This window comes from Malaclemys terrapin, chromosome 3, assembly GCF_027887155.1.
Source record: "Malaclemys terrapin pileata isolate rMalTer1 chromosome 3, rMalTer1.hap1, whole genome shotgun sequence".
Classification (NCBI taxonomy): Eukaryota; Metazoa; Chordata; order Testudines; family Emydidae; genus Malaclemys; species Malaclemys terrapin.
The window spans coordinates 29,889,531-30,033,709 of NC_071507.1; positions in this window are offsets into that span (position 1 = coordinate 29,889,531).

The following is a 144,179-nucleotide window of genomic DNA, read 5'->3' on the forward strand; positions in this document are numbered from 1 at the left end:
AAGGATCTGAAAAACAACCAAAGAGAGAAGCGCCCTAATTCAAAAGCAGTCTTAACAGTATCATTTATCTTTTTCTTTCATTTCTACTAATTTCTAGAACCAAATTCTTTCCTAAGCGACTGGAATGATCGATTTTGTTACCCGTACAGTCTGCAGTTATATTTATTTTAATATGTTTATGATATAATTTCTACCCCTCTAAGAACGCATGCCATCGGCAGGTACCTTAACAGGTTCAAAGATATATAAATGCAGCTGGGTGTCCTTTTTCTGGCTCCCAGTGAAAAACGTCCCAAAATATCAATGTACTCCCTGCATAAGCCCTCTGTTTCTGTCAGCCCCCCCCATCCAAAATATCTTCTTTTCCATTGCCGCTCTGATTTCACACATTTAATCAAAGCAGCAGACACAGAAAAATTGCCGAAGATTGATTTCATTTTCTGAGTGTCCAAACCACCAGTCTGCCTTGCAATTGATTATAAATCACCGCATCCAACCTTTAACTTACTACCTCAGTTCCACCATCTCATCTCCTTGCCATCTACCTATTCAAAACGCTGCACGCAAACCAACCAGCCCCTTGTGCATCCGGCAGATCCAAGCTCTGTTAAATGGGGGCTTTCCTCCCCAACCTCTCTTTCCCCATATCCCACAAACCAGGAGCCAGTCATTTACCTGCATGGATTTTCTCTTTAGCTTGTAACAGAGCTCGAAGCATGTGTCGGTCAAAGAGAATTTCCTTAGGTCTTTGAATAAGGCAAGTGCAGTTGCCTTTTCAGCGGCGTCAGGCTTGAGCTTCTATCTCCAGGAGGGAGGGAGGGGAACAGAAAGGAGGGGACGGTCACATGACGCCTAGTGCTGCCTGTCTGCAAGAGGAGGGAGGAGCTGTGCTCTCTGCAGCACCGTGGACAGCAGCATCTCCCTACACAGACTCTAGACAGAGCCGTCACATCAATCTGAGCAGAAGGACCTGCATCTTTTCAAACGGGCCAAATGCCTCCCAGGCGTAAACACAGTGGAATCAGGGAAGTTGCACCAAGATGTGAGCCTGTTCCTAGGGGGCTGTAAATTCTTCATGACTCAGTTTGTATGGATAGGAACACTGAATCCTCATACCAACTTCACAGGCTTTCCACAATAGGCACTGGCTAGCCCCGCCCGGTGCTGCAGGGCCTGTCACACTCCTCCACAGCTCAGCCTCTGTCTGCAGGAGACAAAACTCCCACCCTGTCACCCAAGGTCAGCCTTTAGGGAGTCCCAGGGCACTGAATTAATCCCCAGCTCTCGCATTCAGGCAGTACCCCACCTAGTATCTAGAACCCACAGCACTTTCAGTATCTTAGGTGTGGGTAACAAGGTCAGTAGCCTTTATCTTTGTCTCCCATTATGTTTGGGTGGCTGCGGGTAAGTCTGACCTTTCCTTGGGTATTTGGGGAAAGCCTGAGGCCCTTCCCCTATCTCCTTTCTCAGGGGGGCTAGCAGTGTAAGGCCTGCTTCCTCAAATCCACAGGGTATCTTCTGTCAAATGACTCCCTGGCCCCCTTTCCCCTCCTGCAGTGACAATAGTTACCTCAGTCTGAGCCTGGTGGAGTAGCAGCACACTATGCATAGAATTTCCCCCAGCTTTGGAAACTCTGCTCAAAGTGGGGAGGGGCATGGATCCTGTTTCCTGTAGCCAGGCTTGTTGAGAGAAATTTGGGACCCCAGTACATCATGTTTGCTGGGCTCCCACCCCCTCCCATTTCATTTTATTTACTCAGATGTTACTGACATTGGAGGGATGGGTTCCAGAGGTTGGGGCCCTGGTACAGTTGTTTCCTCTTGTGCCCTCTCTCATTAGCCCTGCTTGAAGCACTGTGTGTTTTCCTGTTACAGAGGAAGGAAAAGGAGAGCTTGTTCCTTCAAAGCCTTCCAGCGACTTGGGGGGGGGGTAGGAGTCACCCTCACCTTGCCTGGTATATCCCTAAAAGAAAGAAGATGGGAGAGCAGACAATGGAAGCAGCTTGTTGATTGCTCCAGCTGCACTGTAGGGATAAGGCCACATCCTGTACTCCACTTATTAAATCACACCACCCCTGTACTTGAACTGTTGAGGGAGAGAGGGTAGCAAAAGACACCCCCCGCTTGGAGCCATTAAAGAGCAATGGAGTGGCAATCTATCACACAGGGGAAGAAACTATTAACTCATCAAATATAAGAGGAGGATCCTACTGTAATATACTACCTAGTGTGCATGTGCATCACTGTCTCCTACTGGATTACAGCTGTGTATGCCACTGTTACGTTTTGATGGCTGTAGTCTAAACAGGATGAAAGCCCTAATACTAACACAGCTAGCAGAGCTCCCCCTTTAGTTTGGATGTTAGAAGAGCTGTGTTTTTTTAAGTCAAAGCTCCTGCATTCTACCCCAGATAATATATGTAGTGAAATGGTGTTCACTGTTCGTTGTCATGGATTTGTTACAGCTGTTGGATGTAAATCCAAAGGGACAGGAGCATCAACTGGCTAGTTTTTATATGTATCACTGCCCTCTTATGGATGTAACATAAGCCCTGTTAGAATGTTTGACTATGTTGCCCTCTAATGTTTGCAGTCTACAGAACATATATGCCCTTTTAAAGATTCTTCTTTGTTTCAAACTGTGTTTGGGATCTGAAGGTATTGGTAGAGATTATATTGATTTTTCAGTTTGGTGGCTGAACCGACAAATTAAAATAAAATAAATACATAAATTTGGTAAATTTCAAACAGAAACTGATCGTTGTTGTTGTTGTTTCTTGCTGAAACAACAAAAACAAAAATAAATGCATTTGAGTCCAATAAAATGTTTTGAACATTGTTTTGAAGTGAATTTTTTAAATAAAATGTTGATTTGAAATGACATTTTGAAATGAAATTTTGATTCCAAAGTGTTGTTTCAAAATGAAATGTTGAAACAATTCATCTAAAAAATGTCAAAATATTTAGACATTTCTTATTTCTTCTTCCCTTTTTAATTTTATGTTTTGTCTGAATCTAGTCATCATATTTGTCCAGATTTAACCCAGCTCTTGTCCTAGGTTCTATTCCTAATGCCACATGTGCATAGCTTGGGGTGACTTAATGTTTATTATTTGTAGCCATGGATTTATTACACAGGGTCTTGAAGAATTAGGAATGAGGTGCTTGTGAGTGGTTTGTATGTGAGAACCTCTGCCTAGGGTCTGGAATCTTTTGCAAATATAGACTGAAATTTGTAATATCAAAAGAACCCGAAAGGCAGTTTGATATTGGGCCACCACTGAGTTCTTTGAAAATTATTTGTATAGTTCTACTGTCAGCCTTCCAGGACACTAAAAACTTAGTTTGGATTAACCACCCAAAACAAATAATGTCAGAAAACTATTACTTCATTCCCATTGTTAAATCCCACTGTTATCCATGTAATTTTTTAAGGCAGCCTTCTTCACAGATGACAGGTTTGAGGAGGTTACCAAGCAACATGTTAAGTAATGTGAATAAGAGCTTCGCTAGATATGTAACATATCTTCAACACTTACAGAATAATCAGACATTCCTTTTGTTCAGACAGATGAGAATCACATCCAGTTATTTTCAAATTAAGGGAGTGGGAATTTCTCTAGATGGTTCTAAAAACTTGACCTGTATGAACAGAGCAATGAACAAACTTCTCCTTTGCTAGGAAAAACATATAAAAAGTAGGTTGCAACAGGTCATTTGTACAGATGAATTACTATTTTATTGCTTTAAAATGTAACAGTCTTGTGGATATTTTGAAAATATCAAAATTGCATTTTTGTAACACTTAAGTTATTGTGTATTTCTTTTAGCACTGTTAAGCAAGTCAGCATTTTCTAATTTAGACCCTATTTTTACCCTACTCAAGTCAATGGCAAAACTTCTACTGAATTCAGATAGACAGCATCCAGTGTTTAGTGGCAAAGCCAACACCTAGCTCACATAGAAATACCAGGTACTGAAGAGATATGTGGGAAGAGGAGAGGAATTCTTCTATTACCAGGCTGAGGAGTGGTAGCAGCTTCCAATGTAGCCTAAGCATGAGTACTGTTTCTTAAATCTGTTATAGGAAGTCAGGGAAGAGGTGGCTGGGGAAAGTTCTAGGCAGAAGCAATGCTTTGAGTCAGAGAAAGAGTAGATTATTGAAATACTATTTTCCTTTTTCTGATAAAGTTCTTTGTTCAGTGTTAGAATAAAGTGTGTCTTTCTGTGATTCTTTACCATAGTCACATGGCATAGCATAAAATGTTGACTCATTTTAAAACAGTATGAGTAAGTGGAAAAACAACTGCCAAAATTTATCGTTCCACAAATCTTTCAGTTCTGTAAACCTATGGAATGAACTAAGTGGAAGGAGTGCTTCACCAGATTCCTAATCTCAATGAAACTTAACACAAAGCATTAATTAATGCAATGGGAAGGGATTTGTCCAATGGGAAGGGATGATGAAAATATTTATAAATCTGTGAAAGTTAGTGAAGAGTGAATAATATTTGTGAAAAATCAGGAGAGCATTTCATTCTCAAAAGAAATGTGACACATTATCAAACACTCAGATTCAGAGAACTGGAAGTCTTTATAAAGGGAACATGCAGAGGATTGTAACTTTGGTCTCATTAGGAAGTACATATAAGATTGTCTAGTTGTTGAGATTTTAAACAAGGAACTGGTGGACAAATTTCAGTTAATACCAGAGCTGACTTTGGAACAGGCAGTGTACATGCCATGGCAATCAGACCTTTTGAAAATGCAACTCATCCAGCAAAGAAGTTGCAGAAGCTTCGTATAAAAGTAAAGCATTCTCACGTGGAATAAACAAGCACCTAATAACACATCATAAGACCACTGGAAATATGGAAGGAACGAAAAGGGAAAAAAGGATATTTCAGGGCCTGAGGTGGCTGTGGTTTGTACTTGAGATGAGACCTACCTCTAAATTAAAACAGCCTTGGGTAATAGTCAATAGCACAAGGGGAAAGATATATTTATTAGGTAAATTCAAAGCCTGCACTACCTACAAAGACACTGAATATTTGTTTGACATCTGCGTCAATAAACCACAATCAGGCTTCATAAAAAGTATAGAAGAAGTTGGGATGGTGTTTAGTTATAACAGCTTGTTTACAGGACAATCCGTGCAGATTCTATTGAAAGAGTGAGCAGTACTCTTTGCACTTAGCACAGCCCAGAGTGAAGGAAGAACTGGACAGGAGAGAGACGAATGGTATAATAGAGTGTACTAGTGAACCAACAGAGGATATGAATTTATGGTGTCTGTTATGGGCATGTCCACATCTGTATACACATACAGAGGATCAATGATGGATTCAACAGGAAATATATACTCTCCAAGTTAATTGGTGTAACAATATTCTCCTCACTACAGATCCAATCCAAGGCTCACTGAAATCAATGGGAGTTCTTCCGTTGACTTCAGTGGGCACTGATCAGGCCTGAGGTGCACATAGAGGATTCTGGTGAGCCCCACCTCACTCTGACAGTCCAAGCTGACAACTCTTATAGTGCCTTTCAGAAGATATTACTTTTGTCAGCTACTTTTAGGTGTCATAAGTAGTCCAGAAATCTTCCGAAGGAAAATGAACAAGACTCTGCGAGTCCTGGAGGGAGTAGAAGTTTATATAGATGACTCTTTAATTTATGGGAAGTCTGAGAAAGAATAGAACATAAGGTTCAAAAGGTTTTAACCAGGGTGCAAATTGGAAAAAAAAAAAAAACACCGGGTGATGATACTCACCCAGTCTACATCCCCAGTATTGATCATGATCTGTTCTCACAGCATTTGCATGACTCCTTTACTTAGACATGCTTCTCTCCATCCCATCTGGTGGTTACTCCCTCCTCTATTCCTTGGGGGTGTTGAAGGTGGAAAGGAGGAGGAGGAGAGGTGAAGAGGAAAAAAGGGAGGAGAGAGAAACCACATGTGGAGAGGAAAAGGAAAGTTAAGGGGAAGAAACAGAGCAGGAGAGAGAATGGAGAGGAAAAGCAGAGAGTAGCCAAGGAGTCCCGCAACAACAACCATAAAGAACAGGGCTTTTTTGCCGCCCCCAAGCAAAAAAAACAAAAACAAAAACAAAAACAAAAAAACCAGGGCGCAGGGCAGCTGGACCCAGAGGCAAAGCCCCCCAAAAAAACCTTGGGTGCAGGGCAGCCGGACCCGGAGGCAAAGCAAAAAAAAAAAACCCACAAAACCCCTGGGTGCAGGGCGGCCGGACCCGGAGGCAAAGCCAAAAAAACAACAACAAAAAACCCACCCCTGGGTGCAGGGCAGCCGGACCCGGAGGCAAAGCAAAAAAAAAAAACCTGGCAGGACCCAGAGGCAAAGCAAAAAAATAAAATAAACCCCAGGCCACAGGGCGGCTGGACTCGGAGGCAAAGCAAAAAAAAAAGGGTAGCCGTGCCGCCCCAAGATTGGATGGAATGCCGCCCCTTACAATCTGCCACCCAAGCATGAGCTTGCTTGGCTGCTGCCTGGAGCAGGCCCTGATAAGGAGGCAGCATAGGCCATGGTGTGCAGGAAAGAGGAACACTAAAGGCCTTCTAGTCCATGAGGAGCAGTGTTAGGAGGGGTCTGCAGGGCTAGGGTGGTGGCGGCTTGCTAGGTAGTTGGTTCTCTCCTGCTCTCTGGGAGACTTGGTTGTGACTTTGCTCACAAGGCAATGTGATGCAGCAGCTGCCTGAGACAAGGGTTTTTATGCCCCATCTTGGAAGCTGCTGTTTTGAATGGCACATAACTGGCCTATCACAACTGAGGTTCAGGGACTGGTATGAGGCAAGATGGCATTTGGCTTGAAGGAGGTACTGACATAGTGTATGGGTGTATACTTGCCTAATTCAAACCCTCTCAAGACAGATTATGAAGGCAATTGAAGATGCTGGAATATATTTTAAAATAGAAAATATATACTGTAAACCCCTCCCACCTCCAACTAACCAGCTGCAGTATTGAGAGAATTGTAATTAATAAAGAAAGATGAGTGCAGAACATAGAATTGAGATATAAGCATGTATCAGAATAGATGTAATTCTTGAAATTGATTAATTTTGGAGTTAGCTCATACCTACACTGTCCTAAATGGTGAAGTTCTTTATGAATTGCTTAAGAAAGATTGTGCATCAGAAATAAAGCACAGGAGCATACTTTCGAGGACCGAAAGAATCTATTGACCACATTCCCACTACAAACATTTAAAGATGTTTCCAAGTTCACTGTCATTTCAGAAGCTTCCAGCAGTTATGTTTTTGGTGGTGTGCTTCTCCAGGTACATATAGATAATTAGAAGCCCATACTAAATTACTATATGCATTTTTCAGACTCCATCACCAGGTCTACTAGAAGAGAGAAAGCAGTCTTGGAAAATATATGTACAGGTGTGAGTTTCACAAGCAATTTGCATGGTTTTGATAATTTGAAGCTTGTGGCAGACCTCAACTATTCATACCATTAAAGACCTTAGATTGCAGAGATTGCTCATGTGTGTCATGACATTTAAACCTCTTGCAGAATATGCACCAAAGAAGTCATTAGTGGTGATTGATGCCTTATTAAATATCTCAGTTGACTGCTGACATTCTCCAGAGGCTTGGAATGATAGAGAAACACATGTAGGTATCATTGTGGGTGGCCTTCTATCCTCATTGCAGAAATTGGAAATTATTAAAATAGCCCTTATGCTGATACATAATTGCAAATGGTGTCCAGGTTTATGAAAGAGATAAGAGAGATCAGTTGGCCCAGTTACTTATTAGGGGTCCCACATCCAGCCTGTAATATCAATTAAATGCAAGGGATTCTCTCTGAAGCTGAGGGCAGTTGTATTCTAGGCCCATTTTCAGGAGAACATATTGGAAAGGAAATATAAGGAACACTGGAGCCTCACAAACGATGGAAGTGAGCATATATGTTGGCAGGTTGTCCTAGCTTAGGGCAGGACTTAAAACACAAGGTGGAGCCATGTGAATCTTGAAGAATGACCAGAAAAAACACAACTCAATGATCTTCTTATACTCACTGATTAAGCCAATAGGCCTTGGAAAATAATAGTGCTAGATCCTTGGTAAAGAAAATGGGAATGCCTATCTGGCAGCCATTTTTTCAAGATTTGTAAAAATTCTTCTAATTAACTATCTAATGGCTTGATTTACATAGGAACATAGGAATTGCCATACCAGATCAGAGCCAGGGCCCAACAGTTGCTGTCTCCAACAGTAACCAGCACCAGATGCTTCAGGGTGTAAGAAACCCAACAATACACAGATAAAGCTGCCTCCCCATTAAGGTCTTATCCTGTTGTGGATAGTTGGAGACTGTCTTAAACCCTGAAGCCTAAGGTTTAATGTGTCTTCCAAAACTCTGCTTTTAGCATTAACTATTATAACTCTGGATATTCTTGTTTTCCATAGAAATGTCCAATCACTCTTTGAATTTTGCTAAATTCTTGACCTCAACAACAGACCTAACAAACAAGTAGTCCAACTGAAGTGACTTTTATGAGGACCAGTATGTATATATGTATTACTGTTATTGTTATTATTATTAGGCTCATGGTAGTGACTAAGGGACTCAGTGAAGTCAGGGCTCCATTGTGCTAAGTTCTATGCAAACCCATAGGGACAGATTCTGACACCCTTACTCACACTGAGTAGTATCTTACTCCACAAATACTCCCATGGAACTCATTATGGAGTAAGAGGTTGATAAAGGTTGCAGAACCTGACCAATAGTAAATGACAGTTGCTGTTTCAAAGAGTTTACAATAAAAAAACACTATGTAACAGGTAGGTGAGTGTTGGGGTACATAAGGTTTAAGTAAAGACCTGGGTAACTGCTAGCATGGTATTAGGGAGGAAAGCACGAGCAGGCACTGTCTCTTCGCTTGATAAATAAAGTGCTATCCCTCTCCCTTCCCTTCTGCTTGTTAAGGATTGATAAGCATTGCAGCTGCATAAGGAATGTGAGTGTCTAAAGAATACCCTTTGTGTAAAGAAGTGTTATCTCCTCCTCCCTTCCTTTCCCAGATACATAAATGAGCTTGGGGTCATGGCCCCGTCTTCCCTCCCCTGTGAACTGCTGATTAAGGGAACTTGTGGCTACAATTACTGCAAGGAAATGTATCTTCAGGGTAAAAATGTCTGTCCAATATGCTTAATGCTGTAAACAGTAAACGGGGCAGGTATAATTATATCAGTATATAGCTATTAATATTTATTATATGGGTTTTTATATTATCAAATAAGCAGTTTGGGGGTGTTGTAGTAAATGTGGGTATTTACATATTAACTTAGATAAAAGAGCGTGATGTGATTAACTCAGTGCTTACTCGACAATTGGGTCGAGGGGAACAAGTACCGCAATAAAAAAGCCCGTTTACTCAATCATCCTCTGGGTCAGCCTGCTCATTCTCTAACAGTGAGACTAACAGGCAGGGGGACGGAGGAAGAAGTAACAGTAATAGGAGGATGTTTTGGTGTAGACTAGCTGTGTGAACACTTCATAGATGTTGTAAACAAATAAGCAACAGCAATCAGCGAAATCATAGCTCATCACAGCTGCACGATTCTATACTTGGACCTTACACTGTGGGTGCTGAGCACCCTTAACTTCCACTGAAACTTAATGGAAGCTGAGGGTCCTAGCAAATGCTTATCCCTTTTAGGATCAAGCCCTTTGAGAGCTAAAAGAAAAACCCTGATTATAATAATTTTGTTTTATAGTGTCACTTTACCCTTATGGAAAAATGAGTATACTTGGTATAATTCAAGCATTCTACAGATACTTAGCTATACTAAAAGTCTGCCAAGAATACTAAAAATATACTACTTTTCATAAGGGTATAATTTTCCAGTAATCAGAAGATATACTCTGATTCAAAAATTGCTGCAATTGTTAATGTTGGTGAGAATTACTAACACGTCAAAGTAGAGGAATATTTGTGGTTAGAAAGCATACAGTGAGGTTCTTGAGAGCAGTGTTTAAACTGTAAAGGATGCACCTGCTCAAGAAGTACTCGCTAAGGGAATACTGCAGATGGCTAATATTTTTACATTCCAGGGCAGCTTTGTTATCAAAATGTCTAACTTAAAAACCTTTCAATAAGGGAGGGGGGATTTACCCTTTACTATAAGTTGAATGTTAATTTTTATTATTTTAAAATCTTCATTCATTTTACTTTTGTTTAGTCCATACAATCTGTCTTGAGGCCCTGGAGTGTTAGTTTTACCAGGTGCTTGCAATATAGTGCAGTAGTAGAGAGTATGAGAGGAGTAAAGTAGGGATATGAAAGAGGGGTTGGCTTGGAAGAGAAATTGAAAGATACAAGGAGAAGAAGACAGAGAAAGAATTTTTGTAGGGATAGTTGAAGTGATGATGGGAGGAAAGGAGGGAGTAGAAATTTGGGGAGAAGGGAATAAGGAAATGCAGATGGAGAGAGGGGAGGGAAGGGTGAGCAGAGTGAGTAAAAGTGAAGAGAAGAGTGAGCAGAGAAGAGTGAAAAATGAATTTAAAAGCAAACAAAAACTAGGTTCCAGGAAGCAAATGTGGATGGTATGAGGAGACAATACGGTAGGGCAAAGACCAATGGACAAAAAGAATTAATGAAGCAGTGTAAGAGATAAGTTTGTGCCGGGCCTAGTGGATCTTATGAGAGAGAAGCCGAAGTAGTAGGCACTAAATATGTGAATATGTTTGTCACACATAAACACACAATTGCATTCAAACGTTTTATCTTTATTTCACTTCTTTTTTTAGAGCCATTTGTAAACAACAGTAAACAGCAGAATGAGAGATACCCCAGCATACTTTCTGCCATATACCTGCAGCCATGAGTTTATTTCTTACACATTCTCAAAAGCCTCCCTTTTCAGGTTAAAAGTTGGCATCCATTTGTGCACCTATTCCCGAGAAACAATGCACCGGTCATAACATAGGTTGCAATTGGGTTTTTAAAAATGTCCCTCCCCGCAAAAATAATTTCAGTGTTTGTTTGAGTCACATTGATACATTTCATATTGTTTCTTTTGTAATAGCCCTGGCATTGCTTAGTTCAATGAACACAATTGTTCTTTGATGTTGCTCTTTCTCTTTCATTCTTTCTAGCCATTTGAACCAGATCATCTGTTGTTAATGTTTATCAATTAATTATATCTGTGTGAAAATACTGTAGATACCTAAGCAATAGGGGGGAATGCAGAAAAGCTCCTTAGAATTCCCACAGTCATCACAGAATTTAGACAAAATGGCTCTGATTCTCTGTCCAATCAAGTTATTCTCAGTGTGGTAATGGGGGAGAGTGGGCAAACTTTAAAACAACTTTGTGTTTCTCCTATACTTTGGATGGGTAGAGACCTTCCTGGACCCCAGTATAAGTGATGCTCTAACTTATCCTTGGCAAAAAGTGGACAGGGCCAAAATGCAATGCTTCTAGAAATTCATGGCCAGTGGAACAGTCCTAAGGATAAAGCTTTTGGCTGCCTCCAGTATGTACCTTCCCCCCCTCCATAGCCAAATCACATCTGAGGACTGAGTCTATTGAGATAGAGATGGCAATGAGACATCCAAAAAGTGTCTGAGGGAGTCAGACATTGAAACAGGACAGAGGTAGATTTGAGATTCTTCCAGGCTTGAGATGGTAAATGAAAGTATAGGAGCAGATGAGATTTTCTAGGAAGAAAGAACAAAAAAATACAACAGGAGGAGACTCGTGCTAGAATGCTCAAGTATACTAATAAAGATGGGGAGAAGGGAGGAGGAAGATCAACCAAAGATTATGTTGAAGTTGCAGTGAGTAGAGAAAGAAAAGAACCATGAGAAAACATTAATTAAATTGTAAGAAGATCAAGTGGAGGAAGAGGAAATGATCAGTGGGGTTAAAGGCAACACATACTGAATAGAAATTCTCCTTTGACTTTGTTATGTGGACATTGTTACTTAGTGTCCTTAGTAGGTGTTTTCTGTCAAGTGGAGAGAGAAGAAGCTAAGTTGAAGAGGAGGAAAAGAGTTGGAGGAAAAAGGAAGTCAAAGCCTGTGTGGGAGTCACTCCAGAGTGCAACCCAACAAGGTTAAGGAGAGGAAACAAAAGAGGGAGGAGACAAGCTAGTCACCCATGTGAAGGCTAAAGTCATGTAGGAAAGGGGAATTGGGCTGAGTTGGGAAGGAGAGCTAGTCATCAAAATTAAGGAAGAAAGAGTGGGGGGGAGGGATAATGATCTTATAGAGGGATAAAGGAAATAAAAGCCAAATAGCATTGAAGTTCAGAAGGAGGAGATGGAATGTAAGAAAGAATTGGCATCAGCTGGAAAAGACAAGAGGGACATGATTCTTATATCAGCACAGCAGTAGTGGATGAGTTCATGTGGCTGGACTGTGGCTGTTGAATGAAGCAAGGGGAGGAGAGATAAGTATGGAGTGTAAACCTGATGTGGGACTGAAAGTTTATGGGGAGGGACAGGAAGCAGAGAATGAGGTAGAGATGAGATGAAGATCTTGGAGGGTTAAGAGAGGAGAAAGAATAGGTGATGCTGAAATAATAAAAAGCAGGGGGCAGGGGAGATGACATGTTGTTTAAACATGGAAGAGGAATAGTGGGAGTAAACAAGAACATGAAAGCCAAGAAGCAAAAGATAAGGGTGAGATTGTGACGCCAATTTCTAATCTTGAATCGTGCCTTAATCCGTGAGTAGTCTCTTTGAAGTCAATTGGACTAGTCATGGTTATGGTGCTACTCATCACAAGGAAGGGTATCAGAATCTACCCATAAGTGAGAAAATCCTAGTGAGAAGGAGCCTGATCCAGCTCTCATTTATGTTGATTTAACATTGGAGAAACTTCAGTGTGTTCAGGCATTATTCCTGATTTATCCTGGTACATGTCAGAATCAGGTGGATTGTGTACAATGGCTATGGGAGATAGCAATGGAGAATTAATATTAAATTAATATTTACATTTCAGTTTGGATTCTGATATCCAACATCACAACATTTTTAGGTGTTCAGATTGGAGAAGTTAATTTTTGAATAATAATAATAAATAGTTTTAAGTATATTTAATATGAATGAAAGCCCATATTTGACAAATGATAACAAGATGGAATATGTATTCAAGCTTTACAGACTGGATTACAGTGAATGAATTGTTACAGCTAATTGGAAACTAAGAATTACTCTTTAGTCTGCCTTTCAAAATAATATTTATTTTTAGTACTGTATTTATCAAATGATATTACAGAAGTAAAAAGAAGAACAGGAGTACTTGTGGCACCTTAGAGACTAACAAGTACTCCTGTTCTTCTTTTTGCGGATACAGACTAACACGGCTGCTACTCTGAAACCTATTACAGAAGTGTCTTCCATGTGGAGGGATAACTAGTAAATGCCAAATTTAAATGCCCATTGTGTGAGAGTAGTAGCCCTGGGTCTTGCAATAAGAGGTTAGCATTGTTATGCTGGTTGCAGGAGAAAATAAATGTGGTATGCACCAATGCTTTGATCCTACACTTTAACTAATGTGGGATTCCACTCCAGTTTCTCTCCTGGTTCTGAAAGCTCATATAGATTGTCAGGAGTTCAGTGAATTAATGCTACAGGCAGATAAACACATGGATTTTACTGATGTTTGCAGATTTTAGGACATTGAAATTATTCAAATTAAGCACAGTTTGCCCAAAGAGCAAATTAGTATTAGGCACCTGTAGCAAATAGAATATAGATATTTCAGATAAAGTATGAACATTCAGCACAATTTTACCTCATTAGCACTCCGGAGGTAGAAATGTCTTAATTCTTTACATTTGCAAGCACTGTTGCTGGCATCCATGGCCATTTTATAATTGTCCATAAAACATTTAGTCAAAAATAACCAAATTACTATGAAAAATGTTGAGAAGCCAACCCAATAGGTTGTTCATTTGCAGTGTGAATTACTACATGGGAGTCTAAAAAATGCTTTGTCACTCTGACTGTTTGGGGTACCAAGGAAGAGCCCTTCCCAGAGTTGGACTGGCTGGATCTGTAGCACTGCAGCTTTGGAAGCAGTTGCTTCTTGTTACTAGCAGCCAGGGTTATAAAGAACCTGTTCAGAACATATGAAGCTGCATTTTGGAAGGGAGGACTAAGATGTGCTGGGAATAAAAAGGATGCTTAGAAAGGATATGATCCAGCTCCCTTTGAAGTAAACGAAGGAGATGGAGCAGGCTCAAAGAAGCAAAAACTGAAAATTTCTCTCCTGGCTCTCATCCTTACACATGGTTCCCGTTAGGCATATGACCTCTTTGGGGATTGAGGGGCAAATGAGTGCTTAAAGTCCCATAAAGTGGTGCTTACCTTGATATCAGAAATAAAAGGTGGAGAGTGTTATAGTGTGTATCTGCACACTTAGTTTTTGTTTTTCCCCAAAATGTGATTTTTTTCTCATATTCTTGAATTAAAAAAGGTTAAGGACTTGGAAGTGCTTTAGCTTTAGTTCTCTGATCACTTACCTTAGCAACACATGTATTGCAAGATTCATTATCATATGTGAAGACTAGTGTCTAAAGGGTGTCAGTTAATTTACCCTCAATAGCTGCTTCATTGTGGTATTCCATTAATTAGACCAAATCTTCATACCCTATTAATAATGTCTTTGTCTGCTCTTAATGCTCACTGTTACATTCCTTTCCAGGCTTAATTTTGGCTTTCAACTTTTTTTTTAGTTGTGTGCATATTTACCATTTTAATAAGCCTCTTCAATATGTAGATTTTTCTTTGGCTGAAATATGTTCACCTGTTCATTTTGGTAAGTCTTCAACAGCCATTGTAGAAGCTGGCTGCACTCTTGACAGGTAGCCTAATACAGACATTCTTCCAATGTGAAAAATATATCATTTGAATATTTTGAAACTGGAACAGGGAGACAGTTGTATCCCCTTAGCAGAGAGTATATTAGAGAATATTCACATTAGACACATTATTAAATGCATTTAGAACTATGTTAATAACTGTCACCCTTAATGATGAACTATCAGCCCAAGAAAGGTATGTCACTATCATTGTGGACAGCTAAGTGAAGACATCTGCTCAAGGTGCAGATGTGGTCAAAAAAGCTAAAAAAATATTAGGATGCACAAGGAATGGGATGGAGAATAATATTGAAAATATTATGATGCTGTTAGTATCTGTTAGTAAATATTAACCCTTTTAGTCCTTTTTTTCTGTATATTTGATTCATTTATGTATCCAATATCCTTTAGAATCTTATGATATTAACAAAGTGTATGTTGATTTCTAAGGCCCAGAACACTGGTCCTTGACTGATAAGTAACCCTATTGAGGAATTCTGTGCATTAGACTGAATCTAATAATGTGTGGTGCCTTCATATCTATAAAACTCCGGATATTCTTGGAAACCATCCCCTTAATATCTATCTATCTATCTGTATAGGGAAACTGATAAGAGATTATTGTTACAGCAGATGTTTCCTATTAGGGAATCAATAGGAAAGAATGATTTTGGGGGGAGAAAGACCGACTGAAAGATATTATCTTGATGAATTGTTAGTCCTCTCAGCTGTAAATAATTATGTGTTCACACATAAATCAAGTAAACTGAGAATGTATAGAAATGACATCAAAACGTGTTTCTTTTGGCAAAAAAAAAGTTTTCTTTGTTTAAAAACCCTATATAATGACACTGGTGTTGGAACTTAGCTGGGGAGTGGAACTGCTGCATCCCACCAGATACTGGGAAGAAGATACATAAAGCCAGCTCTTTAACATATCATCAAGGGAGCAATGTATCTATTCTTTCTGTATTCTGTATAGTACTGTATTAATCTTTGATTAATAATCTCTGATTATATAATTCCAATTAAGCCTGTTATTTTACAATTTTCAGTCATCATTAATTGAGAAATACAACAATTCCATTATGTAAATGAATGATGTAGCCTCATACTACTGGTTACCCCACCGTAAAAAGGATATAGCAGTATTACAGAGGATTCAAAGATGGGTGATGAGAATGATTAGTGACATGGAAAAGCTCTCATATGAAGGGAAATTGAAAAGATCAGGATTGTTTACCTTAGAAAGGAGACAAATAAGAGCTGACACGATAAAAGTATTTAAAAGTATGTACTAGGAAAGGTACATCAGTAGTTACTATTTTTCTTTCTCATACTACAAGCACAAGAGGATATTCAATGAAACTGAATGAGTCCAATTCAAAACTGATAAAATTTATTTCCTTTTAACACAATTGTAATTAGATTGTGGAACTCATTGCCACAGGATGTCATTGAAGCCAAAAACCTAGCAAGATTCAAAGCAAAACTGGACATTTATATAGATAACAAGAATATCCAGAGTTACAATAGTTAATGGAAGAAATATTAAACCTTATAAAAAGATTAGGATGATATCTAATGTGTGGAGTCGGGAGAAGGGACAGATTATGCTACATGGTGGTGGGTCTTACATCTTCCTCTGAAGCATATGGTTCTGGCCACCATTGGAAACAAGGTAGTTTATTACCTTGGTTCTGATCCAATCTGGCAATTTCTGTAACATTGAGAATTATCAGCGGGTAGCCGTGTAAGTCTGTATCTACAAAAACAACAAGGAGTCTGGTGGCACCTTAAAGACTAACAGATTTATTTGGGCATAAGCTTTCCTGGGTAAAAACCTCACTTCTTCAGATGCATAGAGTGAAAGTTACAGATGCAGGCATTATATACTGACACATGGAGAGAAGGGAGTTACTTCACAAGTGGAGAACCAGTGTTGACAGGGCCAATTCAATCAGGGTGGATGTAGTCCACTCCCAATAATAGATGATGAGGTGTCAATTCCAGGAGAGGAAAAACTGCTTCTGTAATGAGCCAGCCACTCCCAGTCCCTATTCAAGCCCAGATTAATGGTGTTAAATTTGCAAATGAATTTTAGTTCTGCTGTTTCTCTTTGAAGTCTGTTTCTGAAGTTCTTTTGTTCAATAATAGTGACTTTTAAATCTGTAATAGAATAACCAGGGAGATTGAAGTGTTCACTTACTGGCTTTTGTATGTTACCATTCCTGATGTCCAATTTGTGTCCATTTATTCTTTTGCGGAGGGACTGTCCGGTCTGGCCAATGTACATGGCAGAGGGGCATTGCTGGCACATGATGGCATATCTAACATTAGTAGATGTGCAGGTGAATGAGCCCTTGATGGTGTGGCTGATGTGGTTGGGTCCTCTGATGGTGTTGCCAGAGTAGATATGGGGACAGAGTAGGCAACGAGGTTTGCTACAGGGATTGGTTCCTGGGTTGGTGTTTCTGTGGTGTGGTGTGTAGTTGCTGGTGAGTATTTGCTTCAGGTTGGGGGGTTGTCTGTAAGTGAGGACTGGCCTGCCTCCCAAGGTCTGTGAGAGTGAGGGATCATTTTCCAGGATAGGTTGTAGATTGTGGATAATGCACTGGAGAGGTTTTAGCTGGGGGCTGTATGTGATGGCCAGTGGTGTTTTGTTATTGTCCTTGTTGGGCCTGTCCTGTAGTAGGTGATTTCTGGGTACCCGTCTTGCTCTGTCAATCTGTTTCCTCACTTCCCCATGTGGGTATTGTAGTTTTACAAATGCTTGATTAAGATCTTGTAGGTGTTTGTCTCTGTCTGAGGGGTTGGAGCAAATTCGGTTGTATTTTAGGGCTTGGCTGTAGAGAATGGATCATGTGATGTGTCTTGGATGGAAGCTGGAGGCATGTAGGTACGTATAGCGGTCAGTAGGTTTCCGGTATAGGGTGGTGTTTATGTGATCATCACTTATTTGCACTGTAGTGTTCAGGAAGTTGATCTCTTGTGTGGACTGCTCCAGGCTGAGATTTATGGTGGGGTGGAAATTGTTGAAGTCCAGGTGGAATTCTTCAAGGGCCTCCTTTCCGTGGGTCCATATGATGAAGATGTCATCAATGTGCGCAAGTAGAGGAGGGGCACTAGGGGATGAGAGAGCTGAGGAAGCGTTGTTCTAAGTCAGCCATAAAAACGTTGCCATGCGGGTACCCATAGCAGTGCCACTGACTTGAAGGTATAAGTTGTCCCCAAATCTGAAGTGGTTGTGTGTGAGGACAAAGTCACAAAGCTCAGCCACCAGGTGTGCTGTGGCCTCATCAGGGATACTGTTCCTGACAGCTTGTAGTCCATCCTCATGTGGAATATTGGTGTAAAGTACTTCTACATCCATGGTGGCCAGGATGGTGTTTTCAGGAAGAACACCAATGCATTGTAGTTTCCTCAGGAAGTCGGTGGTTTCTCGAAGATAGCTGGGAGTGCTGGTAGCGTAGGGTCTGAGGAGACCACAGATGGTCACAGGCTGAAATTGTGGATCAACAACATCACTTGTCCCATAACCTCAGCCGTACAGAACGCAATGCCATCCACAGCCTCAGAAACAACTCTGACATTATCATCAAAGTGGCTGACAAAGGAATGAACAGGTCGGATTATGAACAGGAGGCTGCCAGGCAACTCTCCAAGACCACATTCTACAGGCCATTATCCTCTGATCCCACTGAGGAATACCAAAAGACACTACATCATCTGCTCAAGAAATTCCCAGCTACAGTATGAGAACAAATCTACATGGACACACCCCCAGAACTCCGACCAGGGGTATTCTATCTGCTACCCAAGATCCATAAACCCGGAAACCCTGGACGCCCCATCATCTCAGGCACTGGCACTCTTACAGCAGGATTATCTGGCTATTTGGACTCTCTCCTTCGAGACACAACCGACTTTCTGAGGAAACTATTGACAGAGCAAGACGGGTACCCAGTGTGACGGGTTAGATCACAGAAACCCCTCTGGGAGCTGCCACCCGATGTGCAAAGACTACCCCTGCTTCTGTTTTCCCTGCCAGCTCAGGACTCCAGCACCCTGTCTTGCTGAGCCAGCCACTCCTGTCTGGCTCTAACACAGACCCAGGGTCTGAATCACTTGTCCCAAAGCTGCAGGTTTACCTGAAAACAGCTCTCAGTAGTGTGCTTGTCTTTAGCACTCAGATACCCAACTCCCAGATAAATCCGTTTTACCCTGCATAAAGTTTATGCAGGGCAAACTCATAAATTGTTTGCCCTCTATAACACTGATAGAGAGATATGCACAGTTGTTTGCTCCCTCAGGTATTAATACATACTCTGAGTAAATTACTAAATAAAAAGTGATTTTATTAAATACAGACAGTACGATTTAAGTGGTTCAAAGTAGTAACAGACAGAACAAAGTAAGTCACCAAGCAAAATAATATAAAATGCGCAAATTTATGTCTAATCAAACTAAATACAGATAATTTCCTCACCAGTTCCAGAGCACTCCCTTTTACAGGCTAATCTCCTTTTAGCCTGGGTCCAGCAATCACTCACACCCCCTGTAGTTACTCTCCTTTGTTTCAGTCTCCTTCAAGTATCCTAGCAGGGGTGGAGAGGCTCCTTCTTTAGCCAGCTGAAGACCACATGGAGGGGTCTCCCACGGGTTTAAATAGACTCTTGTGGGTGGGGACCCCCCTCCTCCCTCCTATCCAAAGTCCAGCTCCAAGATGGAGTTTTGGAGTCACCTGGGCAAGTCACATGCCTATGCATGACTCAGTCTTTACAGGCCGACGCCATTGTCCACATGGTATCTTGCATGTCTCCAGGAAGACTTCTTATGTGGATTGGAGCATTCCAAGATGCATTGTTCTCCAAGTGTTTCCTGATCAGGTACTTAACCTGGTGAATTCCTTCCTAAAGAAGCTGACCAAATGCCTCCCAAAGCTTACTTAGAAACCAAGCAAGCATACAGCCCATTTTCTTAACCTCAAGTAGAAAATGATATACATATATGTACAAATAGGATGAATAGATATAGTAGACCATAACCTTTACGGAGATATGTTACCTGGACAGGCAGCACAAAACATATTCCAGTTATGTCATACATACATTTATAAGCACCCTCTCCCCATAAAGCCTTATGGGGTGCACTGTCACACCCTCCCCCTGAACTTACTGCCAGAGACTTGGAAACTGTGCATTGCGGAGGCAGTACCTGTAAAATTTCTGTTAGTTTTTGGTCACACTCCCTTTCAGTACCTTGAAACCATATGATGTCACTCCTAGGGGTTCTAGCCTGTTTTGGGGTTCCTGGTCCCCAGATGCTTGCAAACAGGTTGGGATGTAGTATTGCTAAGAGAATGCAGGTAGCAATATCCGTTAAAGTGGAGGTGTCTTGGCATTTAGCCACCAATGCCATGAGGCGGTGTGCCTCAGTTTCCCCTTCTACACAGCAGCATGGGCCCATTATGCTTTTGCTGCTTTTTACAGGTATGGGCTGTAAAGTAACATGCTGGTGGGGCTGTCTTGTCACCATCCCCAGCATGTATAGCAGCTTATTCCACAAATCAGGTATGTTCCACATCTTCAAAGGGTTTACCACTAGTGTGAATTCTTTTATTTTATCCCATAGGTGAATTAGCAAAAGACACAAGGTTAACAGCAAATCTACGGTGGACAGGCTTCGTTCACTCAATTTGACTTGTTTAGCCCCTATTGTATTTTCCCAGTTCTCTGTGCCCTCTGGTAGACACTCTGATGCAGATTCTTCTGCCTCTTTGGGGAAGACTTCTAGTTCGGGCATGTGCTTGGGTCTTTGGCCAGGAAAGGGTGTACTACGACCATGCTTGCCCTCGGCCCCTCCCTCTGGAGTTTCTCTGGGCTGGGCCCCACTCCCTTGTGAAGTTCCTCCCATGCAGAGATTTCCCCCGCCCCGTCTTGAAGAGAGAGTTTTATCTCTTGCAAGTGTAGCAAGAACAACATCTTTCCCTGGGGTGCTCTGGACCCCTTTGGGCACCCCACTTTCTGTTTCCAATGGGTTAGCTGGATGGACCCCCTCATCCTGGAGACCTGACCCCCAGGTTTCCCTTAAAACCTGATCCACAGGAGAGGGGGCTGGCCTTTTGAATGCAGACTTTTTACCCTCCTCCTGGGAAAGCCCCTCCCTACAAAAGGTGGGACTCTCTGGCTCCCCCTGACCTTCCATCTGGGCTTCCCTCTTTGGGTTCCCCTCTGGGTCCGACACTCTTGTGTCCCCAAAAGGGAAGGTGATCCTGCCCCAGCTGGGGACTCACAGCTACCAGCTACGACAGACCTCTCACTGGCCAGCAAAATCCCCCCCCCCTTTCACTCGGGTTGGGCTGGCACCCAGCTACAGAGTCCTTGGGGCCTGTTCCCACCGCAGCGGTCCCCAGGACCCCAACTTCCACCTTTGGGACACATGCCTCTCTGCACCCCAGGGCAGGCCCGGCCCCCTGCTGACCTGCTACTTTCTGGTAGTCAGCAGCTGTGGTGGCCTCCTTGCTACAAGGTGGTACATCCCCCTCCCCCGGGGAGATGATTACGGGACAGGAGCTGGCTTTATCCAGCTCCTCCCTCTGGAACTTCCCTTGAGCCCCGGGGCTATAGGAACTGGCTACAACCAGCCCTGCCCCCGAAGCTGCATCCTTTACTGCTGCAGAGGAATCTAAGAAACACTCTCCTATTCCCCCAGCAGTCCGTGTGACTTCAACCTCCCCCCCCCCCCGGGGCTTTTAGCACAAGATCCCTTCTCACTGCTAACCAACCCTGGGACAGATTCTGCCACACTAAACTAATCATTCCCCAGTAGAAATGGTGCAAAATTGTGTGCCACCTTTGCAACAGTCAGCTCAGCCTGCAAATCCTGAGTTTGCATGTGTACTTTAGCTAAAGGTGCAAGGACTTTGTAACCCCCTACCAGCTCTAGTTCTGCCATTTTACCTGGCAACAAATCCTTTTCCTGGATCAGGTCCCTCCTGACCACAGAAATCTCAGCACCCGTGTCCCTTAATCCAAGAAGCATTTGACCATTCAATTTAACAGCATGCATATGCTCATTGCTTGATTGTGTGGAAGTAAGCTTTACAAATCCTGTGTGGAAAGAGGCCACAGCCTGGCTCTGAGAAGCCACAGCTTCATGTGTAACTTGTTGCCTGTTTCCACTCAGCAAGGGACACTTATTCCTCAGGTGCTCAGTGGATTTACAATGATAGCACCTCTTGGGCTCCTCTGCTTGCACAGGAAATTTGGGATGAGTACCAGGGGAATGAGGAGGTGAACGCCCAGCCTCCTTTTTCCCAGGGGTAAAACGGCGATTCTGCTTTCCCACTCCGCCAGTGGCTTATGTCTGATCACAGCTTGTGCTTGTTCATAAGAATCAGCATACTCAGCTAATTCACCCACTGCATTTACCTTTTTGTCCCACAAATACTGTTTTACCTCATCACTGCACATATTCAGGAAGTGTTCCTGAGTAACCAGATCACACATCCCTTCAAAGCTGGTAATGCCTCTCCCCAGCACCCATTTATCTACCAAATCTCTCATTTCATTGGCATAAGCCACATTACTTAATCCAGATCCCCTCTTGAGGCTCCTGAATTTAACCCTGTAGGTTTCAGGTGTAACCTGAAACTGTTTCAAAACCAGTTCCTTAAATTTACCATAGTTTGAAGCATCATCAATAGGCATCTTATTGAATATGTCCAGAGCTCTGCCAGTCAATTTTGCTATCAATGTGGTCATCTTCTGATCTTCAGGGATGGCAAGGAGGGTGCACAGTCACTCAAAGGTGATGAAATATTGGGCGATATCACTGGACTCGTCATACTGTGGACATAGTCGCTCCCATTTGTGGATTTTTGGGGAAGTGGAGCCAGCAGGGGGAAGGTTTTGTCTCCTCGACTCCATAACAGCCAGTTCATGTTTCTGGGCCTCCCTCTGGGCCTCCATAGCCCTCTCATGGGCAGCTGCCTCTGCCTCCGCCCTCGCTGCCTCCGCTCGCTCCCTCGCTGCCTCCACCTCCATAGCCCTCTTGTGGGCAGCTGTCTCTGCCTCCATAGCTCTCTTGTGGGCAGCCTCTTCCCTTGCATGTTCTGCTTCCATGGCACTAATTTCTAATTGTCTTAGTTCCAGCCGTCTCTTATGTTCATTTTCTTTCTCTTTTGCTTCCAGCCTGGCCAGCTTTAGTTTATTAGCAGCGTCACTAGTACTCATTGTCCTGCTTTCTTGTGCTGGGCTACAACCCCTCTGCAGTTCACTGAAACTGAGATCACTAGTACTCATTTTCCTGCTTTCTTGTGCTGGGCCACAACCCCTCTGCAGTTCACTGAAACTGAGATGCACTCAGCTCAGGGGATTCTTAGTTAACAAAGACTTTCACAGTGCACAGTGTTCAGCTTTCCTGGGCAATTTGTACCCAGTGCAGTTTTAGTTTCTTCTGATCGTCCGTCTTACTTATTTTGCTTCCTTTTCTGTCCCTACTTCCCTTGCCTGAAATAAGCAAACAGAAAATAACAAACCAGTAACTCCTTCTTTAGCCAGCTGAAGACCACATGGAGGGGTCTCCCACGGGTTTAAATATTCTCTTGTGGGTGGGGACCCCCCTCCTCCCTCCTATCCAAAGTCCAGCTCCAAGATGGAGTTTTGGAGTCACCTAGGCAAGTCACAAGTGCCTGCATGACTCAGTCTTTACAGGCCGACGCCATTGTCCACATGGTATCTTGCATGTCTCCAGGAAGACTTCTTATGTGGATTGGAGCATTCCAAGATGCATTGTTCTCCAAGTGTTTCCTGATCAGGTACTTAACCTGGCAAATTCCTTCCCAAAGAAGTTGACCAAATGCCTTCCAAAGCTTACTTAGAAACCAAGCAAGCATACAGCCCATATTCTTAACCTCAAGTAGAAAATGATACATATATATGTACAAATAGGATGAATAGATATAGTAGACCATAACCTTTACAGAGATATGTTACCTGGCACAGGCAGCACAAAACATATTCCAGTTATGTCATACATACATTTATAAGCACCCTCTCCCCATAAAACCTTATGGGGTACACTGTCACACCCAGAAATCACCTACTACAGGACAGGCCCAACAAGGACAATAACAAAACACCACTAGCCATCACATACAGCCCCAACTAAAACCTCTCCAGCGCATTATCCACAATCTACAACCTATCCTGGAAAATGATCCCTCACTCTCACAGACCTTGGGAGGCAGGCCAGTCCTCGCTTACAGACAACCCCCCAACCTGAAGCAAATACTCACCAGCAACTACACACCACACCACAGAAACACCAACCCAGGAACCAATCCCTGTAGCAAACCTCGTTGCCTACTCTGTCCCCATATCTACTCTGGCGACACCATTAGAGGACCCAACCACATCAGCCACACCATCAAGGGCTCATTCACTTGCACATATACTAATGTTAGATATGCCATCATGTGCCAGCAATGCCCCTCTGACATGTACATTGGCCAGACCGGACAGTCCCTCTGCAAAAGAATAAATGGACACAAATCAGACATCAGGAATGGTACCATACAAAAGCCAGTAAGTGAACACTTCAATCTCCCTGGTCATTCTATTACAGATTTAAAAGTCACTATTATTGAACAAAAGAACTTCAGAAACAGACTTCAAAGAGAAACAGCAGAACTAAAATTCATTTGCAAATTTAACACCATTAATCTGGGCTTGAATAGGGACTGGGAGTGGCTGGCTCATTACAGAAGCAGCTTTTCCTCTCTTGGAATTGACACCTCCTCATCTATTATTGGGAGTGGACTACATCCACCCTGATTGAATTGGCCCTGTCAACACTGGTTCTCCACTTGTGAAGTAACTCCCTTCTCTCCATGTGTCAGTATATAATGCCTGCATCTGTAACTTTCACTCTATGCATCTGAAGAAGTGAGGTTTTTACCCAGGAAAGCTTATGCCCAAATAAATCTGTTAGTCTTTAAGGTGCCACCAGACTCCTTGTTGTTATTGAGAATTATGTATGTGTTCTTTCCCTCCCAGAAGGATATGTCCTTCTCTTCTGCATATCAAAGCTCTGAAGAGTCTTAATCCGCCACCAGGGTCACTGGGGAGTGATGCAAGACATTCCTGCCATCACTGTGAATGGATGGTACAGTGGCTCTGTAGAACTCCTAGTTAAAGATGGTACAAGTACATTCAATGAGCTACTTATTCAACAAATGTACCCGCTTTTTTCTGTTTACAAACTATCTGTAAATAGACTTGGATTTTTAAAAAGGTATTTGTTATTTAAAGTTATTCAGCTGATTCATTATGTGAATATATTTAAGCCTATTGCTTACGTGCAAATTATTCAGTGGTATTAGTACTTTTATTATTCAAGTTGGTCATATGAACTCAATTTTTGCAAATATTCTCATGAATAGACATATCGGCACCTGTATTCACAACTGTTTCCATGAATGTTTGTGAACACCAAATTATGGGTATGAGTGTTAGCAAAAAAGGGGCTATAAATATTAGGGGGGAGGGATAGCTCACTGATTTGCACACTGGCCTGCTAAACCCAAAGTTATGAGATCAATCCTTGAGGAGGCTATTTAGGGATCTGGGGCAAAAATCCATCTGGGGATTGGTCCTGCTTTGAGCCAGGGGTTGGACTAGATGACCTCCTGAGGTCCCTTCCAACCCTAATATTCTATGAAAGGGGAATTCAGGTGGTTTTTTAAAATTAATATTTGCAAATTTTGTTTGCCGTATTCACTCACTTCTATTTCTAGCAAGAGATTTGAACCGGGAATACAAACCTAACAAGACTGGACTAATGCAGTAGATTTATCATTCACATGCTTCAGATAGTTGAGAAGAAGTAGAACTATGAGGATGTGTATAAGAGAATCCTTTTTTTCATTAAGGGATACTATACTGTAAGGGATAGTGTAAGGATACAGCTAGACATACTAAATGTTATACACACCAACTGTAGAGTCAGGGAGTAAGCTGCCACTAGACTTCTTCCAACCAGTTCTCACTAGCTCTAATCCAGTTTTGTCTAACATATATGTCACATTATGACCCATATTCTTCATATAAATATGCTTATGATATGAATTTGGCATATCTGAGATGTATTTTATGCAAGAGAGGTCATGTAAGGTATCATTGGAAAGGTTATGATTTACTGAATGTATCATTTCTGTATCTGAAGCTAGGAATATTGACTATCTAACAATTACAAAAGTGTTTGCATCTGGGAAATGCCCACCATAGAGTAGGCAATCAGCCTGAATGGGCCATTAGGAAGAACAATAAGACTTTGAAGATACTAATCTCCCACCTTACTGAGAAGCTTCCTGGGTTGCTGCTTTGACACTGAAAAATCATGTGATTGTGTCACTTAGTAATGTACTAGACCTCTGTCTTGTGCTTCTAGTGTTTTTCCATTAAAAGAAGGGGTGGGATCAAACTGGGAAACCAAAGGTTCCTGCCATATGTAAATCCTATTTAAGACTAGGGAAGTGAATTAATCAAGGCTCTTCTCCACTGCCTCCCTGTCCAAGAAGGAAGATTGCTGAAAACACCCAAAGAAACAAAGGAACTAAGCTGGGGGTAGGGGGCTGAGTACAGGCAAGACAGATCAGCCTGTAAAAGGAATCACTGAAGATTCAAGCTGCAAGCAGTGCAGTTTACCTTCAAGAAACTCTGCAACCTGCTTGAAACAACATTTAGGGTGAGAAATTTTTATTATCCCCTGTGGTATTGGGAACAGAATAGGCTCACTGCTCCTCCTGCATGTTGTAAGAGGCAACTAAAAGGGGGCTTTCTGGAGAGGGGCTCCACCAGGTTAGAAATTTGCCAAGACACACCATACAATGAGCAAGTCAACCATGTCCATATCGGATTGTTTGCAGCCCAGGTTAATAATGACCGTGCCAACCATCTCCCACCAGCGTGGACATGACAAGTCCACTGGTGTAACCCCAACAAAGAGGATCTGTGGAAGAGATAGCATCACCATAGCTACATGGAATGTAAGGACATTGAGACAAATAGGGAGGTTGAAAGAACTCTCATACGAAATGGAACAATACACCTGGCACCTCCTAGGAATCTCTTAGGTCAGATGGAAGAACTTTGGAGAGACACTAATGGAAGAAGGCCATGTACTCTATTACAGTGGAGAGGATAAACATGTCAATGGTGTTGGATTTCTTGTGCATAAGGGTATCAAGAATTCAGTATTAGGATGCCACCCAACATCCAGCAGGCTTATTTTCATCCATCTAAAGGCAGTACCATTCAATATCACAGTGGTACAAGTCTACGTCCCTACAACAGACTATAACGATGGGCAAATTGAAGATTTTTATAATCAGCTCCACGACATCATTGATAAGATACACAAGAAAGATATCCTGATTGTACAGGGAAATTGGAATGCTAAAGTGGGTACTGACGCACAGGCAGATTGGCAGGATTATTGTGGCCCTTTCTGTAATGCAGTAACCAATGAGAAAGGACTGATACTTTTGGAGTTTGCCAGCTATTACAATCTGGTTCTTGCAAACACATTAGGAGTACATAAAGCATCGATATGATCAAGGTGACATGCATCTGATGGTTTACATCACAATCAGATTGACTACATCATAGTGCAAAACCAATTTCGTTCTGGGATCAACAGAGCTAAAAGAAGGAGCTTCCCTAGTGTTGATGTTGGAAGTGATCATGACCTTGTGATGCTAAACTTTTGGCTGCAGCTAAGGAAAATTGTTAGGTCAAAGTTCACCAGAATCAAGTTTGACTTAGAAAGACTTAGAGACCGAAGCATTGCAGAGTCATTCCAAGCAATTATCAGTGGAAAATTTGCTCCGTTCCTTGCTCTAGAGGAAGACATAGAAATAATGACCAACAATTTCAATGTTGTAATGAATGAGGCAGCAATTGACATTCTTGGGAACCATCGTAAGAAGATAAAACCTTGGGTTGCAAATGAAATACTACAAATGTTTGAGATTAGAAGAGAATTCAAGAGAGACAAGAACTGCACTGAGGGATCTGATAAATACAGAGCGATTGGCAGAAAGATCAAGAAAGGAATGAAGGTGGCCAAAGAGATATGGATTGAAAAACAATGCTCTCAAATTGAAGAGTGTATCAATAATAAAAATAGCAAATGAGCCTTCCAGATTGTAAAAAATCTGACGAAGGGTAGATGAACCAAAGCTAACACAATTCAAAACAAAAAAGGGAACAGTCTTACAGAAGACAAGGACATCATCAATAGATGGATAAATTATTGCTTTTATCTATACAGTCACCAGACAAATGGAGATCCTAGTGTCCTAGACAGCCCAGATTCAACAGAGGGGGATGTCTTTCCAATACTGCATGAAGAAGTGGAGACAGCTGTGAAATCACTCAAGAACGGAAAGGTTACAGGTATTGACAACATCCCAGCTGAACTGATGAAATTTGGAGGCAAAATAGTAATAGACTTACTCACCAAGATCTGCAACAAGATCTGGCAGACTGGTGAGTGGCCCTCCACTTGGACACAGTCACTAATCATCATTCTGCCAAAGAAACGCAATCTGCAATTGGGACTATAAGTTTAATTTGCAATCCCAGAAAAGTGATGTTGAAAGTCATATTGAACAGATTGAAGCCACAAGCAGAGAATATCATTGAAGAACAGGCTGGCTTTCATAGTGGAAGAAGTACCATAGAACAGATTTTTAATCTTTGTGTTTTATGTGAGAAGTACTTACAACACCAGCAGGACATTTACCACATCTTTGTTCACTTCAAGAAGAAATTTGACAGAGTATGGCACGAAGCTCTCTGGGCAACCGTGAAGAAGTACAATGTTGGTTGTAAGCTTATTCTTACCATTAAACATCTGTATGCCAAGGCCAGCAGTGCAGTTCTTGTCAATGGCACAATAGGAGAGTGGTTTTGTACCACTGTTGGAGTCTGGCAAGGCTGCCTTCTTTCGCCCACACTATTCAACATCTACTTGGAGCACATAATGACTGATGCCTTGGAAGATCACATATGCACAGTCAGCACTGGGAGGTGAAGAATCTCAAATCTTCAGTTTGCTGATGACATTGACAGCCTGGCAGGTAGTGAAGATGAACTCGCCAACCTCGTGAAATGATTGGATGAAATCTCCGCAAAATACATTATGGAAATCAGTGCAGAGAAAACCAAGCTGATGACAAAAACATGATGAGATCAGCTCATATATCACTATTGGTGGACTAGAGATGGAGACAGGGTAACAATTCAAGTATTTGCAGGCAATCATTACTGATGAAGGATCAAAGGCAGAAATTCTGTCAAGAACTACACAAACAGCAGCAACAATGGCAAAGCTAAAGCCAATTTAGAGGAACAATAACATCTCTCTGGAATCCAAACTGAAACTGCTGCACGCACTGGTCATCTCAATTTTTCTGTATGTGTGCAAGACATGGACCCTTATGGCAGAACTTGAATGGAAAATATAGGTAGTAGAGATGGGATACTTCCGTAAAATCTTGGGCATCTCCTACTTTGATCACATCACTAATGAAGAGGTCTGCAACATCATCACCTGATGCGCTGGGTCATATGAAGACCTCCTAATGACCATGAAGAAGTGGCCATGTAACAAGATCATCTCGCCTATCCAAGATCATACTCCAAGGGGCAGTACAGGGGAAGAGAAGAAGAGGTAGACAGAAGAAGAGATGGATTGACAACATAAAAGAGTGGATAGGAATGGACTTCGCGGAGACTCAAGCACTGACACACAGTCATCAGAAGTGGAGAAAATTGGTTGATTGCTTATCAGTGATGGTGCCCCAATGACCAATGCGGTTATGGGAGTGATGATGATGATCCCTTATTATATTAATCTTAGATTGTGTGTTTTGTTTTATTTGCTCAGTAATCTGCTTTGTTCTGTTTGCTATCTCTTATAGTCACTTAAAATTTACCTTTTGTAGTTAATAAACTTGTTCTTTGTTTATTCCAAAACCCAGTTTGTGCAATTCATAACTGGGGTAAGGAGGGGGGGAAGCTGTGCATATCTTCCTCCACATTAAGGGAGGAGGTAAATTTCATGTATACATTTTTATACAGTGCAAGGCAATATAATCTTGGGTTTACACTCCAGAGCGAGTGTGCACCAAAGTGCTGGGCAATTCCCTGAGCTGAGTCCTCCCACACAGAGCTGATTGCAGACTCAATGTGATTCTACAGCTGGGCGTGTTCCTACCAATGTGTGTGCTTGGAAGGGGGCTGGAGAGCTTGGCATAGCAGCACAGAGTGTGTGTGTGGGGGGACCCAGGCCGGTGGGACAGGCGAGCTCACTGGGACCCCAGCAAATCAGGTGGCATCCCAGAACGAGGGTCCAACCCATCACAATATGCTCTGCTCTTAAAGGCACAGTATATACACCTAAAACAGTGGAGGAATTATAACTGTGGGAAACTCTTCCCAGGGTGACAGAAGCCCATGTCAAACCCATGGTCTTTGGCTATCCCTCTCTGGGATCCAGATTGGTCATTGATGGGACTTAAGATGGCTGAGGAGTCCAATTTGTGCTCTACAGGTTTTTCCACAAATGTGACATATGGTTGCTTAGAGACACCACAACTGCTGGCCAGGAATCTGTACCCTTTACTTCTTCCTCTAAGCCTCTTGAGCAAAGCAATTCTCTTCAAAATGGACTGAGGCTTGATGTGTGATGCAACACCATTGCAGTCTATTGCCAGCCAGCTCTTCCCAATTCATGGTATCAATGCCTCTCCTGTGTCCTTGTAGTGTTTCCTCTGTCCCCCACATGTCCTCTTACCATTACTAAGTTGAGAAAATAGGACTTGCTCTGGAAGATGAGTATCAGCCATCCATACAATGACCAGCCAAGCAAAGTTGATGTTGCATAATCTTCAACTGATGATGTTATCTGTAGAAAGAATGCTGGCATTGGTGTGAAGATCTTCTCATCTGGTACAGAGAATCTTCCAAAGGCATCACTGTTGGTACCACTTGATTTTGATTACAAGCTAATTCTTTAGCCTTTAAAAATAGATTTTATTACATTGCCATCATTAAAGCTCTGAAGAAGTTTAATGATACAAAACAATAATGGAGAAACTCACTCCAAGAGATAAGCCCCATGGTATAAATTATATGGTAGAGGGATTAAAATAAGAGTGTGACAAAGTTCTCTTGAATAAGTGCTGCCATCTTTGTTCCATTTCCTCAGTTTGATCAATGGTTGCATTACATAGTATTGTACTACATCATAATTGTGGTTTAAAGAAATAATCTTATTTTTAGAAAAATCATTTTTTTCTGTAGACATTCTATCAAAAATAGGTAGGGAAAAACTTTGAACTTGGAATTTTAGCTAAGACTTCAGGACAATTGCTTAGTTGTTTCAGTTAATGGGAGTTCCTTTGTCATTTCTTGCACATTACTTAGAATAATTACACTTTGTCTGCTTCTGGAAACACTAATTAGGCTGTCATACATGAGAAGATAATATCTGGATCTGGGGTCTAGCCCCACTTTCCAGGTTTCTCACAAACAAACGAACAAACAAACAAACAACTCTACATGTTGAAACATCTAAATAGGATGGTTTGGGTGCCCAATATTGGGTGCCCAACAATCTCTGTGGTCTTTCAAGTCATGCAAACTGTGAAGGCTATAGATTCTGACTCTGCAGTAGAAAACATCTGCATGCAGTAGAAATCCAAAACCAGCAACCCTCTGCAAACATCCACCCACTGTTTACCATATTTACCCAGAGCTATTCAATTGTCAATTTTAAGAGTTGCCCAAGAATGGACATATTCTTGGGCCCTTTAATTTTCCTTATTTGGCCAATAGAGCAGCTTTGCCCTTTATTCAGATTTCAGAAAAACAAAAAACAAAAAAAACAAACAACCCCCGCCCCCACAGGTAGTCCATAGGAAACCTTTTCTAATTTTCTTTCTCCCCTGCCCCCCATGAAATACCAAGCTGCAGAGGGAGGTGAGGAACCACTCTACTCATGCAGGTTAGCTCTTCCCCTTCCACTGCCCACAATAAATGAATCATTAGTAGTTTTAAATATAACTCCATCTTTGTATATCCACTAATTTTTTTCATGTCAGACAGTTGACTGGAGTATTTTCTTTGCACAGCTACCTGCAAGATTCAAAAGAAATTAGTCCAAATAACTTAATAAACCAAGAAAAATCTTTCAAACCAAACTAAAAAACTTAAGAAAAATATTTATGTTCACGTCATACACACAGAGAAAATAGATAAACATAAATACTCTTGCTGGAAGGTTGCAACATAACACGACTTTCTTTCTCAGAATTCAGAACTACACACAAGAACCTCAAACCAGAGAGAAATAAAAGAGGCTGCTCCCTAAGGTACAAGGCACACTCCCCCAAGATCAAAAGGGGGCTGGGAAAAAAAGGACTAGAGACAGGATGGGATAGGAAGTCATCTAGGGAAGATTCAAAAGGTCTGGAGATTCAGCCCTTAACTACTACAGGGTTGCTGAGCTGGAACCTAAGGTAAAGTGATGGACTGGGATCACCTACTGGTCTTTCAAAGAAGGTGGGGTGAAGACTCCAGACAAGGTCAATAAAAACTATCAAGCCTAGAGTCAGGACAAAGACCTGGTATGAGGTTATGGGGATTTAATTGAATCAGACTCAGTCACATGAGTAAGATGACCACCAGCAGACCTGAATGGCTGCTCAGCAGGGCAACAGAGAGGAAAACTCTACAATGCCAAGCTCAGCCACAAGGTGCCAAGCCGGCTGGTGGGTCGCTGTCACAAGTACATTCTCCTGTATGACCTGGAGAACTATATGTCCTCCCTGTTTTATTTTTTAAGACTTTTAAAGAAGAAGATCATAATGGAAATATGTCAGGGGACATCCTAGGATTACCCTAGATATATAGACAGATACACATGAAGTGCTTCTAGTTGTGTCTTAAGGCTGGCATCAGACATTGGTGTTTTGTACAGTGTATTAAGGACTGTGTTGAAATTGCAAACTATCATTATAAGAGCTAGGGAAGGTTTTTGTAAAGAAATGTGCATTCAGAATCAGTCTGAAGAAAGTCACCATAGAATAAGGCGGGATGAGTTGTGCCTTTCTGTTTTAGGGAGAAGCCTGCTTTGACTCTCTCTATTTTGGGGTTCTTGTGTGTTATCATTCAGAATTCTAAGCAAAAACCTTCCAGCAAAACTATTTATGTTTTTATTTAACATTTTAACATCAGATGATTGTTTTAACACATGCAGTACATAAATGACATCTATTAATTTGTTATATTTGAATGCACTTCTTACCATAATGCAAAACTTGATCTCCTTCAGATTACAATATCCATAAAACAGAGATACAACTGTATCAAGATTATCCTCTTTATAGACTTTACATATGAAAACTGTACACCAGGAAGCAATCCCCATTTAATCATCTTAACCGAACTGATTATTTTTTACTGTATGTAAGATGCTTCTGCTTTAGTGGTTGAATTGCAGTTATGAAGCTAGCAGTTACCTAAAGAAGGATTTGAATGGCACACAGCTTTTTTTAATTCTGCTAATCATACATAGAAGAACAGCCACACCAAATAGACACTTCTCCATTTGAACATTTTTACTCATTGTTGTGTGAGGAATATGTTCCAACAGATTTGTAATCAGTGCTAATACTTAATTATAGCTAATAATTCTAAATCTTACGGTTATATATGGAGGGCTGAAGAAGTTTAGGTAAAACAAACTAATTCAAATTGATGCCCTAAATTTGAACAAAACTTAGAAGTTTGAAAAAGCTTAACTGCCTTTTTCTTCTTTTATAACTCTATCCTGCAAATGTCCTGAGACCCTCTTGGTTGTCTGTTCCCAGGGCCGGCTCCAGGCATCAGGCAACCAAGCACATGCTTGGGGCGGCACCTGGTAAAGGGCGACCAATCTTGGGGTGGCGGGGGGCAGCGCGGCGCGGCATTCCGCGGGGGGCGCTCTGGTGGTGCGGCGGGAGGCGGGAGGTGCTCCGGCGGTGTGGCGCGCAGTGTTTGGTGTGGGGGGCGGCGCGGGGAGTGGCGCTCGGGGGGGGTTCCAGCGGTGCGACGCTCGGCGGGGGTGTGACGTGGGGTGCGGCGCTCAGGGGGGAGGGGTTCAGGTGGCGCGGCGCTCGGCAGGGGGAGGGGGGTTGGCAGGGTGGCACTTTTTTTTGCTTCTTTGGGCAGCAAAAAAGTTAGAGCCGGCCTTGTCTGTTCCAAATAACTTCAATGGAAGTTGTGCGTGTTCAACATCTTGTTGGCGCAGGTCCTTAATTTATGCCTGGTTCTTGAAATGTAAGTTTTTTTTTCTTGACTGGAAGAGGAAGGGCATAATGTCTCAGGATAGGTTCGTGCTGCGTAAAACCAAGAGGTACAAGAATTTCATAAGAGTATGGCATTACAATATTTCTAGCCTTCCTTCCAAACCAAAATGGCTGTAAAAATTTCAAATGAGCATTAGAACTGGATGCCAATCCAAACTGAACCTTTTTTTGAGTTTCACTTGTTACTCACTGACATCTATTCAGAGAGGTGGATTCACACTTTTCCATATATACTTGGATAAACAAGAAATGTTCATATTAAAAAGGAGTTCTGAATAAATTCTGTGAAAAGTTCCTTTATTTTAAGTAGACTCTTTCATTAACAATGTGTTAAAAATATTCCACAGAATGTCTAGGGAAAAAAAAAGAAGAGGTAGAGGAAGTTGTTTCAAACAAAAGGCACGACTAGCTTTAAAGAAAAGTTTGACAGTATCCACAAAGAAAGAATTTAAACATTTATTTTTTGGAAAAAATAGATATCCAATTATATTTACTGAAGGCAGAAATGACATTTGCAGCATTACTTTACCATTGTAGCATAACTTGTTATTGCATAAACCTTTTATTCTGCATGATATTCAGTGCATCATAATTAGGGACAAAAGGATATTGAATCCACAGTTCATATATTTTATGGACTGCAGAATGAATTCACATTCTAGATGTTCATACTTTTTATGACAGTACTATGGGCTTTCACATATGCATTTCAGTTTACCCCCAATTCCCTAAAATATATTTGATTGTTCTTGGAGAGTTGAGTGATCTTGTTTTCTAACTTTTTAATTACCTTACTAGTTAAATGAAGACTAAGATAAATTAAAATTCAGAGTTAATATTGTTATAAATAAATTGGTTTCTACAGTTTTGTATTCACAGGGTAATAAGCATTTATGACATACTGTTCATCAAGGTATAAAGCAGAGAAAATGGTGTCTACACAAATAATCCCTCCAGAAATATTACATTCCTCCAACCTCATTACACAAATTTGCACTGCAGTACTTTCTATCACCTCTACAGGAAGCAGCAGCAATCAAACACCAATAATTATTTTGGTGCCCACTACAGTTCCCTTCTTTTGCGACCTCTGATTCCCGGAACTTCTACCTATCACAGAGAAAATGTCAGGCAGCAGTACCTGAGGAGAAAATGTCCTAAAAACTGAGGAAAAGCTAAAGAAATGGCTGAAGAGAAAAACAAATAATATGCTGAATGCTGAGCTGCCTGTAAGGAGATAGGCAGTGATTCTGAGTGAGGTGAATGGGCATGTCAGGCAAATCAAACCTACATCAGCAGCTCTCAGGCCTGCACAACCAGCCCCATAAAGACATGGGTCAGCCCAACAATTCCTTCCCAGCTAGAAAAGGAGAGACAGACCTTTCTCCTCATAAAGTCAGCCCTCCTGTACTAGAGCCTGCTAAACTGGTTTCCTATTATGCTGCCTACATTCTATGTAAAACATAGGGTTTAATTGTGCCACTCATTCCCTCCTTCCCACATACCCTGCAAAAAAAAAAGCTTCCCTTTTTTTGTGGAGTGAGTGCAAAGTGCAAGAGAAACAAATTGCGTAAGATTATCTGTGAATTAGAGGGAGAAATGAAAATGACTTTCCCAAAGGAGGCCCAGGAAAAGAATTGTAACCCAGAGTCACAATCTTTCCCTGGTTCCCCCTTTGCTCAGCAGGGAAAGTAATAGCCCATACCAGTAGCATTACTTTCCCACCTCATGCATGCTTAGCTGCACAGGGCAGTGCATGGTGGTAGGTGAGAGCTACACCTGCACCCATTCATGTTGGGGGCAGCAGCCACCCCACTGAGCATGCTCTGGTTTCACGCACAGACTGCTAATTCAGTGATGTCACACAGCAGACTAAAGGGCTTATATCCCCACATGACTGTGTGGGGGACAAGTAGGTCAGGCTTAACAAAGCCCTGGCTAAGATGATTTAGTTGTAGAATCACAGAATATCAGTGTTGGAAAGGACTTCAGCAGGTCATCTAGTCCAATTCTCTGCTCAAAGCAGGGCCGATCCCCAGACAGATTTTTACCCCAGTTCCCTAAATGGCCCTCTCAAGGATTGAACTTACAACCCTGCGTTTAGCAAGCCAATGCTCAAACCACTGAGCTCTCCCTTCCCCCATTGGTCCTGTTTTGAGCAGGGAGTTGGACTAGATGACCTCCTGAGGTTCCTTCCAACCCTGATATTCTATGAAGTAACAGTTTTGTCCTTTATTTTAAAATATGTTAGGTGGCAATAGAAACAAGCTTCTAGCTGTTGCTCCATCACTTCATTTTATTTCCATAGCAGTGAATCTTGCTTTAATTGGATTTACTTTGAATTTCAGAGGCAGGGGAAAGGAAACAAACATGTCCAGAGGTGAGAACAATGAGAATCAGGAGAGAGACAATCAATTGTGAAGAAGTTTAGTTTTTTATCATTCCCCTTCCACAGTTTCTGTTGACTCTTTAGTGGGTGACACTTGAATAACTCAGAAAAGTGACATTCCACAACACTGAATTGAGTACATGAACAACCCTACAATTTTCTACAGCAACTAGAAACCTTGTTTTAAAAACATAGTTTTTAGTTTTAGTAACTCCTAATTAAATGGTATCTCTTGGCTCTCCTTTCTTCTCATTTAAAATTTGTTTGCTATTGAAACCGCTAATAGAAATTTGAGACCATGCTATCAAATAGCATTACTTAATAGGTAGATATTGTTTGTTTCAAAAATATTTTCAGTTTCAAGATGTTCACAAAAATTGTGAGTAATTTCAATCAGAAAGAAAATTTTATGTTTGCCTGCTTTGGAATGGATTGGTTTGTATGCTATTTCATGGGTGCTGATTATTTCCCATTAATTGAAAAGTCTGCTCTTTTCAAAGTTACTAGGCATATGACCTCCAGTTACAGTTACTCACTTGTTAAAGAAGATACAGAATCTACATCATGACCCATAGCTGTCAAACTCTGGCATGCAAAGCTTGTGAGAACAACCACACTCCAACCCTCTATTTGGTAGACTACTGGCAATACTTGTCTGAGACCCATGAATCTCCCACCTGAGTCCAATTGGTGGAGTCTTAGAGTGGCTGACTGGCGCACTGGCCATACGTAAGCCAGCAGAAGGAATAGGAAGCTATCTGAACAACTGAGTTCCACCTTTTCTCGACTGTGTGCCTCCTCCTTCCCTGGCATCTGATTTGTGGTCCCTGACCTCCACTTTGTCTGCAACCCCCAACCCTGTGTCCTGACCCAGCCAACTCTTCACTTCTTTCTTGTGATTGTAGACTCTGGCTCTGACTACTAGGTATGGCTGCCCATGACCTGGCTGTGACAATCTCTTCTGGTGAAAGAAAGATGCTATTTCTATTTAAATGAGTAGCCTGATCTAGTGGCACCTGTCAGGATTCTAATCTACAACCATGTACACCCATGTAATTTGTCAATCTATTCATGGGCTTATGAGTACCTTTTATAATCAATCTGCATTAAAACTAAGCTGTTTACATATCATACTGTCCCCCCCCCCCATTGTTTAATAAGTTCCCTAATGGGAATACATTTATTTAGATTATAATTTTTTTGTGGCAGAGAACATGTCAGATCAATGTTTGTAAAGTGCTGTGTAAATTTACATAACTATATAAATGGTTATTACGAATAACAATTAATACAGATAAAAAGAGCAGGCTTGATTCAACCCCCATGCTCATACAGCAGGAGCAGCTACACCCTCCATCCTGAACAATTAGCTAATATATGAACTTCTGTCCTTTCCAGGTGGTTTCACCAACAAGCTTAAAATTGCATATTGGGTCCATGGGTGCTCTTCTGGAGACTGTAGAGAGAGCTTATCAGTGGGATGTCAAGAATCTTACATTTGCTGGCTCCATGCCTTGACCTTCCAAAACCTTCTTCCAGCTGGAATTTCTACCGCAGGGTGTCCTGTCACCTTACTCAAATCCTTCCTTAAAATTCTTCTTTGCTATGATGCCTAGAAGAATAAAACCTTGAGAATGGTCAGACAGCTGGTGGGCTGAAACCACTTCCTATCATGCTAGCTATTATTGTCTCGCTTCCTTGGTCTTCCCTGTCTGTCTGCATCTAGCAGTTGTCTCTTGTCTTATCCTTTAATTGTAAGTTCTGTGGGTAGGGACCCTCTTTTTGTTATGTTTGTGTAGTACCACCCAGTTACCTCCTTTAATGCCAAATTCCTTACTGGTTTTGATGGATAGGCCTGGGTTCATCTGGATTCTGCCTCCAGCTCAGCAGAGTGTAACTTCCTTATTTTCTTCCCATATGAATTTATTTGTCAGTGAATCATCAGGGTAGTTTGGAAGGAAAATTCTAACCACAGAGTAACTTGCTAGATTGTTGGAGACTCCCAAGAAATAACAAACACGCAATATATTCAACAGAGTAATTATATTAAACAGGAAGTAAATGTAACAGGGTAAAACACTACTCTCAGTCACCAGTGCCCATGTCACTAGCACAACTTATTGCTGAGCTCTGTGACTTTATCCTCACGCACAATTATTTCAAATTTGGTGACAATATATACCTCCAGACCAGTGGCACCGCTATGGGCACCCGCATGGCCCCACAATATGCCAACATTTTTATGGCTGACCTGGAACAACGCTTCCTCAGCTCTCGTCCACTCATGCCCCTTCTCTACCTACGCTACATTGATGACATCTTCATCATCTGGACCCATGGGAAGGAGACCCTGAAAGAATTCCACCATGATTTCAGCAGCTTCCACCCCACCATCAACCTCAGCCTGGACCAATCTACATGGGAGGTCCACTTCCTAGACACCACCGTACAAATAAGCGATGGCCACATTAACACCACCCTATAACGAAAACCCACCGAACGCTACGCCTACCTTCATGCCTCCAGCTTCCACCCCAGACACACCACACGATCCATCATCTACAGCCAAGCACTGAGGTACAATCGCATCTGCTCCAACCCCTCAGACAGAGACCAACACCTACAAGATCTTCACCTAGCATTCTCAAAACTACAATACCCACACAAGGAAATAAAGAAACAAATCAACAGAGCCAGATGTGTACCCAGAAGCCTCCTGCTACAAGACAGGCCCAAAAAAGAAGCCAACAGAACTCCACTGGCCATCACCTACAGTCCTCAGCTTAAACCTCTCCAACGCATCATCAGTGATCTACAACCCATCCTGGACAATGATCCCTCACTTTCACAGACCTTGGGAGGCAGGCCAGTCCTCGCCCACAGACAACCTGACAACCTTAAGCATATTCTCACCAGCAACCACGCACTGCACCATAACAACTCTAACTCAGGAACCAACCCATGCAACAAACCTCGATGCCAACTCTGCCCACATATCTACACCAGCAACACCATCACAGGACCTAACCAGATCAGATACCACATCACCGGCTCATTCACCTGCACATCCACCAATGTTATATATGCCATCATATGCCAGCAATGCACCTCTGCTATGTACATTGGCCAAACTGGACAGTCACTACGCAAGAGGATAAATGGACACAAGTCAGATATCAGGAATGGCAATATACAAAAACCTGTAGGAGAACACTTCAACCTCCCTGGCCACACAATAGCAGATGTAAAGGTAGCCATCTTACAGCAAAAAAACTTCAGGACCAGACTCCAAAAAGAAACTGCTGAGCTCCAGTTCATTTGCAAATTTGACACCATCAGATCAGGATTAAACAAAGACTGTGAATTGCTATCCAACTACAGAAGCAGTTTCTCCTCCCTTGGTGTTCACACCTCAACTGCTAGCAGAGCACCTCACCCTCCCTGATTGAACTAACCTCGTTATCTCCATACTGATTTATACCTGCCTCTGGAGATTTCCATTACTTGCATCTGAAGAAGTGAGGTTCTTACCCACGAAAGCTTATGCTCCCAATACTTCTGTTAGTCTTAAAGGTGCCACAGGACCCTCTGTTGCATGTCACTAGTGTCCATGTCAATAATACCCATCAATTTCCCTAGTCACATGCCCTGATACCACAAGAATAAAATTTAGTGGCCTGTTGGTACAGACACTTCACAGTGGCCTTTGATGATCTGTGATGATATCTTCTGTAGCAGCAATAAGCAACTTGGCTGACTTGGTTCAGTACAGTCCAAAAAACCCTCTCATATGTGATAAAATAGTAAGTCCCTCCACAGGTTTACTAGGCAGTAGGCAATAAAATACCCAAATCCCTACCTCTTGGCTTGAAGACACAGTTCAGGGAATAGGGGGTCTCCCGAACAATTTCCTTGACTAGCTAACTAAAAGATGGTGCATTGAAAACTCCACAATTTATCCTCAGTTTCAGGGATGAATCTGGACTCCTCAGCAACTGCCAAGGTGCTGACAATCACAGCTGACAGGGATCCGCTTCATACAGGAATCAGGCTGCTTTTGTTCCCAAGATTTCCCCTCACCATAAAGGGATGCAGGGATCTTGTGCAGCTCATAATAACTGTCCTAAAGATCCTACCTCCATATCTCCTTCCCAACAGCTCAAATACAATTACAGGAGGCAGGGAACCCTGAACTAGCAGCAAGAGCAGTACTTGCCACATATTTGTTCAGCTCATACCCATATTTGCACTGCCGCCCTTGCAAGCAGTGCTTCAGGTATTGCAGTAGATACCTCGGCATAGGTTGTTGGAGCTCATTGCTTTGTGTTCATGACCACTTTCTTTATCCTGTTTTGAAGGAATTGACTCCATATCAGGATAAGTTAATTGTTTCCCCCCCCCCCCCAAGTTAGAAGCCTTTATAAAGCACAGTGAGTTTTCTTTAAGGCAACCTCATTAGCAATATTCTTTCCCTAACCTGAAACTAGCCAACTCAACTCTGTTCCCAGAGGCTACTTTGAGCCAAGGTCTACCACCAGATATGCTGCAACTATTTAGGGATGTACCAGGAATTTGAGTCAGACAGGTGTTTAAATAATCTCTATCACTATTATTCTAATATGTCTGAATTCTGCTGCTGGGCTTCTGGATGGCAAACGTGAAGGGGCTTAGGAGTGAAGAGAGGGGAGAAAACAAACATGGAGGTGAGGGAAATATGGTGGAACACATTCCTTGTTTGCTTCTGTCACTGTGTGAGCTGGAATTTAAGGGGCCCAAGTCATAGCTCTAATCTAGGTGCTTATATACCCCTCATCAAAATAGTATCTCAGCACCTCACAGTAAAAGGATTTTATCCTCACAATATCTAGGTAAGAAAATATTGTCTCCATCTTCCAGATGGGCACTGAGGCAGGGTAGATTAAGCAAGTTGCCAAATGTCACAGAGACTGTCTCTGACTGATTCAGAGACTGAATTCAGCTTTCCTAATTCTTAGTCCAATCTACTAGACCATCCTTCCTACTCCAACTTGACCTGTGCCTGAGTTCATTCCCACCTCCATCATGTGATTATGGGTTGGGAGCAAGACCTATTGGAAAGAAGGAAGCAGGATGAATAAAAGGGAAGTGTGTCTGATAGATGAGAAAAAGAGATGGAAAGAGCTGCAGTGTACTGGGAGGTTCTCAATGACCAGGGTTTTGTGGAAGGACTGGTGGAGGTTTCCTGTTGGGAGTGATTGCACTTGTTGAGAGGGTGCTGGTAATGGAGCCTTCGTGTATATCAGCTAAAGAAGCATGGAAGCGTAAGAGGAGGCAGTGGAAGAAATGAACTGGTGAAGAGTGAAGCAATAGCGTTTGTGAATAAAGGGAACACCTATTTCACATTTGTTGCCCCATTCTTTGGTGGTTATTGATTATTATTGAATTACAATTAACTCTAGTTTAAAGAGCTGGAAGATTGTGAGTTCTAGTCTCAGAACCAGGCAGAACAAAATCAAGGTTATCAAGTCCAATATCTGGTTGGGAACCCCTATGTGCACAACAAGGACACTCACACTAAGGGCAAAGCAAAGACTTAACAACTTTTATTAATACCATTAGTAAAGACACAAAAGCTCCAGACCACTTAAAAAGAAAGCAAAAATATAGAGTTAAGGTGATATCTTGTGCCATTCCTCACATATATACTCATATTCTCACACCCTTTGTTGGGGATCTGGTGGTGAGACATAAAGAACCTGGTCAGTCCCTGACCGGCCAAACAAGTCCAGATCCAGATTGACCAGCGATGACCTTTACATCGTGGTCTGGCCTATTATAGAGCCTACGGGCTGCCATGAATATTCATTTGAATGCCCAGCCTCCCTTATTTAACTTCCTCACACTGATAATATTGGGGTGCCTTTTATTCCCACATATGTTAATTTGTCGCCAGGGCAAGTTTGTAGTTAAGCATCTGCCAACAGTTTATCCTAAAATATGCAAGCCTAGTCTCAGTTCAGTATTTCTGTGGTTGCCTGGTAGCATTTTAGACACCGCCTCCCCTCTCCTACTGCTTAAGCTCACTATTCCCAGTTCCCCAAAATTCAGGGTAACTGTTGACCACTTATCTATGTCAAAGTTCACATGCCTGAAAGCCTAATGCTAACTTATGACTTATGCTAGCTGCTTAAGCTAGTGTTTTACAGGCCTTACATTACTGCTAAGTAAAATAAAATGCTAATGCTTGTTCTGTAGGCTACACACTGGAGTGCCTGTAGTTGAAGGAGGGTCTGGGATCCCCTACACTCCAGCTGCACCACTTGGAGGGGGCAGGTCGATACACCTGTGATTAAGGGGCAAAGGATATGACAAGCCCCTGTCAGGAGAGGAAAGAGTCAAGACACTGGAGAGAAGGCTGTGGTCCAGGCAAGGCAAAGGCTCTCATGGAGCTCCTGCTGTCAGGGGAGAAAATTTGTGTTATTTACTTTTGGATTTTTGATTACTCTAGAATTGGAGGATTTCTGCTTTGGCTGGAGACCCAAAGTATTCAGGGCCAGATTTTCAAAGGTTGTTAAACACCTAACGATGCAGATAGGTACCTAGTGGGATTTTCAAAAGTGCCTAGGCATCTAGGCCTGGATATCCAAAAGGAGTCAGGTGCCTAAGTCCCAGGTTCAGGATCACTGTGATGCACAAGACTCTCTCTGTACCCTGTAAGTGCCTAAACTGACTTGACTTCACAGTATAAGTTCCCTAGGCACCTATGTTTCTGCCTCTGGGGATGTGCACTGTTGCTTCCCTCTTGGCTTCTGGACATCTACCTCTTGACTAAGCCCAAGAGCAACTCACAAACTAGGGGAACATAGGTGTTCATCCTCCTTAATCACATGTGGGGCCCAAACTGATAGGTGTGTTAAGAGTCTGCTCACTGGATTAGATCCCAGTCAAAATGCAGCTGCTGGTGTTGGTACACCCACTTTATAATTTTAGCCCCATTGTAGAGCACTTGCATGGGAAGTGAGAAACCCAGGTTCAATTCCCTCCATCTCCCCACCGCCCCCTCCCCCCAAAAGGTTGAGAAGTGAGACTCCCTGTTCAAATCCTGCTTCAGGACAGTTCTGTAATAACTGGGCTACGGGATATCCTGATGCGGGACTCCCTGTTTAAACTGCTCCATGGCAGATAAATAATGAAAAAGTGATTAGACCAGGAGGACTGGCCCAGGGGTCTCCAACCTCCCAAGTGGGTGCCCTAACTATTGAACTATAGAGTTATTTCCATTCCTTCAGCTTTGAAAAGGGGATATGATAGAGGTCTATAAAATCATGGATGGTGTGGAGAAAGTGAAAAGGAAGTGTTATTTATCCCTTCACGTAACACAAGAATGAGAGGTCATCCAATGAAATTAATAGGCAGCAGGTTTAAAACAAACATAAGGAAGTACCTCTTCACACAATGCACAGTCAACCTGTGGAACTCATTGGCAGGGGACGTTGTAAAGGTCAAAAGTATAACTGGATTCAAAAAAGAATTAGGTAAGTTCCTGGAGGATAGCTCCATCATTGGATATTAGCCAAGATGATCAGTGATGCAACCCTATGCTGCAGGTGTCCCTAAACCTCTGACTGCCAGAGGTTGGGATGAATCACTTGAAATTGCGGTGTTCCTCTCTTTCCCTCTGAAGCATCCGGCCACTGTCAGAAACAGGATATTAGGCTAGGTGGATCATCGGTCTGACCCAGCTTGGGCATTCTTATGTAAAATGTTGGCTCCAAAAATCCTTAAATGGAATTAAAGGATGCTCACAGGAAGGACATAGCATCTCATCAAACCAGGCCCTATGATAGTATGACTTATTTTATCCAAAACTTATATAGCTAAAATTCTTTCTTATTAAAATTTCTTATTCCTGTCCTCGGTACAAAACATTTCTGCAAATCACTCCGAGTTGTTTGTATCCTTGTTTATCTGAATGCTTCTGTTTCTGAAATATTTCAAATAAATGTGCTTGTGATTTATATAATAAAAGAAATGTTGAACATACTATTTGATTTTGGACACTTCAGAACTCATCTTAAGGAAAAGCAACCAATTTATGGAACATTCAGTGTAGGTATATTCACCTACTCCTGTATCTGTGGCTTAGAGAGAGCATACTGCTTTTGTTTGCAACCAGTATAATATAATATCAGTGTAGTTTATGTGCTTTCCCCCCGGTACCATGATTATCTTGAACATAAAAGTACATTTGATTATGACTTGTATTACTTATGGCTCATTCATTCAACCATCCAGATTTGTAATACATCTTTGTCTATCTTCAGTGTTTATATCATTAAACTGTAATAGATGGATCAGCTCCCAGAGCTGTACAATAGTCATCCAACCAATAAAGAAAAGAGTATGAAAAATAAAACAATACTGACAATGATAATATTTATCAAGTAGATATATTATTATGGGGTTGGTCCAGATTACCTTACTCTCACAAGTCATCCCACTGGCTTCCTTGGAATGACTCATGTGATTTAAGCAAGCAAGATTTGGCCCTCTGTGATGTATCCAAAGAAAAGAACTGAATATTTATAAATATATAAATAAATAAAACAGATCAGAGGAAGATAAATGGTTGTCATTGTTTGGCCTACAAACTGGGTGTTGAGTATTCAATAATACTGGAATTGAGTATTAATAGGTTTAGTCACTAGGGCTGAAAGGATTACCATAATTTGAGCACAGCTAAGCACCACAATTAGAAGAAAAATTAATGATATAGAGTTTTTGCTTCTGGTACATACTGAAAGAAGCATGGCTGGTCTAACCCCTGATTAGCATAAGTGTAATTTGTAAATCTCACCATGTCTACGCTCATGCTAAGTTGTAAGGGTAAGTGTGAAAACTGCACAGTTCCTATTGTATACACAAGAGTTTAAAATGTGTCTATATTAAAATATATTTACAGTAGAACCTCAGAGTTACCAGTGGGAATGGAGCTTGTTCAAAACTCTGAAATGTTTGAAACTCTGAACAAAACATTATGGTTGTTCTTTCAAAAGTTTTCCAACTGAATATTGACTTTAATACAGCTTTGAAACTTTACTATGCAGAAGAAAAATGCTGCTTTTAACCATCTTAATTTAAATGAAACAAGCACAGAAACAGTTTCCTTACTTTGTCAAATTGATTTTTTAAAACTTTTCCTTAATTTTTTTTAGCAGTTTACATTTCACACAGTACTATACTATATTTGCCTTTTTTTGTCTCTGCTGCTGCCTGATTGCATACTTCTGGTTCCAAATGAGGTAGGTGGTTGACCTGTCAGTTCGTAAATCTGGTGTTTGTAATTCTGAGGTTCTACTGTATATGTATATATATAAAATATTGCCAGATTTGTAAAACTGCATGTGCAAAAATCTGTGTGTATAACTTTCTGTGTGGAATTTCATTATTTGGTGTATGACACTTTACAAATCTTACCATGTTATAATAAATCAGATGTTCACAGGGTCAGAACCTCAGTTTATGTAAATCCTGTAGCTACGCTGAAGTCAGTCTGAATGAAATTCTGAATCTATCTAAACTGCTGGAGGTCTCCTTACAGCCAATACTCCGTCTTCGTCCTTTCCCTGTACCAATCCTTTCCCCCCGGCAGGAACAGTATAGTTTAAGGAAGGCTTGGCAGTCATCCCTACCATCCATAGGAATCTTCTTGAGGGATTCTCTGCAGCTCTCCAGTAGCAGTCTTGGTGAGAAAGGATTTGTATAATTTCCTTTACAGCAGCCCTTTCTTGAGGAGATGGTTCACTGCTTCCCCAGTGGCAGCACGTTTGATTAGGAGACTCTGCTGCTCTCTGCACAATAGCAGAAGGCATCAGTATTGGGTCCATCCACTGTTGTCCCTTTTGAATTTTTCCATGCCTACGGGACTTCTCTATTAGAGAGGGCACAGATGGCACAGAACAGCTGGGAAGCTCTAGACTGTACATTGTGCACTGTGGGGCATCACTAATGGGGAAGCCTTTGACAGGAGCAGCAGCCTGCTACCTAAATGAAAAATGTAAAGAGTCAGTTGTAAGTTAAAGATTAATCAAACTCCTCTCACCTTTACAAGAGGCTTAGGCGCAATTTAGTCGAAGGGATGGGTAACATTTTGATTAAAGTGTATGTGTTATTTAAACCAAACTAGTTCATTCTCCCGCTATAAAATATGTATTATAAGCTACATAGTTTTGTTTGTGGTATTGTCTGTGTAATTAACACAGTATATATATCATCTCTACAGCAGCTATGCACTCATGGATAGCTATTATATTTGATTCACAGTACATTATATTGAAATATATAAAGAGCTCTGATTTTTTACATTGCATTTTGCCTGAAATGTTCCAGTTTATAACAGATTTCAGATGCAGCTAAAATGTAAATTCCCTTTTTCACCTAGTCATGAGTAGCCGTTAAGAGACAGATATGCTACAAAATTATTTTTTTAGTTATATTTTGTGAGACTACAGAGCCTATTTGCAGCCATGAGAAGGTAAAATGCCTTGACATCAATAGTTCAGACATGACATAATTCCATTAGGAACATTTAGAATGCCATGGCACCATCTGGATATCTTTGTTAAAGAGTTATTTTTTACAGATTAATATACCTCATCATACATTTATTCATGGGTGAAGGGTTGGATGGTGAAAACAATGTAATAGTAGCATCTTGCTCTTTCCTGTATCTGAAATCAGTTTTTGAAAAATTCTTGAACTTCTTGTATGGAATTCAGAATTTAAAAACACACTGCACAGACATCTAAGGAAGACATTTTTCTTATGAACAATTTAGACCAAGTTTGAAAAAACAGAGTCAGGTTTAACTAGGCAAAGCACAGCAACAAAGTTCTGTATTCAAACAGAAAAGACTCTTCATAGCAAATGATATTAATGACACAGAGACTTTGTACTCAGTTAAAGGAATCTAAATGACTTCACTGAGTACTGGGCCCAAAACCTTAACTGTTTGCTTACATTTTAATTGCAAGATAAGCAGCAGGATGCTAGTGAATGGCACAGAACCAAACTGTCCAAAAAACTTCATTAAAACAAAAAAAAAGAGATAGTTACTGATCCTCACTGTGATGGTGCATAGTGCTCTGTTTAATAGGTTGCGCTTAGAAGCCAATCTCTTTATCTTTTCTAATATAGTTTGTATAATATTCTAACAGTACTGCACAGAAAAGCTTTCAGAATAATTGGCATAAAGAGTGAAATACTTTAACTTTATAATAAACATGGAGTGTTATAATTTTGTAACACTGCATGAGAAGAGGAGTATTCACAAACCCGTGAAGAAATAACAGGGTTTGCATGCACGTCTCTTTAGAAATTTGTTTCATACAGGGAGATTGGATTAAGCCATTTATTACTATGCTATAGTTACAGCCTACCTTTTAAACCACAGTCATTCAAGTTACAAATACTATTTGAGCCTATTATTTCCAATGGGATTAAAAAAACCACACCATACACAATAACAACCTGCCACTGCATTGCTTTTTCCCCTCTGTAATAAAGTTTGGCTTATTACAGACTTATGATGTTTTTGCCTAAAACTCTGAAATGTCAACAACTGGAGCAGCTAACATCTGGGAACTCTTTACTTCCACTACAAAAATCAATATGGTGCTCAGAAGAGAGCATTCAAAAAAACATAACACACTTTTTGTAGATTAATATAGTATATACTAAACTGGGCAAGAGGGTTAATTTTATTTAAAGATACTTCTATGATAAAATAAATTAGATTAGAAAAATAAAGTGCATGGTGAAGTACAGTGAATTTTGCATGTTTTAATATTTTCCTATTGTACAATGTTAACACTTTTTATTCACTGAATTATTAGGAACCATAATTATAATTTGGGGGGGGGTCTTGCCTTTAATATATTTATATGTCTCCCTCTGACACTAATTGGATTTAAAGCATGCCATAAACTCTGACATGTGATTCGGGTGAATCTTGTATCTGTCTCTATAGGATTCAAAAGGTTTGAATGAACTTTTACAGTATATGTTATGCATCTATTAATACTCTTCCCAAAACACACATAATGATCTCCATGGCCTTGTCTACACTAGCCTTACTTCTCCAAAATTTCCCAACATTGCTACCTCTAATTCAGCTCCATGGATAATAGCAAAAGTGGCAATACTAGTATAGGCCACCAGCATTTTAATCACCAAATTGAGCAGACCAGCCTTGATAGGGATAGACAGCACAGTACTTAAAATGCTGGTGACCAAAGAGACCCTTTAGATGCCACTAACATTGTCACTGATTCTACTTACCATCAATGGAAAGAGTAGAGTAAACTCCCACAACTATGCCTACCATAATACCCACTGCCCTGATGTAAAAAAAGAAGTGGACTAAATGACCTAATAGGGTTTTTTTCTGTCTCATATTTCAATGGATTAACTCCATCAGTCGTTATTTAGTTCTTCTATTTCCATCAGAGATTTACATGGGTATGGACAGATGGCTGATATGTACATCATATCCACAGCTTTGCACTGGGGACAGTACAAAGAGGCATCACTCCAGTAGGTGCTCCAAAAGATACTGTGCCAGCAGCAGTAATCTCATGAAGTATTTGTGTGACACCCACCATCTTGGTGGGCACACTGGAGCTTGAATGAGGGACCCCCATGGCTAAGAGCATCAGCTGCTACAGTCTGAGCTACAGAGCCACGCATTTGAACCTGGAGATGGGCAGAGATCATATCTTCTGCAGTTTGGCATAGAGGGGCACCTGTAACACACACTTCCCATTACATTGGTGGCAGGCCCCTGCATAGGGAGTGCAAGTGGGAGACAGGCTGCTTATGCCATTCCTCCTTTTTGTATGCATGCAGGTGCCAACCACAATCTGAGAAAGGACTACAGGATTTGGCTCTATGATTTTAAGGTTAACAGTATTATCCAATTCCCAGAGATCTGAGAAAAAGGTGTTCTTGCACAAGTGTCCATATAAAATATACACTCCAAATATACACTCCTATCCATATAAAATTATTTTTGCTAGGAAATATGAAGGGTGTACAAGAAAAAGGAATCACCAGCAGATAGTAATTTGCACAGTCACAGTATATGCTGACTGTATGTGCTTGTTTACTACTATGCAAGTCACATAAAACTACATAATCACCAAAGTGGTCGCAATACCACATGGCAGCTACAGCAGTCCAAATGCCTGTTTAATCATTTTAGTTCTGCAGGAAGCATATGTCCTATGAATAGACACTTTATGGGTCCATTGAGTGCTCTATATGACCAGCCACTGCTCTGAAAATAAAAGACCAGCCTATAAAAGACATTGTCCTGGGGAGTAGCATGAAAAGGATTAAAGAAACAGACCTAGTGCTATAGCATCCATTTTGATAATATTGTGGTCCTGGAAGCAATTTTTATAGGATCTTTGGTTGTCAGATTTCTGCAGGGTTCAAAGGTGTTTCCTTACTTCTTTCCCTTCAAGTTAATGACATGCTATTTATAGCACCTTAATTTGGTAACTTTTTTGGTGAGAGATGCAATTCTTCATTCCTCTACCAGCTCCAGCAATAGCCTCTTAGCAAGACTTGACTGTACAGGTTGCACCCAGGTGACAAATTAGTTACGAAAATGCTCATGTGTTTATTCTGTCTTTCGCTAGTACACATAATGAGAAATGGTAATTAGATCACAAACTAAAAGGAACAGAAAAATCTAGGCAATTTTAATGTTTGCAAGGTAGCCTCAACATTAATGAAGTTTTAACATTTGTATTAAACACGATCAACTTTCCTTTTGTGCAAGTTTATAGTTTTCAGAAATGCCTTATACCTTCTTATGGAACAGCAAAAAATTGTAGTTGTTCGTTCAGAGTGGTAGCCACGTTAGTCTGTATCAGCAAAAACAATGAGGAGTCCTTGTGGCACCTTAGAGACTAACAAATTTATTTGGGCATAAGCTTTCGTGGGCTAGAACCCACTTCATCAGATGCATTGAGTGGAAAATACAGGAGCATGTATAAATACATGAAAAGATGTGAATTGCCTTACCAAGTGTGAAATTAGTCTAATGAGACGATTCAGTTGACAGCAGGATACCAAGGGAGGAAAAATAACTTTTGTAGTGGTAATGAGAGTGGCCTATTTCAGACAGTTGACAAGAAGGTGTGAGTAACAGTAGGGGGAAATTAGTATTGGGGAAATTAGGTTTATGTTTTGCAATGACCCAACCAGTCCCAGGTTTTAATCAGGCCTAATCTGATGGTGTCCAGTTTGCAAATTAATTCCAGTTCTGCAGTTTCACATTGGAGTCTGTTTTTGAAGTTTTTTGTTGAAGAATTGCCCCTTTTGGTCTGTTATTGAATGACTGGGGAGATTGAAGTGTTCTCCTACTGGTTTTTGAATTTTATGATTCCTGATGTCAGATTTGTGTCCATTTATTCTTTTGCGTAGAGACTGTCCAGTTTGGCCAATGCACATGGCAGAGAGGCATTGCTGGCACATGATGGAATATAGCACATTGGTAGATGTGCAGGTGAACGAGACCTTGATGGTGTGGCTGATGTGGTTATGATGGTGTCCCTTGAATAGATATGTGGACAAAGTTGGCACCGGGGTTTGTAGCAGGGTTTGCTTACTGGTTGTGTGGTGTGTAGTTGCTGGTGAGTATTTGCTTCAGGTTGGGGGTCTGTCTGTAAGTGAGGACTGGCCTGTCCCCCAAGATCTGTGAGAGTGAGGGATCATCCTTCAAGATAGGTTATAGATCCTTGATGATGCGCTGGAGAGGTTTTAGTTGGGGGCTTTATGTGATGGCTTGTGGGGTTCTGTTACTTTCTTCATTGAGTCTGTCTTGTAGTAGGTGACTTCTGGATACCCTTCTGGTTCTGTAAATCTGTTTCTTCACTTCACCGGGTGGGTATTGTAATTTTAAGAATGCTTGATAGAGATCCTGTAGGTGTTTGTCTCTGTCTAAGGGATCAGAGCAAATGCGGTTGTATCTTAGAGCTTGGCTGTAGACAATGGATCGTGTGATGTGGTCTGGATGAAAGCTGTAGGCATGTAGGTAAGTATAGCATCCGTAGGTTTCCGGTATAGGGTGGTGTTTATGTGACCATTGCTTATTAGCTCTATAATATCTAGGAAGTGGACCTCTTGTGTGGACTGGTCCAGGATGAGGTTGATGGTGGGGTGGAAATTGTTGAAATCTTGGTGGAATTCCTCAAGGGCCTCCTTCCCATGGGTCTAGATGATGAAGATGTCATCAATGTAGCGCAAGTAGAGAAGGGGTCTAAGGGGACGAGAGCTGAGGAAGCGTTTTGTGACAGTTTCACTTGGTTGTGCATTTCTGAGGCAGTAAATGGTTCCTACTTGCGGCATTTACTCAGCACATTTATGTGAGCTATTTATTATTAAGACTATTTGGAGGAAAGTGAAATTATTTCATTTGCACTCCAATGTGACATGAAAAGATTGAAAAAAGAATCCTTCTAGCAGTTCCCCTTTTGTCTGATTCATTTTCCTGTTCTTTACAATATTTGTTTTGAGTGGTAGTGTGCTAGGTACCTGATAAATATAACAGGGCCAAATCCTGAGATGTTATACATTGGCATAGTTCCACTGAAATTAATGGAGCTGTGCTGATTTACATCAGATTATGGCCCAATAATATGTATATCACAGGTACCTTGAATACCCAATTTAGAATGGGTATACTGTCAAATTATTGACTGGATACTTATACCTTTACCCTGGGACTACTCATGGAATAAGGTAGTACTCAAAACAAATAGAATCTGCTCCTATATTTGTAGCTACTTTATTTATGAATGATATTATTTTAATTTATATTCAAAGCACAAATCTATTGCACTGCCTGCTTTTATAATGATTAAAAATATACAATATCACAAATGAAATCAATAATTTAACAGATTGATATGGGGAAAAAAGACAGTGTTTTGGTACAATTTACTATACAGCAGTATTGCCATTTTCAGTGGCCCTAACGTATGACCATGTTGAATAAAATATCTAATGTCATCATATAAAATCTATTTATCCCTTGACGCACACTTGAACTGTATCACTCATTAATATTAATAGGAGTTAAGTCTGAGTGTTAACTGCAGAATACATCCCATAAAGATAGGAAAATATTGATTTGTCAGTAATAGGTAGCCAGGTGTCAAGTTTTCCACCGGAATGCCCGGTTGAAAAGGGACCCTGGTGGCTCCTGTCAGCACTGCTAACCGGACCATTAAAAGTCCGTTTGTCTGCGCTGCAGGGCTAAGGCAGGCTTCCTGCCTGCCTTTTCTCCGCGCAGCTCCCGGAAACAGCCTGCATGTCCCTGAGGCCCTAAGTGCAGGGGCAATCAGGGAAGATCCATGTGCTGCCCAATGGGAGCTGTGGGGGCAGTGCCTGCGGGCGCGGGCAGCATGCAGAGCCACCTGGCCACCCCGTACATAAGAATTGGACATGCCGGCCACTTCCAGAAGCTGCATGGAGCCAGGGCAGGCAAGGAGCCTGCCTGAGCCCTGCAGCACTGCTGACCGGGAGCCACCTGAGGTAAGTGCTGCCTGGCTGGAGCCCAAACCTGCATCACAAACCCCTACCTCAGGTTGGAAACCCCCAACCCCTGCACCCTAACTCCCTCCCAGAGAACGCACCCCAACCCCCTACCCCAGCCCTGAGCCCCTCACGGAGCCCGCACCCTGCACCCCCTCCTGCAACCCAACCCCCTACCCCAGCCCTGAGCCCACCTCTGCATCCCAACTCCCTGCCAGACCCCTATGTCCACTCCCACACTCCAAAACCCTCATCCCTGGCCCCACCCCAGAGCCTGCATCCCCAGCTGGAGCCCTCATTCTCCTCCCGCACTCCAACCCTGTGACCCAACCCAGAGCCCGCTCCTGAACCTGAACTCCTCATTTCTGGTCCAACCCCAGAGCCCACACCCCCAGCTGGAGCCCTCAACTTCCTGCCCCTGCCCAGTGAAAGTGAGTGGGGGGGAGAGTGAGTGACGGAGGAAGGAGAGATGAAGTGAGTGAGGGGCGGGGTCTCAGAGAAGGGCAGGGCAGGGGCGGGGCCTCAGGGCAGAGGCAAGGGTGTTCAGTTTTGTGAAATTAGAAAGTTGGCAACCCTGGACAGTAAAGCAGATGTATACTGGGGTGAGCAGACTAGTTCAGTTCAACTAAAAACATCTTCCCTTACTTCATTTCCTTATCCCATCCCATAAGCTATACCTGAATCTTTTAGCCCTTCTGCTTCACATAATCCAGCATGCAATGAAGTGTTTACTGAACATGTGAGGATGAGAATGATTTTCAGTCATACCAATCCCCACTCTGTAGTGTAGCTACTGCTGCAGTCTCTTTCGGAACTCTTTTATCCAGGCCAGGAGTTACAAGGCCCTGTATAGAGATTCTGGGGAGAAAAGCTGTGTTTAGTCAGTTTGGGAGCCAGGGAGAACCATAGGGTCCATCTATGGTCCAAATAAACTGATTTTACTTTAAAAAAAATCCCCTTTTTGTTCACTAAATTTAGTCCTATCTCTTCTTCCCCAGGGGACACTAGACTTCAGAGTCAGGAGAGGGATTCTGCTCCATTGTTCATGCCCCATATGCCCCTCTGAACTGTAACAGCCTGCTCAGAGACTGGGGGACACTTGCATTAGACTGCCATAAGTCCATTGGCTGCCCTGCAGACCTTGGCATAGAGAGCATGCCAGGGTGAGGCTGTACATTCACTGCTATGGCCATGTTGGCTTGTGCCACAAAGAAAGAACTGGGGAGACTGCCAATATTTAGAGCAGCCCTCACATCTACCAAAGTTCTGCTGGAGGCCATTTTGACACCCAAAGCAGCAGGGATTGGGAGGGTCCAAGGATGATCTAAAATCACCTTTGTCTTGCCTTTCCCAGGGCTACATTTTCTGTGTTGCACCTCTAGTTTACTGGCTTATTCCATAACTGGGACTCCTAAGAAACAGTTCCCTTCCCAGTAATCCAATCAGGTCTCATTTAGGGAAGTTGGTGCGTCAGCCTGTTATGCTGCAGGAGGATCCAATGCTTAGAGTTTCTCTTCACAACAGCTAAGATTGCATGAGTTAAATATCTCCCCCATTAACCTACTTACCCACCTCTTATCCAGCTGACAATTCCTTTTCACACCAACGTTTAATTAAAACCTTAATTAGCCTACAACAGAATACACTTGACTAAAATCTTTATGGTCACCACATTTAACTTAATTTATTACTTCTCATAATCTTTGTATATTTTGTTTTATTTCATTTAGAAAAACATGCCAAGGCTAGACCTACTTATGGTCAGACCATGGACGACCTGTGCACACGAGCCTGCCCTGGAACCCCCACCATAGCCACCACAATCACAGACCTTGTTCTTCCTTGAAAGGGGACTCGCAGCTGTAGACATCCTCAGGGTATGTCTATTTTGAAATGGAAGGTCCTATTTCCAACTCATGTAGTCATACCCATGCTAACTCTACTTGAATTATTATGCTAAAAATAGCAACGTATGCACACTTTGGAAGCTCCAGGAGCTCCAGATGACTGCTTGAACATACTGCTTCCCAGGGCCCCTGTTAGGGCAGTGCAACTCCATGCTACCCCCAACTTGAGGGTATCTCTTAAACAGTGCTCACATACCTCAGTGAAGTACAGTGGAAGACAGAGAAGAAGAAAGCACTAGCATGACACCATGGAATGTGGTCTATGCAAATTTCTTATATGTATTTACAAAATGTTTGCGTACCTAAAAACACAACACTCTTAACCACCACTGCTCCAAACAACCCCATTAAACCCTTCAGTAAATCTATTTTCTCATGCAAACATATATTTCAGCCAGAAACAGATTTCAGTTTCAAACTTCCGAAAAGTTATTAAGAACTATGAGTGAGAGCTCGGGGAAATATAGAAAGAGTGGGCCATATTTCCATACCTGCATAATGAGGTTTTTATCCTGTACAATTGCTTGCTCATCATTCCAATGTTTGTGTGGGGATTGTCCTCTCACAGTTTGGGCAGTTGGTTTGTTCCAGACCTGCCAAACTTCAGGCATTCAGCGTGAGATTAATGTCTGGAGGTCCACCCCTGCTCATGCATTTTCCCAATCCAGGTGATATGCATTCAGCTTGGCTTTGGGAAGCAGAAGGACTTGGGATGCAGTTGATCCTTCCCCGCTCCCCATGTGGCCCCTGCTGAGCATAGTCAGGCAGCCTGCCTGCTCTTTCCCTCCTCTCCGGGGTCTATTCCTGCCAGTTCCCAGCTAGGAAGAAATCCAGGATAGAGGAAAGCAGGTGGCAGCGGCAGCAGCATCTGTGTCAGCATCCCAGCATGGGAACAAGGAGCCAGAGTATACATTGGAGCCAGTGGGATAGGGGGAGAACTGAATGGGGAATGGATCTAATAAAGGGATAGGCTGGAGGATAGGAGAGAGGGGGCAGAATTTGGCTGGCTGAATGCAGGAGGCTAATGGGAAGCAGGGACAGTGTGGGAGATGCCTGCAACCCTTCCTCTCCCGCAAGCACCCCCTTCCCCTGTCTGAGTTTGTTCAGTGTCAGTTCAGCTCCCAGATCTCAAACTCACCATTACACACTGTATCAGTTGGAAGACTTAGTGCAGATGCCAAGAACTGCATGGGCCATGGAGAATGACCTCCCTGTCACCCTTATAAGAGGTCCTCCCAGATCAGGGTTGAGACATGCTGTCAGGACAGCATGAGTGGAAAGTTTGCACAGCTGCAGCCGCATAGAGACATGGGGGACTTCATTCACCAGAGCTGCCTGAGTCTCACCAGCAGTGATTTTTGAAAGCTGAAGTTTAGCTTATATAGTATATGTACGGTGCCACACAGACTTGGCAGCTAAGTTAGTCCCCTAAACCAGCAGCACTCAAGAAAACCACACAGGCCTTTTCCTCTTCACTAACACTCAGCTGCCCCTCTCCCAACCCCAGCGCCTTCAGGCGCTGAGCTGCCAGTGCTGATTACTGCCATGGCAGTTAAGTGACAGCCGTGGAGGAGAATCAGCTGGTGTTCATGCTATTTCAAGCTCCCCACACTTCCACGCCCCGTCACTGTGAATATACACCATCCTCCCTGTCACCCAGACCTGCAACCTACGGAGCATCTTTGACTCCTGGCTGCATTTGCCCCTTTTCTAATTTATAACATTTCCAAATCTAACCATTTCTGGCTTTCCACATCATTAAATGCTCTTCAAGGTCCACATTCAGATCTCCTGCCTTGACTACTGTAATGTCCCATTCTCTGATCTTCCCAGCAATCAATACCTCTTCTCTCCAGGCCTTACAAAGCACAACTGGTAAGATCATCTCCTTTCCCTGTCAGTCTGACAACATCACTCCCCAACGCTAAACACGCCACCCCTCAATGGGCTTCCTGTTTTACATAGCATCTCACCTTTAAAGCTTTACTCATCCACTCATGTTTGGTATTTCCTAGCCTCAATCCTCCTTTGCTCTGACTCTGAAGCCACTCCTGAACATCCTTTTCACCATTTCTCCTATCCCTGTATTTGGGCTTTCACCCATACTACCTCTTATGCATGGAACAAGTTTTCTGAATTAGTCTGTATTGCCCACTCCTCTTTATAATTAAGAGCCACTTTTACCATGTTGCCTGCAATAAATTAGACAACCAGTTATATAGTTATGTCAGAAACAAACAAGCAAATCCCTCAGATCTTTTAAATGATCTACTCGACAAACTGTTAGTCTGTACAATGATGTGAAAATGGGTACTGTTACCCTCATCCTTTCTCTTGCTTCCCTCCTGTTGTTTATCACACTCCCTTGACACATCCTAGATTAGACTGTAAACTTTTCAGGGCAGGGGATATGCTGGACTAATGCTTGTACGACTAGTTTAATAGAGTCCCTATTTTAATTAGAGCCTTTGGATGCTACCACAATGCAAATAGTAAAGATTTGCTTTCTGGTGAAATGTTTGTCTACGTGCGTAATATCTGATTTTTCCAAATATAACATCCTTAACACATAAAACCTGCCCAGAAAAAAAAAATCACTACGGTGCTGCTTGAGGACATTCTGAAAAACTAGACTTCATAGTGCTCACATTGGTCAAGTTTAATGAAATTAAATCAGCTCACAATGTTTTTTGACTCCAAACAGATTGAGTCATTTACTTCAGCAATGTCAATAGGCTGTCACTATTATATACAATTTAATTAGTACATTGAAGGTAAAATTCAAGAGCACCCGTTGCACAGCAGCTCTTATCAAAACAAATTCTCTAATTTAATTTGAAGGATTTGAAATGAAAGCATCAGACCAGAGGTGTGTGGAAGAAAGTGAGTTGGAATGTTCAGAAGACTGTGGTTTACATTAAAATGAATATTTTTTCTTATTACACTGCTTTACAGCCAAAATGCTTCTGAAATAAATGTAGTCAAACTTTACTAATTCTGGGTCACTGAGAATGAAAATGATGCTTAAAATTGTTGATTGGCTCTAGTTTTCAAGATATGCTATTGGGTCAGTATATACGACCCTTGACTTGGGAATGGCGGAGGATAAGTAAGTTATAAAGGGAAGGGATTTCAATTTAAACCAGAAATGACTAAAATACATCTTTGACTCGATCTATGAATAAATCTTATGACTGGGTTTGGACAGTACTTGCCTTTTAGGCAAAACAATGAATGATGCAATCTGAAGCTGGTATTGCATCATACATGATATGAATTGCATCATGTTATTCCTAGAAGTCATGGATGATGCAATCATAACGAAGCTTACATCACTCTGCTGAACAAATTGCCCTATATCAGCTCTAGAAATCATACAGTGTCGTGCTCTCTTATTTGTCAGTGTTTGATTTTGCAAAGGGACACATTTCTGTTTAGCCAAAGTGAGCAGAGATGCCTTGTACTTGTGTGAACAGTGCAGATAACTTCTGCTATGTTTGTGGTGAAGTGACTTTTGCATCACAAAAGTGCAGTATAACCACTATGATTAAGAAAGCCTATCACCTTTATTTTGGCTGCAAAATTGGAGATCAGGACAAGAGGTGGGCCCCACACATATGCTGCAACACTTGTGCAACAAATCTTCGCCAGTAGTTGAACAGGAAAAGGAAATCTATGCCTTTTGCAGTGCCAATGATTTGGAGAGAGCCAACAGATCATACCAGCAATTGTTACTTCTGCATGGTGCCTCCAGTTGGGAAAGGTGTGTCAAAGAAGAAAAAGTGGACTGTGCATTATCCAAACATTCCATCAGCTATACGCCCAGTACCCCAGGGAGAAGGACTGCCGCTTCCTGATGCACCAGAATCATTCTCACTTGAGTCAGATGAGGAAGAGGAAGAGGATGAAACTTCTGGTCCTGAACCATCAATGTCACAGGACCCACATTTTCTCCCATCCTCCTCCTCTGAACCACACCTCAAAACACAAGGTGAACTGAATGACCTTGTCAGGGATTTAGAACTACCCAAGAGTAAGGCAGAGCTGTTGGGCTCCAGACTACAGCAGTGGAATCTCCTGGCAGGTGATGTTAGGGTTTCCATGTTCCGTGACCGTCAAAAGGATCGTGTCCCATTCTTCTTCATGGAAGGTGATCTTGTAGCCTGCAACAACATCGACGGTGTGATGGCAGCCCTCAACATCGTTCACGATCCAGATGAGTTGAGACTGTTCATTGATTCATCGAAGACGAGTCTTAAAGCTGTTTTACTGCATAATGTCAATGTTTTGCCATCTATTCCAGTTGGTCATGCAGTCCATATGAAGGAAACCTATGACAACATGAAACAACTTTTGAGGTGCATAAACTATGACCAACATCAGTGGCAGCTTTGTGGTGATTTGAAGGTTGTTGCTCTCTTGCTTGGTCTGCAGACTGGATACACAAAGTACTGCTGTTTTCTCTGCGAATGGGATAGTCGTGCAAGAGATTCCCACTGCATCAAGAAAGATTGGCCACTCCGACAGTCATTGGAGCCGGGGAGGAAAAGTGTTCAGCATCCACCACTTGTTGAATCAAGGAAGATTTTGTTACCACACTTACACATCAAGCTGGGTCTGATGAAGAACTTTGTCAAGGCCATTGACAAAACACAAGCAGCTTTCAAGTACCTCTGTGGAAAATTTCCAAGGTTAAGTGAAGATAAGATAAAGGAAGGTGTCTTTGTTGGTCCTCAGATTCGTGAACTTCTTCGAGATGATGCATTTGACCATGCACTGCGTGGCAAGGAAAAGACGGCATGGAAAGCCTTCCACTTAGTGGCAATAAATTTTCTCGGCAACAACAAGGCAGACAACTACAGGTTGTTGGTGGAAAACCTCCTCAAGGCAAACAAAAGCCTTGGTTGCAACATGTGACTAAAGATACATTTTTTGCACTCTCTAGATTTTTTTCAACCGAACTGCGGAGCAGTGAGCGACGAGCACGGCGAGCGATTTCACCAGGACATTGCAAAAATGGAGAAACGCTATCGGGGCAAATGGAGCCCATCAATGCTTGCAGACTATTGCTGGACAGTGACAAGAGATGCTCCATTTAATGAATACAAGAGACAAGCCAAGAAGCGCCGAGTAGACACTGAATAGGACTAAACTATGTACAGAATAGTTTTTTGCCTTTTGTTTCATAATATATTTTATTTATATAAACCTTTTACTGATTTTTAAAGTGTTACATAAACAGGACAGGTGAAATATTATCATGTAAAGCAACCATAAACACATGAAAAGACCTAGGTTTACATTTATGATTAAAACTCTACTATCTACACAATATACATAGACATAAAATGTAAAAACTTAAATATATTGGAAACAGTAGCCAATGAGTTGTTTTAATTATCATATTTGAATTCAGCACATCAAAATACATAATAAATAGCACATTTTATCTCTGAAGCAGACGACTTCTCAAAAATTGCAGACCAGTGTTACAATAAAGATTTTAACATAATAAGGCATATTTTTTCCCCTGTTGCTAGAATGTAATTTCACAACAAGCCAGTATCAATGCAAGAAGGTAACATTTTCTTTTTCGGAGAGTATGTTCATAATAACGTAGTGAGTATTTTTATAATGTAGCCAGTGTCAGTAAATGCTCCCCTATAAATTCTATTTTGCAAACACTTTGCTAGTGTACTGCTAGTATAAATATAAAATTAGGTGTTTATACCAACAATGAAGTGAACAATCTTGCTTCTCAAATATATCCTCCCCATCTTTCTGTCAGTCAAGTTCACCAAAGCCTAGTGTCCTACTTGGTTCCAAAGACTGTCTGTCAATAGCAGCAGAGCCTGTCCAAAAGTGGGTGTGTGTGTGTCAGGGGTCAGGGCCCTCTGCCCTTCCTCTTCCATCAGAGGCCCCACCCCTGGCCAAGCCAGAACGTAAGCCAGAGTGGGCTGGGAGCCACGGACCCTCCACCTGCCTGGGGGTGGGGGATTCGAAAGTAGCCCCAGACCCATGTTCCTACCCAGAGGGCCCCCCACCCAGAGCAGGTGGATGGCTCACGGTGTGGCTCCCCACAGCTGCCCACACGGCTCTTACCATGGCCAGGCTGCGGCGTGTGGCAGCTGTGAGGAGCCATGGATCCTCCTGCCCTGGGTGGGGGGCAGGTGCCCACAGGGAGGGGACATAGACTGGGGGCTGCTCTCGACCCCTCCACCCCAGGCAGGTGGAGGGTCTTCAGCGCCCCACAGCTTCCTGGGCTCCCCCTGCCAGCCTGGCCAGGAGGGGTGGGGGCAGGGCCTCGTGGGAGGAGAGGAGAAGCGGGAGAGGGGCCCCTGCTGAAAAGTTGATGGGTCAGGCCCATACACTTTCAAAAAGTGGGAGGGCCCTGGCTCCCTGACCCCCCCCTCCCATTCCGGTGCCAATGCTGTCAGTCAATATGACAAACTCTGCAGTTTAGTTCACTGCCTCTACCATCCTGGCTACCCTTTTAAAGGTCATCATCTTGCAAGATGCTGAGCACCTCCTTACATAAACTAAGTCCTCTCAGGTCCCATTAGAATGCTTCAGGGAGATATTCACCACTTTTTGGGATTGGGACCCTGATAATCTTCAAAATGATTTTTAGAGATTTTCAGAAGAGGTTAGTTTGGCAAAGATATATTGTGTTATGAAAATTTTGCACTGTCGTGAAGAGCAGCTGTGATAATTCCCACATATAACTGCCAGCGACTCAACAATACCTCATGATGAATGGTTTTGAAAGAGGCTGACTGATCATGTGTCCATCCTGATTTTAGCTCTTTCTTCTTCACTAAGTAGGGAACATCAACCAAAGCAACAAGTTCAGTTTTTGTACCATATCCAGATATGATAACAGATTGGCAATGGTCAAGGATATCCAAGGCATCCTAATACTATGCAAGTTGTCTAATCACAACTTTTTCAGTAATTTTGCTCCAAAGGGAAAGAGTTGAAATAGGTCGATAATTGGTCATAGTGTTACCATTAAGCAGTGGTTTTGTGAGTGCATGCTGTATACAGACTTCTTTCAGATCACATGGATCCTGCCCTCCTTAAAGGGGACGATGATAATCTCAACTAATGAATGACCCAGCACTTCTCCACTGGTCTTCATAGGCCAGAAGAGGTCATGGGTCTAAATTAGAAGGCATAGTCCAAAGTCCACCCAACAATTCCAGTACCTGAATCACAAGCCAAAAAATGAAGCATAGAAGGCTTAGTTTTTGTGCCTTCAAAATACCGCTGTGCAGCCACAGAGTGAGATCAGTTTGAATCCAAACAATTATCTATTCCAAATGACAAGAGATTTCCTCACAGTAGGAGGTACTCAAATTGTCAATGATGCTAAAATAGCCAGGATTAATCAGTCTGTCAGTGACTCAAAACAAATCTGCTGACTGAGATTCTGTGGATGTTACTGAGGAGACAAAGAAGAGTTTGAATAGCCATGGCATATGATTTTAAAAAGTCTATGAGACAACAGATCAGATTTATCCCAATACTCAAATTGTCTTTCCTCCTGCTTATCTTGTCACAGGCCATCTGTAAACCAGGGATATCTATGAGAAAGGGGCTCTGTCAGAGGATAACTAGGGGCAACTATATCATTAATTGAGGACAAAAAAATTGTTCTAAAGTCCTTTGTTAAATCATTGTTAGAGTGGTCCTTCTGACTACTGTCATTGACTACTAACTTTTTCTTGCAATGGCACCATTCTGTCTCTCCTTTCCTACTCTATTTTTATTAAACTGTTTATTCCTTAAAATTTTAGGGGATGAAAAAGCATGCAGAAGTTTGGGGTTTGTTAGAGCTAATCCCCTTGGGTGGGTTCATCTCCACATACCTCCATCTAATTTTAGATGCTTATTCCTGGACATTGAAAACACATCTTTCAGTGGTTTCTCTGTCTTCTCTAGCTTGAAACTGTTGCTTTTAGGAGTGTACTGCAAATGCACTTTTTAGCCCATAGGACTATTCTGGTCTGGGTTTATATACTACATTTTGTAAGCTTTGTAGGCCAGGGACTAAAGACATCTCTCTCCTTGGAGGCCCTGCCTGGTTATTTCTGACTATCTTCAGTGGCCTACCTGCCACAAGCATTTCTAAAATGTTTTCCTCTGGGACACACTGTTGAATTACAACATTATGAAGCTTTCGTTATTATTTGTTTCTTTCAAGAGCTGTTGCTCTGCAACGTGATAACACACATGCAATGATGAAAAAGCATGTTGTCATGACATTGCATCATCTTAACAGATGTTTTGTGCCTTTCTGAATGTTTTGAAAGTCTTAATTATCAGGCATTTTCATTTGTAAAGCTTTTGATGGCAGGAATTATCTTCATTTTGAGTCCTTTCCGGCATTAAGCACTGTGTCAATACTTAATAAGATATTGGACTGCCCTATCAAGACTGAGATTGTTTATGGAAAATTGGGATGACTGGCTACCCTACCTTCAATTCTCTCAGCTGGCCTATTATGATTGTTATTACCACTTCCACATTGCCTGAGACAGAAATATTCAGCTAATCCAACTTTTATTCTTTATACTTATGCTTATTATAGTGAGTCATATATAAGTTATTATTATTTTATATATTATATTTTATACATTATATTATATATTATATTGAGTCATATATGAGTTATAGTGAGCCTCTCCAGTACACCCTCTTGTGTCCCCTCATGGCGCTGTAGCTGCATTCCTCTCACTTAGGTCCTCCCCAATCAATTATTGGTTCAAACATGTACCCACTTCTTAGGGTCTGATTTATTGAGTTTTTCTGTAAAGTATAACTTACTTTGTTAATGGCCCCAGGTCACCCCACTCAGGGTTCATATATGAGTCATGGTCAGTCTCACCTGCTCATGAGATTCCCCCGCCCCCCTTCCTATTTCAACTGGTCACTCCCTCAATCAAGAAGTCCCTAGCTCTCCTTTAGTAGCTGGGTGTCTTTCAGCTTTCAGTAGGGCCTTAGTCATCTTCTTCCTCAGCTGGCCCCACTTAGTCCTCAAACCATTTGGGAGCCTCTTCCTGCCGGCATCATTTATGCTGGGCCCCTTCTCCTAGCTCATTTCTAATTGGTTGGGTAAGAAGGGAGGGGAACCTTGCCCTGAGCTCTCTGCAGGGCTGCTGGCCCTTAAAGATATGGTAGTTGAATTTCCTCCTGAACACTTCTTACTCTTGGGACCACTTACTCTCTCCTAATACCTCCCAGTTCCTTTTATCTACAATTGGACCTTTCAGTTCTTAAAGAGCCATGCCAGATGGTGGGTTGGACTGACCATTATTAGGCAATATTGCCCTTAAGGGTCAGATTTCCTATCACATACTGATAAATAGTATCTTGAACAGTTGCAAATCACACTAGTAATATTCAATTTAAATAATATTTTACATTTGTTTCACTATATTAACTCACAGTATTCTTTAGTAAGCATTAAAAAGCTTTGTTAGTATTTTTGTCTCTATTTTATACTTTCCCCTGTGAATTCTTAACGTACTTACTCTTTACTCAGATCTATCTATGTTATCAATCCCCCATTACTGTAGCATTTGAGAATTTAGTTTGGTGGTTCAGTTAGGTTCAATTAGTTCAGAGAATACTCCTCCTGAATACTTGGGAAGTTAGAACTCACTTCTAGGGTCCTCAGGAGCGAGCACTCTGACAGAACTATAGTTCAGGACGCTCAGCATATTAGAGAAAGGAGAAGCTAAATATACTCAGATTCTTATTTTTCATGTGAGGAATGAAATTAATGACTTCTGTGGTTCTGAAAGTATCAAAGCCTATGGTGTAAGAACAGCATTCTTACAGGAATTTACAAAATGAAATATTGTTGCTTAGGGAGGTAGAAGAAGTTCATCAGAATAAATGTATTAGATTAATTTTATAATATTAGGCTATAGGTACACCTGTGAATACACTTGTGGCAAAAGAAAGACTGTCCATTACAAAACATTCAGCTGAAGTTACAACTTTTAGCTGAAGAGGCCTCCATCTTCTCATCCATTTCAGAAATAGCTGATAAAATCTGATATCTTTCTCTTTCAATCCCAGTGCCCCAAGTTTTGCTCCATTAGTAAACAAAATTCTGATGAGTGTAGTTTAAAACTTTGTATTTGCTGATTTATAAATTAAAAATCAATGTAAACTAGTAATCACAGAAGAATTAAGTATAAATCAAAGAAATTCTCCAAAAATACAACCAATGAGCATAAAAATACCACCATAAGGCATTTTTGCCTTCCTGAGGAGAAGGAAGAGGAACTAAGGTATGAGTAGTTTACTGAACGATACATCAATTATATATTTTTTATAATGAAATCTAGCCAGATAATTATCCATTGGACCATCTGTGCTTTTCATAGAAAAAATAAAATTAAGAACAGTGTAATTTTAATAAAACTGGAAACACTGATTAATCATAATTTCCTAAGTTCATCTTCTATGCTACCATCGAAAACAAGTCCAATATCATGAATAAAAAGCCCAACCAGCTTCTAATATGTAGGAATGTCAATTAACCACTTTGTGGGTTCCTTACTATGATCCACCGAATTAAATTTTCTTATTTTATACTGTGTACATTTTAAAATATATTTCACACCTTTGGAAACAGAAATGATATTCCCCTTTTCTGTTATATAATACTGTTCACTAATGCAATGCCCTTCATTTAAGGATTTCAAAGCATATTGCAAACATTAAGACTCCTAAGACTCCTGTGATGTTGGCATAGTAAGTACAATATATACTCATTCATCAGACCATTCATTTATAAGCCGACCCCCCCAAGATGGTTAGGTAAAAATAGCAAAAACTGTATGACCCTTTCATGAGCCAACCTGTAGCAGGGCGAAGACTCACCGGCATGGTGCCTCCTGCTGGTCATCCTGGGAATTAGCTCTCCAGCTCTGGAGCACCCTCTGTTGGCCAATGTCCTGCCTGCCTTAGGGCCCATGTCCCTCCCGGACCCCAGTGCCCTTTTCCTCAGGGTTCTGCCCCAGTAGTACCCCCACTCTCTGGGTCTCCCCTCCAAGGGGAACCCCCAACCCTCTCACCCACCTTGCCTCAGTGGCTACTGCCAGTCATCATCTAGCCCCCCGCTCACTGGGACAAACTGCAGTCTGTCATGGCCACTCATCATTGGCAAGGCAGTTGGACCAGCTGCCTATGCCTAACCCCGGGCTGCACCTCTGCAACCCCAGTACCTGTTCTGGGCCTTCAGCAAGGCCTGCAGCCTGGGGGTTTCTCAGGCTGGAGCTCCCCAGCTACTCTGGCCTTCCCCCAGCCCTGCTCCACTCTCAGGTACACTGCTCAGCTCTCAGGCAGCCCAGTCCTCCTCTCTCCAACGAGAGAGAGACTCTGACTGAGCCTCTGGCTCACAGCCTTTTATAGGGCCAGCTGTGGCCTGATTGGAGGCATAGCCCCAACTGTGGCTGCTTCCCCAATAAGCATACCCTATTGGCTCCCCGGAGCAGCCCTTTCCCAGGGCTGTTTTAATCCCTTCGGGCCGGAGCAGGGTAACCGCCCTGCTACACAACCCTATATTTCAGGGGTTGGCAAACTTTGGGTCCTGGCCCTTTAGGGTAAGCCGCTAGTGGGCCTGGACGTTTTGTTTACCTGGAGCGTTCACAGGAATGGAACCCCTTGGCTGCCAGTGTCCGTGGTTTGCCACTCCGATTGGCTGGAAACGGCGAACCACGGCTACAGGAAGCCAACGGGCTCCATGCCTGCAGATGCTCCAGGTAAACAAAATGGCAATGTATTAGATACTCAACTCAATGATTCCATAGAGTTTAAAATCATCAAATTTTGGTGTAGACCCGTTTATAAGCCGACCTCCGCTCTTTGATGCATCACTTTTTTACCAAAAATATTTGGCTTATGAATGAGCATATACGGTATTATATCTATTGTACAGAGAACTAATCTGAGACAGAGGTCTTCTGTGGTTTACCCTAAGACACAGATCAAATCAGTGGATGTAATGCAATCAGAGAACCCAGGTATTCTGACACAAACCTCCCTTAGAATCATAGAATATTAGGGTTGGAAGAGACCTCAGGAGGGCATCTAGTCCAATCCCCTGCTCAAAGCAGGACCAACACCAACTAAATCATCTCAGCCAGGGCTTTAGGCCACACTTTAGACTACACTCTCTCCCATTTTCAAGCTAGCTGGAAAGAGCAAAGTAAAAGATTGGTCCTAGTATTGCATTTTTCACTTTACTCGGTCAAATGCTTTCCTTTGTGATGGGTTGTTTAGCTCAGGACCAAGAGGGATATAAATACTTTGGCACCTTTATAGACTACTTGCTAAAGATTTCTTGCGGCCTGGATAATTTCATCTGTGTTTTGAAAGCTTGAGATAGATTGTAATGAAGAATATTTGGAGATGTGTTGATGCATGTCCTCTGGAATGGGGGTTGAACTATGAAGGGACATATGAATCTCTAGTGCATCTGGCACTAAATATCTTGTGACGTCGGCTACAACAGTGCCATGCAATCGCCTGTTCTCACTTTCAGGTGCCATTGTAAACAAGAAGTGGGCAGCATTATCTCCTGCAAATGTAAACAAACTTGTTTGTCTGAGTGATTGGCTGAACAAGAAGTAGGACTGAGTGGACTTGTAGGCTCCAAAGTTTTACATGGTTTTATTTTTGAATGCAGTTATTTTTTGTACATAATTCTGCATTTGTAAGTTAAACTTTCATGCTAAAGAGCTTGCACTACAGTACTTGTATTAGGTGAATTGAAAAATACTATTTCTTTTGTTTCTTTTTTACAGTGCAAATATTTGTAATCAAATATATATATATATATATATATATAAAGTGACCACTGTACACTTTGTATTCTGTGTGGTAATTGAAATCAATATATTTGACAATGTAGAAAAATGTCCAAAAGTACTTAAACATATTGTATTCTATTGTTTAACAGCAAAATTAATCAAGAATAATTTTTTTAATTGCACAATTAATTCTGATTAATTTTTTTAATTGCTTGACAGCCCTACTAAATAGGTATTATGCTTTGGCCAGATATTTGATGATCTTGACTTCATTTCTGTTTTTCTTTGTTTGAATCAATTTCATGCACTCAGCATTTTTATTATCTATGTAGTGCCAGCATTTTGTGCTTTACAAAACACAGATGGAGAGAGTCTCCTGCCCCAAGGAGTTTACAATTTAAACATCATATTGTGACTACATGCCCATACAGAAGACAAAGGGGGAGTAAGAACAGGGGCAGGAATACACAATTCTCTGAGCCACAATTCCTTCTCTGAGATGTTCCTAAGGGGATACAACATTTTCCCTTATTTCAGTCTGTGTCTGTGTCCTTATAACATAATCGTGTCCTAGAAGAGAGAAACTTTTTTTTTTAAAGTAAGCTTGATTTTAAGACTGTATTTACAACCACTTAGTATTGAAAACTCATTCTGGACCAAACTCACCTGTTATCCCAGTATAAATGCAATGCAGTTCCACTGACAGCAAACAAAGCATGATTACTGCAATAGTAGAATTTGGCCCTCTGAATATAAAGCAGTTTGTATAGAGGCAAGTAGAATGTTGCCTCCTTTGCCAGTATTTTATAAGATTGTAAAAGAGTTTGTGCACTGCATTTGCTGTTGTGACTTCAGCCAAGTTATCCCACAAACACAGTACCCATTAGTGGCTCCTCTGAGAATAATGAACAGGCGGGGAGCCATGAATGAGACTCAGAAGAGGAAACTGCTTCTTCCTGTTCAGTACCTGACTGCCTTACAGCAAACAGTAAGATTATTTTATATCATCACTTTTGGGGAGGGAAAGAAAACTATATGGTGTCGTTTTTTCTGCTCTGATTCATATTGCATTGCATGGGTAACAGCCTTGCTGTTATGTAATAATTCGCCTACATTATAACACATAGCTTCCCATCCTGCCTGATTTTTCTGATCGTTCTTGTAATTAAGTCCGTGCTTATCCTTTCTGGCAGCTCACCATCTGCAAAACAGGAAATACTGGCTTTGCTGTGATTTCACACTTCTCTTGATTAAACTAGGTTTATGCCCGGGAATATTTACAAGAATCATGTATCACAAGGTGGCTGTGTCTGCACTTTCTTCAATACTGAAACAAATGGGCAGGAAGGCAATAACAAATGGGCACAATATGGAACACCAAACAATGTTGTCCAAATCAGTTAATTTTTCTTAGACTTTAAAAGTTTCTATTCTATTCTATAGTTTTTATACTGCACTCATTACCTTAGTATCTGAGCCCCTTCCAGAAATGCATTAAACAAAAGCTAGGTCTACACTATGGGGGGGGGTTGACCTAAGATACGCAACTTCAGTGACGTGAATAGCGTAGCTGAAGTTGCGTATTTTAGGTCGACTTAGCTGGCTGTGAGGACGGCGGCGAGTCGACTGCTGCCACGCTGCCATCGACTCTGCTTCTGCCTCTTGCCGCGGTGGATTTCCAGAGTCGAAGGCAGAGCCATCGGGGATCGATTTTATCGCGTCTTCACTAGATGCGATAAGTTGATCTCCAATAGATCGATTGCTACCCGCCGATCCATCACATGCTGTTTGTTCTCTCATCCTCCTCCCAGACAAATAAGTCTGTGCAGTGCAGTGTCTTGTTTTGGTAGTGTGTGTCTTTTAAAAAATATATATATATATATATATACCTTCCTAGGTAGTTATGTCCCATTTTGTATGTGTGCAACTTACTGTTCCTTCCTAACTGGAGTACTTTGCATTTGTCCTTATTGAAATTCATCCTATTTACTTCAGACCATTTCTCCAGTTTGTGAAGATCATTTTGAATAATAATCCTATCCTCCAAAGCACTTGCAACCCCTCCTAGCTTGGTATGGTCCACAAACATTATAAGTATACTCTATATACCATTATCTAAATCATTGATGAAGATATTGAATAGAACAGAACCCAGAACTGATCCCTGAAGGACCCCACTCGTTATGCCCTTCCAGTATGACTGTGATCAACTGATAACTACTGCTGGGAATGGTTTTCCAACCAGTTTTGCACCCACCTTATAGTAGCTCCATCTAGGTTGCATTTCCCTAATTTGTTTATGAGAAGGTCATGTGAGACAATATCAAAAGCTTTACTAAAGTCAAGATATACCACATCTACCACTCCCTCCCCTACCCTCCATCCACAAGGCTTGTTACCCTGTCAAAGAAATCTATCAGGTTGGTTTGACATGATTTGTTCTTGACAATTCCATGCTGACTGTTACTTATCACTATATTATCTTCTAGATGTTTGCAAATTGATTGCTTTATTATTTGGTCCATTATCTTTCTGGGTACAGAAGTTAAGATGACTGGTTTATAATTCCCTGGGTTGTCCTTATTTCTCCTTTTATAGATTGGCACTATATTTGCCCTTTTACAGTCTTCTGGAATCTCTCCTGTCTTCCATGACTTTTCAAAGATAATTGCTAATGTCTCAAATATCTCCTCAGTCAGCTCCTTGAGTATTCTAGGATGCATTTCATCAGGCCCTGGTGACCTGAAGACATATAACTTGACTAAGTAATTTTTAACTTGTTCTTTTCCTATTTTAGCCTCTGATCCTACCTCATTTTCATGGACATTCACTATGTTAGATGACCAATCACCACCTACCTTCTTAGTGAAAACTGAAACAAAGTCATTAAGCACTTCTGCCATTTCCACATTTTTTGTTGTTATTTTCCCCCCTTCATTAAGTAATGGACCTACCCTGTCCTTGGTCTTCCTCTTGCTCCTAATGTATTTGTAGAATGTTTTCTTGTTACCCTTTATGTCTCTAGATAGTTTGATCTCATTTTGTGCCTTGGCCTTTCTAATTTTGTTCCTACATACTTTTGCTATTTGTTTATATTCATCCTTTGTAATTTGACCTAGTTTCCACTTTTTGTCGGACTCTTTTTTATTTATAGATCTTTGAAGCTCTTCTAGTTAAGCTATTGTAGGCTCTTGCCATACTTCTTATCTTTCCTGTGCACTGAGATAGTTTGCTCTTGTGCCCTTAATAATGTCTTTTTGAAAAACTGCGAACTGCCTTCAATTGTTTTTCCCCTTAGACTTATTTTCCATGGGATCTTACCTACCAACTCCCTGAGTTTGCTAAAGTCTGCCTTCTTGAAATCCATTGTCTTTATTTTGCTGTTCTCCCTCCTACCATTCCTTAGAATCATGAACTCTACCATTTCATGATCACTTTCACCCAAGCGTCCTTCCACTTTCAAATTCTCAGCCAGTTCCTCCCTATTTGTCAAAATGAAATCTAGAACAGCCTCTCCCCTAGTAGCTTTCTCCACCTTCTGAAATAAAAAACAGTCTCCAATACATTCCAATAACTTGTTGGATAATCTGTGCTCTGCTGTATTATTTTCCCAACAGATGTCTGAGTAGTTGAAGTCCACCATCACCACCAAGTCCTGTGCTTTGGATGATTTTGTTAGTTGTTTAAAAAAAAGTCTCATCCACCTCTTCTTCTTGGTTAGGTGGTCTGTAGTAGACCCCTACCATGACATCACCCTTGTTTTTTACCCTTTTATCCTGACCCAGAGACTTTCAACAAGTTTGTCTCCTATTTCCATCTCAATCTCAGTCCAAGTGTATAAATTTTAATATATATTGCAACACATAATGACTGAGTGTTTTTTATCACTCTGAAGCACGCCCCCTAAAGGATGTGGCTCCTCCCAGATGTTCAGAAGGACACCTGTCTCTGGCAGTGACTCTGAGAGGAAGCTGAGAGTGGGGTATGCTTCCTTCCTGGGGACAAAGCAAAACTGTTTGCACAGCAACACCAGCAGAAGGAGGAAAGCTGCCTTTGTACCCTCAGTCATTCATTAATGTGGTGCTAATTTCAACTAATTTCAAAGCCTGATAAAGGACAACAGCTTCCCACCTTCAGGACAAGGAGCTGAGGGCCTGGTGAATCATTTCCATTCTACACTGGCCTCAGCCATTGACATGCTGGTCCCTAAATGCCCCCTTCATTGCCATTACCCACACAGAGCTCCTTGGTTTACTGACACCCTGCACTGGATGAAGAGAGAGAGGTGGAGGCTCAGGTACTGATGGCGGTAACAAAGGCTGAATCAGACAAGATGAAACATAGCAAATTCCTCAAAACCTATGCTGAGGTTGCATTACAGGCCAAGAGAACCTTCCTATCAGCCACTACTGAAGCAACCACCACAGCCCTCAAGGAGTTTTCTGAAGTGTGAACTGCTTCATTAACCCTGAATGTCTACAGCCTGCATCAAACATTCAGAGTTGCAACAAGCACTATGAAGAATTATCACTCTTCTTTGCTGAGAAGATCACATACATTCAGGAAGTCTCAAATAGTAGGAACCTATTCTGCCTATACTCATGAACCAACAGCATTCCCAGAGTTCAGTATATTCACTCATCAGGAAGTTCTGAACATGCTAAAAGAATCTCCACCCAACACTGGTGAATCTGAGTTATGCCCTTCTTGGCTTATGAAAGAGAATCATGAACAACTGGTACCACTTCTGGCCAAAATATCTAGTGCCTCATTCAGAGAAGGAATCTTCCCTTGTTCCTTCAAACATTCAGTAGTGTAACCAATACTGAAGAAAACCTCCCTAGATACTTCAGTCCTAGCCAACTACCACCCAGGGTCAAACCTTCCATTCCTGAGCAAGCTCAAAGAGAAGCTAGCAAAGAAGTTCATTTAACTGAAGCTAACATTCTAGATCCAGCACATTCTGGATTCAGTCCAGGACATGGAACTGAAATGATCTTAGTGGCACTGATCAAAAGATAGATGACAAACATCCATTCTCATCCTCCTAGACCTCTCTGCAGAATTTGACACTGTTGACCATGAGATACTGCTGTCTCACCTGAGAGAGGTGGCAGGGATCCAGGGTAATACACTAAAATGGGTTGATTGGGTCCTTCCTGGAGGGATGCACCCAACAAGTAGTGACAGGAAACTGTACCTCCACCACTAGACCCCTCATTTGTGGAGTTCCACAAAGATCAGTTCTCTCTCTGGTCGTTTTCAACATATATATGTAACCACTAGGGAATAGGTCAGACAACATGGAAGCAAGTGCCAGCATTATGCTGATGGTACACATATCTACCTATCCTTCACCACATATAGACACACCTCTACTACCAATATGGCCCAGTGTTTGGATGAGATCAGCTAATGGATGAAGAACAGCTGGCTGAAACTGAACCCAAGCAAAACAGAGGTGATGCTGGTATACAGAAGAAAGCATTTTAAAGTGTTTGGAGCTACGGTGAAGCCTCCATTGGGTGAATATACACAATTGATCAATTCAGTTCATAGTCTAGGAGTGGTCTTGGATTCCTTGTTAATGCTAAGCTCTCAAAAAACATCATCCATGATTAACACATTCTACCATTTCCGCTTGGCTAGGAAACCCTGTCCCAGTCTAGCAGTTAAAAACTTGACCTTAGTTATTCATGCCTTCATCACTTGTTGACTATGTGACAGCAATGCAATATAAATGGCATGAAGCCTTCAGCACTTAGGAAACTCCAACTAGTTCAGAATGATACAGCATGTCTCCTCAACAACACAGGTTACCATGAACATATCAAGCCTATCCTCTGCTTACACAGGCTACCATGAACATATCAGGCAGTATACCTAGGAAGGAGTACTGCGGAAAGGAATCTGGGGGACAATAAGCTAAATATTGCGAAAAAGCAAACATTATTTTGGGATGTATTAGCAGGAGAGTTGTAAGCAAGATATGCAAAGTAATTTTTCCGCTCTACTCCACACTGGTTAGGCCTCAGCTGGAGTACTATGTCCAGTTCTGGGTGCCACATTTCAGGAAAGATGTGGACAAATTGGAGAAAGTCCAGAGAAGAGCAACAAAAATGATTAAAGGTCTAGAAAACATGACCTATGAGGGAAGATTGAAAAAATGGGTTTGTTTAGTCTGAAAAAGAGAAGACTGAGAGGGGACATGATAACAGTTTTCAAGTACATAAAAGGCGGTTACAAGGAGGAGGGAGGAAACTTGTTCTTCTTAACCTCTGAGGATAGAACAAGAAGCAATTGGCTTAAATTGCAGCAAGGAAGGTTTAAGTTGGACATTAGGAAAAACTTCCTAACTGTCAGGGTGGTTAAACACTGGAATAAATTGCCTAGGGAGGTTGTGGAATCTTCATCATTGGAGATTTTAAAGAGCAGGTTAGACAAACACCTGTCAGGGATGGTTTAGATAGTACTTAGTCCTGCCATGAGTGCAGGGGACTGGACTAGATGATCTCTTGAGGTCCCTTCCAGTCCTATGATTATAATCATCTCTAGTATGACCTGCATTACACAGGCCATGGAATCTCACTTAATAATTTCTACATCAAACCCATGATGACTGTTTGAGTGATAGCATATATTTTAGAAATATATCTAGTCTTCACTGAAAGACTGTAAGTAACGGAGAATCTACCACACCCGTAGATAATTTGTTCCAATATTAATTACTCTCAGTGTTAAAGATTTGACCCTTATTTCTAGTCTCAATTTGTCTAGCTTTCATTTTCATCTATAGTCTTTCACTCAGTATAGGGTGACCATATTTCCCTATGCTGAATACAGGACACCTGGTAAAATTACTCGTATTCAAGCAAGTTCAACAGCAATCAATCAGAACTATGCAGTACAAACTTTCAAATTAATGTCAAGTTGACTGAGCTCCTGTTAAAAAGAAATACTGCATAGTTGGATTTCTATTTACCTTTTTATCTTTAAGGCTATAAGGTTCACACGGGGAGCGGTGACACACACACTCCTGTACACCTCTCTCACACGGGGGGTGACCGACCGACCCAACCCTCCCCGCCTGGTGTTCTCTGCCCTCCATGCCTGGTTGGGCCCCTGGGATGAACCCGCCTCTCTTGGTACCTGGCGCTGCATCTTCCCGAGGCAACATGTGTGTGTGGGGGGAATGTGGGGTCACATGCACCCCCCCAGATTTCTGCCAGAGTTCACACCAGAATGTGGCCAGTAGCATCCTTTCACAGTGTGTGGGAGGGAAGAGATGGGAACGGCTTCCAGCGACGGGGGGGGGAGGGGGTGAGGGAGGATGACCTGGCCCGTGTCTTTGTAGAGCTCATCTCTTCTTCCCCTTCCCTTCCCCCTCACCCCCCCTTGTGGCTGGAAGCAGCTTGTCCCTTCCTTCCTGCTCAGTATCAAAAGGCAGCTAACACCTCCAGGCTGCTGCTGGCCATTGACATAACCCAGCTGTCTCTGGCTACACTGCGGCAGGCAGGGGTTAAGCCCTAAGGATACATTGTGCACCACGGCCCAGGGAACCTGACTGTAGAGGCTTCAGCTAACCTGGCCAGAGAGGCGGCTCAGCAGGGGAGGATGCCTAGGGGATGCAGCAGCTCTGCACTTCCTGGGGGCAGGACCCAGAGTGGGGTGGGGTAAAGAGAGTGCTAAGTCCCTGTCCCGGGGGCTGATGTGGAGCCTGCAGGGTTGGGGCGCGAACAGGCTGGAAATCGCTCCCCCTCCCCAACACTCTAGACCTTATCTGAGGGGCAGAGAGGCTTCCCCATGGTAGCACTGTGTGGGGCTTTGGCACTTGTAGGGCTCAGCTCCTCCTGGCCAGTGCCCTAGGCCACAGGGTCTTGGGCTTTCCTGGGTGGCCGGCCCAGACAGAAGCAGTGGGAGAAGGAAGAAGCCTGCCAGCCAGGTTGCTGGTGAGCTGAGCATTCTAACCAGCACTGGGAGTAGGATGTGCCCCACCAGGGGGGATGCAGAGGGGTGAAGGGACAAAGCTGTGAGAGAACAGCAAGAGGGGGAGCACGTAAAGGGCCGATGGGTGGGCAGCAGAGGTGACGTGTAACTGGCTGCTGCCTGGCGCCTGTCCGCACTCACCAGCCACTGCAGCTTGCAGTGTGCAGCCAGCGCTGGCTGGAAATGGGACGGGAGGATGGGCCCTGTGCCTAGAGCCGGCACGCAGCAAGGGCTCTGATGACAGACCAGCAGTGGGAGCGGCCTGCCCCATGCACTGCATCTTCACACACACACCCCTATCGTCAGCCACTGGACCCCCTTCATCCCACTAACTGCTTGTGGGTATGCGGCTGACTAGCAGGGATCCATCTGGCAGCAGGAACCGCCAGTACTGATGGGGGGGGGACGGGACGGGACAGAAAATACGGGACAATTTGCTCATTTTTAAGTAAAGACGAGACATCTGCAGGATGGCTTAAATACAGGACTGTCCCTTTAACAACGGGACATCTGGTCACCCTAGTCAGCATATGTGTCTAATATGGGCCAAAACCTATAGTCATTTCGGTAAAACTTCCATTCACTTCAATGGTAGTTTTCCCTGACTATGAACTGCAGAAATAGACCCTATTAACCTGTTGGTATTAAAGAGACAAAAGACTAAATTCAACCTTGATATAAGCAGGCACAATTCCCACTGACTTCAGAGGGAGTTACACCTCCTTAAATTAGAGCTGAATTTGGTCTTTGGAATGCATGTAAGTGAATTTCATAGTTCATCAAAGGTGCCTTATATCATTATCTTTAATTATGCAAGTTATTTTACTAGAAATTTTCAGAACTGTTAAACAGGCTTTTTTGTGGTACAAGACTCTATAGCTGGGAGAAGGGGCATTAATAAGTTCAAACCAAGCACACCCTGCAAGATTGAGGCAGCTGCCAATTCCATCCTGCGAGCAATTTTTATTGTTGGCATAATTCACATCATGGATAAGTGCTGGTGCATTTAAGCTAGGAACCATCTTAGGTCTGTGTCACCTATTTTCCAGAAAGCTAGGCTTTATCAGCAAAAGAAGTCACACTACCATCATTCTGGAAGAAACATAGCCCTGTCTCTTATAGCCTTTCAGAAAATGACAGGTGACCCCTATGGCATCATTCACACAAACTTCTCACTCTGCTTGCAGCAATTATTGGAGACTTCCACATGCTCCCAAATGAAATGGGACCATTGACTACATGCATATGATTTCTATAATCTCTTAAAATAAAAAGCTTTCCTCAAACAGATATGATTATCACAACATGAATGTGTAACTGTATGAAATCAGTACATTTGCCTTTCACTGGACACTCTACTTCTAACTTATTCTCTCTCTCTCTCTCTTTGTGTTTAAATATAAACCTCCCTGCTCATTTAGCTCGGCTGATCATCATGCCCTTTTCCCTGAGGGAGCAGGAGGGTTTCTCATTAACATAAGCATTTTGTTGTTTTTGATTAAAGCAATCATTCTAATTTTGTGAGTATTGCAAGTGTAGCACATTGCATGAATTTATGTCTCTATTTTTGTCTTGTTGGAGATAGTGGATGCCCTAATCCATTTGGTTAATTTCCTTTCGTAATTCCTTTTCACCCTGAAGAAGAATACATCATTCTTAGACACCAAAACAGTGAATAAAATAGCTTTTTTCTGTATGAAGAGGCGATGACTGCAGTCACTATGGGTGAGAGAACCAGGAGAAGTTTAGGGTCAGATTTAAAAAACTGTTAAAAAATTCTGGTGACTGTTACTTTGAAAAGCATTAGCACTCCCATGCTTTGGAGCAGAGACTTGAGTTTAGCAGAAGGATGGACTTCTTATCAAGAATGAGCTATTTACCATTTCTGCAAAAAATCTGCCCAAATGTGGCCAAGTTATAAGCCTTGCAAAAATCTCAGTTTATAGATGCTAAACAGAGACTTGTTAGAGCCCGTGGGGCCCAGACAGCTTGGAGAAGGAAGCTACATGCAGGGTCGGCTCCAGGCACCAGCCTAGCAAGCAGGTGCCTGGGGCGGCCAATGAAGAGTGGGGCGGCACGTCCGGCTGTTCGGCGGCGGGGCCGTCACTCCCCCTTGGAGCGAAGAGCCTGCTGCTGAATTGCCGCAGTAGAATGAAGCGGCGGTAGAGCTGACGCCGCTTGCGATCGCAGCTTTTTTTTTTTTTTTTTCCCCTGCTTGAGGCGGCAAAAACGCTAGAGCCGGCCCTGGCTACATGTAGAGCCCCGGGGGCCCAGGCAGCTTGGAGAAGGAAGCTACATGATTGAATGCACAGGGAAGAAGAGCTGAATTGGAGGTAGGGCAGGGAAATAAGCCTGGGAAGAGAGAAATGGGACTGTAGAGGCTGGGGTTGTGGTAGAGGGAAACTAGGACTGGGAGTTGGTATGTGGGGAAGACTAGAAGTCAGGGTGGAGCAGAGGAGACTAGAATTGCCTGGGCAAGGAGACTGGGATAGAGAGCTAGGGAGGGAAATGGGGGTGGATACAGGGGGTTGGGAGAAACTGAGATTGGATGAGTAGCTGGGGGAAATTGAGACTGGATAGGCAAGGAGACTGGGACTTGGAACCAGTGGGACTTGAAAGGTGGGGGAGAGGAGACAGCTTTATTGAGGAGCCAGGTTGGTCAAAGAGGTTGGGTCAAGGATCCAGGGATAGGATGGAGGGTGGGCTAGCTTGGATGGGGAGTTGCAGAGGGTGATTGGAACTAGGAACCAGTGGTGAAAGGGAATATGGGTGGAAAGGGGGCAACTAGAAAGCCAGGGGATCAGAGAGACAGATTGGATGTGGAGACAGGAGAAGGGAACTGTGAATGGATGAGCAAGGAGAATGGGCCTGGGAGTGGAGGGGGAGATTGGGACTGGGGGAGGATACTGGCACTAGGATGGAGAGTCCAAACGGGTGAGAATAGAACTTGCTGGGAAAGGAGACTGGGACTGAGATGAGAAGCCTGAGGAATGGATAGGCTAGGTAAGGAGAATGAGACCAAGGGTATGTTCCACCTCCTCATGTACACATACTTGCACTAGCTTTCATCGAGCTAGCATGAGCATAAATAGCAGTGTAGCTGAACTAGCATGGGTAAAGGCAGCGGAGGCATGGCTCAGCTCTGCTGAGTACAAAACGACATGAAACTAGTGTGTATGTTCTCAGCAGGGCTAAACCGTGCCTCCGCTGCTCTTACCCATGCTACAGTGGCTACACCACAATTTATATTTGTGCTAATTTGATGAGAGCTAGCGTATGTTTACAAAGGCAGGGTATTCCCATCCCTAGCTCATAATGCAGACATAACCTAAAATGAGGAGCCAGGGATGAGGAAGGGACAGGACAGGGATGAGGAGGTTAAGTTTGGAGGAAATGTTCAGAAGATTCTGTATCACTAGAGAACACTTCCCTTCAGAGTTTGGAATGGAACCCAAGATTCACCATTCCTCTGCTGTCAGCAAATGTCTGTGAAATCCACTGGCAAATCTCATCCCCGTTTACTGCTGCTCCACAGAGAGGAATATAACTGAATGCTGCTATCAGTTACTTTGTTACTTCAAGTGGCAGAGGTCTGTGTGTTGAGTAAATGTACCAGCCCAGCTGATGACCCATCTGGATGTGAATATGATGCCACATGATGGAATTTCTGATTCTTCAGTTTGCTTTTATTAAAACTCTAGGAAATTACTCATCAAAAAACAAAACAAAAACCCCTATGTTAAAAGAATATTATGAACGTTATAAAGTCAAGCACTCAAAAGTTAGGAAATACTAGAATTAAGGTTGCCTATATGAACAATTGCAACCCCCGGCCCCTTTTTTTTTTGCCAAAAAAAATGCAGATTTTGGATGCTTGGTACAAGTAATTAAATCAATTCAATATTGGCTAAATGTTGCAGTTAAAAAACAACAACATTTTTTCCAGGAATGTGAAAATGTTTCATTTGGCATTTCTAAAACAAAACATTTTGACTTTTCATTTTAGAAAGACAGTTTGTTTAGGATTTTCCCTATATTTTATTTTTTAAAAATCATTTACAAATGTTAATAAATCTGGAAAATCAAAACCAAACTTTTTTTTTGACATTTCAATTCACTGAAAATTTCAAAACATTTTTGGTTTGAGTTCACCCAAACTGATGTTGCATTAATTAGGCATCTACCCTAGCACTCTCCAGAGGGCTTTGGAGAAATCCTGTCCTATTTCTTGTGCAAATGAAACAAAGTCTTTTCCCCATTTTTTGTGTACCAGGGCAGGGGAGCATCAGGATTTATCTGTTAGCAAATACTTGCATTATCTACTTGTATTTCTATAAAATCAACTGCAGCTATAATTATGAAATGCTTTGTAAAATTAAATATTAATTCATGTTTTGATATATACCCAAAGAACCTGAGTTAAATTAAAGATATTTAGTAAAAACCCATGATGCAAATGTGAGAAAGTGTAGATTGTATTGTGTGCTATTTTGTTTTGTGCTAAAGGAATTTTTCTCTCTGACATTTTACTGTAATGATCATATGACCTCTGGCATTATTTCCAAGAGCTAGTTTGCAAACGAACCCTTCAGGGCCCATGGAATCTAAAAGTAAATTAATTCTCTGAGTTTTATGTGATCATTGGATAATATTTTAGCTGGGCCATTAATTGTCAAAGCACTAGTCTTCTCTAGTTTTTACAGGAAAATGTTTTAAAACACCTCTACAAGTCCATTGGGCTTATAACTGACTTGAAATTTAACATAAGAATCATAATTTGATTAAAATACTTTGATGTTTTCTTGCTGAAAGTTACTAAAGCAATACAGCACAATAAAAGGTGAGCATTACAAAGCTCATTGCACATATGGTTTTAAAGCTGGAAAGATATGGGTGGGTTGGAAAAGTATTGTTTCTCACATAAAATATATTTTTCCCTTTATCTGACAAGATGAGAAAAAATAGATTATTTTATCACCTATTCCATAAAACAGCATTTGAATGATATTGTGATATTGTCTTTGCACTGCTAGTAAATTACAGAAGATGTTACTGTAGATGTTACAGTAGATGTTACAGTTGACTACATGCATCTGACGAAGTGGGTATTCACCCATGAAAGCTTATGCTCCAATACATCTGTAAGTCTATAAGGTACCAAAGGACTCTTTGTCGCTTTTTACAGATCCAGATTAACATGATACAGTAGATATTAGTGGCATTCAAACAAATTATAAAGAAATGCTTATAGTCTTAACATTTGTATATTAGTGAAGGGTTGTGATGCTGTATGATTGAAACATCACCATTTATATCATTCATATTGCCACTATTAGATAATTGCAACAAATCTTGTACAAAGTATATCATGCAAGGGGTCAATGGAAAAGTTATGATTTGATGAGTATGATTATCCTGTTTATTTGCATGTATCATTTTTGTATCAAAAGTTATAGATATTGACTATGTACTGGCATCCTCAGAATATATATACCGTATTCCTGAGTAACACCCACCAGGTAAAATCTACATTGATGCCAGACAACACATTGTGAATGAGCTATTCAAGTTGATTGCCCATCAAACAACACTTAGCTCTCACAATGGATCACAATGGCTAACAGCATTTTGGACTTTATAAGTAGAAGCATTGCCAGCAGATCCAGGGACGTGATCATTCCCCTCTATTTGGCATTGGTGAGGCCTCATCTGGAGTACTGTGTCCAGTTTTGGGCCCCACACTACAAGAAGGATGTGGAAAAAATTGGAAAGAGTCCAGAAGAGGGCAACAAAAATGATTAGGGGGCTGGAGCACATGACTTATGAGGAGAGGCTGAGGGAACTGGGATTGTTTAGTCTGCAGAAGAGAAGAATGAGGGGGGATTTGATAGCTGCTTTCAACTACCTGAAAGATGGTTCCAAAGAGGATGGCTCTAGACTGTTGTCAGTGGTACCAGATGACAGAACAAGGAGTAATGTTCTCAAGTTGCAGTGGGGTAGGTTTAGGTTGGATATTAGGGGGAAAAAATTCACTAGGAGGGTGGTGAAGCACTGGAATGGGTTACCTAGGGAGGTGGTGGAATCTCCTTCCATAGAGGTTTTTAAGGTCAGGCTTGACAAAGCCCTGGGATGATTTATTTGGGGATTGGTCCTGTTTTGAGCAGGGGGTTGGACTAGATGACCTCCTGAGGTCCCTTCCAACCCTGATATTCTATGATTCTATGATTCTATGATCAAAGAAACTCATCCTGCCCAGCAAGTCTTCCCGTGGACTCTTTAGCCAGAATAAAGGTAATGGCTACTCCAATGAGTTATCAAAGCATCCAAGGGCATGTGACAAGCTCATGTGACCCTGGACTCCATCTTGTGCCTGTAATTTTCCACAAATTAAGACTGACAGTGTTCCCTCCACATGGGAAAAATAAAGGACCCTGGAAGTAGGGGCAGCAGAGCCTTCACAGAAGTGGGAGACCGGGGATCCCTGCCACTCTGAGGCCTCACCCCTCCTCTTGTCCCAAGGCACCACCCTTCCCCTTCCTCTGAGGCCCCTCTTCTTCCTCCCAAATCCCCACCCCATCCCGCCTTACTACCCCCTCCTCCCCCAGAGGACCTGCCCCCAGCCAATCTGGAAGCCAGAGCGGGGGGGCCTGAAAACAGCCCCTGCCCATATTCCCGCCCCCGAATCCCCTCACCGAGGGTAGGTGAAGGGTCTGCACCACAGCTCCCCACAGCTGCCTGTGCAGCTCTTACCCCGACCTGACTGTGGCCAGGGGGCAGAGTCTAGGAGCTGCAGCCCAGTCATGGTCTTCTTCTTTGGCTATCTCACAATGTAAGAATGATGTCTGCCAAGGGGGTTCAACTGGTGGGTTTTAAAGTGGCTGACCACCCCAATTCATGCCCTGCAGATTTTCCCACAGAAGTGACAGGTGTAATCTTGAGGAGACATAGTTGTTGGCTGGACTGTTGTGCCCTTTCTTTCCTCCTTTGTCACATCTCTTTCTCATGAGCATGTCTATTCCCCTCAAAGTGACTTGTGGCTTGGTGTATGGTGTGGAACCACTGTGTTCTGTTCCACGGCGAGTCCTCCCAGTTTGTTGGGTTGATGCCTCTCTTTTTAAGGTGTACTTTCAGTATGTCTTTGAACTGCTTATGCTGCCCTCCACGAGCCTTTCTTCTCTGACTTAACTGAGAGAAGAGCACTTGCTTCGGGAGGCAAGTGTCAGGCATACATACACAGTGGACAGCCCAGCAGAGCTGGTGTTTCATGATCTGTGCTTCTATACTACTGATGTTGGCTGCAGAGAAAACATTGATGTTACTGCGTTGATCTTCCCAGCTGATCCTGAGAATCCTCCTAAGGCAGTGTTGCTGGAACCATTCCAGCCACTTGAGATGTTGTCTGTAGGTTACCCAGGTCTCACATCCATAGACAAGGGTGGGGATGACAACTGCCTTGTAAACCAAGATCTTAGTGACTGTTTGCAAATCCCTATCATTGAAGACTCATTTGAGAAGTCTTCCAAGGGTGTGTTGGCACAATGGATCCTTTATTCAATTTCTGTGTCAATGCTGGCTTTTTGGGAGAGGTGGATGCCAAGTTATGGAAAATGGTCCACATTTTCCAGGGGTTCTCTGTGGATGATGATTTGTGGAATATGGAGAGTAGTTTGTGCAGGTGAGGGCTGGTAGAATATCTTGGTTTTCCCGATGTTGAGAGAGAGACCCAGGCTGTGATAGCCATCTGCAAAAAGATTTAGGGTGTTTTGCAGATTGGCCTCTGTGTGTATGAGAATGATATAAGCATCTGCATACTGAAGGTCACTGACGCCAGTTCTTGTGATCTTATATTTTGTTTAGAGATGTCAGAGATTGAGGAGTTGGCCATCCATACGATACTCAATCCCGATTCCGTCGGGAAAGCGGTAGCAGATGAGAATCAGGATCACGGCAAGGTAAATGGAGAAGAGTATTGGAGCAATGACACGGTCCTGCTTGACACCAATGCAAATGATGAATGGTTCGGTCTCTGAGCTGTTGCAAAGAATGGTAGCAGTCATCCCATCATGGAGTAGTTTGATAATGGAAATTAATTTCTGTGAACACTCAAACCCACACAGCACCTTCCATAGGGCATCTTGACTGATAGAGTTAAAGGTCTTGGTTAGGTTGATGAATGCCATGAACAGTTCCTGGTGTTGCTCTCTGCACTTTTCCTGGATCTTTTGTGCCACAAAGATTATATCAATTGTGCCTCGGGATGGCCTGAAGCCACACTGCGATTTGGGGAGCAGTTCCTTGGCAAGGGGGAGGAGGCAGTTTAGTAGGATCTGAGCAATAATCTTCCCTGCGATGTAGAGGAGGGCAATACCTTTTTAGTTCCCGCACAATGATTTGTCCCCTTTCTTGAATATTGTAACAACGTTGGCATTCTTGAAGTCAGGTGGAATTTCTTCTCAGGTCCAGATTTTGTCGAGGAGTTGGCCAAATTTGTGCTGAAGCTTTGTTCCATCAGCTTGAAAAACCTCAGCTGGCATGCCATCTAGGCCTGGTGACTTGTGATTTTTTTGTCTGGGTGATAGCACGCTGGACTTCCTCAGAAGACGGGGGATCAGCAAGGTGTTCCATTGCTGAGCATTGTGGGATAGACTTGTTGGTATCTTCTGAGACCATGGATTCATGGTTTAGTAGGCTCTCAAAGTGCTCCTTCCAGCATTGTTTAATGGCTGCATTGTCCTTGAGGAGAATGGAGCCATCCTGGAAACATAAGGGGGTTGGACCTTTGGAGCTTGGCTCAGGTATAGCTTTTGTTGTTTGAAAGGAACTTCTCATGTCATCCTGGCCTTTTCTTGCCACCACTTCATTTTGATGTCACATATCCTCCTTTGGACTTCAGATTTGAGCAGGTGATAAGACTCCTGTTTTTGCTGGTTCTACAAATAATTTTGCCAGTTACAGAATGCCTTTATTTTCTGTGGAATTAATGCCAGGATTTCCTCATTGTTTTCATCAAAACAGTGTTGGTGCCGATGATTGAAATATCCTATGGTTTCAGCACATGCAGTGAATGGTATTTTAAAGTTGAATGGTATTTTTAAGTTGATCCCAGTGCTTTTGAATGTCAATGATGTTATCCGGCAAGTTAGAGAGTTTCTCAGACAGGTGCTGCTGGAAAGTCTCACAGCTGGCTTGGTCTTGAAGTACTTTGATGTTGTACTCTTTCAATTAGTCTCTGGGTGTTTGCAGTGTGGTGGAGTGAGCTGCAAGTAAATGATTGATCTTACTAATCAATAGTCTGTCTAACAGTGATCTGTATCTCTCATGGCTCAGGTTATACAGATATTGGCATAATATCAGGCTCTGACTATAACATAGTTACGGAGGTGCCTGTGTTTGGACCGAGGACATTTCCAGGTTGTCTTAAATTTGTTACTCTGCCTAAAGGTGGTATTTTGATAAGCAGGTCACGCTCCACACATTTGCTGAGGAGGAGAATACCATTTGGGTTCACATTTCCCACCCCTTCTTTGCCTATTATGCCGCTCCAGAGTTGAGAATCTCCCAGGAGGATGAGTTTGTCGATGTGGCTATGAGGAGGACTGTATTGAGAGCGCTCTAAAACTGCTCCTTGTTGTCTTCCTCATTATTAAACGGGGCATATGCACTGATGACTGTGGCATATTGGTTGTTGATGAGCTTGAGCTGAACAGTCATGAGATGCTCGCTGATCCCCACGGGAAGCTCCAAAAAGCTGACTGGCAATCTTATTTTAGATGGCAAAGCCAATCCCGTGAATCTCTGTTCAGGTAGCTTTCCTTTCCAAAAGAAGATGTAGCCGACTCCATCCTATTTTAATTGGCCCTCATCAGCCCGGCGGGTCTCACTAAGAGCTGTAATGTCAATGTTGAGTTTTGCCTCTTCTCTGGAAATTATGGCGGTTCTTCTTTCTGGGCATTCACTGTGCTGAGAATCCATACGGGTATGGACGTTCCAGGTGGCAAAATTCATTGTCTTGTATCTCTTGTTTCAGTCACAGAGTTGAGTGATCCCACTGGATGTGGCCATCCAGTTGGAAGAGTGTGAGACAGCCTGTTTGTGGCACCTTTTCTACTCCCTCCCCATTTGGGGTGCACAGAGAGGAAAGCCCTGACCCTGTGGCAAGGAGATACAAGACAACCAGGGGCTTCCCACCTGTTGCAGCCCTCCGCCTTCACAGTCACAGAGTATTAGAAGGCCCTCTATATGCACCCGATCCACCATTGGGGTCATGTGAAATCTGGCCACAGTTAGTTAGGAGCCTCACCTCAGAGCTGCTCGCCAAGGGGGGCCCTACCAGGAGTATGAAAGCTCCGGATGATGTAGCTCTGAGGGTCTTTAGCCCAGGCAAGTCTTTCCACCACAACAAGGTTGCGGTCCATCAGAGTGGCAGCTGTGGGGAGCTGCAGTGCAGATCCTCTTCCTGCCCTGGGCAGGGGACCCAGAGACTCAGACAAGGGCTGGGGGCTGCTTGGGCCCCCCCACACCACAGGCAGGTGGAGGGTGTGCCGCAGCTTTCCACAGCTGCCCATGCAGCTCTTAACGTGGCCAGGCTTCAGCTCTGAGGCCCCGCCCCTTGGCCAGAGACGGTTTAGGGTAAGAGGATAGGGTTAAAATGGTTAACTTGAAAGGAGCTGGGGCGGACCCTCTACTTCCAGCTTCCATGGGCGAGGAGCCCGAGGGGCGGGGACATGTGAGGAAGAGGAAGGGAAGGGGGGCGGGATCTGCCATGTCAAAAAGTGGATGGACCAGGCCTGTCAACTTTCAAAAAGGTGCCTGTTCTGGTGCCACTCTCTGGAAACATCTCCATTTTGCCTTTTTCTTGCTTTGATCTCTGGGTTAAGGACTTACACTAAAAGGAACATTCCAACCAATGGACCGAGGACCTTCCAATCTTTTGGAAGTTACCAGAGGCTTTACAAGCCATCAGTTTATTCCATCACTGCTTCAAACCTGATACAAGAACTCTGCAATGATTGTATGTATTTAATTTCCTTAACCTCTATCTTCTTTTTTTCTCATAAATAAATCTTTAGATATTAGATACTAAAGAATTAGTAACAGCATGATTATTGGGTAAGAGCTGAGTTATATATTGACCTGGCTGTGTGACTGATCTTTTGAGATTAGAAGGACACTTTGTTTGATGAAATTGGTTTTAAATAACCACTCATCATAATTTCTACTGGCTGGGTGGTGAAATGAGTGCTGGAATGCCTGGGGAGACTGCAATTTGGACTTCTAGTTAACCAGTGTGGTGAGACAGAAGTTTACTTTTGTTACTGATTCAGTATATCTTATGATAGAATAACCACCAGTCTGGGGTGTGTTTGCCCAAATTTCTCAGCACTTTGTCCTGAATCTGGTATTTTCAGCTGTGACCCTCTGAGGCACAGTGACATGGGTGCAAATCAAAACTGCAGGGTTGAATAGCCCCAAAATTTTGGGTATTGGAAATCTGGATCTGAATTTTGAAGTCTAATACAATAATTTAGGCCCATATCTTGGCCCACTCTTCCTATAAAACTTTTAAGACATCCTTCAAAATTGTACTAAAAAGATACAATTCATATTAAAGTCTATAGGATGGCTTAAAATACTTTATCATAGACATGATTTTCTATTCAATAGTATATGTTTCTATATAGTATCCCACTTAATTCTTATAAAACCCTATTGGATTTAGCCCTGTTTAGGATGACTGTACGTCCAGGTTTTCCCAGACTTTGCCTCTTTTTTGAGCTGCCTTTCTCTGTCTGGGCAGATTTTTCAAATAACAGGAAATGTCTGGGGTTTTTGGAGAGCAGACAAGCTGCAGCTCAGAAAAAGTCCCATTGGTCTGCTTCCTGATTGGTCCCTCCCTCCACCCCCAGCTGATTGGTTCATTCCCCTGCAAGCTACAGCTGCTGGATCCTGACCACCCAGGCCCAGGCTTCCAGCCCTGGGGAGGGAGTCCCATAGGAAGGTTCTGACTGAAGGCTGGCACTGCTTCCTGGGATTGCATTAGCCACTCTGCCACCATGACAGGGAGCGACATGTCCACTGAGTATCCCCGTTACAGGTACCCCCTCCAACACCTCCAACTGTACCCTCCATCCAGCTCCTCCTCCCTCCCCCCTCCAGCAGTGTCCTTTTTTTGGGAACCTGAAATATGGTAACTCTAGCCCTATTACATTCTGTAGGCTTTTCCCATAAGAATATGTCTTCCGTGTAATAATATTCTCATGCTGGAACACATCACTGGATTTCTATATTCAGCAAGAAACAAGAAGAGGAGAATTGAATGGCTCAGTGGATTGGGAATGGGAAGGACTCTTCCATGTTGGTAGGCTCTAAAAGAGATTGCCATCTGTAGGTTGTGTGGTGGCTCATATAAAGGGTGTTGGCTGTCTTACTCCATTTCCTAGAGAACAAATATACACATCATATGAGCCACCATTGCAACTGGAATTTACAGGCAGTCTCAGCTGATTGGCCAAGGAATGACTTGATACAAAGACTGAGCTACCCTCATATCCTGAGACATAATTCCAGAGGGTCAGGGCTCACTCAGGCATATTGGCAGGGAGTTTGGGGAGAAAAACTTGGGCTGCTGCTCAGGACATACCTACTCTGTGGCTAGACAGATGACTTTGGTCTCAGGGCTGTCAATGTGGTACCTTTCATAAGCATTTAAATTCACTATAAATTTAAAGTTTAAAAACAAGAAACAGGAAGCACCCAGACAATTTGGAATCAATAATGTTATAGGTTTAGTTACAGGATTTTCAGTGTATGAGCATGGTCCTGCAGCTGTTACTCAAATGAGAAGCTCCCTTGGAATCAATGGTACTACTCACCTGAGCAAAGGCTGCAGGTTGGGACATTGGCTCTTAGCGTAAGAGCCAGGTCAGGAAATGTCCAGAGTGTCCAAATGTCCAAATGTCCTTGCCTTTTGGTCAGCCCTTTGAGTAATGTAGCCAGCCAATATATGTTACAGCACCCCAAAGTTGTTCTGAACTATGCTGGCACTGACCTAGAACCAGCCCCAGAATCAGGGAGCTGAAGCTGGATATGGAATCATAGAAATGTAGGGCTGGAAGGGACCTTAAGAGATCATCTAATCCATTCCACCATGTTGAGGCAGGAAAATGGGCACAGCGAAGCATCTAAGTCTTTACGTCTGCACAGTAAAGGCTGGTGAAAGATTAAATAGCTGACTAGAGAGACAAAGTGGGTGAAGTAATATCTTTTATTAGCTGATCCTTCTCACAGCAGCAACAAATACTGAGCTGATCATAATGATTTATAAATTACTGAAATTATGTCATTAATTGTCACTCCCCTTTCCTTGCCTTCTCTTGCATCCTGTTCTCCTCTCTTTCACAGATGGGATATTTATACTCTCCCTCCCTTAACAACCCATTGCTCGGGGACTGCACAGACTATACTGTCCTTTGGGAGGGGCTGAAATTTATTTGCACTGAATGTTGGTGGGTGAGGGAGCCCAAAAGCTCTTCCATTTCCCCACCCATCTTTGACCCTTTTGGGGTTCCCCGAAGGAACAGAGGGAGTAGTCCCTGTGCTCCACTGAATGCCAGGACTGTAGTTGCAACAGCCTTTGTATGGGTTATGTGAGGGAGAAAGGATGCTTCTTGACTGCTCTACACCAGTGGTTCTCAACCAGGAGATGTGTACTCCTGGGGGTATGCAGAGGTCTTCCAGGAGGTACATCAATATTTACCTAGTTTTACAAAGGGCTACATAAAAAGAACTAGCAAAGTTAGTACAAACTAAAATTTCATACAATTACTTGTTTATACTGCTCTCTATACTATACACTGAAATGGAAGTACAATATTTATATTCCAATTGATTTATTTTATAATTATGTGGTAAAAATGAGAAAGTAAGCAATTTTTCAGTACTAGTGTGCTGTGACACTTTTGTATTTCTATATTTGATTTTGTAAGTAAGTAGTTTTTAAGTGAGGTGAAACTTGGGGGGTTGCAAGACAAATCAGACTCCTGAAAGGGGTACAGTAGTCTGAAAAGGTTGAGAGCCACTACTCTATACAACGTGCTTTGAGCACACATAAGCTTGTGTCACAATCTGGCCCAGCTGTGTCAGTTTGCATTAGTTCTTTAAAGCCAAAAAGCCTTCCCACACTAAACACAGAGCATACTCCTTATGTAGCACTGTCTGTAAATTTGATCCTGCAAAGTGTTGAGTGCCCTCAACTCCCTAGGGGAGAATATTGCTGCGCATAGAATGTGTTCAGTCCACTACAGGAATGTGCCATTAGAGACTAGATGCATGTGCCTTGCCCTAAATCACTGGTGCCAGAGAGAATGCACCCTGCCTACACTCTTGGGCTGGTCAAGATCATTAATGATATTTTATTGGCATTAATAGACTGACTAATTTCTTCATCAGACAATTATACATGAATAATTATAGGTCATTCCTTGTAAAGTATATGCATTTGCATAAAATGAATTAATCAACAGACATTTCTAGTCTGAAAATAGTGAAGCAGATGGCTAAAGCAAGAGTATGAGTGACTGTCTCTTGCCTCAGCAGTCCTGATATATATTTACTCAAGAAAACTAGTTTATATGGCTATGATTTATCTGAGCTTCCGATATATTTTTCCAAACTGCACAAAAAAATCAAAGAGTTTTCAAATTAAGAGTTTCCATACATTTGTTCAGAGGAAAGCAAAGGGATTATTGCCGCAAGAAAACAAAAGTTGTAACCCATCTTAAACCATTTCAGGAGACTAATGTGTAGCTTGCTTCCTCCCACTGCTACCTCCAGAAAGACATTTCAGGGGGCAGTCTGAGTTAGTTTAAGATGTTAGTATTGCAAAGGTACAAGTATGTGGTGATCTCTTGTAAAGGTACAAGTATGTGGTGCTCTCTCACTCTAGGGAGGGATAGCTCAGTGGTTTGAGCATTGGCCTGCTAAACCCAGGGCTGTGAGTTCAATCCTTGAGGGGGCCACTTGGGGATCTGGGGCAAAATCAGTACTTGGTCCTGCTAGTGAAGGCAGGGGGCTGGACTTGATGACCTTTCAAGGTCCCTTCCAGTTCTAGGAGATAGGACATCTCTATTATTATAACCCTCTTGGCCTTATTCTGATCTCACTTACAGTCGTGTGCCTTTTACACCTGTCAAGTATCTGGGGGTAGCCGTGTTAGTCTGTATCTACAAAAACAACAAGGAGTCTGATGGCACCTTAAAGACTAACAGATTTATTTGGGCATAAACTTTCGTGGGTAAAAACCTCACTTCTTCAGATGCATAGAGTGAAAGTTACAGATGCAGGCATTATATACTGATACATGGAGAGCAGGGAGTTACTTCGCAAGTGGAGAACCAGTGTTGACAGGGCCAATTCAATCAGGGTGGATGTAGTCCACTCCCAATAATAGATGATGAGGTGTCAATTCCAGGAGAGGAAAAGCTGCTTCTGTAATGAGCCAGCCACTCCTAGTCCCTATTCAAGCCCAGATTAATGGTGTTAAATTTGCAAATGAATTTTAGTTCTGCTGTTTCTCTTTGAAGTCTGTTTCTGAAGTTTTTTTGTTCAATAATAGTGACTTTTAAATCTGTAATAGAATGACCAGGGAGACTGAAGTGTTCACTTACTGGCTTTTGTATGTTACCATTCCTGATGTCCGATTTGTGTCCATTTATTCTTTTGCGGAGGGACTGTCCGGTTTGGCCAATGTACATGGCAGAGGGGCACTGCTGGCACATGATGGCATATCTAACATTAGTAGATGTGCAGGAGAATGAGCCCTTGATGGTGTGGCTGATGTGGTTGGGTCCTCTGATGGTTCCTGGGTTGGTGTTTCTGTGGTGTGGTGTGTAGTTGCTGGTGAGTATTTGCTTCAGGTTGGGGGGTTGTCTGTAAGCGAGGACTGGCCTGCCTCCCAAGGTCTGTGAGAGTGAGGGATCATTTTCCAGGATAGGTTGTAGATTGTGGATAATGCGCTGGAGAGGTTTTAGCTGGGGGCTGTATGTGATGACCAGTGGTGTTCCGTTATTGTCCTTGTTGGGCCTGTCCTATAGTAGATGATTTCTGGGTACCCGTCTTGATCTGTCAGTCTGTTTCCTCACTTCCCCAGGTGGGTATTGTAGTTTTACGAATGCTTGATAAAGATCTTGTAGGTGTTTGTCTCTGTCTGAGGGGTTGGAGCAAATTCGGTTGTATCTTAGGGCTTGGCTGTAGACAATGGATCGTGTGATGTGTCTTGGATGGAAGCTGGAGGCATTGACACCTCCTCATCTATTATTGGGAGTGGACTACATCCACCCTGATTGAATTGGCCCTGTCAACACTGGTTCTCCACTTGCGAAGTAACTCCCTTCTCTCCATGTATCAGTATATAATGCCTGCATCTGTAACTTTCACTCTATGCAGCTGAAGAAGTGAGGTTTTTACCCACGAAAGCTTATGCCCAAATAAATCTGTTAGTCTTTAAGGTGCCACCAGACTCCTTGTTGTTTTTTTACACCTGTGTGATTTGTGACTACATTCATTTGAGTGGAGTCAAGTATCAGGGGGTAGCCATGTTAGTCTGTATCTACAAAAACAACAAGGAGTCTGGTGGCACCTTAAAGACTAACAGATTTATTTGGGCATCCGAAAAAGTGAGGTTTTTACTCACGAAAGCTTATGCCCAAATAAATCTGTTAGTCTTTAAGGTGCCACCAGACTCCTTGTTGTTTTCATTTGAGTGGAGTTACTCCTGACAGACAGTGGTGTTAATCTCTTAAATCAATGACTCCTTAAATCAGATCTAATTTAGGACCTATTCCTACTGAAGTCAATGGGCAAGATTCATTGTTGTTCTGTTACCCCATTGCACTGGTAACATAAAGGGCCCCCTGGTGAATAACACAAGAGCAGAAGACTTTTCTGTCAGTTACAGAGCCAGCCAGGCCAGACAAGTGCGTTTTCTGTGGGAGCTTTCAGTGCACGGGGCATGTCAGGAGCATTCTGGGATGGGCCAGAGTCTGGCTGGAAGAGGCTTGGCCAAGGCACCCCTAAGCCCCAGCAAGTCTCTGCCTCTGGAAGCCGCACAGAGCTCTAGCAACTGGTGACACAAAAGGGTTGCCCTTGCCTGTGCCCTGAAATAGGGATACACAAGCCTGTCTCTCCTGGGTTCCTGTACTGGCCTAGCTTCAGCACAGGGTTGAATTCCCCACAATGCCTTCAATAGGATTGGGAGCAGTGCCTTCAATCTTGAGCTCCCCAGAACAGCATCTTTCATATTTTATATGTCTCTGAAGCACCATGCACAGTTAAGGCACTATAGAAACAATAATTTATACTGATATGTACCTTGCAAAGATAGTGAGACTGAGTCTCCACTGCCTCGCACCTTGTGCTGCCATATTCACATGTGCAAAGTAAATGCATACTGGCTGCAAAAGGCTACCAGAGCAGAATGGCAGCATTAGATACCCATTTTGCACAGGTGTAAATGACTACCTAAGGATCAAGGCAGTCGACTACTGGGCCTGCTTGTTATGAATATTGGTGAAGTTCATTATAAGTGACCAACTTCATTATAACATGCTGATTCTTAAGGTAAGAACAGGGTATTAGAGGGTGAAAGACAACTTGATTTCTGATTCTATCCTGGTGTTGATTATCATCACTGCCACCTGTCATGACACCTGCCGACATTAGAGAATTACAAAAATGCAAAGTCCATGGTAGCTGTGATGTACAATAGCAGAGCAACACTGGTAGGAGAAGACAGCTTCTCATCTCTTCCCTAAAGAGCAATCGTTTCATCAGGCACAATGAAGCTTAGAAATTCTGAGCTACAGTATAAACAATGCCAAGACTCATCAAGCCCTCGGATCGCTACCCCTTCCTGCTTCTCCACGTGGGCACCAATGATACTGCCAAGAATGACCTTGAGCGGATCACTGCAGACTACATGGGGCTGGGAAGAAGGATAAAGGAGTTTGAAGCGCAAGTGGTGTTCTCGTCCATCCTCCCTGTGCAAGGAAAAGGCCTGGGTAGAGACCGTCAAATTGTGGAAGTCAACGAATGGCTACGTAGGTGGTGTCGGAGAGAAGGCTTTGGATTCTTTGACCATGGGATGGTGTTCCGAGAAGGAGGAGTGCTAGGCAGAGACGGGCTCTACCTAATGAAGAGAGAGAAGAGCATCTTCGCCAGCAGGCTGGCTAACCTAGTGAGGAGGGCTTTAAACTAGGTTCACCAGGGGAAGGAGACCAAAGCCCTGAGGTAGGTGGGGAAATGGGATCCTGGGAGGAAGCACAAGCAGGAGAGCGCAAGAGGGGAGGACTCTTGTCTCATGCTGAGAAAGAGGGACAATTGATGAGTTATCTTAAGTGCCTATACACAAATGCAAGAAGCCTGGGAAACAAGCAGGGAGAACTGGAAGTCCTGGCACAGTCAGGGAACTATGATGTGATTGAAATAATAGAGACTTGGTGGGATAACTCACATGACTGGAGTACTGTCATGGATGGATATAAACTGTTCAGGAAGGATAGGCAGAGCAGAAAAGATGGGGGAGTTGCGTTGTATGTAAGAGAGGAGTATGACTGCTCGGAGCTCCGGTATGAAACTGCAGAAAAACCTGAGAGTCTCTGGATAAGGTTGAGAAGTGTGAGCAACAAGGGTGATGTCGTGGTTGGAGTCTGCTATAGACCACCAGACCAGGGGGATGAGGTGGACGAGGCTTTCTTCTGGCAACTAGCAGAAGTTGCTAGATCGCAGGCCCTGGTTCTCATGGGAGACTTTAATCACCCTGATATCTGCTGGGAGAGCAATACAGCGGTGCACAGACAATTCAGGAAGCTTTTGGAAAGTGTAGGGGACAATTTCCTGGTGCAAGTGCTGGAGGAACGAATTAGGGGCAGAGGTTTTCTTGACCTGCTGCTCACAAACAGGGAAGAATTAGTAGGGGAAGCAAAAGTGGATGGGAACCTGGGAGGCAGTGACCAAGAGATGGTCGAGTTCAGGATCCTGACACAAGGAAGAAAGGAGAGCAGCAGAATACGGACCCTGGACTTCAGAAAATCAGACTTTGACTCTCTCAGGGAACAGATGGGCAGGATCCCTTGGGAGAATAACATGAAGGGCAAAGGGGTCCAGGAGAGCTGGCTGTATTTTAAAGAATCCTTATTGCGGTTGCAGGAACAAACCATCCCGATGTGTAGAAAGAATAGTAAATATGGCAGGCGATCAGCTTGGCTAAACAGTGAAATCGTTGCTGATCTTAAACGCAAAAAAGAAGCTTACAAGAAGTGGAAGATTGGACAAATGACCAGGGAGGAGTATAAAAATATTGCTCAGGCATGCAGGAGTGAAATCAGGAAGGCCAAATCACACTTGGAGTTGCAGATAGCAAGAGATGTTAAGAGTAACAAGAAGGGTTTCTTCAGGTATGTTAGAAACAAGAAGAAAATCAAGGAAAGTGTGGGCCCCTTACTGAATGAGGGAGGCAACCTAGTGACCGAGGATGTGGAAAAAGCTAATGTACGCAACGATTTTTTTGCCTCTGTCTTCACGAACAAGGTCAGCTCCCAGATTGCTGCACAGGGCAGCACAATATGGGGAGAAGGTGACCAGCCCTCTGTGGAGAAAGAAGTGGTTCGGGATTATTTAGAAAAACTGGACGTGCACAAGTCCATGGGGCTGGATGTGCTGCATCCGAGGGTGCTAAAGGAGTTGGCAGATGAGATGGCAGAGCCATTAGCCATTATTTTTGAAAACTCATGGCGATTGGGGGAGGTCCCAGATGACTGGAAAAAGGCTAATGTAGTGCCCATCTTTAAAAAAGGGAAGAAGGAGGATCCGGGGAACTACAGGCCAGTCAGCCTCACCTCAGACCCTGGAAAAATCATGGAGCAGGTCCTCAAGGAATCAATTATGAAACATTTAGAGGAGAGGAAAGTGATCAGGAACAGTCAGCATGGATTCACCAAGGTGAAGTCGTGCCTGACTAACCTAACTGCCTTCTATGATGAGATAACTGGCTCTGTGGATGAGGGAAAAGCAGTAGATGTGTTATTCCTTGACTTTAGCAAAGCTTTTGATACGGTCTCACACAGTATTCTTGCCGCCAAGTTAAAGAAGTATGGGCTGGATGAATGGACTGTAAGGTGGATAGAAAGCTGGCTAGATCGTCGGGCTCAACGGGTAGTGATCAATGGCTCCATGTCTAGTTGGCAGCTGGTTTCAAGCGGAGTGCCCCAAGGGTCGGTCCTGGGGCCGGTTTTGTTTAATATCTTTATTAATGATCTGGAGGATGGTGTGGACTGCACTCTAAGCAAGTTTGCAGATGACACTAAACTAGGAGGCGTGGTAGATACACTAGAGGGTAGGGATCGGATACAGAGGGACCTAGACAAATTAGAGGATTGGGCCAAAAAAAACCTGACGAGGTTCAACAAGGTTAAGTGCAGAGTCCTGCCCTTAGGACGGAAGAATCCCATGCACTGCTACAGACTAGGGACCGAATGGCTAGGTAGCAGTTCTGCAGAAAAGGACCTAGGGGTCAGAGTGGACGAGAAGCTGGATATGAGTCAACAGTGTGCTCTTGTTGTCAAGAAGGCTAACGGCATTTTGGGCTGTATAAGTAGTGGCATTGCCAGCAGATCGAGGAATGTGATCGTTCCCCTGTATTCGACATTGGTGAGGCCTCATCTGGAATACTGTGTCCAGTTTTGGGTCCCACACTACAAGAAGGATGTGGAAAAATTGGAAAGAGTCCAACGGAGGGCAACAAAAATGATTAGGGGTCTGGAGCACATGCCTTATGAGGAGAGGCTGAAGGAACTGGGATTATTTAGTCTCCAGAAGAGAAGAATGAGGGGGGATTTGATAGCAGCCTTCAACTACCTGAAGGGGGGTTCCAAAGAGGATGGAGCTTGGCTGTTCTCAGTGGTGGCAGATGACAGAACAAGGAGCAATGGTCTCAAGTTGCAGTGGGGGAGGTCCAGGTTGGATATTAGGAAACACTATTTTACTCTTAGGGTGGTGAAACACTGGAAAGCGTTACCTAGGGAGGTGGTGGAGTCTCCTTCCTTGGAGGTTTTTAAGGCTCAGCTTGACAAAGCCCTGGCTGGGATGATTTAGTTGGGAATTGGTCCTGCTTTGAGCAGGGGGTTGGACTAGATGACCTCTTGAGGTCCCTTCCAACCCTGATATTCTATGATTCTATGATTCTATGAATGGTTATGATTCCCAACCCAGCTGGTGTTTTCAGACAAAAACCTGCAGTCATCAGAGTGCAGCAGGATAAACACACTGGAGAATACATTTTTTCAGCTACTGTGTCAGCTTGGCAGATATAGGTGCTTAATTCCAATAGTGGTGCCCACTAGTGCTACAGTTAAGGTTTTATCAGGAGTTTATAACATAGCCCGAAAACATATCTTCAGGATGGACCTTAATATGTAAAGTCTCAGCACTCAAGTAACTTATGGGTATTATTATTCCTAGTACTGGATGAAAAAAAATCAATGAAAGAATTTTTCATCAGAATTTTTCAACTGGTCAAAATTGATGTTCCATGGAGACGGTTCTATTACAACAAAACTCCTGGAAACCTGACTTGTTTCCTGCCAGCCACTGGCCTTGTTCACGGCTCTCCTGGTATGCTGATGGAGAGCCAAAAAGCCTTAGGAGTCCTGACTCCCACACTTGCCCAGGCTCAGCAGCCTGGGCTTCCAGGCTCTTGACTCCTCAGCTGCCCACCAGGCTGGCTGCCCTTGAGCTAGGGCTCCTATTTTGTGTCATGGAGACTTTTGATAGTGTTGATTTTTTTTCCAGTCACAGCAGTCACATGGACTAGCTTGCAACATTGGGGCCCATATTTCCAGAAGAATAACACTGCAAGTAGAATCATAGAATCATAGAATATCAGAGTTGGAAGGGACCTCAAGAGGTCATCTAGTCCAACCCCCTGCTCAAAGCAGGACCAATTCCCAGCTAAATCATCCCAGCCAGGGCTTTGTCAAGCCGGGCCTTAAAAACCTCCAAGGAAGGAGACTCCACCACCTCCCTAGGTAACGCATTCCAGTGTTTCACCACCCTCCTAGTGAAATAGTTTTTCCTGATATCCAACCTGGACCTCCCCCACTGCAACTTGAGACCATTGCTCCTTGTTCTGTCATCTGCCACCACTGAGAACAGCCGAGCTCCATCCTCTTTGGAACCCCCCTTCAGGTAGTTGAAGGCTGCTATCAAATCCCCCCTCATTCTTCTCTTCTGGAGACTAAACAATCCCAGTTCCCTCAGCCTCTCCTCATAAGTCATGTGCTCCAGACCCCTAATCATTTTTGTTGCCCTCCGCTGGACTCTTTCCAATTTTTCCACATCCTTCTTCTAGTGTGGGGCCCAAAACTGGACACAGTATTCCAGATGAGGCCTCACCAATGTCGAATAAAGGGGAACGATCACGTTCCTCGATCTGCTGGCAATGCCCCTACTTATACAGCCCAAAATGCCATTAGCCTTCTTGGCAACAAGAGCACACTGTTGACTCATATCCAGCTTCTCGTCCACTGTGACCCCTAGGTCCTTTTCTGCGGAACTCCTGCCTAGCCATTCGGTCCCTAGTCTGTAGCAGTGCATGGGATTCTTCCGTCCTAAGTGCAGGACTCTGCACTTGTCCTTGTTGAACCTCATCAGGTTTTTTTCTGCCCAATCCTCTAATTTGTCTAGGTCCCTCTGTATCCGATCCCTACCCTCTAGTGTATCTACCACGCCTCCTAGTTTAGTGTCATCTGCAAACTTGCTGAGAGTGCAGTCCACACCATCCTCCAGATCATTAATAAAGATATTAAACAAAACCGGCCCCAGGACCGACCCTTGGGGCACTCCACTTGAAACTGGCTGCCAACTAGACATGGAGCCATTGATCACTACCCGTTGAGCCCGATGATCTAGCCAGCTTTCTATCCACCTTACAGTCCATTCATCCAGCCCATACTTCTTTAACTTGGTGGCAAGAATACTGTGGGAGACAGTATCAAAAGCTTTGCTAAAGTCAAGAAATAACACATCCACTGCTTTCCCCTCATCCACAGAGCCAGTTATCTCATCATAGAAGGCAATTAGGTTAGTCAGGCACGACTTCCCCTTCGTGAATCCATGCTGACTGTTCCTGATCACTTTCCTCTCCTCTAAATGTTTCATAATTGATTCCTTGAGGACCTGCTCCATGATTTTTCCAGGGACTGAGGTGAGGCTGACTGGCCTGTAGTTCCCCGGATCCTCCTTCTTCCCTTTTTTAAAGATGGGCACTACATTAGCCTTTTTCCAGTCATCTGGGACCTCCCCCGATCGCCATGAGTTTTCAAAAATAATGGCTAATGGCTCTGCAATCTCACCCGCCAACTCCTTTAGCACCCTCGGATGCAGCGCATCCGGCCCCATGGACTTGTGCACGTCCAGTTTTTCTAAATAGTCCCGAACCACTTCTTTCTCCACAGAGGGTTGGTCACCTTCTCCCCATGCTGTACTGCCCAGTGCAGCAATCTGGGAGCTGACCTTGTGCGTGAAGACAGAGGCAAAAAAATCATTGAGTACATTAGCTTTTTCCACATCCTCGGTCACTAGGTTGCCTCCCTCATTCAGTAAGGGGCCCACACTTTCCTTGATTTTCTTCTTGTTGCTAACATACCTGAAGAAACCCTTCTTGTTACTCTTAACATCTCTTGCTAACTGCAACTCCAAGTGTGATTTGGCCTTCCTGATTTCACTCCTGCACGCCTGAGCAATATTTTTATACTCCTCCCTGGTCATTTGTCCAATCTTCCACTCCTTATAAGCCTCTTTTTTGCGTTTAAGATCAGCAAGGATTTCACTGTTTAGCCAAGCTGGTCGCCTGCCATATTTACTATTCTTTCTACACATCGGGATGGTTTGTTCCTGCAACCTCAATAAGGATTCTTTAAAATACAGCCAGCTCTCCTGGACCCCTTTGCCCTTCATGTTATTCTCCCAGGGGATCCTGCCCATCTGTTCCCTGAGGGAGTCAAGTAGCTAGTTCCTCATAGGTGGAACAGTCCCCAAAAGGGAAGGATAGATTTAAATGTATCTTTCCCTTACAATTCACAGCTTTTGGCCAAATGATTTTCTTGTATGCACTTTTTGACATGAAACGGGCATTAGAGCACCCGTGCAATGTCTAGGCACAATGAAAGAGTTTTAACCTTCCCTTTGATTATTTTTTTGAATCCATGCTACTTCCTTATTATTTGGAATTATTTCTGGAAGCAGACATATGCAGAAAATAAGCTAATCTAGGACAAAACAATTATGTGGCAATGTTAATCTCATCTAATATTCATATTAATGATCTATTTTTAGACAAAAAAAGAACAATTACTATAATTGTGCCATTGTTTTAAGATCTTCTTTTACAATTATGTGAATGTATCTTTCAAGACAGGCTGAAATTGACTGCGTTTGGCACAATACAGTAATTTTGATTGCCTTCCTTTTGTTCTCCCCAAGAGCTATTTTTCATTTCTGCCTGGGAGTAAAAAACTCTTTTTATTTTAATCTGATTTTTTTTTTTTTTTGGCATAGAAACAATCAATAAGAAACCTGCCTCAATACTAAAACAGAACGACCTTTGCATTCTCAGCTGACGATACTGCAGAAAGGTTTTACTCCGGTGTCAGGCTATTATTTCACTATATTTTCCAGCTACATGGAATTTTCCAGATACATCCATATATTCAATTAAACGGGGTTGTTTATTATAAACGAACACAGATGTTTATGGTTCTGCTTGACTGACAACATTATTCTTCGCCAAACATTATTGCTTAGAGAGTCATTAGAGGTGTAACTAGAAACAATTTTACGTATAAAGGATAACATTACAATACAGTTTGAGGTAATTAGATCACACTATTGTGAGTAAGGTGTACAGTAAATATGAAATTTAGATTTTAGTAAGTGACAGCATGGCTGAGATAACTGAGGCTCTTCCCTAAACTGGTATGAATTAACCAAATAGGTCTGTGCATACATTTCTAGACCTTCCTTTTACCTACAATGAAATATTTTGGTAAATTCAGATGCCCATACCTATTATGCCTAATATAGGTATACTATACCATAGATTCTCTCATGTTTGTATTATAGTTACACCTGAACAAAGAGTTAGGATCTTATCCAGTGTTCCTTTTCCATTGCAAAATCCTACTGATCACCAGGTGGATGAAGGTGAGCAAGGAATGCAAGTCCGGTACTTAATCCAATCCTATGGTCAACTAAGGGTAGGTCTACACTTACCCAGTAGTTCGGCGGCAAGCAAATCGAACTTCTGGGTTTGACTTATCACGTCTTGTCTGGAAGTGCTCGCCATCGACTGCGGTACTCCAGCTCGGCGAGAGGAGTATGCGAAGTCGACGGGGGAGCCTGCCTGCCGCGTCTGGACCGAGGTAAGTTCGAACTAAGGTACTTCAAACTTCAGCTATGTTATTCACGTAGCTGAAGTTGCATACCTTAGTTCGAATTGGGGGGTTAGTGTAGACCTGCCCTTAGAAACTTACACATGCTGTTTGAAAGTGACTAATACTGGAATTCCTGGAAGACACTTAGGATATAGGTCCCCAGACTGAGGAGTTTCCAGTCTAAATGAGGGATTGATGGACAAGTGAAGATCTAACATAGTATGTGATTGGTTCCAAGAATGTTTAAAAGATAAAATGCAAACACACTCCTTTACTTTAGCTAATGTTTTCATTACAGCAGATACTATAGCCCACAGTTTGTCACTTCATGGCCCTATACCCAGCCCGCTCCCAAATCTTCTCTATATGCTAGCCGGCTTAACAAACATGTCAAACCCACGAAAAAATGCAGAAATTGGGCTTGTTTTTGGCTTAATTGGCTTGTGAGTTGCTTGTTGGGTAGTTTTTGGCTTGTAGCTTGTTGCTTGTTGGCTTGTAGCTTGTTGTAGCTTGTTGCTTCTTTTTCTTTATCTACTCCCAGCAAGCAGGGGCAAGGGGCAAGCAGGGGCAAGGGGGAGGAGAGAGTCAGGGGTTCACAGCAGGCCCGCCATAGTCACAGACTGCACGTCGCAGGGATCTAGTCACATAGAGTGTTGGGGTTCTTACAGACTGGCTTGTTTTGAAATGGAATTAGCTTGATTTTTGGCTTATTGTGAAAGTTGGGGTGCTTATTTACTGTGTGAAAGTTGGCAACTGTGCTATTTAGGCTAGTATTGATCTCTAAACCATGGCTTTGTGGTTGGGGAAGTCTCTGCAGTCCTTACCTTACACTATCACAGTCAGACTAAAGTAGTACAGAGGGCCTTACACAGGTTCACTGCACCACTGGTGGATTTCATGCACAGAACATTTAACTATTTTCTTCCAATTTATTTCTTAATAATTTTAATTATGCTTCATTACATCTCAAAAATTGTCAAATGCCAATACTTTTTCCTGGGTCATTCATTTTAATAAACAGAGCATTGCCCACTGTGGCAAAAAGTGACTAGTACTCTACTTTATATTAATCATGATTTAAATTAAACAATGTAAAGAAAATGTACATCCTCATCACCTATGGTGAACCTACCACTTTCAAGTAATTTAGTTACTCTTTGTTCATACCAATGTTATGACTTTCTGGCTATGTGACCAACACCACTGTCAACTCATCCGCTCTTTGGACTTTTTCCACTTGTTTTTACCTACAGCAGCCTGATGGCAATACAAGTCACTGGGGTAGGACACCTACGTGCATGCCTCTTGTCTTAGATTGAAGAGGGAAGTTTATATTCTAAAAATTGTATTCTTCAATGTTTCTCCTTAAAGGTTTCAATGTTCTGTTTTGTTTGGGGACATCCATGTGAATTTATCCATACAACAGTAATTTTACCTCCCTACAAATTATGAAAAAAAGAGAAAATGGAATTTAAACAAAAAGAACATTTGACTTAACATCTCTAGATTTAGACTTGTGGCTCATCCAGTACCCTAAATGCCCCAACAACTATGTGGGTGAAACCATACAATCACTACTCTTTTGAATGAACTCACACAGGAAAATAATAAAAGACAAAAACACCATATCACCTGCAGGTGAACACTTTTCACAAGGCGATCATTCTATATCTTACCTATCATTCCTCAGCCTCAAAGGAAACCTCTACAAGACTTTCAAAAGACAAACCTGGGAGCCTACATTCATAACTTTGCTAGATTTGCTAAAAATCATGGTCTTAAAAAGACACTGGGTTTATGGCTTATTACACAATCTGCAACCCACTAAACACCCCTTTTTGTCCTATGACTACAGGGGTATTAATGGGCCACTTCACCTAGTATGGTCCCTGAGAATATGTGCTAATTATTTATGCTAAAATAAACTATCGGTTCAATCTTATATTTAGCTGACACGCTGAATACCTTTCCCAGACTTGAAGAAGAGCTCTGTGTAGCTTGAAAGCTTGTCTCTCTCACCAACAGAACTGGTCCAATAACAGATATTACCTCACCCACCTTGTCTCTCTAGATAAAGCATTCTCAGATTAGTCACAAAGAAAAACAAGAAAAGTGAATATATCACTTGAAAGCAATCTCCTCTCTGACCCCCTTTTAGTCAGACTGTCTGCATGACTTGCTGTCTATATTCTCTCCTGTGCTCAGGAGCCATTTTTTTCAAGTCCCTGCCTCTGGGTCAGCCTACATGTCCAGATTTGTTGTTGTTTATCTATCTTTCAGGTGTTAGAGCCCATAGCATATTAAAGTTCATTAGCATTTGCACAAAAGAGTCCTTGATTAAGAGTTCCATTTAGGAGGATATTCAAATAATTATTGTCTTCTAATTACAGTTGGAAGATTCGATTCTATATAAGAACAATCCTCATCACTATTGTGTCTGAGCACCTTTCAGTAGTTCATTAAGTGGCATGATTAACATCTGTCATGTGTGGTTTATTCTTTCTCTAACGTTGTGTGAGCAGTGTAGTGTTTTGTTTTGGTAGAGTTTTTATTATCTTCTTTATGTACATGCTACTGTGTGTTTATACTAGAGAAGGACAGGTTGCCTTCAAATGAAGATGAAGGTGGTGAGGTTTGTGATGGTTTTTGATTCCTGCGGGAGTTCATTCCACAGTCTTGGACCAGACCCAAAGAAAGCTCTGTCTCCTGTGCAGATGAGCTTGACCTTAGGGTAGAAAGTTCCATTATGCTATAGAAGCAGAGTTGTCAACTGTGGTCCTTATCCAAGAGCATTAGATGCTGTTAACCTGGGGCTAGGCCAGGCCTTTAAGGGCCTTGAAGATAAGAACCAATAACTTGAACTTGACTCACTTTTCTATGGGAAGCCAATGTAGAGAGTGGAGGACAGATTTGATGTGGTTGTGATAGCCCATGTGCTGAGAGATACATTTCAGCTTTCTGTACCAGTTGCAGTTTCTAAGGCCTGGTCTACACTAGGAGTTTATGTCGAATTTAGCTGTGTTAAATCGAATTAACTCTGCACCCGTCCACACAACAAAGCTATTTAGTTCGACATAGAGGTCTCTTAAATTCGACTTCTGTACTCCTCCCCAACGAGGGGAGTAGCGCTAAATTCGACATGGCAAGGTCGAATTAGGGTAGGTGTGGATGGAAATCGACACTAATAGCTCCGGGAGCTATCCCACAGTGCACCACTCTGTTGAAGCTCTGGACAGCAGTCCGAGCTTGGATGCTCTGACCAGCCACACAGGAAAAGCCCCGGGAAAATTTGAATTCCTTTTCCCGTCTGGGCAGTTTGATTCTCATTTCCTGTTTGGACATCGTGGCGAGCTCAGCAGCACTGGCAACGATGCAGAGCTCTCCAGCAGAGATGGCCATGCAATCTCAGAATAGAAAGAGGGCCCCAGCATGGACTGATCAGGAAGTCTTGGATCTGATCGCTGTGTGGGGCGATGAGTCCATTCTTTCAGAGATGCGATCGAAAAGACGGAATGCAAAGATCTACGAGAAGATCTCCAAAGCCATGACAGAGAGAAGATACAGCCGGGATGCAATGCAGTGCTGCGTGAAAATCAAGGAGCTGAGACAAGGGTACCAGAAGACCAAAGAGGCAAACGGACGCTCTGGATCCCAGCCCCAGACATGCCGTTTCTACAAGGCACTGCATTCCATCCTAGGTGCGGCCGCCACCACCACTACCCCACCACTGACCGTGGACTCTGAGGATGGGATATTGTCGACGCCCGCTTCCTTGGAGATGGTAGTGGACGGGGAAGATGAGGAAGGAGATGAGGAGGACAAGGCAGTCGACAGCACTTACAACGCTGATTTCCCAGACAGCCAGGATCTCTTCAGCACCCTCACAGAGATCCCCTACCAACCATCCCCAGGCGTTAACCCGGACCCAGAATCAGGGGAAGGATCAGCCAGTAAGTGTTTTAAACATGTAAACATTTATTTAGAACAGAACATTAATATTAACTGTGGGTTTTTCATGATTAGATTGTCCTAGGCACTTAAAGTTTTAGTCTTTGGCAGTGCAACTGCTGCAAAAAAATCTAACAATGTCCGGTATATCTTGATTGGTTTGCCCTAGGCGCTCTACTGTTTAGTCCTTGCCAGTGCAGCTACAGTAAAATGCAGTCTATATGTCCGGGAATAGAGCAGAAATCCTCATGGGACATCTCCATGAAGCTCTCCTGGAGGTAATTGGAAAGCTTTTGCATGAGGTTCCTTGGGAGAGCGGCCTTGTTGTGTCCTCCATAGTATGAAATGTTTCCGCGCCAGGCTATCATCAAGTACTCCGGTATCATTGCCTTGCACAGCATGGCGGCATACGGCCCTGGTCTTTGCAGGCTTTCACGAAGCATGCGTTCTTTGTCACTGTCTGAAATCCGCATCAGAGTGATGTCGCTCATGGTGACCTGCTTTGAATTAGGGGAATGTTAGTATTGGGACTGCTTGCCTGTTCCTTTACAGAACTGTAACCGGCGGTTTACAGCCATGCGGTGGAGGCAGGAGAGGGGCAGCATAGAGGGATCTTTCCCGGGGACAGCCGCGAGGGGGTGGGACAGGGGCACAGTTCATGCTTGCTGGATTGCTGGCAGCAGGAACTGGCCAACGCTAGGAGCATTGCTTTGAACGTCAAAGTAGGGAGGTGCTATTATTAAAGTTTTAAGGTGCCACAAGTCTACGGCTTACCATGTCAGCCTGCTACCCAAATTCCGCTGACCTGTTCCGCTTCTGTGATCTGCACGGCAAGACCCCAGGGACTGAAAGCGAAGGCCGAAAATTCGACCTTGTCCTGAGTGCGCATGTGATAGGTGCTCTGAATGGTCTTGTTCACAGAGAAAGACTATTTTCTTTGTTCACCAAAAAATTTATATTTCTGAGGAATTCACTCCCTTTTTCCCATCCCACAGCTGTGACTGTCTCCCGACCTACCCGGTCATCAGACTCCCAGAGGCTGGCGCAGATTAGGCGTAGAAAGAAAAGGACACGGGACGACATGTTCTCAGAACTTATGGACTGCTCCCAAACTGAGGCAACCCTGCAGACTCAGTGAAGGGAGAACATGTCCCGATACCAGTGAGCACACAGCGAACGGAAGGAGAGGTGGCGTCAGGAAGACCAGCAGGCGACTCAAATGCTGCTTGGACTAATGAGGGAGCAAACGGACATGCTCCGGCTCCTTGTGGATGTTTTGCAGGACCAGAGGCAGGAGGATAGAGCCCCGCTGCAGTCTATCTGTAACCACCGTCCCCCGCCACAGAAGCCCATACCCCCCTCACCCAAAGTACCAAGCAGGAGGGGCTGCAGAGTCCGTGAAAACTGTCACTCTACCCCTGCAGACTGCTCAAGTGGCAGAAGGTTGCCATTCCCCAAAATTTGATAAGTCCTTTCCTTCCCACCTCACCCAAGCCCCCATCCCAGTTTCATCCCCTAACTGTCTAGTTGCTAATAAAAAATACGTTTCTGTTAATTACTGTTTCCATCATGTTTTTTTAGAGGACAGTCTGTTTGAAGGGGGAAAGGGGGTTGGTACAGACACGGGGGCAGGTTTAGCAGCAGGTCACACACACAGTGCAGTCACTAGGCACCCTGGTCAGTCTGGGAGGTGGTTTTCATTTTCTGTGTGGGGGGGGCTATGTGACTTTGTGGTGGGGGAGGGCGGTTAGAGATCTTATGCAGCGGTCCTTTATCCTGGATCACAGAGCCATGCAGCAGCGGATCTGTAACCGTCCTCCCCCTGCCACAAAGTCACATAGCCCCCACACACAGAGTCCCGAACAGGAGGGGTGGCAGGCTCCGTTGAAACAATCAGTCCACCAGTTCGGACCACTGTAGAAGCAGGAGCCTGTCATTCCTCGAGTTTAGAAGCGTCCTTTGCATCACTACATACACCCGCTCCCCACCACAGTCTGCGTCCCAGTTTCAACACTTTACCGCGAAAACAGTAATAAAGAAAATGTTGTTCATTAACAAATTTTCAGTGATTTTATTTTTAAACGTGGGTTGGAAGGGAGTGAACGGGGTGAACGGGGTATGAAACTGGAGAGGATAGTGAACATTCACTGGGTAAAGAAACGGGGGCAGGTTCAGCTTCTCTGTAAACAAAGTAAATAGTCACAGGTTACCCTGCTCACTCAGGAACCTAGCTTTCAAAGCCTCTCGGATGCACAGCGCATCCCGCTGGGCTCTTCTAATCGCACGGCTGTCTGGCTGGGCATAATCAGCAGCCAGGCGACTTGCCTCAACCTCCCACCCCGCCATAAAGGTCTCCCCCTTGCTCTCACAGAGATTGTGGAGCACACAGCAAGCTGCGATAACAATGGGGATATTGGTTTTGCTGAGATCAGAGCGAGTCAGTAAGCTTCTCCATCTCCCCTTCAGACGTCCAAAAGCACACTCCACCACCATTCTGCACTTGCTCAGACGGTAGTTGAAGAGTTCCTTTTCACTGTCCAGGGCGCCTGTATAGGGCTTCATGAGCCAGGGCATTAGCGGGTAGGCTGGGTCCCCGAGGATCACTATAGGCATCTCCACATCCCCAACAGTTATTTTGTGGTCCGGGAAGTAAATACCTTCCGGCAGCCGTCTAAACAGGCCAGAGTTCCTGAAAACATGAGCGTCATGAACCTTGCCCGGCCATCCGACATTGATGTTGGTAAAACGTCCCCTATGGTCCACCAGTGCTTGCAGCACCATTGAAAAGTAGCCCTTTTGGTTAATGTACTGGCTGGCCTGGTGGTCCGGTCCCAAGATAGGGATGTGAGTTCCATCTATAGCCCCACCGCAGTTTGGGAATCTCATCGCGGCGAAGCCATCTATGATGACCTCCACGTTTCCCAGGGTCACTACCTTTGACAGCAGTACATCAACGATTGCGTTGGCTACTTGCATCACAACAACCCCCCACGGTAGATTTGCCCACACCAAAGTGGTTCGCGACTGACCGGTAGCTGTCTGGCGTTGCAAGCTTCCAGAGGGCTATGGCCACTCGCTTCTGGACAGTCAGGGCTGCTTACATCCGGGTGTCCTTGCGCTTCAGGGCAGGGGACAGCAACTCACAAAGTTCAAGGAAAGTTCCCTTCCACATGCGAAAGTTTCTCAGCCACTGGGATTCATCCCAGACCTGCAGCACTATGCGGTCCCACCAGTCCGTGCTTGTTTCACGTGCCCAGAATCACCATTCCAAGGCATCAACATGACCCAGTGCCACCATGATGTCCACGGCGCGGGGTCCCGTGCTTTGTGACAGCTCTGTGCCACTCTCAGACTTCATGTCCTCATCGCGCTGCCGAAGCCTCCTCGCCTGATTTCTCAGCATCTGCCTCTGGAAAATGTGGCTGATAAGGTGCGAGGTGTTGACAACGGCCATAACTGCAGCAATGGTCGCAGCGGGCTCCATGCTCACAGTGCTGTGGCGTCCGCTCTGTCACTCAGCAGAAAAGTGCGCGAACTGATTGCCCGCCGGCGCTTTCAGGGAGGGAGGGCGGGAGTGACGGTTGGATGACGACAGTTACCCAAAACCACCCTTGACACATTTTTTTCCCCAGCAGGCATTGGGGGCTCGACCCAGAATTCCAATGGGCAGCGGGGACTGTGGGAACTGTGGGATAGCTGTCCACAGTGCACCATTTCCAATGTCGATGCTTGCCCCGTTAGTGTGGACTCACACAGTCGAATTACTGTCCTTAGTGTGGATACACACGTTCGACTTTGTAATATCGATTCCACATATTCAATTTAAGTGAAATTGAACTACTCTCGTAGTGGTGATGGTTTAATACCTACCTAAGTATATCACTATGTGGTAGTCCAAACAGAAGATGACAAAAGTGTGAACTTTTGCTGGGTCATTGTCTATCAGAAAGGAATGGAGTCTCCTAGTCAATTCGCAATAATAGAAAATGTTAATTGTAGATACTGGATGTGACAGCTTAGCGTCAGCAAGTAATCCAAGAACATTCCTAAACTATAGGATGAACTGGCCAATTGTGAACATATAACTTCAATCAAAGCAGACTGCCCCATGGCTTCAAACTCTTGGTAGTGGTATGTGGTGAAAGATAGGAAGAGCTGGGTGTCATATTCACATTGCTAGTGCTTGAGTCCATGTACTCTGAGCAGTTCATCAAGTGGTTTCCTGTGGATGTTGAATAGGGCTGGAGAGAGAACTCTACAAATGAGGGTCTTGTGTGGAGGTGACAGTTCTCATCACTACACTTTGGGTGTATCCCTCCAGGAAAGGCTTAATCCACATTGCCTCTGCCTACCTGTCTCCAAGACTGATATGTCAAAAACCCTATGGTTTGTCTCTCTGTCTCTCTCTGTCTCTCTCTCTCTTTCTTAGACTTTTATGAGATATTGATTTTTATAAGGGCTGCAAGACTGGGTCTGCACTGCTGAGAGTCTCTTTCTGTTATTGCATTTGGATTTCAGATCAGGATCCTGATCTACTGTTAAGACTGAAGTTTGTGTGTGTGATAATCTTCATTATTTGTTGCCAATGCTAGTGGCTTTTAAGAGCAATACAGTTCACCAATCCTAGAGATAAAGATTTAGGAGCACATTATGCCTCTAAAACAAACTCTTGCATTTGTCAACAAAGTCTGTCAGCTTTCTTTCTTTCTTTCTTTCTTTCTTTCTTTCTTTCTTTCTTTCTTGTTGCCAGGAAAAAAATAGCACTCTTGACAGCACAGGGAACAATTGTGCTTTTACCCAACTTGCAAAACAACAAAAACATGCACTTGCCTGAATGTTAAATGTTTCACAAATTAAAAAAAAATGTATTTCTTCACACCTTGGACCATGCAAATATGGCCACAAAAGAAAACAGCTTTCCATTTTGGGGGCAAATATATTGGGATCTGTCCTAATTTTAATCTGAAAAAAATCCTTTCTGCTATGTGGGAACACTGTATAAGACCTAAGACTTGAGGAAATCAATAACCCCTGTACTGAAGGATAAATAATACATTTAAAAGATTGTGTGGGAGCTCAGGATCTCTGGGATCATTGTAGACCTTCTGCTCCCTGTGAGGCCTTGAGGTAATCATACCTCTCAGATGTCTCTCATTTTGGACATGGCTCATTTCAATCCCAAAATTATCTACATTCCACACAGATTTGGGATGAAATTCTCACCCCACTGAAATCAATAGCAAAGCTCCCACTGATTTCAAGAGAGACAGGATTCACCCTTTGTGTCCCCATGGGTTTATCTACCCAGCGAACCACTCCAGCAGAATATATTTAATATAAAAAGGAGCATTACACTCGCTTTCTTTACAAGTTTCCCTTTTTGCTTGCTTTCTGCTTGCATTACTGGATCTTAATTACACATCTCTAAACTACATGCAGTACATTACCTACTTTGTCCAAGGTCATCCTTATACAAACAACAAAACCATTTTGCCATTTATATTTGAAAATCTACAGAACTAATAGTAGCTTGTCTGGAGCGCCTAGTCAGAGAAACGGGTGAATATTAAGGAAATATTGAAATGAAAAACCCTCACAGGATACATATATTTGACATGTTGTTTGTCATTGTTTGTGTCTCCTGTCTATTTAGGACCTGATCCTACTCACACTGAAGTCAATGGAAAAACTCCCATCGACTTTAACAGAAGCAAGATTAGACTCTTCAATTGCAAGCTCTTTGGTACAGAGACTATGTCTTCTAATGTGTTTATACAGTATCTAGAGCAAAATGTTCACAATAATGATTGGCATTAGTTGGAGCTACTCCCATATAAATAATTATTAATAATCTTTTTCCTGCAGAAAAAGTCTAGTAATGTCACCTAAACCTACATTACAAATCAACCTACAGTGAACAGCTAATACTGCAGTAATATGTAATGCTCCTGAATTTTGACTCAGTATAGATTAAACAATGCATGTATTATACATGGGATAAATCTCTGGTTGGGAGGGTGCAGCTTCCATTTACTTTAGTAGGCATCACAGGGCAGTATTTTGGAAACCTTATTATTCAGACCATACATGCTAACAGATCATGAGAATCAGAAAGCAGACTATCTAAAGGATAATTATCCTTTTTATAATTATCCTAAATTATAATTTATAGCAACCACTCTAAAAATATATAAATGAATTATCTTTCAAGTGATTTAAAATGTATCTTCTGTCTTGTAGTTATTTCTATAGTCATGGCATATAAAGTTGCATAATTAAAATGTCTATTTCAAAACATTGTAGTAATAATGTTGTAAGACCAAAAATATTATTCTTTAATTTTATAGAAAAAGAAGTTTAAGTGAATTTAGTACATGTGAAATATTCCAGATTGACAGGCCTGGAAGCAGAATTCCTCTATCCACAGAACAGTAACAGTGCAAACAGTGTCAGTGCAATCTTCCGCATGTGGCCTCCCTAATGTGCTGTGTCCCCATAGAGGAGCCACCAGTAGGAATAAAGGGACAGATGCAACCCTTGATCACTGTAGACCTGTCAATATAGATGCTGATTAAAGCCAGTGTTTGTGTTCTTATTTTGTGAAAGGGACATTTGTCTGTTAAGAATTGGACTCAGACTATAATGATTTCACATGAGCTGTCAAATAGTCATCAGACGGTAATAACTTTTGGTCTCTATTGACCCAAGTCTGAATTGAAAAAGTTGTTCAACATAGTCAGCAAGTTCACTCCTCTGGCACAATGGAACTCTCTACAAAAAGGTTAAAGCTTTTCTGTGCGTGAGACAGAATTTTCTGAGACTGTGGAATGAACTCCCCCAGGAACTAAGAACCATCACAATCCACACCACCTTCTACTCCTAGTGCAAATAGCATGTCTTTGATCTTGCCTTCTCCAACAGAAACATATAGCAACATATATATTCTTTTAAAAAAACCCTACCAAAATAAGACACTCCACTGCACACACTTCTTCCCTGGGGTAAGGACGAGAGAACAAACAATATGTGGCAGGTGTGCAGTCACATTGCTTAAAGCACTACTGGAAGGCATTAAGATACTACAGCAACGAGTATGACATAAGAATCTACACAGAATAGAACTGTAGTCTCTGAAGTAGGGAGTCAGTGTGGTTCAATGGAGAGGACAAGGGACTGGGACTCAGACTCAGAAGAGCTGGGCTCTGTTCACAGCTGTGCCTTGGAATCACTATGTCTTCTATGTTGAGGCTTTAAATAGGACTTAGGCATTGTCAGACCCTCTGCACAGAGGTCAATTTCACCCTTTATGAACAAATGTCAAGGATTGTTTATGAATTGTTCATTTTTGGTGAAATTCACACATTAATAGAGTGACCTCACAATGTTAATTAACCTCTTAAATTCAGCTTAAGTCCTCAAAAAAGGCCTGAGTTGGCAGTTAAGTAAGGCAAAGGCCTTGTGCTGGACCGTCTTGCCGGAGGTGAATTTCATCCTTTGATTAGTTGGTATTTTATATTAGTTTCTTGTGGTATCTGATTAATCACTTTGAGTCCTTTCTTACTGTTTCTGTTCCTTAGTGAATATTTTTATGCAGGAAAATAACGAACAATGACAGATAAATAGCAAAGAATTAATAGGTTTCAGAGTAGCAGCCGTGTTAGTCTGTATCCGCAAAAAGAACAGGAGTACTTGTGGCACCTTAGAGACTAACAATCCACACCACCTTCTACTCCTAGTGCAAGTAGCATGTCTTTGATCTTGCCTTCTCTAACAGAAACATATAGCAACCTACATATTCTTTTCAAAAAACCCTGTTCCATTCTATGCATCTGAAGAAATGGGATGTAGCCCATGAAAGCTTATGCTCAAATAAATTTGTTAGTCTCTAAGGTGCCACAAGTACTCCTGTTCTTTTTAAAGAATTAATAGTGAATATAGAATAATTCAGTTCCATCAGGAATAATCATTTGGGCTAGGGTTTGTGAAACTCTTGAGATTTGAAAATATTTCTGTTAATAAACTGGGGATAGCCCAATTACCCACTAACAACTAGTAATACAGCCCTAATACCAATACCAGTGGAAGCCCCTCATGTTTATTCATGAAAATATTCATGATTCACTTTGCATATCATGTTTATTTCTCATTACAAATAAAAACTTTCCCTGAGTGATGCTGGCAAACTGGGTGCCAGCTCATGCCACAGCCCCCATGTCTCAACTGAACACTGACAAATACGTAGCTGGAATTAGTTTGTCTCACCTTGTGTCAATATTGTTAAAATAGATATTAGAGTTATAAAAATGTGCTTAGTGTTTAGACTTTATGAAATGTTTGTAATTTGCTGCATGCATTAATCTCACTTATCATATCTATATTCCATGTTACAAGGTAATATTTAGTTGTTTGCATTGTAGTCTTCTGTAACTGTGTAAATCAGCAAATAGGAGAAAGACATTAACTAGTGTGAAATGTTGGCTTCCAGCAGAAGATATTACATCCGGCCAAACAGAGAATACCCATCAATGCCTGATGAACTATTGTGGATCCTTAAAGGGGACAAAAGATTTTGTTGGTTGCTCTTCCCTTCTCCTTGGAGATGAATCTTGCAAGTGAATTCCTCCTATCAGCTGAGAAGTACAAGGGGGAAATGGGATAATAATCCTTAACAAGAAGAAACTGTATCTCTATGCTACTTGCACTCTCTAAGGCAAAGTTTTCTAGGCATAATAAAGAAATCCCCAGTGGTTAGCCTGGATTAGCCCTAAGGTATATATAGTGCTTGCTTATTATAGAAGCTTCTATTATCTTCTGAAACATAAGACTGTAACTCATTTGTGTGTGTATGTTTACCTGCTTTAATTCTGTAAATAACTCTCTTATTGACCTTCTCCTAGTTAATAAATCTTTAGATTGTTTATTATAGAATGGCTACAAGCATTGTCTTTGGTGTGTGATCTAAGATGCAATTGACCTGGGGTAAGTGAATGGGACTCGGAGTAACCTGAATATTGTGATATTTGGCATAAAGGACCATCTATCAGAAAGGCAATCTTGCCTAGTTGATAAGATAGATCAGAGTACCCAAGGGGACTGTCTGTGACTCCATGGTTAGGCTGTTATAGTGATTGAGTTTAACTTCATATTTGATTGATGAAATCTAAGTATAGATTTGGGGTTTGTGCCCTGCTTCTTATCAGTCTGCGCTGAGGTTAGTACTCAAACTCTTGAGCCACTGCAGGACAGCTCAACACTTCATACTAAATGAATTATGTAGCTTAAGGTATGCATTTTTAAAAATATGTGTATATTTTTTCATTTATTCTGGATGTGCAGTTTTCCAAACTAGACTTTAATGACACTCATGTGTAATACAGAGGAATGTACCATAAATCATTGTTTTCTCAAAGAGCTAAACTTGAGTAAACTAGTGTTAGGTTACTATTAACATTTACATTAATGAGCTAATTAAAAGATTAAATTACTTACGCACATTATGCAAACTTGATCTACACACATTTAAACAGCAGTTATTGATTAATAAATTAGATGCTAACAGATCATGTGTAAATCAATGTAAGTCATTCATTTTCTTTCACATTTTCCATACATTGTGGGAAACATTGGGTTTTGATCTTATGAGATAGTGTGCATTTCCACTGTTTATTATCCATTGGTCTTTCCTAATGGATATTAACTGCAAACTGGTAATTTCAATATTTCTCCAGCACCCTTAGTAACGTGTTTATAAGAAGCTTTGCTATGTTGTTATTTTTGTCCTAAAATATCAGAAAGGGCTTTCTGTAGACAGATTACTAGACTATCTAGTCATAATCTGAATTTTATGTTTCAATGAAAAATACAAAAATATACAATAGAAAGATAGTTTCTTAAAATGGTGTTTGAAAAGACTCTCCTTCTCAACCAAACTTATTAGCATACCTGTCATTGCATCTAAGTTCACACTTGTCATTTGGACAAAACTTAACTGGTTTCAGTAGAAGTTTTGCCAGAGCAAGGATCATGCCCAGACTTTGTGGTCTGTTCTGTAGCACCTATTCAGACTTGGCAACCTGACTGTTTATGAAGAGCCATGGCTGAGATATGGAGTGTCCTTAAAATTACAGAGTTTTAGGTTTTACATGGGATTTCTGCACAGATTTGACTGACTCCTCCAGAATCTTTTGTTTTTATACCTCCTCTGGTCATTAAGATCAATTTATCTGGATGTTTATAGCATGTATGTCACTGTGGTATATATACCCCAGGAGATGGCCTTCAGAATGCGAACTGCTGCACTGTTGTTTTCTTTAGTCTTCAGTGACTGATAAAATAGCACAAAGAAAGCTAAAAATCCCCCTTCATTCCTCTATTGGCCAGATATAGTCTTTTTTTCATAATCAAATCTTATTGATGTCAATAGGAAGTTTGTCTGCATATAGGATCTGACCCTTACTAGGATTTAACTTTGAAGCCTAATTAGGTCAAAATTGTGAACCTTTTCTTAGCTAATCATTGGACCAGATGTGTCTGGCTAACATACATTTCCAGGGTGACTAGATACATTTATCCCAGTCTGACAATCTATACGTTCAAAGCTGCAAGTGTGCCCATATGAATAATCAACTATTCTTTTGCTCACCTTAAAAATCAGCATAAATGTGATCTTTCCAATACATTGGCTAAAAAGCAATTGGGTTATTGTAGTGCTGCATGTGGCATTTTAATTAATTAATTAAGACCTGAGTCCAGAAGCCCTGTTTCCTTAGATACCATGATGACAGACACCTCAAAGGTATTACTGGCACTTGGCAGATAGACTGAGGGTTCAGTTTTTAATACATCCTTAGTGAACCACTGAACTCACTGGTTCTTTGCCTGAAGAAAGAAGCTGACCTAAAGCTGAGGATCTGATTATGCTATAGAAATACAGGTTGGTACCTCTCTCCAGACTCACGAGTTGTAACACACTGGGCAGAGACAACATCCTGCCCTCCACCCCCAGCACTGACCAAGCCAAGCTTCTGCTCCCTGTCCACATGTGATCCAGTGGAAGGAAGGGAAGAGGCAGTGCTTGTAAGGGAGAGGTTAGTGCCAGTGCCAGCCAGGACTAGGGTGACCAGATGTCCCGATTTTATAGGGACAGTCCCAATATTTGGGGCTTTTTTTATCTGGGCTCCTGTTACTGCTCACCCCCATCACAATTTTTCACACTTGCTATCTGGTCACCCTGCCAGGACCGAAGGAAACATTCTTCCTGTCATTCTGATTAACCCCTTCCAGCTTGAACACCCAGTGAGAGTATGGTGTATTTGATGGCAAATTTGACTATTAAAGTCACCCACAAATACAACAGGGTCCTGTGCATTCTGGAAAGCTGCAGGAGTCCCCTGTGTACCTGGTGGTTTATATATGTTAATAATGGTTAGCTGGCTGATGCACACAGAGATTATAGCTGTTTCTTTTTGTGCTGTATGAGGTAGGACCACATATTCATTCATCTCTTACTTCATGTAAATTGCCAGCCTGTATTAGGCAGTGCTGCCAGATGTTAAATCTACGGACTCTCTTCTCCAGTTGCAGGATATAAGTAACTTGCACTGATTTCAACAAGGGTGAAGTCCACTCCAGTGTTCATAATTAGGTATAAGAGAGGCTTAAATGGTACTTAAGGCTTGTGCTGGCTTTCTGCACGGGGTGAATTTCATCCAAAGAGAATGGGGTTCCAGAAGTTTGAACTTCAATGATTTTATAAAACTAAGATTCTTACTGAAATTAATACTGGAGTAAGGCCATTAGAATCCCTTTTGTTTTAACATTATTTTAAATGGGGAAAGCAAAGCGAGAACTAAAGGACCTCACAAAAGACAATAGCAGCAGTGGAAGGAGACTTAATTTGTCCTTTATATTGGCATACAGATGGAACCATCCCTGGCATTGTAGGAAAGTCCCAGGAAAGTGTATATAACAGATCAACAAACCTCTGAACAAACCTGGGCTAACATGAGAGGCATGTGATGTTGCACTCCATATGTTTTATGGAAATATGCTTATGAGTGTAAATATAATGTAACTGGAATATGCTTTATGCAAAAAGTCTCTTGTAAGGTATCATTACAAAGCTTATACTCTACTGAGTGTGTTCATCCTATTTGTATGAATGTATCATTCTTGTACCTGAAGCTAGAAATATGAAGTATTACTCTGAAGTCCTATTAGATTATGTAAAGTGTGGGCCATTAATGGTGGCTTGGAATCTTGATGGCTCCCATTAACTGGGACAATTGGTTGTGAATGGCTCTGTTTACTCACAAACCTTCCTGGGTACCTGCAGGCCAGCCCTGAAAGAATGGAGAATAAGGTCTTACAGTGACATGTGATCATGTCACCTGGTACTGGAATCCGTCTTAAACCTGGTGCTTTTCCATTTAGAAGGAAGAGTGTGGACCCAGAGAGACAAAAGATTCCTGCCTTGTGCCAAAGTCATAAAAGGGGGTGGAACAGAATAAAAGGGGCTGCCAGTCATGAGAAATTCCCTAGTTACCACCTGAGCTGAAACAAGGACTGTGCTAGGGAAAGGATTGGGCCCAGACTGAGAAGGAGTCTAGTCTATGAAAGAAGCTTATTGGAACATCTCTGATGGTGAGATTTTACCTGTAAACAGATTCTTAATGTATTAGCCTTAGACTTGTGTGTTTTGTTTTATTTTGCTTGGTAATTTACTTTGTTCTGTCTGTTATTACTTGAAACCACTTAAATCCTACTTTTTATATTTAATAACATTACTTTTGTACATTAATTAACCCAGAGTAAGTGATTAATACCTGGGGGAACAAACAGCTGTGCATATCTTTCTATCAGTGTTATAGAGGGCGGACAATTTATGAGTTTACCCTGTATAAGCTTTATACAGAGTAAAACTGATTTATTTGGGGTTTGGATCCCATTGGGAACTGGGTGTCTGGGTGCTGGAGATAAGTGATTTGCTGAGCAGTTTTTGATTAAAGTCTGCAGCTTTGGGGGCGTGGACCAGACCTGGGTCTGTGTTGCAGCAGACTAGTGTGTCTGGCTCAACAAGAAAGGGTTCTGGAGTCCCAAGGTGACAGGGAAAATGGGCTCAGAGGTAGTTTCAGCACATCAGGTAACAGTCCCAAGGGGGTCTCTGTGACTGAACCCATCACAAGGCAAAGAAAGCACTTTGCCCTCAGAGTGACTCTATTACTTTGTCTTTGCACACACTGTGAAATAAAATCATAACATAAAACATGGAATAGCACTGTAAGAGGATATCATAACCTCTTTTAATTCCATTAAAATACACTTTGAAAAATAGTCATAGAATTTGCAATGCCGTTGAATGCAGAACATAAAAGTTTAAAAGTCCAATTCCTTCCCGGGAAGAATCCAGGTTTTTGTACTATGCAAAAGCTGTTATTGAGCAGGTGCATGAACATTTTAATCTTGACATCTTCTTCTTGACCTGCATCATCTCATACCATGGCTTAGCTGATGTGACTTGCTTTCCTAAGTGTTCTGACTAGGTGTTTGTTGGCTTTACAGTATGAATTAGGAAAATGACAACTAGACATTTTTTTCTTCCTGTTGATCTCACAGGTCTTTTTTTTCACTTGTTTTTTGTCTTCTTAAAGTGAATTTAGTGCTGGCAAAAAGAGGCAGAAGTGTGACACAAGCAGCAATTAACTTTCCATCACAACTTAACTGGTCAGTAAAAAACAGAAGTTACTCACTGCCTGTTGTTTCCAGAGATACATGTGCCCTTTGCTTCAGTTTGTTTGCACAATAAATATCGTTCCTCAGTGTTTGTGTGTGGGAAATTTAGGATTTGAGGTAGGGAGTGGAAAATAAGCAATATCTCAGAGTGGTGTACACAGATTGGGGACAAAATATGGCCCTCAGCACATATTGGTGCAAGAAGATGATGTGAGATGAGCTTTTGCACCTCAGCTCTTCTTGAAGAAGACATACAAACAAATTGAAGACAATGAAGTTAAGTGACATCTGGAAATTAGATGAAATATCTCACATGAATGAAAAATGTCATGATGTTAATGGTGGTTAAGACGCACTCAGTGGAACACACAGATGAAACAACTACTGGCTGTATACTGTCTTGAGATATAAGTCTGGCTATTGTACCTGTACAATGTGAGCTTAGATGCTGGAGGGCTAACAATAATTATGGTGTACATTGTATTTACTATAGAGCCATTTTAATCTGAGTTGCTGAATACACTTTACAAACATTAAATAGACCTCACAAATGTGAAAGATAGGTATTATGATTTCTATGCTACAAATAGGAAAACTGAAATACAGAGAGGTTAATGAGTACATTTTTTAAAGGCTCAGGCCAGGCCTCCCTTTTTGTGAGCAGTCTGATACCACATATTGAATCACATGAACAAATCAGAATGTTTGCACCTGCGACAGCTGGGTTGAATCTACAGTCATGCTATGAGAGGCATGGGTATTCAAACTGGAGCTTGGAATTCAAAAGTGGGTGTATACTAGCACAAACTGACCCTGCAAAGGGTCACCCAGCAAATAAGCATCAGAGCCCAAAATAAGATATTTAAGTCTTCACACCCTGTCCAGTTCACTAAACAGTGGATAGCACTACCTCCTTGTCTGGCAATTAAGAGAACCTATATTTATTAAATTCTTAGACAAACAGTACAAATTGTTTTTTGGAATTTAATCCTTTCTTAAATACCAGTTCAATCTCTTTTTTTGGCAGGGGGAGGGTGAGGCAGCGGGAAAGAAACAGGAAAAAATGTTGAGGGTGTTAAGGAATTAGTCATGTCAGAATGAATAAAAGGTTTGGAATCACTGGGCCTGACCCCGCTCCCATTTAATTTAATGGCAAAATGCCCATTGATTTCAATGGAAGCAGAATCAGATTCTAAGAGAGGATTAATTTTCCGTTGAATTTGAATTGGGAACAGCAAGATTGGTATCTGAGGCATTAGGAAAATAACAGTTTTCACAGTTATTTAAAATTTGCATGGGAAGGATATAGTAAGAACTGCAATGAGCTACATTTCTCCATGTTCACCATTACCAGTTAGTCCTTTTGCCTAATTAGCAAAATCATTTATTATTAAAGTATTGTTATTTAATAGATATTGGTATAATGCCCAAATATTCCAATAAGGATCAGCACCATATTGTACTAGTGATAAACAAACACATAGAAAAATATACTTACTCCCTCAAACAGATTACAATTTAATTATATAGAATGCTGTGGAAATGTGAATTGCTTGCATATGAAAAATGCAAACCTTTCACTGGGGACCACAGTACAGCCATTATAGCAATAAAAGATACAGAAAGGGAATGGTATAACAAGGGTGGGTTATGAAAATGAACCTAAAAAGGTTAAGCAATAACTTCTGGGGTCTTATAAAACATCCTGATATGCCAATAGGAGTGAGGAGTAAATAGATTTCCTTAAATTATTAAATAACCTTTTATTCATTTCTAGCTGAGTGTGCTATTATTGTTATTGGTCCCAATGAGTTGCAAAATGGTCATTTGGGATATTATACAACTAAGCAAAATAAAGCGCTAGACCAAGAATGCACAGTTCTAGAAACATTTGATAGCTGTTTTTAGTACCTTCATTATTAAAGTGTCTTCTGCATCTTTTCCTCCAGGTCCACTTTCATTTTCTTTTAGGCTTTCTGCATATCCTTGATTTAAAAAAAAAATCCAGAGGACTCTGGGTCATATTAACCAATATATTGTTTAAATAAGTTATTTTAAAACTCCTGGGTAATTGTTTAGATTCTCCTTTTCTGATAATTATATAATTTAGGAAGAATTGGTTATGGACCATCTGGATTAGGGGGAGATTGTCAGTATTGGTTTTCACTGGATGCAGAGAAAGCCTTTGACTGTGTGGAGTGGCATTACTTATTTGAATTTATTTCTAATTGAATTCAGCTTGTATTTTCCTTGCTGATTGCATTCTCTGTTGTAAGTACCATGACCTTGTGGTGCTCAGATACGTAGGATCCCAAACAAAGTATAAAATTATTTAAAATAAGTAATGCCATTACACTATCCCAGGACACATATAGCTCAAGATTATCAAAAGCTTTTTAACTTTAAAGAATATTTATATTAAGAACATAACAACTGCTATACTGGATCAGACCAATGGTCCATTTAGTCCAGTATCCTGTCTCTGAGAGTATTCAGTACTAGAGCTTCAGGGGGAGTGTAAAGAACAGGGCAATTTGGGGAGATCCACCCCTGTCTTCCCCTCTCAGCTTCCGGCAGTCAGAGATTTGGAGTTACTCCAAGAATAAGGTTGCATCCCTGACCATCTTGGCTAATAGCCATTGATGGACCTTCCTCCATAGACGATTTACCTACTTTTTTTTAAAATCCAGTTATACTTTTGGCCATAACAACATTACATGGCAATGAGATCCACAGGCTAATTATGCATTGTGTGAAAAAGTACTCCCTCTTGTTTGTATTAATCCTGCTTCCTATTAATTTCATTGGGTGATCCCTGGTTTTTGTATTGTGTGAAAGAGTAACTAACACTTCTCTGTTCACTTTTTTCACACCATTCATGATTTTATAGACCTCTATTATATCCCCCCTTAATCTTCTCTTTTCTAAAATGAACAGTCCTAATCCTTCTATGGAAGCTGTTCCATACCCCTTGATCATCTTTGTTGCCTTTCTCTGAAGCATTTCCAGTGCCACTATACCCTCTCCAAGAGAGTGACCAGCACTAGACACAGTATTCAAGGTGTGGGTACACCATGCATTTATATAGTTGCATTATGATAACTTCTGTGTTCTTTTCTATCCCTTTCCCAATTGTTTCCTAATAGTTATAACAACAATCTAAACAGTTATCCAGGAAGTTTTCAAATCACTGTACTCAAGAAAGATGTGGGTTAGCTTGATGTAGAGTTCACTAGATGTTTTTTATGGTTTCACAATCACATAGTGAAGAAAGATGCTGAGAGTTTTAATAATGAATCAAGTACCAAGTGCCCACTTCACTGCTTTTTCCTCTCTATGGTTATCCTGCGTGAGATTATTTATAATGCAGATGAGCCAGAGATGGCATTGATGGGTGGGATTGTGTTATATGCTGATGATAGTCTGATTTTTTTTAAACGTTAATTTGACTCTTCTAATTTTCATGCACAAACATTTGGAATATAGGATTCAGCATTCATTTGATGACATCTGGAGTTATCTGTAATCAACCTTTTTTCCCTGGGAACTGAGGCAGTATGACTTCCCACCATTTAGGTTAGTGGGTATATGTATTAAACACTTAGGAGGCAGAGCTTCCAATTCCCTCTCTGAAGGCTACAGATAAAGTAGCCCACCCAAATTTTGAAGGATGTGGAAGGATGTAGGAAGATAGTTTAAGTTTGGGAGGATTAGCCTGTGAATGTGCTCCCACATTTAGAACTCTATGTAGGAGGATACAGCATAATAATAATAAATTAATTAATACTACTAATAATAAATTAATTAATAGTAATAATAATAGTAACAATAATAAAAGTTATACAACAGTTTGCATTCTGGTGGGACTTAGATGCCCCCACTGAAATCAGGGCCTCCTTAAGACAGGCACTGAACAGTCATACAGTAAGATACAGTTTCTGCCCCAAAGATCTACAATCTAAATACACTCCCCTTTCCACAGACAGCTAGTTAGTATTTGGTGCTGATGATAGTCAAGTCTCTATTCCTCCTCACCCATCCCTGCACACTTTGGGATTTCCAGCTCTCCATTGAGGGAGCTGGTAGGGAGCAGTCCCTGAGTGTTAACGAGTGCAGGTACAGCAATTATGTCTGGTCCTTGTGTGGGAGAACAAAGAGGAAAGACTCTTTATATGCTTACCCCCATTGACATCCATGCAAGAGCATGCCACAATCCAACTATTACTTTATTGCCTGCAGGTGTTGCCTATTGTCCTTAAGAGGAAGGATACTAAGGACACAGGGGAACTTTTTCCTGAGTCGTTCTTCTTTAGATGGGTTTTTGACCCATGAAAGCTTATACCCAAATAAATCTGTTAGTCTTTAAGGTGCCACCGGACTCCTCAGTGTTTTTGTGGATACAGACTAACACGGCTGCCCCTTGGATACTTTGCATATATAAAACTTTATGACATTGCCTGTCAGCAGAGATTTGTTGAAGAGAGGCTGAGTGGAGATCCTTAGTATACACCAGTGGACCTAGAGAAAGGGATCATGTCAGCCTAATTCTACCCTGCAGATTCCATTTTTGAGTGATTCATATATTTTAAGGAGGATAAAATTAAACCTGTTATATTAAGACACGGAAAGAGGCCCGCACAATTTTCAGAGGGGAGTTGAGGAGAAGCTCCATGGCCTCTTGGCCCCAGTATGTAATGGCCTATCATTTAAACCCAATATATTCAATTCTGTTTTGATGTGTGCAGGTCTAGGGGCATTAAAGGCTTGGCAGATGTCATAGGGTCACAGGACCTTTACTCAGTTAAACAATTAAAATCTGCTTTTGGCCTGCCCCAAGAATGCCACCAGTTTAGAAACTGTACATGTACAGACATTTGTGAGCCTGGAATTAGTTGACCCTGTCACCCTTTGAGAAGATTATTAATTTGCCTGGGTTTCCTGAAGATTTGATTTTATCTTTTTCTAGAGTGTTAAGTGAGTCAGACAGCTCTATTGCAGGAAAAGCCAGGAAAGCTTGGGAGGAAATTTACAGATTGACATACTAGATGAGAGATGAAGGACTATGTTGAAAACTATGTTGAAATCTGTAGCAGCTGAGAATCATGAAATACAATTTACAATTGTACATAAAATACACACTATACCAGTCATGAAGACTCAGTTGATGGGCACAAATCCCATATATTGTAAACATGAACTAACTGTCTATGTTCATTTATTTGGGACTTTAGGATAAAATACCAGATTTTTCTGATTTTTCTATTTGTTTGAACACAATTATTAAACAACTGACCCAGGCTTGTTATTGTTAAAAGAAATCACCTGATGGAATGGACCTCATACATACAGTGCTATGAAGTTTTAAATGGAGTTTATTGCTTGATCTCAAATAAATTCTTCCTTGTTGGACTATAGATCATACTATTTCCACAATGCTGAAATTCATGCTACTGGAAAAATTGTCAGCCAGAGGAAAGCTGCTGACCTAGGTTCCTAAGAGTTAACTTTTTCAGACAAGGCAGCTGAAACAGAAAACCTGTCCTCTTGTCAGAAATTGTTTGGGAACTATCCACTAATCCTCTTCCATTCTGAAGATCATCCTCCATGGAGACTTTAATGACATTTTGAAAGAAGACTCAGAGAACAGCTACTTTCAGAGGATGGGCGAGTGTGACATCCTGGCACCCTCTTATTCACCACTATCACATAATTATGATATGTTTTGCACAAAGTATGCCTTTTGAGGTATCATTCTAAAAGTCTTGATCTGCTACACCTTAATATCTCGTTGGATTGTATGTGCTATCATCATATGTGAAGTTATGAAGTTTGGCTATGTATGTGTTACTGAAACATGTTGTGAAGTTGAAAACCCCCACAAGCTGCCTTTCAGGTGCAACAGTAAAAAAGGCCACACAATGTTAATGGCTTTTTGAGGAAATGCACAAAAACACAAGGATCACCCCAGGAACTGTGTCCAATAGAAACCTCTCAGAGATAGCACTACACAATGGGAACTGTTTGACATAGGTCACGGTGACAGAGCTTTCCAGCTCGTGGGAAGAAGATATAAAAGGTGGAAATAACATCATGATGTGATCTCACTCTCCCTATAACACACCTGGAAACATCTGAGGAACAAAGACTGAACTGGGGGAAGTGATGGTCCCAGGCTAAAGGGATTTCTGGCCTCTGTATGAAAACCTGGGAAACCCAAGCTTCAAAGCAAAGGTAGCTTGTGCCTTAAGAATCTGCCTGCCTGTTTATCACTCAGGGTGAGAATTTGCTAATTCATATCCTTCCTATCTAGTATGTTAAGCAGTTTTGTTTATTTACTAGGTAATCTGGTTGATCTGTTTGCTATCACTTATAATCACTTAAAAATCTCTTTTTGTAGTTAATAAGCTTATTTTATGTTTTAATCCAAACCAGTGTGCATTTGACTAAGGTGTCCAGGGGAAAATCTCAGCTTGGTTACCACAAGTGTGCATGGTTCTCTTCACATGGAGGGAGAGGCAGACCAGGTATTAAACCCATATACTGGCCATATTTGACCAGGGCAGGACAGTACTGCTCTGGGGTCCTAGGCTGGGAGGCTGGTGGTTAGAGAGCCTGCATGTGACTGCAGCTAGGTGTGTCCCTACCTGTGTGAATGCTGGTCAAAGTCAAGCTTGGAAGGCTTTGCAACTTGTCACAACAGCACAGTATGAGAAGAAGCCCAGGCTGGTGGGTCAGAGGGTGCTCAGTGGTACCCCAGTTCCAGTGGGCACCATGGGGAGAACCCGGCACAGCCAAGTCAGGGTGTTTTCAAGAGTGATGGAATATAATTTTGTTAAAGTCTGACCTTGAGAGATGGAATCGTAGAAATGTCGGACTGGAGGGCACTATGAGAGGTCATCTAGTCCATCACCCCACACTGAGGCTGAACTAAGTAAACCTAGACCTTCCCTGACAGGTGTTTGTCTAACCTGCTCTGAAGAAACCTTCAATGGGGGGGATTCCACAAATTCCCTTGGAAGCCTAATCCAGTGCTTAACTATTCTTGTAGTTAGAAAGTTTTCCCCTAATATCTAACCTAAATTCCCTTGCTGCATTACTTCTTGTCCTACCTTCAGTGGACATTGAACATAATTGATCACCATCCTCTTTATAACAGCCCTTAACATATTTGAAGACTGTTAATAGATCTGTTCTCGGTCTTCTTTTCTGAAGACTAAACATGCCCAGTTTTTTAACCTTTCCTGATAGGTCAGGTTTTTTATATTTTTTATAATTTTTGTTGCTCTCCACTCTCCAATTTGTTCACATATTTCCTAAAGTATGTCACCCAGAATCAATCACAATACTCCAGCTGGGGCCTCAGTAGAGCCAAGTAGAGTAGAGCAATTACCTCCTGTTCACACATGTGATACTCCTTTTAATACACCTCAGAATATTAGCCTTTTTCACAATTGTATTACATTGTTGGCTCATATTCAATTTATGATCCACTATAACTCCCCACTTCCTTTTCAGCTGTATTATTGTTTGCCCAGTTATTCCCCATTTTGTATTTGTGCATTTGATTTTACCTTCTTAAATGTAGTGCTTTGAACTTGTCTTTATTCAATTTTGTTTTGTTGGTGTCAGATACTAAGCAACTGCAACTGCAATGTAAAATAGTAGGAATTGCACATGCTCATTACATGATATGGTCTGAGCTCTCAATAAGAATTCTCATTATATTTTAGGCTTATATGCTTAACTAAAATTGAGGATTGTATGCATGCCTAATATTTCTTTTTAGGAATTAATGGTCATGTAAATTATTTCCTACACCTATGGGCCAATGCTTAGCATGTGTAACTCAGCATCCCTTTGTCAACCAACTGAGAAATAGCCGAAGCTTTTGCTGAAGGTTGGTGTTTAAAGGTCAGTTTCTCAAACTGGCCCTTCAACTGTGATTTTTGCATATGCTAACTACAATGTAAAACATTGCATATTGCACACAGGTGCCTGAGAATATTCTGCTATAATTCATTAACAGTAATATTGCAACTTTGTACATATATAGCATTTTTCAGCCAGAGATCAAAGAGTGCTTTACAGAGTTACAGTTATTAATCCCAGTTTTACAGAAGGGGAAATACAGGGAGAAACAAGTGCAGTAACTTGCACAAGATCATATAGTGGTAGAGCTGGGAATAGAATCCAGGTCTTCTGACTTCCCTTTGGTCAGTCCACTAAACCATTGTTGTCTCCTTTTATTATAATTAATACAAGCATTGCTTTATAGTGGTGATTTGACTGTCTGGAATTTGGGCTGGTACTACACAAATGATTGACTATATTCTTACAGAAACACATGATTCAGACTATGGAAGATTTGTGAGTGCACGAACCCTGACCCACCCATCACTGGTTAAATACTATCTTACTGTTTCCATTTGTTAACATGTTTTATTTATTTACTTTTCCTTCTATACTTTCTCTCCCTGCACACACAATGGCCCAAAGCCTCCTTCTGTGGTGTGAGACTGGATGAGTGAATAACTCCTTTTGAGAAAGTGATATGCCTCTCAAATTAGAACATCTCTATTTATCAAAATGCACTGTACATTTGCCCAGAGCATTTTCAATATGGTTCTGCTTGATGAGTGTGCATTCATTATCTCATCATAATTGTAGGTTCATGGATTTGAATCAGACTGAGCTGGTTTGGGCATTCATTGAAGTGGTATATCATGCGGCATTTACTCTTGATGAATAAGATAAACTGGTTGCAGGAATTACGACATTCTGGCAAGAAGGCCTTTTGGAAGAAAAGTGCAATAAGTCAGCTATCCCCTCCAACTTGGAGTGGGAAGGGAAACAGTCTATACTGGAATTTAATAAACTTCAAGGATACATTACTCTACAAACCAGATGTATCATAAAACCATTGAATTAACATTTCCCAATAAAAGTATATGGTATTGCAAAACTGTGCTTGTGTTGTTTCAGTTTTAATGACCCAAATGTGTTTAAAATAAAAATTACTTTTCTGTAAAAGTGCAGTACATAATGCTGCAAATCCTGATATTTAGATTTACAAAATGATTATCTCAAATGCACCCACCATTCTAGAAGACCAGGACCATAAGCATGGACTGCAATGTATTGTTTTACAATGTAAAACATGAAAAGCTCCAGAAGTTTGGTATGCACTATACATAGTTGTGTGCTGTAGCTGCAGTCTGTAGCAAGAATTATTCTAAACAATAAAATGAAGTAATCCAGTTTCTGAGATGCACGTTGTGAACAAAGTTTGAAAATGCCATCCTGGTTCATTAAGAGCAGTATAAAGATTTCATAATGTTAGTTCCAGGTGATACGGCACCAGCCTCTGCTGTTATACTGCACGCAGAAGCGCAGCGCAGTTGGAAAGGGGGTACCTGCTCACTCATGTTACCAATCATTCCAAACTGCCACCTGGTGGGATTAAGCTCTAACTGCATTAGAACTCTGATTTACAATGCATCTTGACATTGTTGATCTATTGTGACGTGTCCTATTTTCCAGTTGTACGTCTAACAGAGGATTTCAGGATAACAGGTGTCACTGCTGCATAGGCCTCATTTGCCTTCCACACTGGTTGTCCTTCTCTTTGACTCTGGGGTTTTCATCAAAATGTTACATTGTGCATTGTCATCTACTACTCAGAGAAAAAAAAAACATAATTTATATATATTATTCTAATATGGCCAAATTACAATACTTACTGTAGCATTTACAGTGCATAGTGTTTTACAGCTTTCATGTGCTATAAAAACATGGACTAGTTAATCCTCACATTATCCCATGAAGTAGGTTATTAGTAGGGCCTTACCAAATTCATGGCCATGAAAAATGCATCATGGACTGTGAAATCTGGTCTCCCCCAGCGAAATCTGGTCTTTTGTGTGCTTTTTCCCTATTCTATACAGATTTCATGGGCAAGACCAATGTTTCTCAAGTTAGGGGTCCTGACCCAAAAGGGAGTTGTAGGAACGTCACAAGGATATTTTAGGGAGGGTCGCAGTATATCCACCCTTGCTTCTGCACTGCCTTCAGAGTTGGGCGGCTGGACAATGGCGGCTGCTGACTGAGGGCCCAGCTCTGCAGGCAGCAGCGCAGAAGTACGGGTGGCAATACCATCCCATCTCATGTCATTCTTACTTCCATGCTGCTGCTGGCAGCAGCTCTGCCTTCAGAGCTATGCTCCTGGCCAGCAGCCGCCACTATCCAGCTGCCCAGCTCTGAAGGCAGAGCCACTGCCAGCAGCAGCGCAGAAGTAAGGGAATCAGTACTGCAACCCTCCCACACACAATAACCTTGTGACCCCACCCCCCCACAACTTCTTTTTGGGTCAGGACCCCTACAATTACAACACCACGAAATATCAGATCTAAGAAGCTGAAATCATGAAATTTACTATTTTAAAAGTCCTATGACCATGAAATTGATCAAAATGGACTGTGAATTTGGTAGGGCCCTAGTTATTAGGTATGAAAGCTTACATGCCTGTGATGCATCCAAATTTGCTTTCCATGAACCACCAAGTGCTTGAGTTCTTCCAGTGTGCATATTAAAGTAAAATTTAAGTATGAATGCTTGATTGTTCACTGAAAGTGAATTTTGGATTTTATAATTAATTGCAAAATTTGTCACATGTTTGTTACTTCAGTAAATCATCCAGTCAGGGAGCAGAAACAAAACCATGTGATTTGCATAATTAACTAACACTTCACAAATTGCCAGTTACAAAATTCACAGTTCACTATTTGTGAATGACCTTCTGACCAAGAATTATTCACTGAAGAAATTTACAAAATATTTTAAACAACAAATACATTTGAAAAGTTCACAGACTGTGAATGTGTGTATTTTAGCAGTATTGGGAGCAGCTGCAACAGGAGACACATACACATATATAGATACGCCATTCTTGGGAGCTATAAAACTCATTCAAACACCTCGTAGTTTCCTGCACCCAAAAGTCATTATTAAAAACTTTAACACATTTCTAAATAAATATTGTAGTATAATCTGTTAGTAACACCATGACACATATGGGTAAAGACAATACTGCACTAAATGTATGCATCACTATAAGCACTATCTAAATTTATTTAACTAATGTATTAAGACAGGCAACTAGTTGTTTTTTAATTTGAAAAAGTTCCTGGATGATCTCTTCTTGATTCCACAGGTGCAATTGTTTGACCCTACTGAACTGTGCTATCAGTAGTTAGCTCAGAAGTTTCTGTAGATAGTTCTTGCTCCCTTCTCCCAAACTTGCTTCCTTCACCAAGGAAGAATAGTTGAAGACACTTTCTTTATTGTAGCTCACCAGCTGTTGGGACTCACTAGCACCACAATAATCTCCACTGTCATGTAATTAGGATATGTTTTGTTTTGTACAAAGTATCCCTTGGGGGTATAATTCTAAAAGTCTTGATCTACTAGATATTAATATCTTGTTGGATTGTCTGTGCTATCTTCATATGTGAAGTTATGAAGTTTGGCTATGTATGTGTTACTGAAACATGTTGTGAGGTTGAAAACAGCAGCCTTTCAGGTACAACAATAAAAAGGATAAACAATGCTAATGGCTTATTGAGGAAATGCACACAAGCATAAGGATTACCCCAGGAATTGTGTCCAATAGAAACCTCTCAGAGATAGCACTACACAATGGGAACTGTTTGACCCAGGTCACGATGAAAGAGCGTTTCCAGGAAGTGGGAAGGAGCTATAAAAAGGGGGGGAATGACATCATGGGGAGACTTCATCATCCCTACAACAATACACCTGGAAACACCTGAGGAATAAAGCCTGAAGGGGGGGGAGTGATGGTCCCAGGCTAGCCTGTGTATGAAAACCTGGGAAACCCAAGCTGCCTGCCTATTTATCACTGAGGATGAGAATTTGCTAATTCATATCCTACCTATCTAGTATGTTAAGCTCAGTTTGTAGTTTTGTTTATTTACTAGGTAATCTGTTTGATCTGTTTGCTATCACTTATAATCGTTTAAAATCTATTCTTTTGTAGTTAATAAATTTATTTTATGTTTTAATCCAAACCAGTGTGCATTTGACTAAGGTGTCCAGAGAAAATCTCAGCTTGGTTACCACAGGTGTGCATAGTCCTCTTCACATGGAGGGAGAGGCGGACCATGTGTTAAACCCATAAAGCGGCAAGATTTGACCAGGGCAGGATGGTACTGCTCTGGGGTCCTAGGCTGGGAAGCTAGGTATGTCCCTACCTATGTGAATGCTGGTGAAAGTGCAAGCTTGGATGGCTTTGTAATTTATCACAGGAGCATAGTGTCAGCCCAAAACAACTGTGATGATAAAGTGGTGATAAAGGAGCATCTGTAACAGGCTGATTTGAATTTAATTAAGTCCAAAGCTGACTTTGAAAAGTTAAAGAGGGATTGGGCTACAAAATGGGAGATTAAATTCAATATTGATTAGTGCAAATTAATGCACATTGGAAAAACAAAATCCCAGTGACACATACAAAATGATGTCAAGTATCAGAGGGGTAGCCGTGTTAGTCTGAATCTGTAAAAAGCAACAGAGGGTCCTGTGGCACCTTTGAGACTAACAGAAGTACTGGGAGCATTACTTTCATGGGTAAGAACATATACAAAATGATGGGGTCTAAAGTAGCTTTTACCACTCAAGAAAGAGATCTGGGAGTTATTGTGGCTAGCTCTCTGACAACATCTGCTCAATGTGCAGCAGCAGTTAAAAACACAAACAGAATGTTAAGAACCATTAGGAAAGGTACAGATAAATAAGACAGAAAATATCATAATGCCACTATATAAATCCATGGTACTCCCATATTTGGAATACTGTGTGAAGTTCTGATTGCCCCATCTCAAAAAATATATAATAGAAATGTAAAAGGTACAGAGGACAGCAAAAATGATTAGGGGTATGGAACAGCGTCCATATAAGGTGAGATTAGAAAGACAGGGATTGTTCAGTTTACAAAAGAGATGATAAAGTGAGGATGATAGAGGTGTATAAGATCATGAATGGTATGGTGAAAGGACATAAGAAAGTGTTATTTAGACCTTCACATAACACAAGAACCAGGGGTCACTCAGTGAACTTATGGCAGCAAGTTTAAAACAAACATTAGGAAGTACTTCTTCACACAATGCACAGTCAAATATGGAACTCATTGGCAGGAGATGTTGTGAAGGACAAAAGTAGAACTGGACAAGAACACCGGAACCTTTGTAGAAGTGTGTGGGGGGGGGGGTAAGGCCAAAGTGCCCCCTCCCTCTCTGTGGCTAGCTGCTCTGGTGGTGAGCTAGCTGCCCTCCCTTCTGGTGCCACAGCAGCCCCGGTAGGTGACAGGTGTAATTGCAAGGCCTCCCCAGAAGATTCTATTATTCTGCATAGAAAAAAAATCTGTGGGGGACATGAATTTTGCACTTGTGCAGTGATGCAGGATTCCCCCAGGAGTACACAGCACATCTTGGCCTTTAGCAGTACTATCATGTTTTTTTCCCCACAGCACATATGTTTCTTTTGTTAAAAAGTTGGGGTGGGAGATGGCCCCCTGACTCCTTCTCTCCCCCAGCTCTGGAGCTGCTCTTACTGGTTTAAAAAAATACTTAGATAAATTCATGGAGGATAGGTCCATCACTGGCTATTAGCCAAGACGGTCAGGGACACAATCCCATGTTCTGGGTATCACTTAACCTCTAACTGCTAGAAGCTGGGAGTGGATGATGGGGATGAATCATTCAATAATTGCCCTGTTCTCTTCATTCTCTTTGAAGCATCTGACACTGGTCACTGTTGGAAGATGGGATATTGGGCTAGATCAGGGGTTCCCAAACTTGATTTGCGGCTTATTCAGAGTAAGCCCCTGGCAGGCTGCAAATGCTTTGTTTACCTGAGCATCCATAGGTACGGCTGTTCACAGCTCCTAATGGCCACGGTTCACTGTTCCCGACCAATGGGAGCTGCAGGAAGCAGTGGCCTGGCCTGCGCCGCTTCCCGCAGCTCCCATTGGCCGGGAAAGGCGAACCGTGGCCACTGGGAGCTGTGAGCAGCCGTACCTGAGGATGCTCAGGTAAACAGCATCTCGTGGCCCACCAGGGGTTACCCTGAACAAGCCATGAACCAAGTTTGGGAACCCCTGGGCTAGATGGGCCATTGGGCTGACCCAGTATAGTCATTCTTATGTTCTTAGGGATTGGCTATACACACACAACTAACCTATGTATCTAAGCTAGTTTTTCCTAATCTTTAGTTTTATGTTGTACAATACTGCATTTAACTGTGACTGTACTTGCCTAAGAATTTTTATTGGTTTTCATAAATGCCTCTTGCATGTTTTTAGTCCGATGCACAATTTTCATAAATTGGCATGTAAAGAATCTGATATCTGGTTATATGTCATTAAACTGGTGTAATTTTTTGAGGTGTGTGTGTTTTTGCCCTTTGTTGTCTGTTTTAAGCATAACAGTAACCACAGCTGGTAACATGCAAGATAAATCTCTGTTAGCCAAGGATACTACCTGGCCTCTTGTCTCATACCACTCATCAAAAGATCCCTTAAAACATAATCTATTTGGAGATTTACTACACATTCTCACTGCTAGCTTATCTTCTTCTCTTATTCCATGTATGAATGTATGGACTCTTCAGGTTATTGATTCCATTTATGAAAGTGGAAGGGTTTCCTTATAATGAGTCTTTAGATACAGGCTAAAATCTCTGCATAATGTTTCCCTTTTGGCTTCACAAGTGCTGCAAGTGGACAAAACAATCCATATGTTTTACTTCCCAGAAAGTTAAAAAATGATGGTATTATTTAGTGATCTGCTTCACAATTAGCAAGAGAAAACTACTCCAGCCTTACATCATAGGATTCATCATAACAGTTTGTATGTCCATTAATTAAACACAATCATTATGACTGTCCCCAGAATGATCTTTAGTACTGATTAAAATATTGCTTCACAAAATTGCTGCATACAACTATTGTCTTCACTTGTTCACACAAATGGATTATCAAGGGATTCCATCTTCATTCCATGTTTGCAGTATCTTGCAGACAAGATTCAGAAAAAAAACCCCACAAATACAAACCAACAGAAGTAATACTGAACTAAATTTATTAACAACTATTAGGACGAACAGTTCAGTTTTAGGACAAGCTCTCTTATTTGTTTCAATACCTTGCAGCCTATTTGGCCAATAAATTATGAACAACAAATTATTTGTTCTTCTATTTTACAACTGGAGAAAGGAAAACAACTAATGGTGAAATGACTTGCCCAAGGTCACCCACTGAGTCTAATCCAAGATTAGAATCCCCATTTATTCACGCCCATCCCTAAATTCAATCCACCAGAATACTCTCCCTCACAAAGTTAATCAAAAAAGTAAACATTTGTCATAGAGTGCTAAATTGAGCCATAAAATTATATAATGCTGCAATCCCAGGAGAAGAGTTCTGCATCTCCATGAAATAATTGCAATAATTTGAAATAAAAATGATATGATTAACTCTGATTAACATGGATATTATATATGTAATTATTATAAATAATTAAAATCACAAGGATAACAGATAGAGAGTATTTTACAGAAATTTGTACATTGCCTTTTCATGTGATTTTATTTTATTTTATTTTATTCCTGACATGAAAATTTCTTTTGAAAAGATTGTGATAATTGGTCTGCAGCTTAACTGATGAGTAATTGTGTCTTTTCTTTAAAAAAAACATGAGAATTTTTTTTAAATTTTATTGTAAACACATTGCAGTTTTTAAACCTTGATGTTTATAATAGCTACCTTTCTTTTAACTATTTCATCTGACTCTTGTGAGTTGTACATGTGACTTGCATTGCATCACTTTGTGCAGGATTGTTGCACTATAATAATAATCCCAACAACACAACATGATGGATAGGATCTGGCTCATTACTGAGTAAAAAGCTGGAAAAAAATCATGAAATTTTGGAAATGTGAAGAAATTAACACTTTTGTGCAAAATTCTTGGTTAGCAGGTGTCTTTCCCAACCCATTCTATGTAAAGTAGACATGGGGTTCAGCTTTATTAAGTAAGAAGTAATCAACAAGAAGGTAATATAACTCAAACCTCTTTCAGGCTCGTCTTTTCCTACAGTTTCTATTCCAGTCTGTTCTGTTCACACCTCTGTTCTCTTTTTCCAGGGAGTCTGTTGAAGGGTGTCACTGGCCCTTCAAGAGAGAGTAGGCCCCATACACCTGTGACTCATCAATTTGCTCCAGTTGGCTTTAAAAAAGGACACTAGAGGGAGAAAAATCTGGTGAGTCAGAATTGTCTGAGCAAAAGTCAGGAGATTGGCAGGTGAAAGCTACCTGAGAGCAGGGGGCTGGAGGAGGTTCCTGAAGAGTGATGTTGTAAGGACTATATTCACAGGTTGTGTGAAAGGGCTATGTTTGGGATTGTTTGAACTATAGTTGGTAATAAAATAGTTCCAGGGAGAGGTATTATTTAAGCAAAAAAGCCAGAAGTGGATTTGGGGACTCTGAAAGGGAAAAACCTGAGACAAGTGTACTGGTTCTGCTGAAGGAGGCCACTCCAGGTGGGGCTGTGCTCTGACAGACACACTCTCACTTCCTTTATATCCTGGTAGGGTAATGAGATGTCTGCACCAGTGAGTCTGCAAAACCCACTTACCCCATTTCCAGCAAGATCAATACTTGCTAGCATGGTTTTCAGTCAAACATTGCCAGCCTCCTAAACATCAGTGTATAAAGTACCAGGTGTCAAGCTGTCTAGAGTGGCTCATGACAATGAGTGCCAACCTCAGGGCAGACTCTTAAGAAACAGGACACAAACCACAAACTGGTTGCTTGTTCTACACTTAGATTTTACTAATCAAGTATCAAGTGTGAAATCCTCAAGCACTATAACAGCCTTAACATGGAGTCACAGACATTCCCTTGGGTACTCTGGTCTATCTTGTCACCTAGGCAAGCTTGATAGATAGTCCCTTATACCAAAAAATCACAATGATATTTAGGTTACTCCAGGTCCCAAAGGAACAGTCACTTACCCCAGGTCAATTGGACCCCAGATCTCTCACCAAAGACAATGCTTGCCGCTGATCCTGTAATAAAGTAATTAAAGATTAATTAACTAGGAAAAATGAATGAGAGTTATTTACAAAGTTAAAACAGGTAAATACACCTGTATCCCAATATAACGCTGTCCTTGGGAGCCAAAAAATCTTACCACGTTATAGGTGAAACTGCGTTATATTGAACTTGCTTTGATCCACCGGAGCGCGCAGCCCCGCCCCCCCCAGAACGCTGCTTTACCACGTTATATCCGAATTCGTGTTATATCGGGTCACGTTATATTGGGGTAGAGGTGTATACACACACAAAAAGGAGTTACATATATATGCAAGCTCTCCATGTCCTTTAGGACTAACCAAAACCAAGCAGCTTGGGGATCCCTTGCTTATGCTTAGATATATTGCCCTCTCCCTTCCAGCATAGTGATACAGTTGCTTCTTGTCAGACATTTTTGTTCCTTCCCCCCAGAGTTCAAGCTGATCGGATAAGTTCTCCAGCAGGTCCCCTCTCTATTGGCATGGGGGTGGGGGAAGCAATCAACAAGGTCTTTCTCCTTTGGTGTTTCACAAAGGCTCATTTGGTTTCAATGGGCCTTCTTGTGTGCAGGACCAGCACTTTATACTAATTAAATGCGTCTTTCCAGTTTGATGAGTTACACGACTACACAGGTTTACAATGCAAACATTAATATAACTTTATACCATGGGCTATAGATGTTATAAGTGATATCAATACATGCAGCATCCTGCAAGCTTTTCATCAAGTTTAACCATGGTAATGCACAGGTGAGCCAGACTGGTTTCCTGCTATGCATTTGTCAGTTTCAGTGTGGCCTAGGGGCCTTGGCATGAGCTGGCACCTGGTCTGCTGGCATCATACCAGGTATGTGCTATAAAATGTACACCTTGGACCAGATTGCCATGTCTGTTAAAGGTGCCCCACTCTTCTCCAGCAGAGTAAAGCAACCTTAAGGCCAACTTACTAGAACAACGGAGCTTTCCCCTATGTAGAATATTCCTTTGCTGCCTAGTTTCTCCTATACCACCATCTGCCCATCCCACCTGGTATAAGGGGTGTGGCTGCAGGGAAAGGGAATGGCTAATGCATCTCTACACCCTGGCAATCCCCATCTGCTAGAATTTCCCCTTAGGGTCATAGTTATCTGGGTATATATAATGCTAGGGACCATCCTGGCCCCTGGCCAGTCCCAGGGGCATAAAGGAGGCTTTCTGAATTTCAGTGTCCTCTCTGAACCAGCTTGCATTGGCATAGGCTCTGAGTGAATCTGGCACCGTATGTACAAATGGATGGGCTCTTCTCTGTAGTTTTAAATCATTCCTAGATCTCTGGAGCATGGAACCTTTGGAAATGAATGCTGTCACAACATTAGGCACATGCTAATTATCTGATGTGATAGTTTTGGAAGAATCTTCCAGGGGATTGTATGAATGGTCCCCAAACTCTCCTGTATTCAGAAGCTCCCACATTGGCCTTTTCAACTGATCTTCAGGTTTTGCTTTTGTAGGGAAAATAAAGTTCAGCCCATTCCATGGTTAAAAGAACGATGATATTGTGATTTAGAGTAACATCCTCCTTTGCTTGTGTTATCCTGCTATCTATAAACCCTTTTGGCTCTTCTAACCTAACTGGGAAACACAAGAAGCCCAGAGGTTATTCCCTTTCTAATATATTGAGTTCTGTAGTTACTAGTTTTCAACTTCTTTTCATATCAACTTTTATCTCTGTTTAAAAATATGTTCAAAAGATCTTATATAGTTAGCTAAAGCTATAGGTTTTATTTTCTACTAGATGTCTTTAACTGGAATACTGTTGCAGAATTTTAAGATATTTATAGACCTGAAAGTGATCATTTCCCCATCATTGCTTCACTAAAAATAATCACCTAGAGTATACAAGCTAAGCTTTCAAAATATCCCTTATGGGAAAGCCCAAAAGAAATGAACAGTGATGAAATAATTAGGTTTCTGCAAAAGTTACTCTAAACGTTTGTAGATATAAAAGAGAATGTTTAAACAACCCTATGTGATAATTATTTCCATGTTAGTCTGTTCTATTCAGATTCTTATATTGTGTCATCACAGAAGTATCTGAATTATAGAATTTTGTAGGTATATTTAAACATTTAATAGGGAGTTAGCATTCTCTATTAAAATCTATAGGACTTAATGAGGAAGCATTATGCACAAAAATGGACGTGTAGCTGGCTACTTGCATTTGCCTTGATTGTATATTAAAGAATGCACCCAAATGACCATCTGCATGCTAAGACAATCAGTTTCCATGCACAGTGACGTTAACTGCATGTAAAAAGGAGAGGCACAATTGCCCATGCATTTTTACGGTTGGATTTCCCTTTCTGAAAACGAGTCCCCATTAGATTATATATAATATATTTAGACAATAGGTGAAAGCATGGCTTCACTAAAATCAATGGGAGTTTTGCCCTTCAGTCACCAGAACCAGGATTTCAACCAATAGCGTTTTATTTATTTTTTTTTTAAGAAAAAAGCTGTCTGTGGTTTTGTAATGTCATTTAAGTTTTGCAGGTCTTGTAAGAAATCAGAACATTACTCAATTTGATCCTCACCCCAGCACAATGGTTGTTTTTAAAGATCAAACTATGTATGTTAAGTATAGCAATCTACATTTTGATTTGCATAGTGGTGTTGTTTTTGGAGCTAACTGGTAATGGGTTCTTCTTCCTTGTGTGACAATCAAATCCTGGCCGTAGCAGTACGCAATGCCTCAAGCCTCCTGCAGATTCTTCATCAGATCCTGAAGAAAAAGCACCTGTCATTGAGTGGCCCATGTAATGTTTTTTTCCTCCAAACTTCACAGGGGTGGAGCCCTTGACTATGCCCTGTTAAATGGCCATATCTGTCAATTGGACACTGGGGAAAGATGTCAAAAGCAGCAGTATCTGCCTGTGGACTCAGAAAGGGGTGGGGTTTTTCTCTGGCTGCATGGCAGGAAGAGAGACTGAATGAGCAGCCCACTGCAAGACAATGACCTTATCTGACAGCTCAGAAATTAAATTGTCAGCCAAAGAGATCAGATGGGGCCCATCAGGGCAAAGATCCTATCATGACATAAAGTTCAAAGGAGGAGAGTTTCCTAAGGAGTAGAAGTGTTTCCTAAGGTCAGAGACCAGTCCCTCTCCTTCTCTCTCCCTGAAGGAGTGGTCTGGGGGATTTCTGCTGCATAAGACTCTTATAACCACTGTATTCCCAGAAAGAAGTGAGTAAAGATCCTTGGACGATTGCTGAGGGGGAGATAAGGAGCTCATAAGAAGCAGATCCACTCCTTTGTGTTTTGTACCAGACCAACCATCCACATGCTAGAGTAGCCTGGCCTATTGTGTAACCCTATGAGACTACCATGCTTGTACTGATGCCTAAATGAGACCCAGGATTTGTCCCTAAGAAAAAATAATCACACACTTCTTCCCTTGTGCTCTCATTTGAATATATGTAAGGAAACAATCCAGAGAATTCATCATTGCTATGAAAATCAGATTTTAATAGCTGACAGGAATGTAGAAATGATGTTGGCAAGGAAAAACTAGATGTTGCATACAGAGATTTGCAAACCCATCTACATATATTCAAAGATGTAGCTTACAAACTGGTGCATTAACATCTTTTTGAGGAAGTAAATCTTAGCAACAGGACAGAATTTCAAACTAATAGCTTTTCAATATTTTTTTTTCAGTTATTGAGCAACATGTCTGGTCAAACAAACTCTAGAATCTATTAGAAATCTTTGGGCTTTTTTTATATATCTTGGAAAGAAAGCTGAAGCAATCTGATGATTAGGTTATTTTTCTCACTCTGCACAAACAACATGATCCGCATCTTATACAACTTGCAATGGGTACATTGTGCTGTGTTGTACTTGTTTACATGCTGGGTGTCTATCAGTTCAGTTGCCTTTGCCCATTCTATTTGCTTGCTCTCCTTCACCTTGTGTTTTGAATGTTAAAATGTAATTAAAAGCAGAAGAGTAACTGTAAAAATGGCATCCTTCTGGTCCATTTTTATTCTCCATCAATGACTTCCATAATAAATTTGCTCATTTTAATCTTCCCACCTCCTGTTTTCTTATTACCAGTTCTAGCAAAGTCAAGTTGGCATGAGAGGGGGGGCAGGGGGGACTGTTTTTTTCTGCCTCATACATCATCAGGATCAATAATGATTCTGTAACCAAAAGGTATGAGGCAATTTTGTTGATGATGCATGAGGCAGAGTTGAATCCTCCTCACTGTTGTTGACTGCAGTGGTAAAAAATTCTTTTTTGTCAGTAAACCTAGTAGATGCAATTTGGAGAACATGCAGTCAGCAGACAAGTGCAGCAAAAAAGTGTCATGTTTGCAGTCACTTTGCTGAGTGCATAACAGCCCTTTAAGCAGGCTGTCGGAGACTTGCATAACAGCATTTGAACATTTGCAGCTTTCTCTTTTGTCACTCTTTGTGGACAGGGTTTGGAGATAATCTAAATTCTGCTTATTTGTCATTCCTTCCATTTGCAATGTATTCTGTTAATCTATTTCCAGCTTTCTTAGTGGATCTTCAAAATTATAAATGCATGTCGTAGTTGGCAAGTGCAAATGTTTCCCTTTGCTTAACTGTCATTTAGGAAGGAGATCTATACACTTATGACAAGTTGCTCATTATTAACCTTTGACTCCTGAATGCTGTTGTGTTTTTTTTTTGTTGTTGTTTTGTTTTTTTTTGTTTTTTTTGGAGACATAGAAAGGAAGCCCAACTAAGGCAATTTTAAATCTCTCATCCTTATTAACTTCCCACATTGTCTCCCTTCTTGCCTGTGTTTGGTGGATTAAGCTCTCTCTTTTGATTCATTTTACTTACATCATTGTTTTCTTTCAAATCTCTAAAAGGTCATTTATTCTCTATAAGTTGTTAACCAAACTCCTTCTTTCTCTCCCTCTTCTCAATACTTGTAAAGTGCATTGGCCAAAGGCGCTCTGTAAAATAAATAACCATAAAATTCAGCAGTTGGAATTGCTCTGAAAATAAACAGTCAAGAGCACTAAGCACAGCTCAGATGCACTGTAGGAAATAAATGCAGATGTGTGGGGCTTCATTATTTGCTCATGGGCCTGATCCAAAGTGCATTGGTCAATGGAGTCGTTCCATTAACATCACTGGGCTTTGGAACTTGTCCAACATGAGGAATAGAGGTGCAAGATAGAAGGTATATTATATAGCAGAGAAAGAAAGGATCTCAGAAGAAAGAGATGCAGAGAGTTAGATTAGTCTATGAGATGTGCATTTTCAGCACATCCCACAGAATGCAAGACATTCTCCGTCATAAACATATGCACAAATACTGTAACAGATGTTTCAAAATACATAGGATGTATGCAAGTACTTTATCTCTGATTAGAACTGAGCATATAATGTTAAATAAAGTTTCATAACTGCAGGAGAATAACAATCAGGAAAAATTGCCTCCAGTTTGCATAGCATTTCTGGCTTACAAGTCAAAATAAAGTACAGTCTATTGAGTCTTTAGTTCCTATTTAGGAAGATGACTACATAGAAAACAGCGAAGTTATCTTTCCCTTTCTGTTCGCCTTTTGAGATACATATTGGCAATTTCATCTATGAATCATCACATGCATTTGGTTGGATCTGTGTTCCCTTAAAATCCGTTACTGGACCAGAATTGACAGTCCTTCTGAAGTTGTTTTTAAAATAGAAAAGAGGTATTACAAGCAACATAAAATTTAAGAACTGAGTTCAATAACACAGTGACTTAGGCCTAGTCTACACTATGAGTTTAATTCGAATTTAGCAGCGTTAAATCGAATTAACCCTGCACCCGTCCACACAACGAAGCCATTTATTTCTAAATAAAGGGCTCTTAAAATCGATTTCTGTATTCCACCCCGACGAGCGGAGTAGCGCCAAAATTGATATTGTCATTTCGAATTAGGGTTAGTGTGGCTGCAATTCGATGGTATTGGCCTCCAGGAGCCAATGTGCACCATTGTGACCACTCTGGACAGCAATCTGAACTCGGATGCACTGGCCAGGTAGACAGAAAAAGCCCCGCGAACATTTGAATTTTATTTCCTGTTTGCCCAGTGTGGCGAGCACAGGTGACCACAGATAGCATCTTGCATCAGCACAGGTAACCATGCAGGCCGATAATCGAAAAAGAGCACCAGCATGGACCATATGGGAGGTACTGGATCTGATTGCTATATAGAGGATTCAGTGCTAGCAGAATTTTGTTCGAAAAGATGAAATGCCAAAACTTTTGAAAAAATCTCCAAGGGCATGATGGAGAGAGGCCACAATAGGGACTCAGATCAGTGCCACATGAAAGTCAAGGAGCTCAGACAAGCCTATCAAAAAACAAAGGAGGCAAACGGTCGCTCCGGGTCAGAGCCGCAGACATGCCGCTTCTACGCCAAGCTGCATGCAATTCTAGGGGGTGCCGCCACCACTACCCCACCTCTGACCGTGGATTCTGAGGCAGGGGTAATCTCATCAGCCACACCTGAGGATTCTGGGGACGGGGAGGATGAGGAGTAGGAGGACGAGCTTGCGGAGAGCACACAGCACTCCGTTCTCCCCAACAGCCAGGATCTTTTTCTCAGCCTGACTGAAGTACCCTCCCAAGCCAGTGTCCAAGACCATGACCCAATGGAAGGGACCTCAGGTGAGTTTACCTTTCAAAATATAAAACTTGTTTTAAAAGCAAGCATTTTTTAATGATTACTTTGCCCTGAGGACTTGGGTTGCATTCGCGGCCAGTACAGCTACTGGAAAAGTCTGTGAACGTGTCTGGGGATGGAGCGGAAATCATCCAGGGACATCTCCATGAAGCTCTCCTGGAGGTACTCCAAAAGCCTTTGCAGAAGGTTTCTGGGAAGTGCAGCCTTATTCCATCCTCCATGGTAGGACACTTGACCACGCCATGCTAGCAGCAAGTAATCTGGTATCATTGCATGACAAAGCCTGGCAGAGTATGGTCCCGGTGTTTGCTGGCATTCAAGCAACATCCGTTCTTTATCTCGCTGTGTAATCCTCAGGAGAGTGATATCGCTCATGGTAACCTGGTTGAAATATGGGAATTTAATTAAGGGGACAGAGGTGGCCATTCCTACTGGCTTTTTGCCTGTGGCTGAAAAGAAATCCTTCCTTGCAGTTAGCCAAGTGCAGGGGTGGGGGAAAATTGGCCCTGAGCTTTTCGCATTTGGCTAGCAGGGATCTTCCCTGATACCAGCCACACTGGAGGGGGGAGGGATAAAGCAATCATCCAGAGAATTGGATTGGGTGGGGGGTTAGTTTGTTTTCTGCTGCTGAAGGTTAACAGGAAAACCGCAGCACTCAATGGGCTTTGCTTGGTATGTGGGAAAGGAGGGTGCAGAAGCCGAAAGACAATGGCTTACCATGGCCTCATGCAAGCTGAATTCTGTTGCCCAGACCTGCATCTGTGATCTCTAGCAGCAAAGCCACAGGCACTCAATATTAAGAGGCAAAATGCGACCTTGCACAGAAATCACATGTGCTATGTAATGTGAATAGTGTTGGTCACCGTGGAAGAGTATAAGCATTGTTCTGTAAAATGTATCTTTTTAAAAAATTCTCTCCTTTTTTCCCTCCCTCCAGCAGCTGCAAATTTTTCAAGCCTCCTTCCTCCATCCTGAAGACTATCTCAGATAAGGCATCGGAAAAAGAAGACGCGAGATGAGATGTTCGCGGAATTCATGGAATCAACCCGCAGTAAAAGAGCTCATCTGAATGAGTGGAAGGACATGGTTTCAAAGTATAGGAAAGATGCCAGTCAACATGAGGACAGGAGGGACCAATGTGAGGACAGGAGGGACCAACGTGAGGACAGGAGGGATGCTTGAGATGAGAGGTGGTGGCAGGAAGATCAGAGGAGGCA